Raw genomic sequence first — 144,179 nt, 5'->3', positions numbered from 1 at the left:
ACCTCCAGAGCTTTAAGAAAATAAATGTGTTTTTTAAGCCACAACAGTGGCTAGGAAACTAACACAAAGGGAAAAGATGATTACTTGATGCTTTAATGTCACCTTAAGAGCATTTTCTAACAGGCCTGAGGGTCATCTAACTCTCTATGTCTGGAGAATTGTAATTTAGCACAAGTGATTAAGGTTTAGTCATTTTCCAAATCTAGAAAACTGACAAAATGCAACAAGATTTTCTATCCACCTAAAAGCATGATTTTGGTTCTTAGTGCCCTGCAGGACATGAATCAGCTTTAATTCTAACTTAGCAATATCATTTTGGCATTATTTTAGCATTTCTTTGCTTTTAAACTAACTATAAAATACCAGTTCTCATATCCTCTTTTGAGTTAACTTTGCCATCTTGCTGGTTTCCTCCTTTCTGAGTTAAAATTAAACTTTGACACATGCTCACTCTCTATTTGTATGAAACTTAAAAAAAAAATTCTGAGACTCCTACTTCAACAGTGATCCTATTTTTGTAAAAACAAAACAAACAATATGGTAGTTTGGGGAGCTGGAGAAAAATGCTCCAAAAACTTTACAGCAGTTCTCTGGTTGGGACAGGAGTTTGGGGGGATTTCTTCCGTGTTAAATAGTCTGCAATATTTAAATTTTGTATAACTTTACATGATATTTGCGATCATAAAAATATATTTAAAAAGTAAATACGTGTAAAAAAATGACTCATACACAGCGTCTGCCTTCAAGTTTAAGATCTAATTGGAGACATGTATTGCATACAACTAATTAGAAATCTGAGGCAAATTGTGGTAGGTGCCCTTGAAAGAAGTGGGTGTCATCTGTTGAGTGTTTATTAGATACCAAGGTCCATGTTGATCCATTTACATCATCTCATTTCATCATCATCATTGTCATGAGCCTCTGAGGTAGATGCTATCTCCATTTTTCAGATGAAGAAGCTGAAGCCGAGTGACTACCCAAGGTCAGACAACTAATAAGGGGAAGAACCAGAATTTAAACTCTGGTCTTTATGATTCCAAGGCTCACATTATTTCCAGTCCCCTATCTCTAATATCTTCCCAACTAGCCTATGGCTTAGCCTGCTCTAATATGGTTCCCAGCCATCCATATGTGCTCATATTCTTGGCTTTAGGCTCTAGTCCCTCCTTGCTTTCTTGACATAATTTGGCTCTGCTTCTCTGGTTTACCAACCTCTGCCTACCACACTTGACTCTCTAATTTGCTCTTCCCCATTGGATTGGCTCGCTTGCTGATGAGACATTCCTCCCACCAGCCTCAGGCCCAGGTACCCACACCTGCTAGGCAAGGTCCCTTGTCTTTCAGCCAGGAGAGTAGGATTGAACAGGCATATGTCAGAAAATTAGACCGTCCCTGGGAGTGGCATGGAAGAATCATGTGCTTGGGGCCAAGCCAGGAATTCAGCGCCAGAGCAGAAAACAGGAATGTTTTGAGAATGAAGTTGAAGCTGGCGTTTGAAGGATGGGGAGGTAAATAACAGGGCACATTTGAAGTCCACAGGTGTAGCCTAGCCTGGGAACCAGTGGGTCATTGGGGACTGAGGAAAGGAAAGCAGGAATGCAAATGCCTGATGCTAAGTGAATACTTCTGGGTGAGGTTTGGGGTTTTATTGCCTAATCATTGGAGCCTACTTCTGCTTGGGCTTTCCCTATAATACCTGGTGGTGTCAGGCAATGAGATCTAAGCAAAGTGCTGTGGGAACACTGAGGAAAGAGAGATTCAGTTCTGACTGAGGAGCTGAGGAAAGGTCCGCAGAGGATGTGAGATTTGAACTAGCCTTGAAGGACAAGTAGGGTTGCCATTGGTGGTGGGTGGGGATGCGTTTTAGCAGGGGGAACATTACAAGCAGAGACACAGGTATCAAGGTTCACGTGTGACATATATGTTCACTGAACTGCAAGCAGTTGTAGTGAGGCTGGAATATAGTGTGCATTGGGGGCGAGGCTCAGTAAGGAGATGAGGTTAGAAAGGTAGACAGGGGGGGCGCCTGGGTGGCGCAGTCGTTAAAGCGTCTGCCTTCGGCTCAGGGCGTGATCCTGGCGATCCGGGATCGAGTCCCACATCAGGCTCTTCCGCTGTGAGCCTGCTTCTTCCTCTCCCACTCCCCCTGCTGTGTTCCCTCTCTCGCTGGCTGTCTCTCTGTCACATAAATAAATAAAATCTTTAAAAAAAAAAAAAAAAGAAAGGTAGACAGGGGAGCCATGTAGGGCCTTCCATATGTTGGCTTAGTGCCAAATTTGAATCTAAGCAATGGAGAATCATTGAAGGCTTTAAAAAATTATCATACAGAAAAATTGATCTGTTCTCTGTCCCTATAGTTTGTCTTTTTGAGGATGTCATGTAAATGGAATCATGCGGTACATAACCTGTAGAAGGTTTTTGAGCAGAGTAGTGACATGGGGGTATTTCAGGAAGATCATTTTGGTGTTTGTGTGAAGGATGGATTAGAGTAGGGTAAACTAGAAGCCAGGAGACCAGCTGTAAGAGTTCAAACCAGAGATGACCATTCCTTTGGCACACGTGGTACATATTCATTAAAAGGCTGATTGTGGTTAATGAAACAGCTGTGAGAAGAAAATGGCACTAAACTAGGTCATGTTTTATATCTACAACGTTTTGATGTACTTCAGTATGATTACCCAAAGGATATAATGGTACATACACACACACAAAGACAAACAAAACAAAACAAAAACAGGCCATGAAGGAACACATACAGTATTGTTCAAATGTCTTTTTTTAACGACATGCATCTGTTTTCAGAGAAAAATGTCTGGAACGTGTCAAATACACACTAAGACCTTAATTTGTTATTTCTGCATGTGGAATTAGAGGTGTAATTTTCTTCTTTACCATATTTTAAGTTTCCGAAAGCCCTGTTTCCTCTCCTCCTACTCCCCTTCCCCCACCCTGATAGCCTTGAGAATAGGTAGAAGAATAGGTAGGATAGATACAGTTTTTTTGTTCCTTTGTACTACTTGGTATAATTCTAGGTATGTGGCAGACATGATACATTTTAATCAGTTATTATTTCTGTATTATGAGAGAGTTGAGATACTGTAATGAAGTGACTTGGCCAGGATCACACAGCTAATTCAGGGCAAATGAGAATGGAAGCCAGGGCTCATACCCCTAGTCCAGATTAAAAACAAAACAAAACAAAACAAAACAAAAACTTCTTTATTATGAAAATGTTCAAACACACATAAAATAAAATAATATAATGTATTTCCATGTACCATCACCCAGCTTCAACAATTATCATTTTGCCATTCTTATTTCATCTAGCTTCCAATCTTTTTTCAACTGGCTGGAGGATTGTGTTTTTTTATTATTTTTTTAATTAAAGTATAATTAATATACAGTGTTCTATGAGTTTCAAGTGTATGATATAATGATTCAACATTTGTATGTCCTCATTGGAAAAGTGTCTGTTCATATCTTCTGCCCATTTTATGATTTGTTTATTTGTTTCTCACGTATTGAGTTTGAGAAGTACTTTGTAGATCTTGGATACCAGTCTTTTATCTGTAGCATCATTTGCAAATATCTTCTCCCAGTCCATGGGCTGCCTCTTCATTTTTTTGACTGTTTCCTTGGCTGTGCAGAAGCTTTTTATCTTGATGAAGTCCCACAAGTTCATTTTATCTTTTGTTTCTCTTGCCTTTGGAGATGTGTCATGAAAAAGGTTGCTTTGGCTGATGTCGTAGAGGTTGCTGCCTATGTTCTCCTCTAGGATTTTGATGGATTCCTGTCTCACATCGAGGTCTTTCATCCATTTGGAGTTTATCTTTGTGTATGGTGTGAGAGAGTGGTCAAGTTTCATTCTTTTGCATGTAGCTGTCCAATTTTCCCAGCACCATTTATTGAAGAGACTGTCTTTTTTTCCACCGGATGTTTTTTCCTGCTTTATCAAAGATTAGTTGCCCAAAGAGCCGAGGGTCCATTTCTGGGTTCTCTCTTCTGTTCCATTGGTCTATGTGTCTGTTTTTGTGCCAGTACCATGCTGTCTTTGTGATCACAGCTTTGTAGTACAGCTTGAAATCCGGCATTGTGATGCCCCCAGCTTTGTTTTTCCTTTTCAATAGTTCCTTGGCGATTCGTGGCCTTTTCTGGTTCCATACAAATTTAAGGACTATTTGTTCCAGTTCTTTGAAAAATGTCATCGATATTTTGATCGGGATAGGATTGAAAGTGTAGATTGCTCTGGGTAGCATGGACATTTTCATTATGTGAATTCTTCTGATCCATGAGCATGGAATATTTTTCCATCTTTTTGTGTCTTCTTTAATGTCTTTCAAGAGTGATTTATAGTTTCTAGAATATAGATCCTTTACGTCTCTGGTTAAGTTAATTTGAGATAACGTATGATTTTTGGTGCTATTGTAAATGGAATGGATTCCCTAATTTCTCTTTCTTCAGTCTCATTGTTCGTGTATAGAAATGCAACTGATTTCTGAGCATTGATTTTGCATCCTGCCACATTACTGAATTGCTCTATAACTTCTAATAGTTTGGGCGTGGATTCTTTTGGGTTTTCCATATAGAGTATCATGTCATCTGCGAAGAGAGACAGTTTGATATCTTCTTTGCAGATTTGGATACCTTTTATCCCTTTTTGTTGTCTGACTGCTGTTGCAAGGACTTCTAGTACGATGTTGAATAATAGTGGTGAGAGTGGGCATCCTTGTTGTGTTCCTGATCTTAAGGGAAAGGCTTCCAGCTTTTCCCCATTGAGAATGATATTTGCTGTAGGCTTTTCATAGATGGTTTTTATGAAATTGAGGAATGTACCCTCTATCCCTACACTCTGAAGGGTTTTAATCAGGAAAGGATGTTGTATTTTGTCAAATGCTTTTTCTGAATCTATTGAGAGGGTCATATGATTCTTGGCTTTTTTCTTGTTGATATGATCTATCACACTGATAGATTTGTGAATGTTGAACCACCCTTGCATCCCAGGGATGAATCCCACTTGGTCTTGATGGATAATCCTTTTAATGTACTGTTGGATCCTATTAGCTAGGATCTTGCTGAGAATTTTGGCATCCATATTCATCAGGGGTATCGGTCTGTAATTCTCCTTTTTGAAGGGGTTTTTGCCTGGTTTGGGGATCAAGGTAATATTGGCCTCATAGAATGAGTTTGGTAGTTTTCCTTCTGTTTCTATTTTTTGAAACAGCTTTAGGAGAATAGGTATTATTTCTTCTTCGAATGTTTGGTAGAATTCCCTGGGGAATCCATCAGGCCCTGGAGTTTTGTTTTTTGTTAATCACTGTTTCAATCTCTTCATAATTAATTGGTCTGTTTAAAAAAATCAATTTCTTCCTGTTTCAGTCTTGGTAGTTTATAGGTTTCCCAGAAGGCCTCCATCTCTCCCAGGTTGCTTAATTTATTGGCATAAAGCTGTTGATAAAAGTTTCTAATGATCCTTCCTATTTCATTGGTGTTGGTTGTGACCTCTCCCCTTTCATTCATAATTTTATTAATTTGGGTCCTTTCTCTATTCTTTTGGAGAAGTCTGGCAAGTGGCTTATTGATCTTATTTATTCTTTGAAAGAACCAGCTTGTAGTTCTGTTGATCTGCTCTACTGTACTCCTGGTTTCTAATTCATTGATTTCTGCTCTAATCTTGGTCAACTGCTTCCTCGTGAGTGGATTAGGCCTGTCCCTCTGTTGCTGTTCCAGCTTCTTGAGGTGAGAATATAAAAACTGCATTTTAGATTTTTCTATTCTTTTGAGTGAGGCTTGGATGGCTACGTATTTTCCCCTTAGGACTGCCTTTGCAGTGTCCCATAGGTTTTGGACCGTTGTGTTTTCATTCTCGTTGGTCTCCATAAATTGTTTAAATTGATTTTTGATTTCCTGGTTTATCGAATCATTCTTGAGCAGGATGGTTCTTAGTCTCCAAGTGTAAAACGAGATTTTAAACCCATGAAAGAGGAAAGGTGTGGTTTACTGGGGAAGGGGTCCAGCATAAGACGGAGGCAAAAGGGAAGCTCCAGAATGATGGTGAAGGGAGATTCCAGGATGCCATCTGCACATCAGGAAGGAATAGAGGGCAACCAGCTCATACAGGTCAGGAAGGCTCAGAAGGGAGATCTGCGATACCTGATCCACCTGAACACATGGGGAGGAGATGGAAGTCGCTGATGAGAAGTTTAAAATTGAATTTCTGCGAAGTAAATAAAAAACTATTTAAAGAAAGAAACTAAATATTAGCTCCAGGGAAAAACAATGAGTTGTGTCAGTAAGGAGAAGTTATTTGTGAGACTTCACGGCTCAGCTGTGAATAGTGTTTACTTGGCCAACTGTAGACACTGAATAGTGGGCCAACCAAAATGACGACATACCTATATTGGAAGAACGTAGGGGTGGGAAGGCTCTTTGGGTGAGGTGGGGAGCAGGGTGTGGGTAGGTAGGTCAATAGACAATGTCAAAAACTTAAAGAAGTAGCAAAAAAATAATGTTATTTAGAGAACCAAGATAAGTGCCCTAAGAATCAGCTAAAAGAGTTGAAAGCTCTTGCTGCTCTGAGGAGTGGGAAATTATGGGGAAGGAGAAAGGGAACCCTGTTTTCATAACAAAACTCACAGAACTATTGAACACTGTAAATTATAATGTATAACTTTGATGAAGATAAAATATAAAAGCAACACATGCTCATTATAAAATTTTAGAAAATTCAGAAGAGTAAAAATTTTTAAAAATCACAAACTCACTTATCAATTGCCACACTTAATATGTTGCTATATTTCCTTTTGGGTGTTTTCACATTCCGAATTTTACCTAATTGTGATTATACTGTAGCTTGTTTTTTTTTCTCCATTAACTTCAAAGCATATGCATTTTCCTGTTACATTCTTTGAAAGAGCTCTGTCGTGTTCCACTGTGTAGGTATACTATAATGGACTATTTTCTGCTAGTGAGCATTTAGACTGTGTCCTTTTGATGGGGGGCACTATAGCTAATGCTTCAATGAACAATGAACCTCTTGATTCATAAACCGTTTTTCCTGTACTTCAAGTTATTTCCCTAGTATATATTCTGAAGAGTGATATTACTATGAACTGAATCGTTCGTTGAAGCCTTAACCCTTCCCCCAGTGCAACTGCATTTGACATACGGCGTATAAGTAGGTAACAAATATTAAGTGAGATTATAAGGATGGGACCTTAATCCAGTAGGGCTGGTGTCCTTGCAAGAGGAAGAAGAGACACCGCAGTTCTCTCTCTCCCTGTCTCCCTCCCTCTTTCCCTCTCTTTCTCTAGCACTCTTTCTCACTCCGTTTCTGTGCACGAAGAGGAAAGCCCATGTGGAGATGATAGGGCGAGAAGGCAGCTCTGCAAGCCAGGGAAAGAGCTCTCACCAGAAACCAGAAACCGATCCTGAGGGCACCTTAATCGCAGCCTCCAGAACTGTGAGAAAAGAAATGTCTGTTTAAGCCACCGGTCTGTGCTGGTTTGTGGAGGCAGCGCATGCAGACTGATACACATACTGTGTGTTTTAAAGCACCCATGTCAGATTAAGGAGCCCGCTTGTGAGCAGCACCAGATGTTCTATGGAAGTGTGAACACCTGAACCTAATATTACACTGTATGTGAACTGAGTGGAATTTAAATAAAAACGTAAAAAAACCAAAACACCCTTGTCAAAATGTTGATGTCCCTGGGGAAGACTAACACTGGGCCCTGCTGTCGTTAGACGTTCATGCCCTAGGATTACTTGAAATGCTGCTTTCTTTCCAGTGAAGTGAAATACTGGCACCTGGAGGTCAAACTAGCTACAGCTCATGAGGGATTGGCAGAGCTTCTGGAAGTCACAGACACTCTGCAGCACCGAGTTAATAAATGCCAAACCGGAGGCATCTGGGTGGCTCAGTCAGTTAAGCCGCTGCCTTTGGCTCAGGTCATTCAGCTTAGGTCATGATTCTGGGGCCCTGAGATTGAGCCCGGGGTTGGGCTCCCTGCTCAGCGGGGAGTCTCCCCCTGCGCCTCCCTCTGCTCTTGCCCTCTCCCTCTCTCTCTCTCAAATAAATAAATAAATGAAATCTTTTTAAAAAATGCCCAAACAGGGGCACCTGGGTGGCTCAGTCGTGATCCCGGGGTCCTGGGATCGTGTCCCACATGGGGCTCCCTGCTCAGTGGGGAGTCTGCTTCGCCCTCTTCCTGCGCCCCTCACCCCTGCTCCTGCTCTCTCTCTCTCTCAAATAAATAAAATCTTTTTTAAAAGTGCCAAAACAACCACTAATAGCTCTGGGAATAATTTAGATATTGTAGCAATGTTTTGCTTTTGCTTAGTGAGTTGTATAAATTGTTTGTCAATGTGAATAAACATTGCTGGTTCCTTCCATTCAAAATATATCCTGACTCTACCCTTTTTTCCTACCTCGACTGCCCTGACCCTAAACCAATCCACTCTGGTCACAGCCCCCTCTCTCATGATTTGTTCTTTGCATCAGTTTATCAGAGGATACTTATTTAAAAAATGGAAAACAGATCCCGACTCTTCCCTGCTCAAAACTGCCTTCTATCACATTTAAAATTCAAACTCCTTGTCATGTTATATTGTATATGTGCAATGTTTTATATTGTCTGATTTACTTCAAAACACTTCAGTATCAGCTATGCAATATACCTTATTTATTCTAAGATGCATTTTTTTCACTTTTTATCACCTCGAAAATTGGGGTGAATGTTACTATTAATGGCATGACATAGTTTAAATGACAGCAATGTTTCTTGGTGCACAAAAGAATGATGGGTCTTACAATCTATGACCTCTTGGACTCATAGAATCAATGATTTAATGAAGTGGTGTATCTATCTACAAAATGATCTTTTGAAATACTGGTCTAGGGTGGGGGCAGTGGAGGTAGGAAGAAGGGGTGGATTTAATATATATTTTGCATTTTTTGAAACACACTATCATAGTCACCATCACTATTTTTATTCCAGTACAATAATTAGCAGTACAGTTCATGACAAAAATATTACAAATTTCAGATCACCTCACAGCACATATTCCCATAAACATTTCCAAGTTAATTTTAATTAGGGGAGCCTGGGTGGCTCAGTGGATTAAGAGTCTGCCTCTGGCTCCGGTCATGATCCCAGCGTCCTGGAGTGGAGCCCAACTTCCGGCTCCCTGCTCCGCGCGGAGTCTGCTTCTCCCTCTGCCTCTGCGTGCTGCTCCCCCTACTTGTGAGTGCACTCTCTCTCTGTCAAATAAATAAATGCATCTTTTAAAAAAGTCAATTTTAATTAAAAGAGTGGGCATTTTAAAATTTAATGTTTGATATGATCAACATTCCTAGGTCAGCACAACCAAATGATGGAAAGCAACTGGATCACACTGCATATGTGCCTCGAAAGAAAAAGCACAACGTACAAAATGCGCATGTTTCAGCTTACACTACACAAAAATAGTTAAAATACATTCCAGGTAAACATGTTAATATATATTTTGGAGTGGAGGAGAAACAGGCAACGTTTATTCATACTTACAAACAATTTACAAACTCATTGTAAATTAGTTTTAATCCACACCCTGGGGGTGGTTAATTAACATTTGAATTATCCTAGGCAGGTATATACACTCTGGAGTGGTTAGTTAGCACTTAAAAGATCCTTCTCAAGGGACACCTGGATGGGTCAGTGGGTTAATTAAGCGTCTGCCTTCAGCTCAGGTCATGATCCCAGAGTCCGTGGATCAAGTCCTGAATCGGTCTCCTTCTTCAGCGGGGAGCCTGCCTCTCCCTCTGCCTGCTGCTCCCTACCCCCCACTTGTGCTCTCTCTCTCTCTGACAAATAAATAACTAAAATCTTAAAAAAAAAAAAAAGCTCCTACTCGGGTATCTTTTTTTAATAATATATTTTTTTATTATATTATGTTAGTCACCATACTGTACATCCCTAGTTTTTGATGTAAAGTTCCATGATTCATTACTTGCGTGTAACACCCAGTGCACCATGCAATACGTGCCCTCCTTAATACCCATCACTGGGCTAGCCCATCCCCCCACCCCGCTCCCCTCTGAAGCCCTCAGTTTGTTTCCCAGAGTCCACAGTCTGCTGCTCTCCGCCCCCCACTTGTGCTCTCTCTCTCTCTGAGAGACTAAAATCTTAAAAAATAAATAAATAAAAGCTCCTACTCAGGTATCCTTAACCCAAAGTTAGCTACACCCAGATGTTTGCACTTTCCTATCTGAACCTGTGCTAAAGCAGAAGTACTTAAACTTTCTTTGTGCCATGGGCCCCTTTTGGCCAACTGGTGAACCTTTTTCAGAGACATGTTTTTATTTCATTTTTATTTTTAAACATTTTTAAATTTAAATTCAATTAATTAACATGTAATGTATTACTGGTTTCAGAGGTACAGGCCTATGATTCATCAGTCTTATATAACACCCACTGCTCATTACATCACATGCCCCTCTTAATGTCCAACACCCAGTCCCCATCCTTCTACCCCCTTCCCCTCCAGCAACCCCCAGATAGTTTCCTATGATTAAGAGTCTCTTGTGGTTTGTCTCCTTCTCTGATTTCATCTTGTTTTGTTTTTTCCTCTCTTCCCCTATGATCCTCTGTTTTGCTTCTTAAATTCCACATATGAGTGAGATCATATGATAACTGTCTTTCTCTGATTGACTTATTTCGCTTAGCATAATACCCTCTAGTTCTATCCACATCATCGCAAATGGCAAGATTTCATTTTTTTGATGACTGCATAATATTCCATTGTGTATGTACACCACATCTTCTTTATCCATTCATCTGTCGATAGACACCTGGGCTCTTTCCATAGTTTGGGTATTATGGACATGGCTGCTATAAACATTGGGGCGCCCCTTTGGATCACTACATTTTTATCTTTAGGGCAAATACCCAGTAGTACAATTGCCGGGTCATAGGGTAGCTCTATTTTCAACTTTTTGAGGAACCTCCATATTGTTTTCCAGAGTGGCTGCATCAGCTTGCGTTCCCACCAACAGCGTAAGAGGGTCCCCTTTCTCCATATCCTCGCCAACATATGTCATTTCTTGACTTGTTAATTGTAGCCATTCTGACCAGTGTGAGGTGGTATGTCCTTGTGGTTTTGATTTGTATTTCCCTGATGCCGAGTGATGTTGAGCATTTTTTCATTATCTGTTGGCCATTTGTATGTCTTCTTTGGAGAAATGAGAGACATGTTTTTAATGCACAAGACAGAACACATGAGATTATAATTAAAACCAATTGTGTTGTAAAGCAATTACCAAAATATTAAAGATACAATTTTGACATATTAATACATGTGCTTCTTTACTAACCCAGCAAATAACAAGAGCTAGGAGTAGCTCTAATACTTACCATAATTTTGAAATAGTGATGAACATAAATGAACTTTTGTGATATAGGCAACAGCTGTAATGTGAGGTGAAAAAATTTTTGATATGTATTGATGACAAAGTCTCAGATACTGCTAATAAAACTGTGGATTGTTGACTATATTCAGTTAGAAATTGATAAAAATAAAGGCATAATTGTTCCCATCAAAGTCCACAGTCCCCCTGAATTCTACCCACAGGACCTGAGGAAACCTTGCACCACAGACTCCATTAATAAGCATAAGAGATGTAAAAAATAATATTTCACTGGTGAAATGAATTGCGTTCAAAATACATGGAGTGGCTAGAAATCTTGTCTAGGTCCTACCACCCTTGCGTGAAGAGAGTCTAAAAATCTGGCAAGTCAGCCCAATAGCTCCACTCTTCAGAGTGGCATTCTCCACCTCAGACTCTGTGGAGTCCTTTATCCTGCTATGTTGTAGCCATCCTGCCAGATGGTTCCCAGTGATTCCTTCCTTGTGTAGTTCCTTCACACATTGAATAGGGACAACTGTGTAACCACTAGGATATTATGGAAATGTCAGAGTGTGACTTCCAAGGCTAGGTTAGTAAAGCTATTGCAGCTTCTGTCTTGCTCTATCTTGGATGATTTTTCTGAGCTTGCATGTTCTTATAACACGTGGTAAGGTAACTGAGAGCTCCTGCCAATACCTAACACTAACTTGTTAGGCATATGAGTGAACCACCTTGGAAGCAGATACCCCAGCCCATTCAAGCCTTCAGATGACTACCACTGTAGCCATCCTCTTGACTGCAAACCTCATGAGAGACTCTCAGCCAGAATCCCCCAACTAAGATGCTTCCAGATTCATGATACATAGAAACTATGTGGGATATTAAATGTCTGTTGGTTTAAGGCACTAAATTTTGGGGGTAATTTATAGCACAGCAATAGATAATGGATATATACCACTCGATAGAAGATTTTACTGCTTCACCCAGAAGATAGGCAGATCTTGCTGAAGTTCCTAAAGGTCAGAGAGCAAGTATTGACTGTTTCGGTCCCTAATTGCCAATAACTGTATGTGTCACAGAATTCAATCTGACAGTTACCTTCATTGTAATATACTATAGTAAGGAGGTTGTAGGGGAGGTAATCTATAGTCCTCATCTACCTCAAATCTTCAGGGGCTACCTAAATCTACCCGAAACACCAAGTTTAGGTCCATTCGCAACACATTTGCAAAGGCCTGCAAGGCCCTAGGCAATCTTTTATTTACCTCTCTGACCTCAACTCTTACCACCTATTCCCGATTTTTCTCAGCAGCACTGGCTGTATCAGTTTGCTACGGCTGCCACAACCAGGTGAGATGAGTGGCTTAACCAGCAAAAATGTGTTGTCTTACACTTCGCTAGGCTACAAGTTTGAGATCAAGATGTCGGCAGGGTTTGTTCCTTCTGAGAGCTGTGAAAAAGAATCTATTCCATGTCTGGCCTGGATCCCTAGCTTCTGGGGGCCTGAGGGGCAATATTGGGTATTCCTTGACTTATAGAAGCATTGTCCTGATCTCTGCCTTCATCTTTATATGGTGTTCTCCATGTGTGCATGTCTGTGTTCAGATTTCCTCCTTTTTGTAAGGACAGCAATCACGTGGGATTAAAAGCCCACTCTACTCCAGTACCACTTTGTCTTAACTACATTAAATAAGGTCACATGCTGGGGTCCTGGGGGTTATGCCTTCAACATATGAATTTTTTGAGACACAATTCAACGTATAACGTTGGCCTTCTTTCTGTTCGTCTAGCGTACCAAGCTCATTTCCACCTCAGGTACTTTATACATATTAGTCCTTCCATCTAGAACCCCAAAGAAGCATGACTGTACCCTTCTCAGCATACGTGTCATCTCATATGTCATCCCCTCAAAAACGTCTTCCCTGATCACTCTATCTAAAATAGCCCCTCCACCACACACACACACACACCCCATTCTCTATCCCCTTACCTGTTTCAATTTTTGTCATAACATCCATCCCTACATGAAATAGATTTATTTTTACTTCTTTTTAATCTGTCCCTCCCACCAGAATATAAATTCCATGAGGACAAGGAGCTTGTTCATCTTATTTACTGCTATATCATCAACACCTAACACAGTATCTGTCAGAGAGTAAATATTTAATAAATGTTCATTGAACGAACATTGAAAGAGTAAGTGTTCACTTTGAGATTATCTGATATAGTCTCTGGAACACCCAGTAGAATCAAGTTTTCCCTAAGAAAATGGAACTTATCTCAAGATAATCTTCAAGATACTCACACACTATCTCCACTTTGAAATAAACTAATCTGTAAGAGATCAATTATAAAACAATAAAACAATATTACTCCTCTTTCCGAGAATTACCTATTTTCCCTCTGCTTGGACTACCAGGAAACAACTTAAGGGCAGCAAAAATTCAGAGTGAAGAAAGGTCAGTTCCCAGGCAGAGGCACAATCTTTCCTCAAAGATTGTCCACTTCCTGCTCTCTCTCCAGCCTGGCTAATTCTTTTCAGTTCCAGCAGGCACACATTTATGGGCGTGGTTGGGCTGTTCATTAGGAAAAAAAGGGGATCCCTTTCATTGGATCAACTTGCTCAGAAAAGACCAAGGAACTTCTAATTGAGATATCTAAATATAAGAGTCTTAAGTCAGAGCAATGGTTATATTTTGTTCTTCAAAGCTTTTAAAAAAGAATTGTATATTTTGAGTTCTGACCTGTGCAGGTTGAAAATAATGACCTTCCACCTGCCTCCCTGCTCTGGGCTGTATGAGTTATGACAGGTGCTAAGATAAAGTGATATTTAATCAAAGTCTCTAGGGGACTTTTGACTATTGTTTGTTTTCATATTTCCTTAACGGTCATAAGAGGACTCTAACCGGAATCTTTGAAGTTTATTCACCTAAACTTATAGTTTTCCTGTAATAAAAAAGGGGATTGTTTGTAGTTTGTGATCTGGGAAGATTCAAGCAAGAGGGGAAGGAGGTTTAGTTTCTAAACTATTTCTTAAAAGACAAATTTTGTCAAATAAACGGAGAAGGAATTCAATTAAACCATTTTGTGAGATCAATTCCCAGATTTTTTCCATTTAATCTTTTTCCAAAACTGCTTAAGTCAATGGTTGTTTGAGCCCTTGTGGGTTGCAGATCCCTTAAAGCAATACTTCTCAAATTTAATATGCACATGAACCACCCGGTGATCCTGTTAAAATGAAAATTTTGATTCAGTAGGTCTGGAGAGGGCATTATAAAGTAGATCAAGTGGGTCTTCAAGCTTCCCCTGTTTGGCACTCACTTATGCCTCAGCCCACTTCCAAACACCCAAGGCACCCGTCTTCTAAAGCTCTCTGCTATAGTACCCCATTTTAACTACCCTCATTGTTTGCCAGAAGCCCCAGTTACAGATCTTTCTCATTTTACCTTGCCTTCAAATTTACCTATCTTACGCCCTTTCTCTCTGGACAATGCCCTGTGAAAATATAATGAATAGCAGGTGATAGTGGATTGATAGTTACTTTTTTCTCTCTCTCTTGAGCAGAAGACCACCCCCACCCCCTCCTCCACCAGCACAAGGTAACAATGGAGTTTAATCAATGGTAAGAATGTCTTGCCCTATAACAGACTAATGAAAATGATATTTTTTTAGTGGGGTGGGGAGGAGCAATATAATTTTGAATTTCTCAAAATATTATACACTATAGGAGACTGCCTACCTGACCTACTTATACTTTCTGTTCTACCTCTCACCTGCGCTGGTCTCATTAAAAACAGCATTGTCTTATTTTAGAAGTGGAACCACGTAACTGTCAAATGACCAGCTATTTCATGGTTATGTACAAAGGAGTTGAAATTCCAAAGGAAGTGAAGTAAGAGATCTAGACATGATAGTACGTTGCTTGGTATTTACCGAAGCTTAAAGAATCCTGATATTGGCAGTCTGGGGACTGTGGTGGGGACATGGGCTGACATGTCAGCTCTGATGCTGCTGGCATCTTTCATTCACGTTGGAGGCCATTTCTTGAGAGGCGGCTCCCCAGCAGTTGGAGGTGGTGGACTCCATCACGCTGGGGGTGGTGCGCATATCGAGCTGTGGTATACCCAGTTTCTCCAGCTGAACAGGTCCCAGCAGACCCCAGCAGGTTTTGGATTCCCTGGCATTTTTGGCATGACTTGGATGCTGTGCTGGGTCACTTTCCATATCCAGATCCTTCCCAGTGGACCGATGAAGAACTAGGTATCTTTTCTGATAATGAAGACCGAAAGTGTAGACTGAACACTTTACAAGAGCCAGGTGAGAATTTCAAGAAATTACAGACTTCATATCATACATGAAAGCTGTACATTAAAGTGTTTTGTTTAACAGTGAGGGGCAAACAAGAATCCTGATACTGTTTGCCCAGTATTTCACCCAATAATTTTTCTTTAATTTCTTCATTTTGGTAGAATTAAAACTATTTAAAACTGTTGATTTAGGCCTTCAACTCACAGCACAAAGTATTTTATATGGCTTATTCTTTCTTTTTAAAAAAGTTTTTTAAAAAGATTTTATTTATTTGAGAGAGAGAGAGTGAGAGAGAGCATGAGCGCGCACAGGGGAGGAGCAGACTTCCCACTCAGTAGAAAGTCCGATGTGGGGCTTGATCTCGGGAGCCTGAGATCATGACCTGGGCTGAAGGCAGCCACTTAACTGACTGAGCCACCCAGGTACCTCTATATGGCTTATTCTCATGCCCATTTATAGGAACAAAAATGGGCTCCTCAAGAGATAAATTTGCATACTAGAGATGTAAATGATTGTTTGCTCTACTTATGCCATACTTATACTCTAGTCTTTTCATATCCTCCTCCTGTTTCAGTGGCCATGTCCTGCACTAATAGTCACATTAACTGATTGGATGATAACATAACCGAAGGATAGACAATCCCATCCAATAGAATGGCCGGCGACCACACACATCTGGCCTGTAGCATAAGAAAGGCTCAGCCAATCAAATTCTATTCTCAGGAACACTGGTGAGAGAACAGAGACAGTGTAGAGGTGAGAGGGAAAGTAATCCGTAGAAATAACAGAGAAAATACACCTGAAAATAGGCCCTCTTTATTCTTGCAGTACTTTGAGTTGGTTTCTGTTCTTTGAATTACAAGGGTGAGACAATAAGCAATAATGAAGGAAAAAACACTGCAGCCTAGAGGGATAAATGAATAGTAGACGATGAAGTCAGTGGCTTCCACATAAATAGAACATTAAAGCCACTCCTTTCATCCGTCCTGCTACACTGTGACCTCATTGAAGGAAAAGACTATGTCTCATTCATCTCTGACTTCCTCATACCTTGTGTATGACAAGTATTCAATAAATACCAAATATAAAATTCAATTTTCTATGATGAATGAAAACCATCAAAATTGGATAGCATAGTTTGGTTGATCACAGTCTTTTCATCACCGAGGACTTCTTTCCTTATATTTTGCTCTATAGACCTTATAGTTTGAAAAATATTGTCTAACCTGCATTAAGTAATAATGATTTTTTAAAAATTTTTATTTAGTGGCTCAGTCGGTTAAGTGTCTGCCTTCGGCTCAGGTCATGATCTCAGCGTCTTGGATCAAGCCCTGCTTCACCCTGTCCAGTGGGGAGTCTGCTTCTCCCCTGCCCCTGCTCATGCTTTTTCTCCATCTCTTTCTCTAATAAATAAATGAAATCTTAAAAAAATAAAGAATAAAAATAAAAAGTTTTTTTTTTATTTTGGAAAGAAAGCACAAGAGAGCATACAAGTGCATGCATGCGGGGGGAAGGGCAAGGGGGAGAGAGAGAGAATCTCAAGCAGACTCCCTGCTGAGCACAGAGCCCAACACGGGTGTGATCTCACGACCCTGAGTTCATGACCTGAGCCAAAATCAAGAGTTGGAGGCTTGACCAACTGAGCTACCTAGGCACCCCAAAAAATAATTTTTTTTAAAGATTTTATTTATTCATTTGACACAGAGAGAGACAGCCAGCGAGAGAGGGAACACAAGCAGGGGGAGCGGGAGAGGAAGAAGCAGGCTCCCAGCATAGGAGCCTGATGTGGGGCTCGATCCCAGAACGCTGGGACCATGCCCTGAGCTGAAGGCAGACGCTTAACGACTGAGCCACCCAGGCGCCCCCCCAAAATAATTTTTTATAAGGTGGCCACAAACTTCATTAACTTTCACATTGTAACTTCCAAAGGATATCCAGATTAGATATTAGAATTTTAAAAAATTGAGCTAGGTTCTTGGATACAAAATAAATATATTGGTTAAATCCTATATAAATGACAGATAAAGATGAAGTCTAAAACATCATTCAAATTGTCAGGCAATTATAAATATAAATTTTTAGGAATAAATATACAGAAAAATATGCAAGAATTCTATGGTTAAATAATAATACTTCATAAAGAGACGTTTTAAAATACCAAAATGCTGTGTCCCAGCCTTAGGGTTTAAGTTACCTCGGTTCACATTCCGTCCCAGAGCAGATGTGCGTGCTCACCCTCACTACCCTTATAGACATCTATGGATTATAGGTGTCAAGAATGGAATGGTCCGTGGGGCACCTGGGTGGCTCAGTCAGGTAAGTGTCTGCCTTCGGCTCAGGTCATGATCCTGGGGTCCTAGGATCCAGCTCCGCATCGGGCTCCCTGCTCAGTGGGGTCTGCCTCTCCCTCTCCCTCTGCCTCTGTGCTCGCTCACACTCTCTCTCTCAAATAAATAAATAAATAGATAAAAATCTTAAAAAAAAAAAAAAGAACCGAAGGGTCCAGGATTTTACCTTACTTACAGGCTAATAAGTAAGACGGCATGTGTCATGGATGCTGGCAAAGACCGGAGACTTCTGGATCAGAGACATTGGACTTTATCACCCATGGTATAGCAAGTAGCATGAGCTTCGTGTTGGTTTGTGTGGGTTCCCCATGCCTCTCAAGTCCCACAGAGGAGGTGTGAACAGGTTAGGGTAGGGCCAGGCAGATGCAATGCATGGAATGGGTTTGCTTTGTGGCCAAGGAACACTCAGCTTGGGGGATTCGCTGATTTATAGCAAAGCAGAAGCAAGCCCACTTTTTGTCTGTGGGGAGGTGTTACCTCATTTCTCAAGGCTGCTTGCTGCAAATATAAGTCTGAGAAATGGCTTGGGCAAAGAGCAGGTTGGGGCTTGCATCCTTGGCATATCCAGCCAGATTTGTAGGAGCATAAGAGATTCTTGGAGGAGGAGCTCCAACAAGTGGTGTTTGTGGGTACTGTGGGGACATAGCTACCAGGAATAGGTGGTTGGTGACAGGGAAAAATCTTTTTTTTCTTTTTTTTCACTTGAGGTATAATTGACATATAACATTTGTTTCAGGTGTACATGTGGTGATTTGATACTTGTATACACTGTGAAACGATGGTGGAGACTGGTTATGGCTGTATAGTGTTGTGAATATACCATGTGCCACAAAGTTGTACATTTTAAAATGGTTAAAATGGAGAATTTTAGGTTGTGTGCATTCTACCACAATTTAAAAAAAATCTCACTGAAGTCCAGGCATTGCTCCCTCCCACAGGGTAGTCGGCTGGTAAAGCATTGGGCAGAATGGAATCATGTTCCCGTGCATGTGCAGACTGGAAGACCAATGGGCACAGGTTCTAGGTGCAGGTTTTGCCTTTTGGGGTGGCTCTTAGCGCACTTGATTAGCTATAGGTGGGGGGACAGCTTTCTAGGCTTGAGCCCCAGAGCACCCAGACCACTTTCCCTAACGTATCCAGCAGTTCTCTTCCTTGTCTCCCCCCGCTGCAAATCCTCCCTGCGTTTCAAGATGCCTCCTCTCTATCCCAAACCCAGTTCTATTTTCTTTTCTTTTTTTAAATATTTTATTTGTTTATTTGAGAGAGAGAGACAGAGATAGCGACAGAGATAGCAAGAGCTGGGAGGAGAGGGAGAAGCAGACTCCTCGCCAGCAGGGAACCCAATGTGGGGCTCCATCCCAGGGCCTGGGATTGTGACCTGACCTGAAGGCCCCCAGTTCTATTTTCTTTACCAAGAAAATCAAGGTTTCCTTTCTGATATAACCCATGGTGAAGAGCCTGAAACCAGAGTCTCAATTTTTAACACTCAAAAACCCTTTTCCTGACAGCAAGAAAAGCTCAGTTTTCAAAATTTAGGTAGTCTCATCTTATGCTCTCTGGAAGGGAGGGCAAATATTTGCACCCTGTTTTGGGAGAGTTCCTTTACCCCCAGAATGAGCTAAATATTTCTAATACAACAAAGGAAAACATTTTTTTAAAGCAGTTACCTTTCCTTATTAGAAAGACCAGTCATTTATATCGTGCTTTGCTTGCAACCAAAATAGTTCTAACTCATTCCCCTCATAGCACATGTTATGTTAATAACAGGAACTATAGACTCTCAACTTTGAGCTCTGAAAACTTGAGGCTTTATCTTCTTGGGCTGAGTAGGAAGTTCAGAGCCACAGAATACAGTCATAGAAAAGTCATTTCTTGCCATCTGTATTAGTTTCCTATTGCTGCAAGCTTGGTGGCTTATCCTTTTGGATGTTAGAAATCTGCAGTGGGTCTCACTAAGCTAAAATCAAGGTATTGTCAGGGCTGCATTCCTTTCTGTAGGTTCTAGGGGAGAACCCATTTCCTTCCTTTTCCAGCTTCTTGAGGCTGCCTACGTTCCTCGGCTCTTGGCCCCTTTCCTCCTTCTTCGAAGCCTGCAACAGAGGATCATGTTCTCATATTATATCATTCTGACCTATTCTGCCTCCTTCCACTTTTAAGGGTCCTTGTGATTACATCAGGCTCATCTGCATAATCCAGGATAACCTCCCTGTTTTAAGGTCAGCTGATCAGCATCCTTAATTCCACCTGCAAACTTAATTCCCCTTTGCTATATAAGGTGACATATTCACAGGTTCCAGGGATCAGGATGTGGACATCTTTGGGAGGCCATTATACTGCCTACCATGCCATCACTTGACAAGTATTTCTTGAGCACCTATGAATAGAAAGCATGAGAGACTATGGACTCTGAGAAACAAACTGAGGGCTTCAGAGGGGAGGGGGGTGGGGGAATGGGATAGACTGGTGATGGGTAGTAAGGAGGGCACGTATTGCATGGTGCACTGGGTGTTATACGCAACTAATGAATCATCGAACTTTACATCAAAAACCAGGGTTGTACTGTATGGTGACTAACATAATAAAAAAACATTAAAATAAAAAAAATTTACAAGCTGATTCTAAAGTGGTCTATGGTCAACTAATCTTCGACAAAGCAGGAAAGAATATCCAATGGAAAATAGACAGTCTCTTCAATAAATGGTGTTGGGAAAATTGGACAGCCACATGCAGAAGAATGAAACTGGATCATTCTCTTACACAATACACAAAGATAAACTCAAAATGGTTGAAAGACCTCAATGTGAGACAAGAATCCATTCAAATCTTAGAGGAGAACATAGGCAGTAACCTCTTCAACATTGGCCACAGCAGTTTCTTTCAAGACATGTCTCTAAAGGCAAGGGAAACAAAAGCAAAAATGAACTTTTGGGACTTCATCAAGATAAAAAGCTTTTGCACAGCAAAGGAAGCAGTCAACAAAACTAAGAGGCAACCCATAGAATGGGAAAAGATCATTGCAAATGACATTACAGACAAAGGGCTGGTATCCAAGATCTATAAAGAATTTCTCAAACTCAACACCCAAAAAACAAATAATCAAGTCAAGAAATGGGCAGAAGTTGTGGTCCATATATACAATGGAATATTACTCAGCTATCAGAAAGAACGAGTTCTCAACATTTGCTGCAACATGGATGGCACTGGAGGAGATAATGCTAAGTGAAATAAGTCAAGCAGAGAAAGACAATTATCATATGATTTCTCTCATCTATGGAACATAAGAACTAGGAAGATCGGTAGGGGAAGAAAGGGGGGTAATCAGAAGGGGGAATGAAGCATGAGAGACTATGGACTCTGAGAAACAAACTGAGGGCTTCGGGGGGGTGGGGGAATGGGATAGGCTGGTGATGGGTAGTAAGGAGGGCACGTATTGCATGGTGCACTGGGTGTTATAAGCAACTAATGAATCATCGAACTTTACATCAGAAACCAGGGATGTACTGTATGGTGACTAACATAATATAATAAAAAAACATAAAAAAAAAGAAAGCTTTCTGCTCTGCCATAGGGGGCCGTCTGGATGAGACAGGATTTATTCAGACAAAGGTAAATAACAGTAGAAGGTTTCACAGACTGCAGGAGCCCTAAGAAGACAAGAGGAACTCCTATGAAAATTAGAAGAGGGTGTGGTGTGATTGTTGATGTGTTCAGAGAAGGCTTCCTGGAAGAGGCAGAACTTGCCCAGTCAGTCTTAAAGGAAGTTTGACTATTGTTCTGACAATATTGAAACACTGAACTGAGTTCATGGAATCGAACAGGTCTTACCTACTGTTTAATTAAACAAGGAGGCCATTAGACTGAGGTGGCTCTAATGCTTTGGTGGCCTATATAAACAAACTAAAACCTCTGCCTGTAAAAGCCTCAAGGTAAAGAAATAGAAACCTAGGGGTGCCTGGGTGGCTCAGTCTTTAAGCGTCTGCCTTTGGCTCAGGACGTGATCCTGGGTTCCTGGGATTGAGCCCCGCATTGGGCTCCCCCCTCTGCTGGGAAGCCTGCTTCTTCCTCCCCCACTCCCCCTCCTTGTGTTCCCTCTCTCTGGCTGTCTCTTTCTCTGTCAAATAAATAAATAAAATCTTAAAAAAAAAGAAATAGAAACCTAATGACAACCAATCCCAAACAGCCAACTAGGCTTTAAGCTATAGTCAATCAAATAATTTCCTTTCTTTGCTTCTGTACCTTCTCTACGGGAGTTATTCCCCTTGCTCCTACTGGGGGAGGGCTCCTAACCACTTCTGGTTTGGTGCTGCCTGATTAGAATTGATCTTTGTTCACATAAACTGTCAATATTTTTAATATGCCTCAGTTTATCTTTCAAAAATACACAGTTTTGAGTGCAGCTTTCCAATGTAATAGTTGTAAAATGAAAGCACTCACTGCTATTTAACGTGATGTCTCTGTAACACTTCTCAGTTTAAAAAGCACTGTCATATCTTAATCTCAGGAAACAAGCTGAGGGTTGCTGGAGTGGAGGGTGTGGGAGGGACGGGGTGGCTGGGTGATGGACATTGGCGAGGGTATGTGCTATGGTGAGCGCTGTGAATTGTGTAAGACTGATGAATCACAAACCCGTACTCCTGAAACGAATAATACATTATATGTTAATAAAACAAAATAAATTTTTTAAAATAGCAGTCATAAGCTCATTTGATGCTCACCACAGCCCTGTGAGGGATGTAGGGAGGGCAGGGAACCACATGAACCTTGCCATCATTGAGTCCCCAAGCCCCTTTCCAGGACTAGTCTTCTCCCCATGTTCCTTCTTCTTTGTAGCCACAGGGATACCCCTGTTTTCTCTGCTTTTGGTAGCAGTCTCTCTAAGCCTAAATGCAGAATGAGACACAGTTTCTCTACCTCCCCCACATCCTAGCTGCCACTGAAGCCAAGCGTACAGGCTCATTTAATTTTAAGGTTTATCTGCTAACTACTCTGGAGAAACAGGGGATAAAGCTAATAGATACAAGGGAATGGCAAACATTCCATAATCTTACAAAGTTTATATAATGTTGGCCTCAAATTAATAATTTCTGCTTCCTTTTTCAGTGATAAAAGAAAGTATCATTGGGTTCAGGCCCTCTGCTTATATTTTCTCAGGGATCATAGCAGCAAGCAACTAAAGAGTGCATTGTTATAATTGCTTTACATATTTTAACTCATTTAATTCTTACAACAACCCATTTTATGGATGAGTGAGCTGAGGCAGACTTCAAATCCTGGTAGACTGGCTCTGAAATCTGTGTTTCTAGCCACTATGCCACACCAGGTCACTGCCTCTTCCCTAACCACCTCACCTTCTGTCTGTTAATATAAACTACTACTTGGAGATTTTTGCCGTGAGGAGCCTACACACTAAGTTACAGATGAAGAAACTGAGGCTGAAAAAAGTGAGACTTTTCCAAGGCAACACTGATATTGAATGGGAGCTGGGAGTTCAATTCAGCTTCATCACTCCATGACTTCAATAGAGGTCGCTTTGTGAGGTCTGGTTGTGATCCAACACAGGGAAAAGAACTTAAAAGAATAATAAATAATAAAATAATGCATTTTAAACAATACCACATTATCATTATGGGATGTTTTATTTTTAGACACTGTGATCAAGGCCAGATTAATACCTTTAGAGGCTCTAAGTTCTAAAAAAGAGAAGGCTGTCTTTCCCAAACCATCCTCTATGGATTCAAATTAAAAACAATTAATAATAATTACAGTTATAAACGGTATATTAAATACAAATACCATGTTTTTTTTATCATGACTGCTTAAATTCTTCTTTTTGAAAACGAACAATCAAATTCTCTTTTCTTCAAGATTTTTATTCTTTTAGGTCCTCTCTACACCCAAAATTTGAGCTCACAACCCCGAGATCAAGAGTCATGTGCTCTTCCAACTGAGCCAGCCAGGCACCCCCCAACAATCAAAGTCTTAGAAGGATTCTTGAAAGCTTTTTTCTGGGTGTCCTAAGCACATTTTTTCAACTGTTAAGTAGTTCAGTACTGACCGTTACTGTTACATATTAATTCCTGGAAAAGGTGTATAAAAGTTACAGTTGTAAACATAAGTTTGGGACAATGACAGAGGCGTGATCAGGAAGAAGACAGAGCAAGCAAGTCAGGGAGGGGCTCTGTGTTTGCAATTTACAAACATCTACCTAGGATGGGTGGAATCAACTGTCTATAGGAAATCTTTCTAAAAGACTACAGCCTATAGTGTACCTGTGGATAAGTTACTGATGGCATTTAAGTACTCCCTAGAGGTCTCCAGGAAGTAGCCCACCCCAAACTTGTCAATCTATAAACCTGGGAAATGCAAACATTAAGACAGTCTGGTAAAACAGAAGGGAGGGGAGGTATTATAAGGTCTACAGCCAAAAGAAGGAAAGCAATTCTTGGAGAATTTACGAAAAAAGGGGAGGTTGATGGTAAGAATTTTTTTAGTGTGTCCAGGATTGCCCAAGAAAGAGGAGCCTCAGATTTGGGGCATGAATATTTTATTTGGATTAATATAATCCTATTTTGAAAGGGCCCAACTGATCCTGCTGCTGTAGTTTGATAATAATATTCCATTAAGATCATCAGACTCTCTTTGCCCAGATTCCATGCCCACCGATTTATCAACTGACTTCTTAGTACTCTGATATTGGAAACAGGGGCCCCTTACCACAGACACAAGGCTCCATTCAGTGTGGCATGTATAATCCTTTAGATAATACATAAATTGTCATCTAGATTATAAATCATTCTCTTATGAATCACGGGATCTCAACATTTGAGCACACTTCAAAGACATTTAATTAACCATCCATCTGGTACTGAAATCCCCCCTATAAAATAGCTGGCAAGGAGTCATTCCTTTTTCCTTAAGCATCTCAAATAACAGGAAATTTATTACCTCTTCACTTCTCTGAACACCTGTGTTAGAAAATTTTGCTTTGTATCGAACAAAAATGTATTACTACTTTAGAGCCTTCAGTCTTAGGTTGACCTCTTGGGACCACATACAAAACAAACTAAATCTCAAGAAAAAAAGAAAGAAGAAAGAAAGAAAGAAAGAAAGAAAGAAGGAAAGAAAGAAAGAAAACCCCCACACAAAAAGATACCCAAACGTAGATAAGCTCATGTTCTGGACAAACCTCTTTTCCAGGCCAAATTCCCTAAATCCTTTAACACCTCCTAATATAAGATGGTTTCAAATCATTACAACATCCTGGTTACTCTCCTAAGGGCAGGCTTTAGTTTCTCTTTTAAGGTGTGGTCTTGGGCATGGTCAAGTACTTTTGTAATATTTGCAAAAGTAAGATATTTTTATCCCACATGGTTAAGATGATGGTCTCTTTCTACTCCTCCTTCCCCTCTGTCATACTTTCCCTCATGTCAAGCCACACTGGAATGGCCATGAGTATTTCTGGATAGAGCTAAGTGGAAGTTGTGTTGGTGGTATATTTAGTTTGGGTTTAAGAGAATATATATAGTGTGGTTCACTGATACTTTCATGTATAGTTAACTGATTGCTAGCTTAGTGTAGGAATGGCTTCCAGGAATACCCTTACCACCCACTGTACTAATTTCACGGAGCATTGTGACTCTAAGTTGCAGGCATGTTAGAAAGCTAATGAAAGTGTTGTTTTTATGAGTTTTGTGATAGTGAAGAGATTTTTCAGCTTTTTAAAATATAAAATGTGCTATGCATTGAACTGTACCCTTACAATGAGGAAATTTTATGGTATGTAAATTTTATCTCAATAAAGCTGTTAAAAATGTGCTATGATTTCTTTTCTTATTTTAAATATTCACTTTTGTGCCTAAAGTAAAATAAGAACATATAGCCAGGTATCTGCAAAAAGTTATACCAAACATAATGCTTAAGGGTGAAATGTTGGGGCACCTGGGTGTCTCAGCTGGTTAAACATCTGCCTTTGGCTCAGGTCATAATCCCAGCATCCTGGGATCGAATCCCACATCAGGCTCCCTGCTCAGGGGGAGTCTGTGTCTCCCTCTCCCTCTGCCTCTTCCCACTGGTTGTGCTCTTCCTCACTCTCTCTCTCTCAAATAAATAAAATTTCAAAAAAAAAGGGTGAAATGTTAAAAGAATTCCCTTTGAGGGGCGCCTGGGTGGCACAGCGGTTAGGCGTCTGCCTTCGGCTCAGGGCGTGATCCCGGCGTTATAGGATCGAGCCCCACATCAGGCTCCTCCGCTATGAGCCTGCTTCTTCCTCTCCAACTCCCCCTGCTTGTGTTCCTTCTCTCACTGGCTGTCTATCTCTGTCAAATAAATAAATAAAATCTTTAAAAAAAAAAAAAAGAAAGAATTCCCTTTGAGACTGAGAATTAGAAGATCACTAATATTATCGTTGCTCAACATAGTATTGGAAGTTCCAGTGAGTGCAGCAAGCAAAAAAAGAAGAAGAAGAAGAAGAAGAAGAAGAAGAAGAAGAAGAAGAAGAAGAAGAAGAAAGAAAGAAAGAAAGAAAGAAAAGATATAAGAATCAGGAAGGTAGAAATAAAATTGTTATTATACCAAAAGTATAACTTAGTTTATAAAAATCTAAAACATTAAATACAAAAATATTAGAATTAATAAGTAAGTTTGGCAACATTGCTGGGTATAAAAATCAACATGTAAAAATAAGTTGCCCATTTATGTAATAGCCACAATTAAAAATGAAAAAGGTGTAATTTACAATCCTATAAAAAATAAAAAGTACTGAGTAACAAATGTAACAAAGGAGGCGCAAGGGGAAGTTGAATCCAAAATTTACATAAAAGTGCAAAAGGTCAAGAGTAGCCAAAACATTCTTAAAGAACAAGGCGGGGAAACTTGCCTTATCAAATGTCAAGATTTATTATAAAACCATAGGAATTAGGGCTGAGGCATGGTGTAAACTGAAGGGTTCAAGAATAAACCCACCTGTATATAGAACTGACATTTTAGATCAGTGAAGAAAGTGGACTTTTCAAAAATGGTGCTTGCACAATTCGTTTTCCATATGGAAAAATAGTAAATTGGGCCCCTACCTCACACCATACTTAAAAACATCAACTCCAGATGGAGTCAAAACAAATGGGAGAGGCAAAAATAGAAAACCTTCAGAAGAAAATGTAAAAGAATATCTTAATGATCTCTGGGTATTAAAAGATTTCTAAAAGAAGACACAAATATGTATAAATTACAAAAGAAAAAACTGATAAATCGGAGTACATGAAAATTAAGAACTTCTATTTATCAGGAAACACTACTGAGAGGATTATAAGACAAACCATAAATGTAACCAGTCAAGGATTAGTATCAGATTCTAAAGAGTACTCAACTCTATAAACATAGAAAAGTAAAATAATAGAAATATAGGTCAAAAACTAAAAGAGTCACTTCTCAAAAGAGAAAATTCAAAGGGTCAATAGTTGAGTTAAAAGATGCTCAACTTCCGGGGCACCTGGGTGGCTCAGTCGGTAAAGTGTCTGCCTTTGGCTCTGGTCATGATCCCAGGGTCCTGAGATGGAGTCCTGTCTCAGGCTGCCTGCAGCTCCCCTTGCTTGTGCTTACTCTCCCTGTCAAATAAATAAATAAATAAATAAATAAATAAATAAATAAATAAAATATTTATTTAAAAAAAGTTGCTCAACCTCATTAGTAATCAGGGAAATGAAAATTAAAATCACAACAAAGTAGTATTTTATAGTCACTAGAATCATAAAAATAAAAAAGCCTAATAATAAAAGTCTAATAAAAAAATACCAAGTGTTGATAAGCATGTGGAGGAAGTGGAATGTTCATCCATGGCTCATTGGATTAGACACTCATGTGAGCACTTTGGAGAAAGGCTTGGCTTTACGTAGTAAGGTTGAACATGTGCAAATCCCCGGACCCAGGAATTTCACTCTAGGGTGTATACTCTAGAGTAATTGTAGCCTATATATATCATTTTATCAACATTGTTCTATCATCATCCAACACAATATTGAGTGAAAGAAGCAAATCCCATGAGCATATATACATACAAACAACTAGGTTCCATTTATTAAAAAGTTCAAAAACAGGAAAACTTAAACAATACAGTATGTTAGGGATGCATTCAGTTAGTAAACCTATGAAGAAAAACACGGCAATAATGACCCTGAATTTTAAGGTAGTCATTATATCTGATGGGGGAGGGAGAGAGGAATAAGGGAGTTGTAATCAGGGAGGGACACACAGAGGGTTTTAAGATGCTGGAAATAAATATTCTATTTTTTAAAAAAACCTGGGTAGTGAGTACATAAATATTCACTCCTTAAAATTATTCTTGAAAGTACATATATGTGTTTTATGTACACTTTTGTGTATGATATATTTCACCATTTTAGAAAAGGAAAAAAAGATCAGTGCCCAGAACTGAACACACAACTCCAGCTAATTCGAACTAGAAAACCACCACCTATTTCGAGTATTCTGTCTCTGTTTTTTAAAAAAGATTTATTTATTTATTTATTTATTTATTTATTTATTTATTTATTTATTTATTTTGAGAGAGAGAGAGAGAGCAAGCACGCTCATGGGCACGCACAGGGGGAGGAGCAGAGGGAGAGAGAATCCTCAAGCACACTCCCGCTGAGTGCCCAGCCTGAGGCAGCCTCTATTCCAGGACCCTGAGATCACGACCTGAGCCGAAATCAGGAGTTGGGCGCTTAACTGACTGAGCCACCCAGGTGCCCCTCTGTCTCTGTTTTTTTTTGAACTGAGGTGTACCTTTACATCTCCTAAATTTTCTTTTATTTCTTTAGCCATTTTTTTCCCTTGTCCTCCCAGCCAGTCAAGCTCTCCCCAGAGCCAGACCATCCTCCAGCAGAACATATAGGGCAACATTTCGGAGCTAGCCGGGCTGAGGTCCAAATCGCAGTGGGCAGCTGTGGCAGCTCTTGGGAAAGCCCACCTTACTGCTTAACGTGCTTGCTTCCTGCCCTGCTTCTCCTGAGGTCATCTGTTTACAACCCCAGACTTTAGCGAGAAACGTTCGCAGATGTCTTACCAAGGAAAGCAATGCCTCACGTTAGGTCGTGTTGATAAGATGATGAGAGAGTATTCTCACTCAAGAAGATTGCTATTTCCTGAAGGGATAAAACCCTACCAGGGAAAACCCCTGTGGTTGTCATAGGTAGGGCTGGTCTCCTCAAGCTGATAACAAGAGTTCCGTCCAGAGAAGGAAGGCAGAATGCAAGCACTTCATTCCTTGAAGTTTTCTGGGTAATTGTGCATCTTTCATATCTCAAAGACTCACACACTCTGAGCTAGACAGAGGTCCCAACCTTGAAGAACCTCTCCAGAATCCAGGTTGCTGAATCTTCCCTGCTGCCTAGAGAGACTCCAAACCACCTCTCAACAATGGGCAACTGGGTGGTTAACCACTGGTTCTCAGTTTTGTTTCTGGTAAGCAATGTTTCACTATCTATTACTTACTCTTAACAGAGTAAGGAGAGATTATGCTTGTTAATATTTCTTTTTAAAAATATTTTATTTATTTGTTTGTTTGAAAGAGAGCACATGAGCAGGTTGAAGGGTAGAGGGAGAAGGAGACTCCCTGCTGAGCAGGGAGCCCAAAGTGGACTCTATTCGAGGACCCTGGGATCATGATCTGAGCTGAAGGCAGACGCTTAACAGACTGAGCCACCCAGACGCCCCTGTTAGTTAATATTTCTAAAGTTGTTTGAAATGGAAACATTCTATGCCAAAATTGGGCCCGCTGAGGCCAGTTATCAGTTAAAAAGCCCAGCTCTAAGATGACACGTGTTTTATAAAATCTTCTGTGTATGATGTATGTCATCATTTTAGAAAAGGGAAAAAAATCCAACTCCAGAAATTGGTTGGTGAAGAGACAAATGATATAAACCACAAGTATTTGGAATTTCAGTGTTTTCATTTTCCATCTTTTTTCTCTTCTGTCGCACTTCTAACTACTGCCATGCAGCCTTCGTTTCTCTTCATCCTTTCTTTGCTACCAATAGCAAGATTTCATAAAATCATTGAATGTTTGAGCTAGAAATATTCTTGGAGATCATGGCCCAGTGCTGTCCGTTTTAGAAATATAATGTGAGCTACATATGTAATTAAAAATTTTTCTAGTACTTACATTGAAAAAGGTAAGAAGAAATAGGTGATATTAATGTCTACTAATTTATTTAGTTTAACCCAATATATCAAAAATGTTATCCTTTCAACACATAATCAATACTGAAAATATTAATGAGATGGGGGTGGGCAGTGCTCTTTTTCTAAAACTAATATGCCTTATATGTTGGGGTTATGCACTTTGCAGTAATTTACAGTGTATTTGGGTGTGACGTGGTTTACTTTTCTACCATATTTGTAATTTTATGTATTCCATCTCCTTCGTGTGAATTCATGTATTACAGCAAAATACAAGGGAAATGGGACTATTTGCAATGTCACATGAGAAATCTTTTAATAAATATATGTAAATAAAATACAAAATATTTCTCCCCATCTTCTCCCCCAGAGCAATGGCAAGACATATTTTGTTAGATATTTAATTATTAATGTTTTCTATAATTTAAAAATGTATAGCTTCCCATAATTATTATTTTCTTAACCATGATACTACAATTTTCCAAATTAGCTTTTTCTTAAAATACTGAATGTCCTGACCTTTTATAGATTTTTTAATTTGTTTTAAGTAATTTTAGTCTTTTTTGTATGTTCAGTTAGCCAACATATAGTAAATTAAGCTTGACTTAGAGTTTCCAATAAACTTCATAGTCAAAAAAAAATTTTTTTTAAAGACAAAAAAAAGGAATAATGAGATCATTTAATGTCTTTTATTTTTACTAAGTTCTTGAAACCCGATATGGATTTTGCACTTACAGCATATCTAAATTAGGACTAGCCACATTTCAAATGATCCCATGTGGGTAGTGGCTACGGCATTGCATAGTGCTGCTATAAACCAGCTCCTTTATCTTTTTACAAGGGAAAATAAGACCCATATGTCACACAGTGAATTGATTACAGAGCCATCACTCAAACCCAACTTCCCAGTGTTCAGGCCAGAAAGTCTTTACCGTGGACGCCGCGTATGCACAATCCCTTTCTCCACACACACACACACACACACACACACACACACACATGCCCCTATTCTCCACTCTTTCTCCCATTTCTGAGCCACCCCTGAGCTTGGAACTCCCTGCATCCTTTCTCACTTTCCTAGATCTTCATGTCATCACCCCTTCTAGGGTTCTCTCTTTTCTTCCATTTTTTTCTTCGGGTCCCCTAGGACTGCCCAGGCCCTAGAGGGAAAAAGGCACAAAGAGGAATCATATACCGCTGGAGGGTTGTTTGTTTTGCATTTAACACAAGGCCAAGTGGTTATTTTGGCAGGTTACCCCATGCTTTATATTTTCAGCGCTCAATGCTGTATATTTAATTCCTTTTGCACTAGGTTAGGAGACAGGGAACCTGGGAATGAGTTTCACTTCTGCTGTTAATTGAGGGATCTTGATCAAATTATTTATTCTCTCTAGACTTCAGGTTACCTCAGCTCGCGTACGCGCGTGTGCAATGAATTAAATAACTAGATTAGATACAAATATAAGCCTGTTTCTAGTTCTAAAATCCTCTGCATTTTGTATCCCTCTCTTAGTTTTTGCTCAGAGAGTTCATCACCCATTATGGTGACTCACATTTAACTATGTAGCTTTGATTTTCCACTTCCTACCAATCTTGCTGGCAGGCTCAGACTTCTTGCTATCTCTGGCATAGACTTCTATGAACTATGTTTTTTAAAGATTTTATTTATTTATTTGAGAGAGCGAAAGAGAGAGTACAAGCAGGGGGAAGTGGAGGGGCAGAGGGAGAGGGAGAAGCGGACTCCCCACTGAGCACAGAGCCCAACACGGGGCTGCATCCCAGGACCCTGGGATCATGACCTGAGCTGAAGGCAGATGCTCAATCGTGTCACCCAGCTGCCCCCACTACTTTTTTTTAAATAAAGATTTATTGATTTATTTGAGAGAGAGAGAGCATGCAGGGGGGCAGTGCAGAGGGAGAGAGAGAGAGAGAGAGAGAAGTTCTAGCAGTCTCCAAGCTGAGCAGGAAGCTGGCCTCGGGGCTGAGGGCTCGATCTCAGGATTCCGAGATCACGACCTGAGCCAAAACCAAGAGTCGGGCACTTAACTGACTGCATCACCCAGGCACCCCTAGGCACTATTTTTTAAAATAAAAAATAAATTACTCAAAAAACATTCTTACTCCTCCTTTTGCCAGGTCTTCTACTTCACTTTCCACCCATAATGGAAGAAATGATAGTGAAGGTGGGAAATGGAATTCCTTACTCCCAGCTGTCACTGTGTCCACCTTGCCTGCAGTTGGCAATGGTCTGACACAGAAGCAAAGAACTCTTGGATCCTGAAATATTTCTGCTCTCTCTAAAGAAACTTCTCTCTCTGTCTTCTGAACTCTTGAGGTGTCTGTGGCTGTCACCTCTCTGTTTTGATTGGGATCAAAGAATCTCTGAAAGCCACTCAACTCTGGAAATGGTGCCTGAGCAAAGGATGCAGGAAGAAATGGATGAGTGAAGCCTGGTAATAACCCAAATCCGTAGTTAGCATTTACTGAGCTCCTACTGTGCCCCGACTATTGTATTAATCACTCCCCATGCAGTATAGACAAGTTAAATCACATGTCTATCTAAGATCACAGAGCTAGAAAGTGGTGAAGCTAGAATTTGAGCCCAAGGAGTCTGACTCCAGTATCACTTTATTTTTTTTTAAAGATTTTATCGATTTATCTGACAGAGAGAGAGAGAGAGAGAGATCATGAGCAAGGGGGAAGGGCAGAGGGAGAAGCAGTTCCCCCGCTCAGAAGGGAACCTGACACGGGACTTGATCCCAGGATCCTGGGATCACGACCCGAGCCGAAGGCAGACACCTAACTACTGAGCCAGCCAGGCGCCCTCCAATATCACTTTAAATCACTATGCTTATGCTGCTGGAGGTGTGTGAGTGGTCCATATCTAGGGACTCTGAACACAACCGTGCCCTAGGCTAAAGGCTCTCTACTTGTGGGGGCTGAGATGGTTCTGATCCATCCTGGGGCCAACAGTATATATTAAGGGCATCCCAGTGCCCTAGAGTCCTGCTCAGTTACAAACTAGTACCTCAAACCTTGGGCCAGAGCTGCATTGGTTGGTCTCCAAGGCAATGGGGCAATGGGTTCCAAATTCCCCTTTTGCTGGTGCAGAAACAGAGCCAGGGATAGATAAAAGCAGTCTTAAGAGCTCAAATGAGTCCAGAGCAATGATAGGTTAATTTGAAAAGAGACTCGCAATCTAAAAACAGGAAAATGCGTGTCAGGGCGTAATTAAAGAGGCAGGCCCATCTGGAATGGTTTAGTCCTTTTCAGATGGGTATTGTTATAGATGTTAAATTTATTCTTTGTTTCTTTAGAAATCCATTTATTCATTTTTGCCATCTTTTAGTTGAAATAGTTCAAATGCTCCCAGTCTAGGAGTTGGCAAATGTTTTCTGTAAAGGGCTAGGTAGTACATATTTTAGGCTTTGCAGGCCCTATGGTCTCTGTCACAGGTACTCACTGCTTCCACTGAATTATGAAAGCAACCATAAACAATATAAAAATAAGTAGGCGGGGCTAAGTTCCAATACCACTTTATTTATGGACACTGAAATTGGAATTTCCTGTAATTGTCACACCATGAAATACCATTCTTCTTTTGATTTTTGCAACCATTTAAATACGTGAAAACAGGGGCGCCTGTGTGGCTAAATTTGTTAGATGTCTGCCTTCAGCTCGGGTCATGATCCCAGGGTCTTGGGATGGAGCCCCGCATTGGGCTCCCTGCTTGGCAGGGAACCCACTTCTCCCTCTCCTTCTGCCTGCTGCTCCCCCTGCTTGTGCTCTCTCTCTCTGTCTAATAAATAAATAAAATCTTAAAAAAATAGACGTGAAAACAAACAAAAAAGTAAAAACTGTTCTTAATTTGTAGGCTGTACAAAATAAAAGGTGAGCTAGATTTGGCCCACGGGCCTTGACTTGCTGACCCTGGTCATTAGCATCTAATGAAAGCATGTCTTGAGGTGCTAACACTCTCTGAACGTATGCTAGAAACTAGAAGGATTGTACTCATTTAAAATGAAAACGGATAAACACAAAATAGCCAAAATGGTGACACTATTTCCTTTCCCTTACCTATTCCTTCCCGTACCCAAATTTTACTTGATTCTTTGCTTGTGTTTTTCTTCCTCCAGGCTACTTGGTTGGGGCTGAATGTTTTCCTGTTTGTGCATGCCTTCCTGTCATATGAGAAAGCCGACAAGTACTACTATACAAGAGAAATCCTGGGGGTGAGTATCAGAGTTGCCATATGGAGAATCTCTGTTTTTTTGTTTTTTGTGACCTTGGCTCCTTTGAGATTGAATGCCCTGATTTCCTCTAGGGTTAGCGTGCCCAGAAAAAAAAAAATACAGAATGCCCAGTTAAAATTTTTTTTTAGAGATTTTATTTATTTATTTGAGAATAGAGACTGAGAAAGAAAGAGAGAGAGAGCCTAAGCCGGGTGGGGAGCAGAGGGAGAGGGAGAAGCAGACTCTCCGAGGAGGAGGGAGACCAAGGGTTGGCAAGAAGGCTTGATCCCGGGACTCCAGGATGACGACCTGAGCTGAAGGCAGACACTTAAAGGACTGAGCCACCCAGGCGCCCCCCTACCTGGTTAGATTTGAATTCCAGAAAAATAAATCAATTTTTTGGTATATTTTGAATATTGCATGGGACATAGGTATGTTAAAAAATTACTCACTTTTTAAAATCTGAAGTTCACATTTAGCTGGGCAACTGGTATTTTTGTTCACTGGATCTGACAGCCCTATCTAGGGCACACTCCCCAGATCCAATGATAAAAACACACAGTAAAGAAAACTATTAAGCAGTCATTTTCAAATGACTCAAGTACTCCTTTAGGGTGTGAGGGGAAAGCTGACTGGGTAGGGCTCCTGCCCCTGCTCCTACTTCAACCAAAGCAGCCTTTACCTGTCTTTTTTTTTTAGCTAATTAATTTATTTTTGTGTGTGTGTGAGAGAGAGAGCGCACACGGAACGCACACCGCATGGGTGGGGGGGAGGGGCAGAGGCAGAGGGAGAAGCAGTCTCCCCACTGAGCAGGGAGCTTGACATGGGACTCCATCCCAGGACCCTGGGATCATGACCCGAGCTGAAGGCAGATGCTAAACCCACTGAGCCACCCAGTTGCCCCTCAGCCTTTACCTGTCTTATGGACTCCTGCTTATGATTTCCAGAAAGAGTTTGGTTTACAACAAATTAACAAGCAACTTGAAAGCCACCGCTGTGGACTGATCTCACAGAAAAACACCTCTCTATCAAACAAGCGAGATACTTAGGGGGTCTGAGGGGTGAGTGGCGCTGCAGAGCTGCCCCTAAGGAAAGGCAGGTGTTGGGTGAAAATAACAGGATGGAGAAGGCTGTGGAAGGGGTAGGTAAAGAACAGAAGAGGGAGGGTGGGGGGTGGATAGGGCACATCGGTGTGGAGGTGACCAGAGAGAAGCATGGAGGTGAGAATGATCTCTCTCAGGCTCATTAGTCTGGCCACTATCTGATTAGAAAAGCAAATTTGACTGCTAACTCTAGTGAGTTTTCCAGTAGCAGGTAAGGGATTTGGTTAAATCACTCATCTTGATTAGATCATTGGCTTTCCACAAAGACCCATCCAATGTACATGTTCAAAGATAGCTTGTCCTTTTAAAAAATCCTTCTTTTCTCTCTATAATCAAAGGATCCATATTGAGATCACAACCAGTTTGAACGTTCTGTTCATGGCTTATTTCACCCTGCTGTTTTCCATTTTAAATGTAGTCCTTGATCCTTCTTTGGAAACTATAACTCCAAAGGAAGTATTAATTTATTTTAAAAATAGCTTTTTAGTAAGAGAATGATGCAATAAATGTGACTAGTTATTAAGATCCTAATTGCTTTATGACCAAAAAGTCAGCAGCAGAAAAATGAATCATGCTGATATCCTGTGGACATTTCATTCACTTCATTTTTTAAAAGTCTTCTCTATTAAAAACATTTAATGATAAATAATGCTACCTTCCGTGACATCAAATGATACAGAAGTGTATAAGTAAAACTGTGAAAATTGCCCTTCCATCGCGTTCCCCAGAGATAACCACTGTTAATAGTTTGTGTATGTGTCTGCGTCATGCACTGATACAAGGTCGCGAAAGCATCAGACATACAGGTTTTGTTTCTGAGGTGGGTACCGTTCTTACTCACTTTTTAATTTCCGGTATACAGTAAACTTTGCTCTTTTTTTGGTGTATGTACCATTCTATGAATTTGGATAAACACGTACAGTAGCAAAGCGGTTTTGTTTTGTTTTGTTATGCTTGTTTGTTTTTTTGAGTTTTTTTGTTTGTTTGTTTTAACCAAAAAAGGGATCACATCATAGATATTGGCTGGAAATCGCTTCTTACGCTTAATGTATTTCAGGGAGCTTTCCTTGTGAGTACGTAACCACTGAGGTGCTGGAACTAGCTCATACCAGCTTGCAGTAGCCACTTATGTGAATCTCTTCCCAGCCCTATATTCAACGGTGTTCAATGACATCATATTGGTATCTTGAAATCTGCCACCGTGGGAGTATTGGCAACACGTAAATTGGTAAAGGCTGGAAATCAAGATCTCCTCTTCCCCGAAAGCTAGTTCTTAAACGTTTACCACTCCTACTCTACTGCGTGTAGCTCTCATCCTTTTAAGAACCTGACAGTCCATGGCATTGATGGGCCATAATTTATTTAATCATTCTGTAGTTATTTCTTGAATTTGTGCTCCCTCTAGGAAAATACAGAGAATTATTTGATTCACTACGAAGCAGAGCAAATAAGTAACAGAAGACGCAGTTTAAATTCAGAGTGAGACATTAATGACAGCAGCAGTTGAATTTGAACATCAGGTGGTGTCGATATTGAAAAGTGCACATGAATTGGGATGTTTTGGTGTGCTGCGATGGGGAAAAAAAAGATTCCCTCTAAAAAGAATTTATCCCATACGGACAGCCCCTCCAGAATATGGAACTGTGAAAGTGTAGTCCTATATTTTCCACTCACTTGCCAATTTTAGCTTTAAGAAACCTCTGTGTCTCGTATAAGCAAGCTGCGCGAACCAATGTGGAAAGGCAGGATCTTTGAGATGAGCAGAGAAAATTTACTCAGAAATGGAACAGGATGTCTCTCTGAAAAACAGTCGGAGTGTGACTCAGCAGAGGGAGAAAACAACAGGTCATATGGAAGAGCCAGAAATGGAAAACAGTAGGGCAGCTCCTGTTCACTGCACTGCCGAACGTGGTGAGCCATTACAGATGTTAGGCGGATCTTGACTCGGCTCCATGTCACATTGTCCTGGGTTTAGGTGTCTCATGGAAAAAGAGTTTTTGTGCCAAAAAGATTATTAGAAAAATTTAGGGGGAAAAAAGAGAGGAAAAAAAAAGAGAAAGTTGGGGGGGAAAAAAAAGGAGAAATCGTTAACTCTAACCCATATTCTTCCTTCCCCCATGTCACTGCCTGGCACACATGTGAGGCTGGCCAGTCAGCTAACATGCGACACAAATTGCCTGGCTGCCGCCACCACCCCCGTGGCTGTTATGACATTGGCACGCTCCATAGCTTGCAGTCCCAAGTACAGGGAGCTGACTCAGAGACCAGTTGCACAGAGTCGAGGAGAGCAGTCGGACTTGACTATCATGGAGTTGAACGTGTTCTGTCCAGCTTATACCTTAAATCAAGCCGGTTTGGGGGCTAAATACTTCCTTGAAGCACTGATTCCTTGTCTCCTTTTCTGGCAACTTCTACTGCTGGATCCGACTGATCTTGGTGTATGCTGCCTGGCCACCCAAGGAAATCAGTTTGAAATTCTGTTCTCAGAAGCTCTCCTTTCTCAAATCTTTGCCTGAGTTTAAAATGTTTGCTCTGAGGGGTTCACTAGTTCTGCCTAAGCTGTATTAAATCATTAAAGGCATCTTAAATATAAATGGTTAAATTTTTTTGTTTGTTTACATGATTATTACATGCTGATAATGGCAACATTAGAAAATACAGAAAAGAGAAAAAATAGTCACCATCTGCAATTATACTTCTAAATATATAAGCTTTATTTAAAATGCAAATAAAAACATAGTCTTCAAGATTGTTTTACAAATGACAAACAATAAAATAATAATTGAGTGTATTTTTAAAAAGATTTTATTTATATGAGAGAGAGAGAGCACGTGTGCATGAGCAGGGGAAGGGGCAAAGGGAGAGGGAGAAACAGACTCCCTCCTGAGCAGGAAGCTTGCTCAGGACCTTGGGATCATGACCGGAACTGAAGGCAGACGCTTAACCAACTGAGCCACCCAGGCACCCCAATAATTGAGTGTATTAAGCAAAAATACTCGTTGCAAAGTATTACATCGATAGAATGTATTTGTTAATGTGAAATTATTGAATCCTATTCTCTTTTGTATTGTTAGATGTATAGTCAAATATTTCCAAGCCACTTGTCATGAGAATTTTTCAATTCACTGTTAAGTTCAGCACATGTTTTGTCATTTTGCAAACAGAGAGCCTGGACCTAGTGTGCTGGCTATTGAGAAAGGGGTGAGGAAGATGCTGCCCTGCCCATTTCCAGGTCTCAGACAAGTGGACTGGGAGGTGCTCACCTCCTAGATGATGAGATGAAGCAGCTGATGGTCTCTTCTCTCCTCTGCTCTAGTCGGCATTGGCCTGGGCCCGAGCCTCTGCTCGCTGCCTGAATTTTAACAGCATGCTGATCCTGCTTCCTGTGTGTCGAAATCTGCTGTCCTTCCTGAGGGGCACCTGCTCAGTGAGTCCCAACCACTCCTAGGTCAACTTTCACATTGAAGACAAGAGACCCTGAACTCCTCGGTGGGACAACCCAATACCTTCAAACCCCTAAGAATGGAAGCCAGGGTTCTTCTTTGGTAGCCCAGGGGGTAGGCAAGGGTGGGTGGGTATTGGTATGCTTTGTTTAAGACATGTTGGTTATGGGTTACTGCATTTTATAAACTGCCTGGAGATACCTGACCTTGATCACTTTCCATTTGTAGTTTTGCAGGTGCACCCTGAGAAAGCAACTGGACCACAACCTCACCTTCCACAAGCTGGTAGCATATATGATCTGCCTACACACAGGTAAATCAGACAGACCACAAAACTGCAAGCTCGTGAGCATTCGGAGTATAGTTTCGTTCATCTCTTCATTTAGACGTTCAGAAAGCATTTATTGAACACCTGGCACTATTTGCCAGGCACTGTTGTAGGTCTAATTTCTTTCTTTCTTTCTTTCTTTTTTTAAGATTTTATTTATTTATTTGGCAGAGACAGTGAGAGAGCATGAGCAGGGGGAGTGGCAGAGGGAGAGGGAGAAGCAGGCTCCCCACTGAGCAGGCTGAGCAGGGAGTGGATGCGGGGCTCAATCCCAGGACCCTGGGATCATGACCTGAGCCAAAGGCAGATGCTTGACTGAGCCACCCAGGTGCCCCTATAGGCCTATTTTCATGGAACTTGTATTTGATTCTTTTGGGAACAGAATGAGAATAAAAAAGATCTTGGTTCTCTCTGCAATCAAGATTTATCGGGGACCTTCTGTGGATTCAGCATTCTGGAGACACTATCTATAGGATTCTCCTTTGCTAGTGGGGCATGCCTGCAGTGATGTTTCTGAGACAACTTTCAATTCCCTGTCATCTTTCCATTTAGCTATTCACATCATTGCACACCTGTTCAACTTTGAACACTACAGCAAGAGCCGACAGGCCACAGACGGATCCCTTGCCTCCGTTCTCTCCATCCTATCTCATCAAGAGAAAGGGAAAGAGTCTTGGCTAAATCCTATCTCATCCCCAAACATGGTGAGTTGACTCAATGGCGAAGTATCTGCGATCTGGTCATGAGTATGGAAGGGCATGGTATGTTTGGCACCCGTTGAATCAGGCTGAAATTTCTCCTTTTGTAGACAGTGGAGTATGTGACATTTACCAGCATTGCTGGTCTCACTGGAGTGATCATCACAATAGCTCTGGTTCTCATGGTGACTTCAGCTGTGGAGTTTATCCGGAGGAGTTATTTTGAGGTCTTCTGGTACACGCACCATGTTTTCATCATCTACTTCATTGGTTTAGGGATTCATGGCATTGGGTAAGGTCCCTGAACCCTCATTCTCATGCCCCGGCCCCTGACCTTGCATAATTCTTTGCCCCAAACTGTCCTTCTTTGTCTGTCTCAGTGGAATTGTCCGGGGTCAAACAGAAGAGAGCCTGAATGCGAGTCATCCTCACAGGTGTGCAGAATCTTTCAAACAGTGGGATGTTCATGACTCCCACTGCAAGCACCCCCAATTTGAAGGGCTCCCCGCTGAGGTAAGAACCCCAGAGATGAGGATAGACTCTTGTTAGGAGCTATTATTGTTGTTTTTATTACTCTTATTATTGTTACTGTTATTAGTTCAGCACTGAGCAGAGTCCAATGGAGGATATATTCACAAGGCTCCTACCATCAAGGAGCTCCAATATCACTGGAAACAGGCTAGGGAATTACCATTAGCAGGGGATCCTGAAGAGGAAGGACTAATGGTTATTGCAGGTTGTGAGACCCTGTCCGAAAGTAATAATGATACCTCACATTATTCATAGTGTTTACCACAGGACAGGTTTGCTGTGTAATATGGACTATCTCATTTATACATAGCAATAATTGATGAGGTAGGTATTTTTTGGGGGTCTCCATTGTGACACAATAGGACGAGGATTCAAAGAGATTCAACTGTCTAGCTCTCACAGTAAGTAACTAGTGGAACTGGAATTCAAGCCCAGGCTTTTCAGATTCCAAAGATTGTGCTCCTCACCACTGAAACCCAGTCAATCTTCTTGGGGGGGTAAGCATTCTTTTCCCCCCAGCTTTATTGAAGTACAATTGACAAATAAAATTGTATATATTTGAAGTGTGCAACGTGGGGAGTGATACATGCATACTTTGTGAGATGATCGCCATAATGAGATGAACACATCCATCACCTCACATAGCAAGTTTCAAGTATGCTATACAGTATTACCAACTCTAGTCACCACGCTTTACATTAGATCCCCAGAGCTTATTCATCTTATGACTGAAGTCACATATCGTTTGACTAGCATTTTTCCATCACTCCCCCACCTCCCATCCCAGGCCCTGGTTCCCCACCTTCCTAGTCTCTGAATCTATAAGTTCAACATTTTTTTAACACATTCTTGAAGTCAGCTTTCTTTGGTGTTATAAGAACATGCTTGGAAATTATTATTAAATAGTGGACAGTCAAGAAACTGGGTTCCAGGGAACTCAAGATGTGCCTTGGGATAATTATTGTGAATATCATGATTTACCTTTGCATGCTCATAAAATATGTTAGATGGAGGAATAAATGGGAGGGAAAAGTTGACTTGTGGTGTCTCAAAGTGCTCTGAGGGTGATTAAAGTCTTTAAATCAGTTGCAAAATTGAGAGCAATAGCTTGGTCCTCATCTAAAAGGGGAATAACATCTTTAAAAAATCCCCTAAAGTTGGCATTTCAAATCTGTTGGGAAAAAATATACATCATTCAATAATTTTTTTTGGATAATAGGTTATCCATCCAGGAAGAAAAGCTGAATCTTGATTCTATACTTTACAGTAAAATAAGAATCAGGAATGCATGGATCAAGGATTTAAATGTTAAAGAAAGGAAAAAAATCATAAAAGCAACGTAAGACCACATGGGAATTTTTTTCTAATACTGGAGGATTAACAAAAGTATTCCCTTAATAAGATTTAAAAAGACTTTGAAGTCGGAAAATAAAATAAAATAAATTTGAATAAATATATATTAAAATGTATTGTATGTCAATTTTTAAGTTTTTATTTAAATTCCAGTTAGTAAGCATACAGTGTAATATTAGTTTCAGGTGTACAATATAGTGATTCAACACTTCCATACAACACCTGGTGCTCATCACAAGAGCACTCCTTAATCCCAATCACCTATTCCACCAATTCCCCTGCCCCCCTCCCCTCTGATAACCATCAGTTTGTTTTTATAGTTAAGAATCTGTTTCTTGGTTTGCCTCTCTCTTCTTTTCCCTATGCTTATTTGCTTTGTTTCTTAAATTCTACATATGAGTGAAATCATATGGTATTTGTCTTTCTTTGACTTATTTCCCTTAGTATAATGCTCTCTAGCTCCATCCATGTCATTGCAAATGGCAAGATTTCATTCTTTTTTATGGCTAAATAATATTCCAATATATATATATAGGATATATATATGTGATATATATCCTATATATATATATATATATATATATACATATATATATATATATATATATATATATACATATATATATATATCACATCTTCTTTGACCATTCATCGGTAGATGGACATTTGGGCTCTTTCCATAATTTGGCTATTGTGGATAATGCTGTTATAAACATCGGGGTGCATGTGCCCCTTCGAATGAGTATTTCTGTATCCTTTGGGTAAATACTTCAGTAGTGTAATTGCTGGATCATAGGGTAGTTCTATTTTTAACTTTTTGAGGAAGCTCCATACTGTTTTCCAGAGTGGCTGCACCAGTTTGTATTCCCACCAACTGTGCAAGAGGGGTCCCCTTTCTCTGCATCCTTGTCAATGTCTGTTGTTTGTTTCCTGTGCTGTTAATTTTAGCCATTCTGACTAGTCTAAGGTGATATCTCATTGTAGTTTTGATTTGCATTTCCCTGATGATGAGTGATGTTGAGCATCTTTTCATGTGTCTGTTGGCCATCTGTATGTCTTTGGCAAAATGTCTATTCATATCTTCTGCCTATTTTTTAACTGGATCATTTGGTTTTTGCGTGTTGAGTTTGATGAGTTCTTAATATACTTTGGATACTAACCCTTCATCAGATATGTCATTTGCAAATATCTTCTCCCAATCTGGAGGTTGCCTTTTAGTTTTGATGATTGTTTGCTGTGCAGAAGCTTTTTATTTTGATGTACTCCCAATAGTTTACTTTTACTTTTATTTCCCTTACTTCAGAAGACATATCTAGAGAAATGTTGCTATAGCCGATGTCAGAGAAATTACTGCCTGTACTCTATTCTAGGATCTGTATGGTTTCATTTAGGTCTTTAATCCATTTTTGAGTTTATTTCTGTGGATGGCATAAGAAAATGGTCCAGTTTCATTCTTTTGCATGATGTTGTCCAGTTTTCCCAACACCATTTGTTGAAGAGACTGTCTTTTTCCTGTTGGATATTCTTTCCTCCCTTGTTGAAGATTAATTGATGATACAGTTATGGGTTCATTTCTGGGTTTTAAAATTCTTTTTTTCTTTAAAGATTTTATTTATTTGTTTGGCAGAGAGACACAGCCAGCAAGAGAGGGAACACAAGCAGGGGGAGTAGGAGAGGAAGAAGCAGGCTCCCAGCGGAGGAGCCTGATGTGGGGCTCGATCCCAGAATGCTGGGATCAAGCCCCGAGCCGAAGGCAGACGCTTAACGACTGAGCCACCCAGGCGCCCCTGGGTTTTAAAGTTCTGTTCCAGGGGTGCCTGGGTGGCTCAGCTGTTAAGCGTCTGCCTTTGGCTCAGGACATGATCCCAGGGTCCTGGGATCAAGCCCTGTATCAGGCTCCCTGCTTGGCAGGAAGCCTGCTTCTTCCTCTCACACTTCCCTTGCTTGTGTTTCCTCTCTTGCTGTCTCTTTCTGTCAAATAAATAAATAAAATCTTTAAAAAAATAAATAAAATAAAATAAAATTCTGTTCCATTGATCTATGTGTCTATTTTTGTGCCAGTACCATACTGTTTTGATTACTACAGCTTTGTAATATAACTTGAAATCCGGAATTGTAATACCTCCAGTTTTGTTTTTCTTCAAGATTGCTTTGGCCATTTGGGGTCTTCTGTGGTTCCACATAAATTTTAGGGTTGTTCTATTTCCGTGAAAAATGCTGTTGGTATTTTGATAAGGATTGCATTAAATCTGCAGATTTCTATGGGTCCTACACACATTTTAACAGTATTTGTCTTCCAATCCATGAGCATGGAATGTCTTTCCATTTCTTTGTGTCATCTTCAATTTCTTTCATCAATGCTTTATGGTTTTCAGAGTATAGGTCTTTCACCTCTTTGGTTAACTTTATTCTTAGTTATTTTATAATTTTTGGTGTAATAGTAAATGGTGTTGCTTTCTTAATTTCTCTTTCTGCTGCTTCACTGAAACATTTGTTTTTAAAAAGCTCTATGGTATAACATTTTTGTCAATTTTTTTTACGTGATCATTTTTAATGACCTTGAGGGCATTATGCAATGTGAAATAAGTCAGACAGAAAAAGACAAATACTGTATGATCTCACTGTCTGTGGAATCTTACTTTAATGAACCTAACTCGTAAATACAGAGAACAGATTGATGGTTTCCAGAGGCAGGGGGTGGGGCAGTGTACAGAATGAGTGAAGGTGGTCGAAAGGTACAAACTTCCAGTTATAAATAAATAAGTCATGGGTATTCATGTATAGCATGGTGACTGTAGTTAATAATACCGTATTGCATATTTGAAATTTGTTGGGACTGTAGTTAATAATATTGTATTGCATATTTGAAACTTGATAAAAGAGTAGATATTAAAAGTTCTCAGCACAAGAAAAAAATTTTTGCAACAATGTATGGTGATGGATATTAACTATACCTATTGCGATCATTTTGCAATATATAAAATATTGAATCATTATGGTGTACAACTGAAACTAATGTAATGATACATGTCAATTATATCTCAATATAAAAAATGAAATAAAAATTAAAATTAAAAAAAGACAGTTGGGTATTGGCAAAAAAAATCTGTGTGGTATACCATTTTGGTCATTTTTTTCCTTAGTAAATATTAGGGCCATTTCTATATTTGTATACTTTGTGCTCACCTTAATTAGATCTTTATGCTCCATTTCCTAGAAGTGAAATTTCTGGGTCAAATAGAAGGAATGTTTTTAAGGCTGTTGGGATGTATTGCCAAATTGCTGTCTGGGAAGATCCTACTAATTGGTCCCTCCACTGGCTGCACATGTGAATGTGCCCATCTCCCTTCATCCCAGTTAATGGTGGGCATTATTGTTTAATGTTGTTTTCCAATCTGAGAGGCTAAAATGCTATTTTGGTTTAATATTCATTTCTCTGATAACTTCTGAGGTCAAAAAAATTTTTTGCCACATTGTCATTAGCCATTTCTTAAATATATTTGTGTGTGTGTGTGTTTTCTCTGAAGACATGGGGAATTTTTTTTCAAATAAGGAGTAGCATCAAATTGTATAATACCCACTCTCAAGTTCCCCCCGCATCTCGACCCCTTTCCTCCCTGGAGATAACCAAGGAAGTTATTTGCCTGAAACAGCATAAGAAACCTCATTCCACACAGTTCCGATGTTTCAGCTGAAGCAATTGTGCAAGAAAGGACATGACTTGGCATTGCTAAGAAATACATTTTTAGTAGCTCCTGTGCATATGGAAGCAACCTGCTAACTTTGAGAGGATCTCAGGGATAGAAAGGCTGCTTTTAAAAAAATGTAGAGAAGGTAAAAAGTATATTACTATGTTTGGTGTTTTGAACACGTGAGAAAAGAGGTGATGGATAAATACAAAGTTTTATGTAGTGTTACCAATAGTGTCAGCCAGGCGCTTTACCTTCTTTGTTTGTTTTTTAATTATCTGCTTCTCTCTTGGTTTTTCAGATTGGAAAAATTGTACTGGAAGACTGTCTTGGAGTCTTAAAATTCAAATTTATATATAATTTAAATATATATATAATATACATTATATGTATAATTACCACATATTTTATTTCTGCGCTTTTCTTTTGCTTCCTCGTGAGACTTGTAAAACTTCAGGAAATGATCTGCCTTATGAGTAACAGATTAGCAAACAAAACCATTATAATTTATTCCTTTCCATTTCCGCCTGTAAGATTTGGTGACATTAGTGGCTTAATAATGATACACATCAGAGAACTTGATAAATACTATTGAATGAAGAAATGAACTGCTACACATATAAATCCTCAACAGGAGATTAATATGTAACCTCATTCTTTATTCTTTCTCTGGGCAGTCTTGGAAGTGGATCCTTGCACCGGTGGTTCTTTATATCTTTGAAAGGATTCTCCGATTTTACCGCTCGCAGCAGAAGGTTGTGATTACTAAGGTACAAAATACGCACTTTCCGGGGAGCCTGGCTGACTCAGTGGGAGGAGCGCGTGACTCTTGATCTTGGGGTCATGAGTTCAAGTTGCACATCGGGTGTAAAGATTACTTAAAAAAAACTTTGAAAAAAAAATGCACTTGGGGCCCCTGGGTGGCGCAGTCAGTTAAGTGTTTGACTCCTGGTTTCGGCTCAGGTCCTGATCTCAGGGTTGTGGGATGGAGGCCCACGTCGGGTTCTGCACTCATTGTGGAGTCTGCTTGAGGACTGTCTCCCTCTCCCCTCCCCCTAAAATAAATAAATAAATCTTTAAAAATGTTTTTAAAAAATAGAATATTCACCTTCCTCTAGCTGTGATAAGAGTTCTTTTCTTCTTTTTTTTTTTTTTTAAAGATTTTATTTATTTATTTGACAGAGATAGAGACAGCCAGCTAGAGAGGGAACACAAGCAGGGGGAGTGGGAGAGGAAGAAGCAGGCTCATAGCGGAGGAGCCTGATGTGGGGCTCGATCCCGGAACGCCGGGATCACGCCCTGAGCCGAAGGCAGGCGCTTAACTGCTGTGCCACCCAGGCGCCCCAAGAGTTCTTTTCTTCTTGATTATAGAAATAGACTGCCATGTTGTCACCCTGAAGGGAATAAAAAGGAACTGGGGGCAACATCCCCCAGTGCTGGACAGAACTATGGGGAAAAGGGTTTGGCAGAAATCATCAGCATGGGTCTTCGTCAGAGGCTGCAAACAGGTGGCCTGGGTGAGCCCACAGACACCCTTTGGTTGGCCCGCACACTGATTGTTTGGAAAGTTGAATTGGTTGCTGTCGTTTAAACATCTGGAGGGAGGCTTTCACAGTAAAAGAAAAAATGGCCCTTTGGTCTTCTAAAGAATCAGGCGACCCGATAAGGCTGAGTTGCGGTTCCATAGTGCGTCCACTGTCTGGCCAAAGTCACTGCTGCCCCCTTTAGAAAGGACTTCTGCTCGCAGTTCACCACCATCTCTTTACTGATTTATTTCATCTGCCTGCCCCTGTCTCCATCTGAGTTCGCCCCCTTTGGCATCTGTGCTTCATTCATAGGTTGTCATGCACCCATCCAAAGTTCTGGAATTGCAGATGAACAAGCGTGGCTTCAGCATGGAAGTGGGGCAGTATATTTTTGTTAACTGTCCCTCGATCTCTTACTTGGAGTGGCATCCCTTTACTCTGACCTCTGCTCCAGAGGAAGACTTCTTCTCCATTCATATCAGAGCAGCGGGGGACTGGACAGAAAATCTTATCAGGGCTTTTGAGCAACAGCAGTCACCAATTCCCAGGTGGGTCCTGGAGAGCAGCCGACACCCAGTGCAGATGTAGACAGGCAGAGAAGAGAAAGCAAGTCCTCGTTGAACCTGAAGTCTGGTGCAATAGAATATGATGAAAATAAACAGGCACTACATGAGCCATGGGAACAGCTCTGTCTTGGGAGGGATGTTTGAGGTTGGGGGTGGAGGTGAGACTTCGCTTGCCTATTGTCTTCTGTCTGCTGCCAGGATTGAGGTGGATGGTCCCTTTGGCACTGTCAGTGAAGATGTCTTCCAGTATGAAGTGGCTGTGTTGGTCGGAGCAGGAATTGGGGTCACCCCCTTTGCTTCCGTCTTAAAATCCATCTGGTACAAATTTCGGCATGCAGATCACAACCTTAAAACACAAACGGTAACTCCCTCATACCTCTTTTCATCTGCTCTGGGCCTTACAGGTCCATTGCCTTCATGGCTTAAACTCTTTACAACTGATAAAAAAGATAACCGTCGCTGGAGCTATGAAAGCGCATGGTCTCTTCTCTCTGCCAAGGCATCCGTTTCTACAGATTCCTCATAACAACAGGGTCTTCATTTTCAATTTGGAGTTTAAAATCCCCTTGAACCGAAGATGACTTTGGAAGTCTTTTTCCTTAAGGGAAGCCGTAAGAACTCTGGACGTTCACACTGCTCTGTACAACTGACTTTTCAGGCCACCCGTAGACTTGACCAACAAATATAGAGTATATAGAATAGCCATGTCACCACAATGGACATCTTAAAGACACTTTGATAAGGTTATGTTCTCTCTTGCTGATTCCAGATCTATTTCTACTGGATCTGCAGGGAGACAGGTGCCTTTGCCTGGTTCAATGACCTGTTGGCTTCTCTGGAACGTGAGATGGAGGAATTAGGCAAAGTGGATTTTCTCAACTACCGTCTCTTTCTCACTGGATGGGACAGCAACATTGTGAGTTCAAACAACACACTAATTCCCATGTTAGATGCAAGATCAATGTCAGGCAAGGTCGTGCATGCTGATTGGAAATAATTATTTCTTATGATTTCTTACCTGCCTCACCCCCACCCCCAAGTTTAAAAGTGGCTGAAGTAAGAGACAGTTGTCCAGACCTGCTTTTTCTAACTCTGATTTCTTTGCCTTCAGGCCGGTCATGCCACATTAAACTTTGACAAGGCCACTGACATCCTGACAGGTCTGAAACAGAAAACCTCCTTTGGGAGACCCATGTGGGACAATGAGTTTTCAACAATAGCTAATGCCCACCCCAGGTAAGTGTATTCTCTTCTAGTTAGTTGAGTTTGCAGAGTTAAGGTTTAGGAAAAATACTGCAGCATATTGAACACTCTTGGGAAAAAGGGCTCTGGGGCAGAAACTATTTGCAGCATTCTCAGATTCTCGCTTCAAGCTGAACAAAATTTCGTCTGGGGTTTTAGCCAAATAAGGGTTATGACCTTGTAAAGGATGAGAAGATGTTTTCTGCCCCTACAAGTCCCCATTCAAACAGTGAAGCAAGGGGACTCACTTCCTATCAGTATTACCAAATAAAATAGAAAACTGGAAAAATTCAAATGCATTGTTTTTGGCCTTAATAGTCCCCACTTAAAGTAAGAAAGGGTTGGAGTGTATTATCTAGTTAACTGATGACCGGACTTCTGTCTTTCTGGAAGAGTTTTGAGATATGCTAGAGCACGTAGGAAAACCTGGTGCCGTGAAATCAGCCATTTCAAGGGGAAGGAGATTGAGCTGATCATTAGATAAGTTCCTGGAACAAGTTGGCAGCTGAAGATCAATTCAATTCCACGGACATTATTGGTTACCTTCTATAAGCTCGGCACTCACTAGTCTAGAAGGCTTGGAGGTTGAAAGAGAAATAGAATATGGTTCTTGCCCTCAAGGAGCACATATTTTAATAAGAGGTGCTTACAATCAACTCAAAGGAAAGTCTATGCCCACATGGGGTGAGCCGAAGGCAGATGCTTAACTGACTGAGCCACCCAGGCGCCCCTGTAGCATATTGAATTGTATGATTCCATTTATATGAAATGTTCAGAACAGGCAAATCCAGAGATAAAAAGTAGATTGGATTGTCTAGGGCTGGGAGGAGGTGGTTGGGAGGAAATGAGGAGTGACTGCTAATGTGTATGGGGTTTCTTTTGGGGATGATGAAAATGTTCTTGGATTAGATAGTGGTGCTGGGTGCATAACTTTGTGGCTAACTGTAGCACTAACTGTAGGGGTGCCCAGGTGGCTCTGTAGGTTTAGGGTCTGACTTTTGATTTCGGCTCAGGTCATGATCTCAGGGTCCTGAGATTGAGCCCCGTGTTGGGCTCCACGCTGAGCGGGGAGACTGCTTAAGATTCTCTCTCTCCCTCTCTCCCTCCCTGCTCTCTCTCTCTATATATAAAAAACCCCCACTAACTGTACACTTTTAAAAAGCTGACTGTTATGACATGTGAATTATATCTCAAGTAAAAAAGAAGGGAGAGGAAGGTATGAGAGAGGGAAGGCAAGGGTGAGACCTGGAGCACAGGTAGAAAGATTATCCTTGGCAAGAAGGCTCATCACCTCTTGAGTGGGAGAAATTCTGGGGTGGGGATAGATGCACAGTGGACAGCTCTAACGGCAGCTAACACATATTCACTTGCTATGTGCCAGGCATTTTTTTGAATTGCTTTACATACGTTTTTCGTTTAAACCCCAGAACAACCCTGTGAGGTGGGGACTGTTTTGATCCCCATCTTACAGGGGGGAAACCTGAAACAGAGGTTAAAGAAACTTGCCTGGAGTCACCCAGCTGGGATAAGTGTCAGAGCTGGTATTTCAACCCAGATAGCTGGGCTCCAGGGTCTAGCACTTAACCGCTACCCTGCGCCGTGTCTCCTGAGTATCTGTTCCCGACAGAATAGGCAAGGCTGCACGCTGAGCGTGTGATGAGCCCTGAGAGCGCATTTGGAGCTTGCAGGCAGAAAAGGTGAGAAAACCACCATGAAGAGTGTGAGGGAGTCAACAGCTGAATAGTCAACAGCTGAATAGGAGTCAACAGCTGAGTAGTAGAGGCCTAGCGGAGGCAGTTTCTCCACCCTCACTGACATAGCTGCTTTTGCTGGGTTCTAGCCCTTTCGATTGTTCTGTTCCTGCAGGTCTGTGGTGGGAGTCTTCCTATGTGGTCCTCAGGCTCTCGCAAAGAGCCTGAGCAAACGCTGTCACCAATACTCCAGTCTGGATCCCAGGAAGGTTCAATTCTACTTCAACAAAGAAAACTTCTGAATTACAGGAATGAGGATGCTAATCTGCATTTAGTCTCTCCTCTGCATCTCCGACAACTTACTTGGTCTGATCAGGTTTGGGCAGCCATTTAAGGACAGTAACATGCCTCTCGGGCTCTGACTCCCTGGCATCTCTTTTTTTATTGGATTCCTCTTGGATGTCACTGATCTTCATGAGGCCACAGTAACTGCAAAGGCCATGGGTCCTTTCTTGGGAAAAGAACCGTAAATCCTTCTGGAATGCCATGACTGCAGCAAGGCCTGAGAGCAGAGGTGGTTGACAGCTACACAACTTTACCCCAGGTGATATTGTTGATTCCAAGTGTTTCTTGGAATCTCCCAGCCTTTGCCCTTATTTTCCCCTCCCTCTCACCTTCAAAGAACATTTGTAAATAGGGTGATTTTTTTTAAAATAAAAAATTTATTGAAGAATTAATGACAAAACATAATAATAAGCATAAATAATAAAACAATGAACATAAAATCACCAAGAACCCCATCCCTATATAACACTATGTACATTCTTACTGTTATTTTAAACATGGTCTTATCCAGTGTGAATAGCAATTTCTGCTTTACCTATTTTTGCTTGTCAAGAAATGAAGGATTTTCCTCTTTGCTTAATAAATCTTTTATTACTTAATCTAGGCTCTCCATTTGGGAAAGAAAATCTTGGAACTATGCTAATTATAATTGAAATTATAATTGAAAGTCAGATATATTGTCATTAGCTTACATTGTTCTGTTGGAAATAATTGCAAAAATTTGAATTCCATCTTAAGATGACTTAGTCAACAGGGGCTCTTTATCGCCATTTTTACTAAGGGGGTTTATGAACATTTCGTTTTTAAAAAAGATAACTTAAAACTTTGATACCATTTTTTGGGCTCTTCCCTATTTATTAAGGAATCATTCACCTAATGACATAAGCAAAATGTCTTTTCTTCTATCAAAATGCTTTTTATTTCTCCCTCCCACCTGGCTCTGGGGTGTTAGTAGTCACAGTGATCAGCAGAAGCAAAGACTTGGGGGGGGGGGGCTTAAAAGAGAGGGAAAAAACCCCATACTTTATTGTGCCCAAAGACAAATCAACTTTATTAATAGACTTGTAAGAATGTTTCTACTAAATTAGCATTATAGCACCTATTTCTCTACCATTAAGTGACCAAAAATGAGTAAATATTGTTTCTAATTATCCAAAAACCTATATGATTTGAAGGATTAGTAAGATCCATTTTCAGTAACTAGTCTGAACAAAACAAAGGTGTACTGAACTCATGGTAGCTAATTGTGATTCATTTATTAACTGGACATCAGGAAAACATAGTCGTGGATATTTCCATAGGAATAGATTGGAATATCCCTGCTGTTGCTGATTTTCTGTTTCAATAATCTAAATTAAATTTAATAAGGCTTTAGGAAAATGCACAATGGAACCTGGATGACGTGGTTCCTCTTAGACAACTGCTGACCATAAAATTCGATCTTCATTGACTTTGGTTCGGAATCTTAGTGTTCCTTGAAACTTACATAATGGATTCCTAATGTGAAAGGCTTCACTCTCGGTTTCATGTCTAACTATATTGATACTTCAAGATACGACTGCCGCTAAAATCAACATGTTAAGGCCTAGAATATTCATGGAAGTGGGCAGAAAAGGTAATGATAACAATAAATCCTATGGAAAATCAACATCCAAGCCTGAACTGGGGATGAGCAGGATACCCAGAAACTTCCTCAGCTGTTTTGAGCAAGTTTTTCTTCCTAGGTTGTAATAATGAAGTAGCTTATTCAGTAAAATTTTGTCGTAGTAAATGTTTACATATCAGAATAGAAAATCCCTCAATTTCAATGTCTCTCATAAAGTTGATTATCATTGCATTCTTTGCTTGACATGTAAGCAATATGCTATTACATTCTCTAAGCCTATGGCAGGCTTTTAATTCACTTGACCATAATCCTCACCCAGAGGGTAGGATTCTGAGAATATAAATAGGCTCAAAGAATAGTTCCAGTGGAACTTTACTAATTATTAAGGCATCTCTTAACCTCTTGAGGTTGGCCTGATGGGAGAGAAATCATGTTCCTCCTTAATGCCACTATGAGAGAGAGAATACTAGGCAGGAGGGGCCATAGGTTAGAGCGAGTGGCACTAATTATTGTCACGTCTATCTGCGAGGAAGCAGGCAGGGGCAGGCCTATTGGGCAATCTGACTGCTTGTGATCTGCATTTGGTCCACTTAAAATAAATGAGAAGAATGTAAAAGTTTTAGGGTTTTCTAGGTTTTAATTTCTCAGAATAAATTTGGTTATGGGGGAAGGCTGTAGGAAGGCAGAATGAAACGTATTTTGTTCCTTTGATTTCTATATAGTTTTTACTTCATCTTGAACATGTGAAAAGTTAGTGGCTTCTTTTTTAAGGTTGACTACTGAGAGACTGAAGAGTTTTAGAACAGACAGGTAAATATTAACAGTCTTGTGTTGCTGACACACTCGATCCAGTGCCAATACAACATTTTTGTCTTAGCTCTGAGCTATGCATGTGAATAAACCTGCTATTGATAAAAAAAAAAAAAGCGCATTTTGATCATTGGATTTTTCTAAACTAAATACACTGCTCTGCTACGCTCTTTGCTTTGTTGGCCTTCTGACCATTTAATAGCTCTAAGCAGGGGCTATTTTCTCCCAGTAAACTCAGAAGTTCTAGCAAGTTCTCAAAGGGCAAATCTTATTATTCCTGCTGGAAGCAAACAAAGCAAAAACTAAGTTCCAGAAAACATTGCTTCTGAGAAATTCTCAAATACCACCAAGAAGAATAAGTGGTTAACTTAAAGGAAAAACAGAACTATGGCAATAGAACATTAAAGTACAATACTGCGGTAAGGGTTGAAAACACATCTAAGGTTTCACCCTTGGTGTTCAGCTTTTTAAAAGCAAAAAGGTCGTGTATATCAATTTGCAGTATACTAAAATTGTGTTCAAAGTTTATTTCAAGTCACAGAAAATATACAAACTAAGACAACAGAATGAACTGATTTTGTTCTGAGAGGTGATGGGAATCCTCCACCTGGCACCAGTTTGACTCATTCAAGGGTTAGGATGCAGAAGTCATCTTTTTGTAACATTTCAACAAAGTTATGGAATTAATTTCCCGATTTGTTGCCAGGTATTTTTGGGAAAACCTGTAAGGAAAAGTTGGGAGAAAGCCATTAGAAATGGAGACAAAATTCTCTTTCCCAAACATCAGGAAAAAAAAAAATTTCGAAGTGGGGGAGGGAGGCTATGCAAAAGAGCAAATCACCAGGGAGCGATTCCTAAGGTGTCTGCCTCTAGGATCCCCAAAGTAATCACCTCTTACAGCAGGGTTTCTCAACCTCAGCACCACTGACAATTGAAGACAGAGAATTCTTTGTTATGCCGGGGTGGGGGGCGGGGGGAGAGGCAGGAAATCCTATGATTATAGGATGTTTAGAAGCATCTCTGGTCTCTACGCAATGAATGCCAGTAGTATACCATATTCCTTAAAGTTGTGACAATGAACAATGTCTCCAGACATTTCCAAATGTCTTACAGGGAGCAAAACTGCCTCTGGTTGAGAACCATTGATGTAACAGTACAGAAGCCTTTCACAAGTGATCGCAGAAATGGATTACAACTAGCAAGGTGTAAGATGGACGGAGAGCCAACATTTTGGCCATAGTGTGCACAATAGCAAATATACACTAAAACCTTGCCCATGTGAAACTGTATAGAACTACATGCACACAGCACATCTCACACACTTTCTCTCTCACACACACATGCGCACACACACAGGAATGTAGGTTTTAAAAAATGGTGAAAATGGAATAAGGTCTGTAGTCAACAGTAATGTACCAATGTCAGTTTCTTGGTTTTGTACTACAAACCAAAAAGGTATTGCACAATAGCTTCTGAAGATGTTATCGCTGGGGGAAGTTGGGGGAAGGATACACGAGGCTCTCTGCACTATTTTTCCAACCTTCTGTGAATTTATAATTATCTCAAAATAAAATGTAAAACAAACAAAACTCCTTGCCCTGTGGTGTATGTGCAAGGCTTTGAAATATCTTATAAGCTAGAATATGTAATGAAAGAAGTTTCAGAAACATTTCTGTCTCTACTATCCAAAACCAGTAATTTCCCCATATTGTAGGGAATGCCTTCTCTGACATAAATGAATTAGAAAAATTTTGTAAAAAAGGGGAATAGTGTTTAATCTATTCCTCTGAATATAATAGCTAGCCTATGCTTTTACTAAAAAAAAAATGCCTCAGGTATCTGGATTAAAAAGTTAAAGTACTGGTCATACCAAAAGTCTAGCTAGCTATCCATCTGTAACAGCTTCACATTATAGTTAGTCATTTAAAGTCTAAATACAAGGGGGCCTGGGTGGTTCAGTTGGTTAAGTGCCTGCCTTCCACTCAGGTCATGATCCCAGGGTCCTGGGATTGAGCCTCATGTCAGGTTTTCTGCTCAGCGGGGGAGCCTGCTTTTCCCTCTCCCTCTGTCTGCAGCTCCACCTGCTTGTGCTCTCTCCCTCTCTCTGTCAAATAAAAAAAAATAATTATTAAAAAAATAAAGTCTAAGTACAGATATGATGCATGTTGCATGTTTCCAGTCTGGATGTTTTAATGACATTGCAAATGTGGATTAAAACACAATATACTTGGGGGCGCCTGGGTGGCACAGCAGTTGGGCGTCTGCCTTCGGCTCAGGGCGTGATCCCGGCGTTGTGGGATCGAGCCCCACGTCAGGCTCCTCTGCTATGAGCCTGCTTCTTCCTCTCCCACTCCCCCTGCTTGTGTTCCCTCTCTCGCTGGCTGTCTCTCTCTCTGTCGAATAAATAAAATAAAATCTTAAAAAAAAAAAAAACCACAATATACTTGGTAAAGACTGCTAATTAGTATAAATGAGTTCACTATTATATGATAATATATGGATAGAAATTATAATATAGATGGGGTAACAAGTAGAAATTCAAAATGTGATTTTCCACCTGATGCTGGGACAATGTGAATTTTAAGCTGTTTTAGAAAACAGAATTAGTGGGGTGCCTGGCTGGCTCAGTTGGTAGAGCATATGACTCTTGATCTCAGCATTGTAAGTTAGAGCCCAAGCTGGGTACAGAGAGTACTAAAAACTAAAAAAACTCTTTAGAGAAAAAAAGAAAACAACTATTCATTTATTTATTTATTTATTTATTTATTTTAGACAGCCAGCGAGAGAGGGAACACAAGCAGGGGGAGTGGGAGAGGAAGAAGCAGGCTCATAGCAGAGGAGCCTGATGTGGGGCTCGATCCCATAACGCCGGGATCACGCCCTGAGCCGAAGGCAGACGCCCAACCGCTGTGCCACCCAGGCGCCCCAACAACTATTTATTTTTTAAAAGATTATTTATTTGACAGAGAGAGAATGAGAGAGCGCGCGCGCATGCACAAGCAGGGGGAGAAGCAGAGGCAGGGGAGAAGCAGACTCCCCACAGAGCAGGGAGCCCAATGCAGGGCTCAGTCCTGGGACCCTGAGATCATGACCTGAGCTGAAGGCAGACACTTAACTGACTGAGCCACCCAGGCCCAAGAAAATAATTATTTACGAAATACAAGATGTTGGGGAAAACAGTTTTTAAAAGAAATGCCAGTACATGGAATCAGATGATTCCATGATTATGATCCGTTTTATCTGACAGATAAGGAAGAAAAAAGGGCAGCAGTGTACAGCAACCTCTAATATGTGAAGGGACTGATGGTGATGGTGGACGATCACTACCCTGAAACATGTGGTCTAACAGTTTAACACCAAAACAGTCAATAGTAAATAAATACTGGAAACCAAAATATTTATACATTTTTTTATTGAAATGCTTTGTATTTTCTTCATTTTGATGGGACACAAAATGACACAACTGATCCTGGAAGGATACACACGAAACTACATTTAGAAGTTGTCCGGGGAAGGAGCTTAAGGAAGCACAGCTTCCGACTCGGACCTTTCTCCATTTCTGTATTTGATTAAATTTGTAAAAGTGATCATGTTACTTTTGCCATTCGGAAAGAAAGGTTAAGAAAGATTACAACCAACTCAACAACCGAATAGATATCCTGCTGCCTTCCCCTATCCTGACAGGAGACGACCTAACGAAGGGTGAAGAGTCTAGCCAAGAGGAGTGCGGGCCTCGGACAGTCTTTAGATCAGGAGAGCGTTGTTGGTTAAGGCTGAAAGTATCTAATACCCCAAATGCACAAGGAGTTTGTCCGACTTAGGCAGGTTAGGTCTGCTCACCTTTCAAGGCGCGCCAGTGGATTTCTGTATTTGTTCCTTTAAGATCAGGATACTCTGCCTCTGCTCAGGAGGCAGCATGGCGATCTGGTCTGCAGTCAGCTGAAGAACCTGCATGATCAAAGCAGCCTGTAAAGAGAAAAAGAACGGAGTGAGTTTTAACGATGGCAGCTAAAAAAACACCACCAGCTTCTGCCCAGAAAGGAAGGATATTTCACACATAGAATACTGCAGGCAAAAAAAACCCACCCCACTCCACCCCACCCCACCCCAAACCAAACCAAAACTGACTGGTGAGAAAAGGCACAATGAAAAGCTCAAGTACAATAATACCGAAGATTAGGAGACTCAAATCAGACAGACACCTGCATGAACCCAAAGTTCTTGCAGACTAACATGCTATCTATGAACCCTGGGAAGTCTTCAGTTTTTAATCCTGTTTTAAAAATTTTTTATTTTATTTATTTGAGAGAGAGAGAGCAGGAGCGTGCGTGATAGCATGAGCTTGGGAAGAGGGGGCAGAGGCAGAGGAAGGAGCAGGCTCACCGCTGAGCAGGGAGCCCAAAGCTGACGCTTGATCCCAGCAGGACCCTGAGCCGAAGGCAGAGGCTTAGCCGCTTAACCATTTAACCAACTGAGCCACCCAGGCATCCCTTTAATCCTTCTGAAAGTCTCTTTTTCTCTCTCTCACGAGTTTTAGTTTTTCCATGACTCTAGCTCCCCATGACGGTCAAATATAGAAACAGACATACTCATGGGGAATCTGCTATTGTTTTTAGGGATAAAGCAGAAAGGGGAGGGGAAAAAGGGACTTAGATTTTCAGGTCAACCTGGCCTGCAGAAAAAACCATTATTGGCTGATGAGTCTGAAATGTAAGATAAGCTGCCATTACAAATCCATCTAAGAATCTTAAGACCAGGCCCACAGATTTTCAGATAACAAGATCATTAAAAGTTGTTAAGACTAAACACCACTTCCAAAGGAACTCCAAAGACCCAGGACCTCCACATCATAACTGAAAAGAGGAATCCAAAAGATGTGTGCCTACGGAGACAGTCAGACAGTATTACGTACCTTCTCATGGTCCTGTGGGGTAACTTGGTTCTGGCCAGGACTAAAGCCCCCAGGCTGACCTCCACCTTGAATACTTGCTCCTTGCATGCCTGCTCCCTGCATGACTGGGACCTATGTGCACAAAGAGAGAGGAGGAGAGAGTTTTCAGAACTTCTCATACAGTATTCAGAACCCAATAATAGCAATGTGAAAGATATGATCTGATTATGGATCGGGTAAAAAAAGCAAATTAATGACTCTGAAGATCATTTCTTAAAGTCAGCAACCGCAGAAGGCAGGCTTTAGCAAGAGATCAACTAGTGAGTTAGACACATTTGCTTACAGCAGCTCCAGCATCATCAACAAATATCACACAGCACAGTCAGGTACCATCAAATCAAGCAAAACCCAGCCGCATAAGCACAGAGAAAACTGAGAGCATCCTAGAAACTAGTGCTCAGTAGAAACAGAAATGAAAGCCAGCAGATTCTAGAGATAATGTATGCTGGTCCACTGGGGAAGCTACATCCACAGAGATACCGCCTACCTCTAGTTGAATCAGACATAGGCAGTTCGCCCCAAAGGGCCCTATCCCACAAGTAAGGCAGAGATGATCGTAATGGCAGAGGCAGAAAGGAGATGGGAAGGCCTCTGGGGGAAAGACTGCTATTAGCCCAACATTTGCTTTTTATAACTTTCCAGAGAGAATATGCAGCAGATGCTTTCTGCTAAATACAGACCAAGAAATAGGACTGACCCAAGTTAAGAGAACAAAATGCAGTTTTATCATACTTATTTAAGATCTTTGGTGAGTTTGATCTTTGGGAAGACTATCAGAACCCAAAGAAAAGGCCTCAGAGCACCGAGAATAACTGTTAAATGTCCCCATGTTGTTATGTTCACACTCAAGCATTCACCCAGAGTTTAGGTACTCTTATGAAACACAAATTGTGAACAAACATGTTACCTGCTTCCCCAGCAGATTAGAAGCAGCAAAGCACAAAAAGAAATGTGGATACACTGTTAGGAGGAGATACCATGACAGCAATGTGAAGAGCCAGGTGACAGCCTGATGGTGAAGGAGACCAGAAACCAAACAGGAAATAACTATACTTTCTACTAGAGCATATACAATAATAGGCACATTCAATGATGACCCTGAGTAATCAAAAATGGTTAAAATCATTTTTCATTGTCTTGTTTAAGGAGGGAAGGAAGCATAATACACTTCATTATCACTTTCTGTTCTTTATCAATACTGAATCCAGAGACCGGTCTGAACCTTAATGTTATGTTACAGATCTGAAACATCTAGGAGAATAATATTTTCGAAGCTTCACAGTTAATACTAATTTGAGGTATTATATCATGAGCTAACCATTCAATAATGGCCATTTAAAGTTTCCAGGAGTGACTGTTCTAGTCAAGTCACTCTAGACAAGTCACAATATAGGTGACCACACGTCCAGGTTTGCCTAACATAGTCCCAGTTTATGCTTTTGCCCCAGAGTAACTATTTAACAGCACTCTCAGTCACAAACATGTCCCTGTTTGGACAAGTCATATCATCACCCTAGTAAGCCTTTTAACTAACAAGTTTCCAACAAGGTGAACTGAAATTATTTTTAAAATCTGATTTAAAATTATGAATTAGGGATATACTGTAAAGTTAAAAAAAGGCACAGAACAGTGAAAGAAAGGAAATATAGACACATTTTTTTTATAATATATGCTTTGTTAGAAAGATACATCAAAAATTGAATAAAAGCTATGATCTATAGGGGCTGGGGGTCACAGGGGAGACAGATACAGGGGATGAAGCAAGGTTCTCACTATCTCTTATATATGAGTGAACATATTAATTTAAACAACATAAAAAAGGTTTGAAGATAAAATTTTTATTTTTTTCACTCAGATCTAATATGCTTTATACAATCTACTAAGGAAAACTATAGAGATCTTATATTAGAGTAATGAGTACAAGCGCTAGCAGAGACAAAACAGCAAGACATTATCCAGCAATGGTCTTCCAACCATTATTTTTAATGTCTTTCTCCACAAAACTACTGACAGAATTCTATAAGGACATCATGTAGTTATTTGTTGTCAGTCTCCCCAGCTAGAATGCAAGCTCTGCAGGGGCAGGGACTTTGTTTTGTTCACACTGCTATATCCTCAGTACCTAGAGCTCTGTCTGGCACACAGTAGGTGCTCAATAGATATTTGTTGACTGACTGAATAAAAGCATAAAAACCATTTTTATTATAAGGCTACTGATCCTAGAGGGCAGAATAAACACCAAGGCCCACAGACACATTTTAAAAAGCACAATTTGAAAAAAAGAGAGAATAGTTTTCTTTTACACATACCAGAAAACAACATATTCGTACTTCCTATTAAAGAGGGGGAGGTAGACACACATATACACATACATGATGTACAGATAATAGGACTGAGTAGTACAGTGAAAAAAACAGTGGGTTCTATTCCTTGCTCTGTCACTTTTTAGTTGTGTGAATTTGGACAAGTCACCTGAATTCTTGGATCTGTTTCCAAACCTATAAAATGAGAGAATTGGATGACTGACACATTCCATTCCAGTGACACTCTCCCTCTCTCTCCCTCTCCCTCTCTCTCTCTCTCTCTCACACACACACACACACACACACACACACACACACAGGGGAGCAAGACACATAAACATATGGAAGAGGGAAGAGAAGCAGAAGAAGTACATAGAGGAAGGAGGCGCAAAAGGGAGACGAAGGTGCTAGCACATAAAAATTCAGGGAAGAGACACACATACCACCTCCCCACAACCAATTGTGTGTGAAGAGGGAGGAGATGACAACACAGAGACGATCACAGATCACCATATACACATAGCTAGAGAGAGCCAAATAAGGAGAAAGAAGAGATAAGAATTCAGTTCCACAGGTTTTAAGGTGAATGTTAGTAAAAACTGCCTTTCATATTCCACTGTTCACTTAGGCTATGTGATGAAAGTAAACTCAAATAGGCTGCTGCAAACCCAAGATTACTGAAATGACTACTAATAGCTCTCCCATATGCTCTAATGCAGTTCTTACGGTTGTACATTAGAATCACTTGGGGGAGGTTTTTCAAATTATCCATGCCTAGATTCTAGTGATACACTCTGTCTCCTAAATCTGCAGGGGCTCTGCTCTGAATGGAAGCACTCCTTAAATTGTGGGACAAGGTTGCTACAATCCTGGTGGCAAGAAAATAACCACCTTAAGGGTCAGAGAAACTAGAAGGGAGTTTCTAATCTTCCTGTTCTAGCAAGCTGAGAAATAGCCCGAATCAGAAAACAGTCATAGGCTCAATGGTCAATTCCTGAATAGATCAAGATTTCATGTAGAAGAAGTGAGTATTGCACGTACCTGTCTGGATCCCTGGGGGCCAACTGCTCCCATGTTAATTGGACTGGGACCCTGGATTCCACTAGGCATAGGGCCTCTAGGGCCAGGGACTGGGCCCCTTGTATCCATACTTCTGGCTTCTATCCCTCTGACTTCCATTGCGCGGGCCTCCATCGCGCGGGCTTCCATCGCACGGGCCTCCATCGCGCGGGCCTCCATCGCTCGGGCTTCCATTGCACGGGCCTCCAATCCTCTGGCATCTAATGCTCTAGCCTCCATGGCTCGTGCCTCCATCCCTCGTGCATCTATGCCTCGGGGATCTCTTCCGCCTATAAAGAAAGTTGTAAGAAAACCATTGTGTAGCTACTCATCTTTACTGCAAAAAGAACCAATGATCAAAGAAAGAAATCTATTCCTCCAGTCACGTCTCCCCCCAACTACAGGTGACCCTTGAACAAGGCAAGGGTTGGAGCACTCCCCCAAAGCTTAACTACTAATAGCCTAGTGCTGACTGGAAGCCTTACCAATAACATAAACAGTTGACTGACACATGTTTTGTATGTTATATGTAATATGTTCTGCATTCTTACAATAAAGTAAGCTAGAGAAATGAGAACATTAAAAAAGTCGTTAAGAAAGAAAATACTATTTATAGTACTGCAGTACATTTATAAAAAAAAACTATGTATAAGTGGACCTGCACAGTTCAAACATGTTGTTCAACGGTCAACTGTACGTGAGACCACTTTCTCCTTCCCAGTTTTACAGGTTTGCAGATAAATCTTAAAAATGTCTGCCAACCCCATTGCCCCAGCCTTCTTTATCCCAGATTAGAACCTAAGATAGCTGGGTTTATTATCAGTCCACAACTACCAGTCAGCCTTGTGACATGGTCTCCCCCTTACCTCTGCCATCCAAGGGTGGACCCCTTTGATCTAGCATGGGACCTCTTGGCTCTGCCATTAGAGGCCTGGGCTCAGCTAAGGGCCCTCCCCTCATCTCATGTGGGGGTGGGCCACGGCTGTCATGGCCAGGGACATGGTGCATGGGTGGACCCTGATGAGGTGGTCCCAGGTAACCTCTAGGGATGGAGAAAAATGTTATATTTTAAAACAGAACAAAACAACAAAAGAAGTGTCAACCAGAAGATCAGTAAGTAAAAAAAAAAAAAAAATCAAAGCACTGATGCAAACATCAGTCTACAAATGCTAAGAGAATGAACACCAAACAGAACCCTCCCCCCAAAAAAAGCTACGGAGATATAAAGGCACATATTCTAGAAATTCATATATACTCAGGGCACTCATAATTAAGGAGGAGGTAATGGATATCCATTGTACAGAACGAGTATGTAGTACAGGGACAGGGCTTAAGAACGTGGGTTACTGTATGGGTTCAAATCTTGGCTTTATCACTTATTTAGCTGTGTAATCTTGGGCACATATACTTAACTTCTCTATGCCCCGGTTTCTTCAGCTGTAAAACAGGACTGATATTAGTATCAATCTCACAGGGTTGTGTGGATTTAATGAGATGATCTAAGTGAAGTACAGCACAGAGGAGGCATGATCTCCATTAATATCAACCATCATTATCTTATTATTATTGCTACTACTGATATTGCCACTATCGATAAGCAACAGTTTTTCCTGTTTAGATAGGCGCTAGAATTTCCGATTTCTAAAGATGACTCAGGTAGCCATGGGTCATTCAAAATGACATACTCAACAGACATAGTTCTGTCCAAGAAGAAGTGCTTCCTTAGTCTTGGACAGTGGCCATGAATATTTATTTATCTGCTGAAGCAGGCAAACAGGTATAGAAACACGGTGTTCTTGGAGCAAGGGAAAATTCTGATTCCCCCAGCCTTTTCCTTTCTACGTTAGTGCTTACCTAGGCTCTACCTCTCCAGTTACAGAAAGTAAAGTGCCTCCACGCGGGTCATTTGGAGCGTCTCCTAACAGACCTCGAGGAGTTGGGACGTTGGCAGGCAAGGGCCCACGCTGCATAGCTGCTCTGGGGTCCTGCATTGGCACTGACAGGGAAACAAACCGGGAGTTACTGTTGTGAAGGACACATAAGGAAACAAGAAATGACTCTATATACCACTGACAACATAATTCAGACACCTGAGAGCGGGTGAAACCTCACCACAGCAGACTCCTCTTGCAGCTCAAGAACAGAAGCAGGGTGTAGGCAGAATCTGTGCCATGTCAGAGGTATGGATGGAATTACATAAAGAGCAAAATGGGGAGCAACCTGCCAAGGACTAGCACTGCAACCGGAAGAAACTTATGCTCCTGGTTTTCCTTATAATCAATCTTAGTTCAAGGACCAGAGTCACAAAAAGAGAGGTAGGGTCTTGGCATATGTGAACACTGCCATGGCTCTGCAAGAACCTGCTGTCTCCTTACAGACTGCTATTCCATCCAAGCCTCCTGACACCAGTAGGGAGGGAGTACAGCCTCGGACAGATGCCCATATCATCCATGTTCTCTGCCCTGTGTGAAGAGGTCAATCTTAGGCTTGTGGCCCCAACAGGAAAAAATTTAAAAACAAAAGCCCAAAACACTACCCTTCTGGGTTCCGAACGTGAGGATGACTGCCAAGCAGCCCTTGTCCTCTCAACGTCCCACCCTGAACACCACAAGCAAAAGGAAACCCGCAGATACAATGGGTACCTTGAACTCGCTCAATTGATGCAGGCCCGGCGGGTCCCACGGGCGAGTGCTGTAGGGTTCCTAGGTGAGCAGTAAGTTCAAAAGGAGAAAGAGCAGACACTTAAAATAGCTTGCACGCACACACAGGATCATACACGTACAGACACTGGAGATTTACACATGTAAGTTAAAAAGCCAAGAGTTTAGGAGCCTGCCCCAGGCTACAAAATCTTCCTAAACTATAGTCGCTTCTCTGGGATCTGAAGCTGTTCTGCTGTGATGAGACTGCCTCCTCAGGGGAAACAGGTAGGCCACTGATGTTACTCAGCCACTTTCAATTTTCACTTCTGCTACTATGAGTCCACCTAAATCTCCTTATACCATTACAAGAAAAGAAACAAAATACAAAAAGTATAGTTCTGAATCTCTAGTTAGGTAAAAAACATAAACATATTTTCATAAGCAAAACATGAAAGAGATTATACTGAATCTGGAAGGCAAGATTTATTCTGAAGAGGCCCATAACAGAAGTGCACTGTACTATTTCTGCCACATTTTAAAGCACAAAAATTTCTACAGAAAATGCAGCGAATGACCTTTAGACAAAGAAAGAGAATACTGCCCCTCAAAAAATACTCTGCCACTACGAGCCTCCGGTAACAACCAGACACCATGACAACAGCAGACAAAGACTAATGAGATGACAAGGGTGCCAACACCACAGAGGTGGCAGAAGGCAAGAAGTGTCTTCTTAAACTACTCTGTCTCCTTTCACCATTACAAATGTGTGTAAGAAGCACGGATTCCAGGAAAAGAAAGAAAGCTGGGTACAAGTGCAAAGATCCTTGCTTCCTCTGTTGGGTACTGAACAAAAACTATAAAAGAAAACTCATCTCACTTTCTCTCTTCGAGAAGACACCCCTGATATACCTTCAAAACTCAAGTCATTTCCCTCTGCTCACTTTTGACCCAGAGAGGAGAAGAGAACTAGAGCAGGAAAGAAGAGGTCTTGTGGAAGTATATATTAAACAGCTAAAGTTTGGTTGATTGATGGCTTGCTTGGGAAGAAGAAAAATATGACTGGAACCCCAATGCCTTCTCCCTAATGCAGAAATACTCTGGGTACACACACGATCTACTAAGAGTGGTCAAGGGCATGGGGGCACAACAGCACAAAAGCACAGGCTGCTTAGAGGAGGCATTTGGTCAAGAGCCTATCCCACTGCCAACCATCTGACCAGATGATCAGGTCTGTCACTTCTGCAACCAACCCTAATGGACAAACCGTAGACGAGGAATATAGTACATAGGCCTCTATCTTAATATTTTGCTTTTGAACAATGGGTTTTACTTGTAGGCCATGTGCTAAGAAGTAACTTCAGCTTCTCTGTGCTGCCCAGAAGAGTTCTTTCTCATCACGATGACAGAATGAATTAAGAACAGAAGACACTGAAGAGTGTTTTTGGAAGTTAATAGAGGCAGTGTGGATTTTTGGAAAGAGGAAGATTTTAGTCAGAGACTTCAGAATCTTGCTCTGCCACTTACTAGCTGAAGAGATGACTGCCCCAAGTCCTTTCCACGTCACTCAACAGTATTTACTTACCACAGGCCCTTGAATAAGTAACTTAAAACTCTGAGCTTCCATCTCTTTACCTGAATACTGAGGGTGTTGCCCCCTAACTCACATAGTTGTTTATGAAAATTAAACTGCCTGGCCTATATTATGTGCTCAGTTTTATTGTTAGTTCCTTCGGTATTCTCACTCTCTCTCCTCTTAATGTTGTTTTCAACCAAACCACTGCATTTTCTGTTTCTTCAAACTCCAGCAACAGAGGGAAATAATTTGGAGATTCTGGAGTGGCTGTTGCTGTGGTATCCAGTGTTACTGCCACAGTACAACATACGCTTACCAAGTAGGCTTCACAGACCTTTGATCCCCTCCCAGTTTTCTCTGTGGTTTAGATTTAGGCTTCTACATGTTACAGGCTCATTATTAAAATTCCTTACTTGGTCAACAGATATCCACAGAGTGAGAGAGAACATGTCAGCAGTATCATTAGACTATTATGAAAAGGTGATACACATTAAATAGAAACAAAGGATCCATTTGCTTTATTGATTCTTGTAGAGCTAGGCTCTGAGTCACTAGATGGAAAGTCTAGACTAGTGCTGTCCGACAGAATATTCTGCAATGAGGGAAATATTCTGTATCTGCCATACTTAGTATGTGGTGCCATAACCACGGATGTGGCCACTTAGCACTTGGAATGTGGCTAATGTGAATGAGGAACTGAATTTTAAGTTCTACCTAATTTCAATTAATTTAATATTCAAATAGCCACATGTGGTTGGTTAGTGGCTGCCATACTAAGACAATGCAGATATACAAAATGTCCGAGTCCAGTCCACATTAATCAGATATTAAGATTTATTTACCTTGTCCCCGCTCAATGGACACTGGTCCACTTCCTGGCATTCCAACCTGAGCTTGCATTCCTCCTAGAAGATAAAGGGAAGGAAAGAAAAACACAAATTAGGACAGTGGAGAAAAAATTAGGACAGTGGCTGAGTTAACAAATTTCCTTCTTCTGCCTCCCCTACTTCTGCACAGACAGAAACTACAAAGAAAGATCATAACTACCACTAAACAATGCAGTTATACAGAAGGTAAAGTTTGTTAGTAAACTCTAGGCTTCAGTGACAGAAAAGTGAGTTAAATGAGAATACTTAATCTCCCTGGTTACTAAAACCTTGGCAGTTCTGTGTGATATAGGAGAACAACGGCACTTGCCCACATTAACTCCTCCCAGAGGAGGCAAGACTGTTCCCAGGGTATTTTGTAAATATGTGGGTTTTAGTCGTGAAAAGATTATGGGGCATGGCTGGCAGTTAACCAGAAGCCAACGGGGATACTAGATGCCCTGCAATGTCTGAGGTAGTCCTCCAAAATCCAGAAGTATCTTGTCTTGCAAAATTTTCAAATGTCTTGGTGAACGTTAACACAAATGAAGACCTGTTTACAGTCAGCTGAACTTAGAACCTAAGTCTGCCGTATTTGGAAAAAAAAAAAAAAAAAAAAAAGCTCTTTTCCCTATTTACATCTGTACACATATATACTCAATCTTCCAGAAATACAATTAGTGAGTCAATTACAGGTACTGCATTTTGTTTTGTTAAGAACTTTACCAAAAGTTTTCACCATTTGAGAAGATCACAACACTAGTATCAACAGTCCCTCTGGTATTCGAGTTGCCAAAAAAACATACCTGTATTTGTCTGCATCTGTAGCTTTTACACTGATGGTATAGGTGCAAGCATCTGACTGCTACCTTTTGGTTTCTTGTGTAGTTGTGCCTGAACACTTGCGCATTAAAAATATTTTTTATTATAGGTTAATTTCCTTTTACTTCTCCTTTATATTATAGTTAGGGCATTATATTTTTTTTGGGAAATCACGTTAAATAGGTTACATCTGTGCATTTCATTTCAGGATAGTAAAAAAAAAATCACTGCAAAATATGTTATGAAAAGAGGCCCCAGGGTCTAACAGGGTTGAGAACCACTGCTCTACCCTAACCAGTTGGGACAGGAGGACTGCTATACAAAGAATAATTATGTACCACAAGTCCTTGTCTCGTCCTTTCTATATAGCAATAATTCTCTTCTCCTCAAAAGAAATATACATGCTATGCTGTAAGTAGGGAGAAAAGACAAGCTGAGCTGTTTGCAGTTCATTAATACTTAACTAAAAGATCAACTACGCACCATATTCTCTTTTTAAAAAATTTTATTTGAGAGAGAGTCAACATGCACGAACGGTGGGGAGGGGCAGAGGGAGAGGGCAAAACAGACTCCCTGCTGAGCAGGGAGCCCCATGTGGGGCTCACGAGGCTTGATCCCAGGACCCTGAAATCATGACCTGAGCTGAAGGCAGATGCTTAACCGACTGAGCCACCCAGGCGGCCCCCATCATATTCTCTTACTCCGTTTAATATGCCAGGCACTGAAGAGCATGGATTAAGAACCTGAACCTGTGCTAGCCCCACCCCTACTACTAAGTAACTGTGATTTTGAACAAGTGATTTGATAAAGTTAACATATGCCTATGCATATGTCCAAGCCTCACCGTCACAGACTCTTCAGGCCTCGAATGGGCACATGTGCTCTTCTAGTTTTCCCCGTCGCCCCTTCTGAGCCACCGATGGGCCCCTGTCCTCCAGCCAATCCTGAATTACAAAGTCTGGCAGAGGGGACCAGCATCTGCGCTTTAATAAGCTAATCAGGTGATTCTAATGTACATTAAAGTTCGAGAACCACAGGTCTAAATAATTTCAAAGGTCTCTTCTAACCACCAACCACTCTATGACTTATTCAGACCATTCACTAAAACAATACAAAGACTTAGGATCTGAGGAAAGCAGTGGCAGAAGGACTCAACAGGCAAAATTTTTCATATTATACACTATCACGTGATGGCACTTTTATTTGTATGGGCTAGCTTCCCAGAAGTGGAATTGGTGGATCAAAGTGTACATGAATTTTAAACGTGAGACTACTTTCTTAAAAGGCTAAAACACTTCATGTGTCCACTGGCAATTTATGATACCACTTTCCCCACCAATAGTGTCATCTCTCTTTGAAATTTTGCTAGTCTGATGGGTATAAGTAAAGTGAAATCTCGTATTTTAACTTGCAATCCCATGACTACAAATGCATTTGCTTTTGTTGCCATTTGGATTTGCTTTTTTTTTCTTTCATTAGGTAGTTTTTTTTAATAATAATTTTTTTATTATGTTATGTTAGTCACCATACAGTACATCATTAGTTTTTGATGTAGTGTTCCATGATTCATTGTTTGCATATAACACCCAGTGCTCCATGCGATACGTGCCCTCCTTAATACCCATCACCGGCCTATCCCAGTCCCCCACCCCCCTCCCCTCTGAAGCTCTCAGTTTGTTTCCCAGAGTCCATAGTCTCTCATGGTTCATTCCCCCTTCTGTTTACTCCCCGCTTCATTCTTCCCTTCCTTCTCCTACCGATCTCCCTGCTGTCTTATGTTCCACAAATGAATGAAACCATATGATAATTGTCTTTCTCTGCTTGAGTTATTTCACTTAGCATCATCTCCTCCAGTCCCGTCCATGTTGCTGCAAATGTTGGGTAATCGTTCTTTCTGATGGCTGAGTAATATTCCATTGTATATATGGACCACAGCTTCTTAATCCAGTCATCTGTTGAAGGGCATCTCGGCTCCTTCCACAATTTAGCTATTCTATGAAGTGCCTACTCATTTTCTTTGCCTACTTTTCTACTAGGCTGTTTCCCCTTCTCACCAACTGTCAATGAGTTTTGTACAGGGTATTTCAAAAATATGAGTGATGTTTTTATAACTTCAGAAATAGAAATGCTACAAACTCACAAAAAATACCACTTGAAAATCCAGTAATTTAAGTTCCTTTCATACTTACTTTCAACTTCTATATTTATTAATTTCCTCTTTTTGGTATCTTGTTTCTTTAAAAAAATTATTTTCCTAATTCTTTAAAACTAGTAGAATTCCTTTATTCTTTAATAACACAGGCATTTGAAGATATTCATTTTAAGTACTGCCTTCACTATTTCCCATACTTTTTTGTATAAAGTACACTACTTTTTGTTGTCTTTTAGATGATTTATAAATCTCCCTTTTATTTTCTCTTTAATTCAAGGATTACCTAGTGTATGTTCCTTATTTTTCCAAGTAAAATTTATTTTCATCACCTTTTAGTTATTTTTCATTTTATTGGCTTATAATAAGAGAATATGGCCTGTAAAATCGCTACCTTTTAAACTTGTTTTTATTTTGTGGCCAAGTACATATTTTTTTTTGTGTGTGTGTGTTTTGTTTTTCTTGGTTTTTTTTTTTTTAACTGTTCATGGTCATTTGGGGGCAAAAGTGTGCTCTCTAGTCAAAAGACATAAACCTCCCATAATAAATCATGGTTATTGCTTCCACTACTTTATTCCTCAATGCCTTTACTTACTTTTTGTCTATTAGTACAAAGGTACTCAAAGTATGGTGCAGACAATGCTGATCCACGCACTGTATGTTAACAATTCATGACAATGTAAGTACAGAAATGGAGAGCAGACACTTAGAAACTTTTATAGCAATTTGATACTCCTGTGACATCCAAGTGCATGAGCAGGGCACTTGTGTCACTGAACAGGATACAGAAGACTTTGGGTGGTTTTCAACTCACGTTATGAGCTGCCTATGTCATGGGTTGCATACTCGTGTAGTATGGCCACATTTCAACCTGTGATATTTTAAGGTAAGTTAGGCACCTGTAACTCAAAAATGTATAAAATACAGAATCCATTTCTTTTATTTAAAGATATTTACTCTATAGATAAACGAAAATCATGAGTTTGCTGAAATTTATTTTAAAATTCCTTCCTCTATTCCTTGTCAACTTAGTTCTGTAGACCAGTTTCTCTACAAAACAGAACAATTTAGGTTCAGTTATGCTCTGAGTAGTGTTGTAGTCAATCTAACCCAGATTAGATAAATTAACAAGAGGCAAATATGTTGCATAAAAAACTTTAAATATTATATCATGTGTTCATACAGGAGTTTCATATAGGGAATCACTATTCTCATGAGTTTTTTAGTTATGATTGTTGAATGACAAAAAGCTACAAGCATAATAGCAATACTCAATAATTCCTATATATATATACTTTCAATCAAAATACACAGTTTTAAAAATTCTTTTTTCCTTTTGTTGTGTGGTCTGATTATATTTAACGAAATGCAATTTCATATCTGTTGAATATAATAACAAATGTGACTATGTATTTTGTGTGTTTTTTTTAATGTGCTTTTTAACCTAATCTAAGTCTGGCTTTTAGTGGGAAAATTCAGTCCATTCACATTTAACAGAATAACGACCATATGAGATTTTATTCCCTCCTCCTTACATTATGTTTATTATTACTTAATTCACAATGTTGTTTCCTTTTCCCTCTATTTGCTGGCTTTGTTGGCTTTCATTTCCCCCTTGTTAATTTGGAAGTTCTACTGTACTTTTCCATTTTGTGGTCCTTTTCCCTGCTTTCTCTATATGAGATCAACTATTTCCTCCACCCAGGATATATGCTTCCTAGCTGTATATTAATTTTATATCGAGATCTCATTACCACATAATAATTTGGCAACATTATACCATTTGCTACAACAAAACTTTAGCAAAATACCAAAATGGTGGAGACTAAGTGAAACATACCTCCAGGAGCCAAGGAACCAGGACCAGGTCCCGTCACAGCCGCTGGTATCTGCCCTGGTGCTGGAACTCCAGCTTGCATAGAAGCTTGCATCAGAGGAGGTGCACCATTGACATGCATTCCACCCTGACCAAAGGGAAAAACAGTATGTATACATCTCTGGACAATACACATGATGAGCCTGGTTATACAGAACACAATTAAGTTGGACCATGTCTAAAAGCAGAGACTGACAAGTCTGATCTGTGTTGTGAGGCTATATTGTGGCACCTACGGCTGACTTCAAGTTGTTTACCTCTTCCAGTTGGAATGATAAAAAATGGCAGATTACTGTTCTGTTTACATTTACCTTATCTTGAGGTTGAACACTTTTATTATGAAAAATTCCAGATATATAAATTGTTAAGAAAATAAAATAAACATACAGTTTAAGAAATAAATGTATATATTTGAAATCTTCCCTATAGTCTTCCCCAATTGTGTCCTGTGTCCCTCTCTTAAGACAACCACTTAAGAATTTTTACAGACGTTTTGAAATTGTATGTAAATCATTACGCACTAAACATTATTTGCAACTCATTCAACACATTTTTGGGATATGTGCAAACACATATATCCCATACTTTGGGAAGGCTTCCACATTCACTTATTTTCACTTTTGTAACTTTTGAGTTATCTGTGTTAATACCATGCATCCTAGTTCCTCTTTACTACTATGTGGAGTTAGGTTTTTGAAAGTCATTCATGGTGACCTGTGTAATTTATTTAACTGTTATAGAGTATTTCACCAGATAAATACACCACATTTTCCCCATTCTTCCACTGATGTATATTTAGGATGTTTCAATGTTTCATTATTATCATGTGGCAATAAACATTCTTGATCATGACTAAGGACTCTTAATCAGCCTGTTGTCCATCATGTGTGTGGCAAATACTTTTTCCCAATTTGTCATTTGTCTTTGGGTTTTATTTCTTTTTCTCTATACAGAAATTTTCAGTTTTCAAATGTATTGATTTCTTATGGCTTCAGTTTTGTGTCATGCTTGGCAAGCAAGCTTTACTTTTTTCCACTGGTAAGGAGATAGTAAGAGTGCCAACCTCATACAATTGCTGTAAGTACTCAATGAGACAATGGAGATAGAATAACAAAGTGCCAACCATAGTACCACACATGCACATAAACACCAAGTTAGCCTATATAAAAGGACAAACAGGAAGGATCTCTTTGTTTCAAAAACTTGGCACCAAATCTATATTCATTCGGATGCCATGTACTCTGCAAACTGAAAATTGCTTTTATGTTTGGGAACTGAAATTATCATCTTCAGCTTCTGACTGTTCTTCTTTCAGTATATTTTCCTCACATGAAAACGGCATTCAAAACAGGTAAAAGAAATGTTAAGAGATAAAGCCCTACCAAAGACTGGGCCTGAGGGGCCTGAGGATTCTGCTGGTTCATTGACACAGTGGATCCTGAGCCAGGCCCAGCACTGTGAACTGGCTGAGGATTGCCTGCAATCAGCGTTGGGATATTTGTCTGGCGATGCAGAATTTTCTAAAAAAACGAAAAGACAAATCTGTGAGCTGTCTGTTTAACAAAGCTATCAGGAAGTTCCTACCCCACTCAAGGTTTACCGTGGCGTTTCTATAAAAGAATAAGAAACACTCACCAGGGCAATCTCTGGATCCACAATTCTCATCACTACCTGTGCTTGTAGCAACGCATAAGCCAGCTGAGGGTTCTGAAGCAACATGTTCCGTGCTTCCTGGGGACTATTCTGGACACAGAGCTGAGAAGATAAACAGATTCATCATCAGGTTCACTTAGTACTTAGAAATTAATAGTGATTTAGAGCCATTCTCATCTGAGAAATATAATACTCAAGAAGCTTTTTAAGCTATCATTGGTTTTTGCATAGCATACAAAATTTTGGTCATGACAGACAAGAGAAGGAAGAGGCATTTCAAATACTGTAATACCACCATTTAGGAGAAAAGCCACATTTGAATATCTACATCTGATATCTATGGGCCATAAAAAGCCAGATTGTATAGTTGTGTTTGTGTACAAAAAATGGAAAGCTCTTTGCACGAAATGTAAAATACGCTGTGCACATATGGCATATCGAAGGTGCGAGAAATGGTGGTCAACAGGCACACCTTATATTTGAGCTCAGGGAATTATTTCCATTCACTTGATCAATGAACTCCTTGAAAATTTGATGTGATTTGATTTGCTCTTAACCTAATGCCTCCTCCCACCTTCATTTGTTTCATCAGCTCAAACATCTGCTCTGGTGGAAGACTGGCAACTGCTTTGCTAATGGACTCAGGGGCATCCTCAGGACTGATGGTCTCTCCATAAGGTGACTCAATGACAGGGGCACCAGTGCCAAGGCCTGATCGGGAAGAAAGTACAAAAAGTTAAATAGGCAAAATTATGAGCTAAATCAGTTCAAGTATGTACTTTCCAGAGCTGCTTTCTTTCCAGGACCCGTTATAACTTTAAATTCTCTGGAACTGAGAAGTAAGTGATTTGCAAGTCTCTTATTTCTGTAGAGGAAAGCGAAAGAGTGTATTTTCTGCTCTCAGAAGAAAGCTGGGACTAGGATCACATAGGTGGACAACGTTAACCTAAATTAGGGATGAGACATATTGATTTCCTTTGATAAGTCATTTCAGAAGTGAAACAACAGAAGCAAAATAATAGAAAAAGATGCTAATTACAAAATGGAATTCCTGATCTGTTACCTCTGTTATGTCTGGGAACTGAAATTATCCAGAAATGCCTTGGTAATCCCACCAATGACAGCTCTGACAAACAGTTACAGCAGTGGTAAACTAATGACATAGTGCAACTAATGGCTTGGTGAGCCTGAATTCATCTTCAACTGTAAATCAACTCCTTCGCAACTGAAGGACTTCTAAAGTCAACTTTACCTTGTTTCTCAAAGATATACACTTCCCTAATGCAGGCGCCTCAAGTGGGTCAATCTACGTGGCTATCCATTTCAGCAGGTGCTAAAACATATCACAAATGGAAAAATCTTCATTGTTACATCTTTACTAATTCATGTTGCATACAATCAGGTTTATACTCACTCTTCAGCTCTTCTTTGTTCTTTTCACTGGCAGCATTGTCCACTCGAAGTGCTCTCCCACTGAATTCACGCCCATTCAGGTTTCGCATGGCACTAAGTGCTGTCTCTTGGTCCTGGTATTCACAGAAGCCATAACCCTTTGGCTTTCCTGTCTCCCTATCATATACCAACCTGGGAGAGCAGAACCAAGTATCAGGCACAAATGTTATACACATATAGCATTCCTGCTAACATGGCCATGTTCTAATTTGGTCCACTGTAAGACAAATAACTTTATCACCGACTGCTTCACTAAAATACTTTTTTAAACATTTTTAAATGAAAAAAATGTATCTTTTAGTAAAAATAAATGTGAATTATGTGGTATGTGAATTATACCTGAATAAAGCTGTTACAAACAGAAGGATGCATATGAAAAGTCACCAGTAAAAACCTTGCTATTATTGCTAAGGGCCAAATTTGTGATTTTAAAGAAAACCCCAAGTAGTCAAAGGAGAATCTCACCTGAAACTAACAACAGGTCCAACCTCAGAAAAGATGTCCTTTAACTGCTCTTCGGTAGCCTCATATGGAATGTTCCCCACTATGGAAGAAAATAGAAAACATATTAAAATTCTGAGTTTGTAACCTACTTCCCTTGTGAGAAAGTAAACAGAATCAGTACTTATATCATTGAAAATGTAACAACTACCTCAAAATAGTGTTCCTACAATCCCAGTTCCATGGTATTTCAGACAACATTTCAATCTTGTCTGCTGACTTAAATTACAAAACAAATAAACCACTAAGACTAAATATAAAAGGTATAGGCACTTCTAAATATCAGTTCTCAGACCTATCTGACAAGTGTTATGATTTTTCTTAACTTCGGTGAAAATAAATACTTTGGCATTGGTATTTATCTGAAGATCTGTAAGTCTTATCGATAACTACTAAAAATACCAATATATTTGGTATTTTAAAAACTGGCACATTATGTCCGTATTTCTACACATACACAAACACTCAAAGAATAACCATGAATGTAGTGGAGGACGTTTAAAAATTATTCTAAACTGTTTTGTTATGTCCTTTCCAAAAGGTGCTTTAAAATCACCACACGTACTTAAAAAAAACTTATTTCATCTGAAAAGATTACTCAGAATAGACTTGATCCTCTTTAAAATTTCTTCGACGAGATCTTAATCATTTGTTCATTCATTCATTCACAATCCACTTTAAGACTCCAGGTGGCCGCTACCAGTATCGAACTAAAATGTTACCGTAAAAAGCAGAGTATGAAAGTCCTTATGAGAAGGCGGGAAGTGGACACAGGGTTCTATACACTCAGCATAAAATCTGTATTCTGGGATAGGGAGTGAGAAGTAGTACGGGACAGTTGCCATGCGCCCTCGATTGCAGACGATAATTGAAGCTCATGAAAGGAGAAAGGCACAGAAGCTGAACGCTAGTTTAACTTCCTCAGCCACATCATGGAAAGGCTGTGAGACCTCAAGGGAAGGGAGCATCACTTTGCCCGCGAGTCCACTAGACTGGCCGCCCCACAGGATAGGCAGGTAGAGCCGCAAGCCCGACCCACCAGCTCCTGCAGCAATTCATGAGGTGCAGGGGGCATTCCCTGCAGCTCCCTGTCTCTTTCTGTCCCTCCCCGATGCTTGGCTCCACGAATTGCTCTCACCGAACACCGAACGCAGAGAACGATCCACCGCAGGGTCTCTCACCGTCAAACCCGCCATCGCTCTCTTCCGGCAGCTTCCGGTGCGCCAGAGCACACTTCCGTACGGCGCGTGAGCTCTGCGCCAAACACGCTTCCGTACGGCGCGTAAGCCGGAAGCACCTGGGCGGGGCGTACACTTGGCCCGTCTCCTCGCGTCATTCCGTTAGCAGCCGGCGCGTGCTCGGTTCCCGAGAGCTAACCACTCCGGGCTGGGCTGCGGTGGGAAGAGAACTCCGTTCCGACGTAGGCTTGTGCGGTCCCAGACTAACTTGCAGGATTTTAGTCTGTAGAATTCCTTATTATTCATTTTTTCTTAGACCAACACGAGGAATCATCGGCCACAATAAAGATGGCGGCAGCCGCTTTACCATGGTAACAGGGAAGTCATTTGCTAACAAACTTGGCCCTTACTTTAGTTCCGCCCAAGGGAGGTGCTTGGTCCCGCCTCAGCTGCGTGCTTGTTACTTTATAAAAGCTGGAGTGTACCGAGCAATATGAGGAGAGTCGCGGCAGTCTAGGATATGAGAGAATGAGGAGCGCTCAAATTCAAGGCGTCGCCATAGCTGAGGAGATGGGGAGGTAAAGGGAGAACAGACCCCTGTCTGCTTTTGCGTAGCACCTGGGCTCCATGTGTTTGGTGGTGGTGAGGGAGCGAGGTGGCGGAGGGCGTAGGCTAGCAGGGTATCGGAAAAGATCCTTGACTGCCGGTGCTCAATAAGCGGCTAACGCATGATTTGAACTCAGATTGCCTTGGCTCGGAGACTGAATGTTTAACTGCTGTAGTTATTGCCTCCCAGTATAACTGAGGGAATAGGAATGACTCAACATTTTATTACCATTTTTGGAAAAGAACTTAGAGTATCTATGACTTGGTGATCCTGGGTCGGTGGCTCATAACAACGAACCACCCAAGAATAGGTTGAGGCACCTATAACCAGGGGCTTGTTGCGCTGTCATCAATCATGTGTAGAGAATGGATTGTTGGTCTCTCACTTCATCAACCAACCCTGCTCTACTGGTTATAAAAGAGGAGGTGTGTGCAGAGGATGTTTCCTAAGCTTTTGCTTTTGTATATTTGAGTTTCATTTATAGGCCCTGTGCTGGTGACTCCTGCCTCAGTGCCTGTTGTCCCTGAGTCTTTTCCTTCACTGCAACACTCTTGGGGTGATACATATCTTTAGCCTATAGGTTATAACAAAATGAAGACAGAAGGTAGGGCGTCTGATGCTGTGGTAGGTGTTATGACTGAACCTCAGTTAACACAACAATATAGGTGCAGTATGAAGAGGTGGGGGAAAACTAGGAAAGATGCATTTCTACACAAATGGGACTATATTTAGAATAAGTGTTATTTGGGGGATTTGCTCAGAAGAGAAAGGGTGCATGGTGGAGAATCAAAGAATTTGGGAAACCACAGTCAAGATTTGTGGGGCATTGGCAGTAAGTTTTGTGGAAAAGTCCCGAATTCTCATTTAGTCTTGTTGATGATACTAAGACTCTTGGATAAGGTATAAGTGAAGCAAGCAAAGACACTCAAGATTGTGAAGGCACAGAGACTTGGCCATAGAAGGTCAAACTTCCAAGGCTGGGGTAAGTACTACTTCATGTTTGATCTACATTTAAAGTTCCTCAGAGCCATGGAATAAAATCCCTCATTGGTCTCCAGGGAATATCTGCAAAGGCAGCAACTCCTGGACATACATCACTGCATGAAAAAGATTCCAGATGGCAATGTATCATTACCCATGTTAGGAGAAATTCTCAATGAGCAGCTCCTGTAATAGCTAAGGAAACTTGGGGCTCTCAGAGAGCACCTGAGTGCCAACACAGATCCTGGTCAGTATCTGGATGTAGGTTCCAATTGGCTTGCTTTCCAGAAAGGAAACATCATTCCTAAGTTTTGCACTACTGCATTATCACACCTGTTCTGCAGTAATATTTATACTTTCTGTATTTGAGGGTTCAGCTCTGAGGCTACAGCATAGAGAATTGTGCAGTCCATCAAAGCTGGTCATTCTGGTCTTTTGATTTTAGCATTTTCGTTTTTTAAAAGATCTTATTTATTTGAGAGAGAGTGAGTGAAAGAGCGTGGGCAGAGGGAGAGAGAGAAGCAGGCTCCCTGCTGAGCAGGGAGCCTGATGTGGGGCTCAATCCCAGGACCCTGGGATCATGACCTGAGCCGAAGGCAGATGCTTAACTGACTGAGCCACCCAGGCACTCCTCATTTTTTATTTCTTTTCTAATTATTTTTTCTCAATTCATTCTCAATGAATACATTTCCTATATTTGTTTCCTAGAATCCAGAAGGTTCCTGATTGTTCCCCTGCTCAAGGGCTGCCTTATGAGATACATTGCTTGGTTGCTGGCCAGGGAGTTAGTTGGTCAGCTGAATTGGAGGAAGATTTTCCTTATTCTCGGCAATGGCATGGTGACTTCTTGCTGCTGAATGGGGACTGCTTCCAAACCAAGCATTGGGGAAGACTAGGTAAGAGGAGGAAGTCTCTGAGTTTTTTCTGTAGAATCCAGTCAGCCTTGCCTAAAACGCATCTTTTGGGGGGCTTGTTCTGTTTCAGAACCAGAACTCTGGGAGATTGTTGCAGTGACAAGTGGAATCCAGCGTTTAGCAAAACCAAGGTGGATATCACTGTGCCACACTTAAACTCCAACAGTGTGCTGCTGGGTGAACATGGCTGGACAGAACATGTGGGTAATGGTATCAGGTTGTGGTAAACAGGGTGATAATGATTAAAAATAGCTAGTATTTGTGAAGGGCTGTATCGATTACAAAGCTTTTCTACATAGATCTTCAGTCTCACAAAACCTGGGAGATTGTTTTAGTGTAATATATATATTTTTTTATTGTAGCAAAGTATACATAACAAAATTTATCATTTTAACCATTTTTAAGTGTACACTTCAGTGGCATTAAGTATATTCACATTGTGCAACTATCATCACTGTCCATCTCCAGAACTTCTTTATTTTCCAAGATGGAAACTTCATATCCATTAAACATTAATCCCCCATTATCCCCCCCACCAGCTCCTGGCAACCACCATGCTATCCTCTGTGTCTATGAATTTGACTACTTTAGGTACCTCATATAAGTGGAATCTTAACACTCTATTTTTACTTTTGTGACTGGTTTATTTCACTTAGCATAGTGCCTTCAAGGTTCGTCTATGTCATAGCATGTGTTAGAATTTTCTTCCTTTCTAAGGCTGAATAATATTCCATTGTATGTACACACAAAAATATGTTTAGCCAGTCACCCGTTAATGGACACTTGGGTTGCTTCCACCTTTTGGCTGTTGTGAATAATGTTGCTATGAGCATGGGAGTACAAATACCTCTTTGAGTTCCTGCTTTGAATTCTTTTGCGTATATATCCAAAAGTGTAATTGCTAGATCATGTAATTCAATGTCTAATTGTTGAAGGAATTGCCATACCATTTTCCACAGTGACTGCATCATTTTACATTCCCATCAGCAGTGCGTAGGGGTTCCCATTTCATCCTTACCAACATTTGTTATTTACTTTTTTATTTTTGGAATAATAGCCCTATGGTTGTGAAGTGGTATTGCGTTGTGTTTTTTTTTTTTTTTTAAGATTTTATCTATTTGAGAGAGTGAGAGAGCACGAGCAGGGGAGGGAGGGGCAGAAGGAGAGGGAGAAGCAGCTTCCCCACTGAGCAGGAAGCCCGACGCTGGGCTTGATCCCAGGACCCTGAGATCATGACCTGAGCCGAAGGCAGATGCCCAGCTGACCGAGCCACCCAGGCATCCCTCCGTTGTGGTTTTGATTTGCATTTCACTACTATATTGGGAAACTTACTGTTCTCCTGTGTGTCTCCTTTGCTTTCACAGAGAACACTTTACTTTTGAGATTTCTGGTCACCGAGTATGTGGGGTTTTTTTCTCCCACGATTCTCTGCAACACCAGCTGGGTGTCCTATAATTTAACTCAATTCTGACACCTGGGCATAGTGTCAGATTCCCACAGGTTAAGGGTTCAATCCTACAAGACTGCCTCCGCCCCACTTCAGATGCTAGTTGTAAGTTTAGGTTGTCATCTGTGCTTCTCACTGATTGGCTATAACCTTGGGTTCAGTTAACATGCTACAGCAGCTCACAGACCTCAGGAAAACAGTTACTGACATTTACCAGTTTATTAAAGGATATGAAGGATACAGGTGAAGAGCCAAATGAAGAGAGATGTAAGGTGAGCTCTGGGAAGGTCCTGAGTGCCAGAGCTTCTGTCCTTGTGGAGTTGGGATATGTCATCCTACTGGTACCTGGGTGTGTTCACCTACCGGAAGCTCTGAATCCCCTACCTAATTTTGGCATTTTTATGGAGGCTTCATCACTTAGGCAAGATCAGTCATTAACTCCATTGCCAGCCACACTTCCCTCTGGAGGATGAAGGGTAGGGCTGAAAAATCCAACATCTAATTATGGCTTAGTTATTCAGTGACCAGCCCCCATCTGGGAGCCCACCCAGAGTTGCCTCATTAGGGCAAAAGATACTCCTAATGCTGTTACCACTTAGGAAATAACAACGGATTTAGGAGCCCTGTATCAGGTACAGGATCAAAGACCAAATATTAGAATAAGAGACACTCTTTATGCTCTTATCACTTAGAAATTATAAGGTTTTTAGGAGTTCTAAATAGGGAACCAGGTGCAGAGACCCATATATGTATTTTCTATTATCTCATTCCTAGAAATGAGTGAAGTTGAACATGTTTTCATGTGCTGTTGGCCACTTGTATATATTTTCTGGAGAAATGTATTTAAGTCCTTTTCAATTTTTTAATGGGATTGTCTTTCATTGTAGGAGTCTTTTTTTTTTTTTTTTAATATCCTGGATACTGATCCCTCGTCAGATACATAATTTGCAAATACTTTTTCCCATGGGTAGCCTTTTCTCTATTAACAGTGTCCTTTGATGCACAAAAGGTTTTAGTTTTGATGGATTCCAGCTTACTTATTTTTTATTTGTTGCATGTACATTTGGTATTATATCCAAGAAATCTTTGTTAAATCCAGTGTCATGAAACTTTTCTCCTATGTTTTTTTTCTAAGAGTTTCATAGGTTTAGCTCTTAAATTTAGGTCTTTGATAATTTGAGATAATTTTTTAAAAGACTTTATCTATTTGAGAGAGCGCGTGTGTGTGTGCATGCGTGCGCGCACAAACACAACAGCAGGGGAAAGGGTAAAGGAGAGGGAGAAGCAGATTCCCCACTGAGCAGGGAGCCTGGCATGGGGCTCGATCCCAGGACCCGGGATCATGACCCCAGCCAAAGGCAGCCATTTAACTGAGCCACCCAGGTGCCCCGAGATAATTTTTGTATATGGTTTAGGTAAGGGTCCAGCTTCATCCTTTTACATGTGGATATCCAGTTGTCCCAGCACCATATGTTGGAAAGACTGCTTTTTCCCCCCAGTGAATGGTCTTGGCACCCTTGTTGAAAATCATTTTGAACATAAATGTGAGGATTTATTTCTGGGCTGTTTCATCGATCTGCATGTCTGTCTTCATGCCAGTACCATACTGCTTTGATTATTGTAGCTTTAGTAAGTTTTGAAATAAGGAAGTGTGAGACCTCCAACTTTGTTATTTTTCAAGATTATTGTGACTATTCAAAATCCCTTGAGGTTCTATATGAATTTTAGGATGGATTTTTCTATTTCTGCAAAAATGTCATTGGGATTTTAATAGGGATTGCTTTGAATTTGTAGATTGCTTTCAGTGGTATTAACATCATAACAGTATTGAATCTTCCAACTCATGAACATGGGATGCCACCTTTCTATTTGTGTATTCCTTAATTCTTTTCAGCAAGCTTTTGTAGTTTTTAGCATTAAAGGCACCTCCTTTGTTAAGTTTATTCTTCTTTAAAAATGTCCATGTTTAAGTAAAATTCACATACAGTGTTATATATGAGTTTCAGGAATACAGTATAAGAATTCAACAATTCTATACATTACTCTGGTCTTCAACATAAGTGTACTCTTGATCTCCTTTATTTCACTCCTCTCCTCACCAGTCTCCCATTGGTAACCACCAGTTTTTCTGTATTTATTAATCTGGTTTTTTGATTTTTTTTTTGTTCCTTTGTTTTGTGTCTTAAATTTCACATATGAGTGGAATCATATGGTATTTGTCTTTCTCTGACAGACTTTTTTCAGTTAGTTTATACTCTCTAGGTCCATGCATGTTGTTGCAAATGGCAAAATCTCATTCTTTTTTATGACTGAGTAATATTCCAGGGTGTGGTGTGTGTGTGTGTGCATACATACACATACCACATCTTCTTCATTCAACTATGGGTGGACACTTGGGTTTCATCCATATCTTGGCTATTGTAAATAATGCTGCAGTAAACATAGGGGTGCATATATCTTTTCAATTTAGTGTTTTTCTTTTCTTCGGGGAAATACCCAGTAGTGGAATTACTGGATCATATGATAATTCTATTTTTAATTTTTTGAGGAAGCTTCATACTGTTTTCCAGAGTGGTTTCACCAGTTTCCGTTACCACCAATAACGCATGAGGTTTCCTTTTTTCCCCCACATTCTTGCTAAAACTTGTTATTTTTTGTTTTTGATTTTAGCCATTCAGACAGGTATGAGGTGACATCTCATTGTGATTTTGATATGCATTTCTCTGATGATAAGGGATGTTGAGCATCTTTTCCTGTGTCTGTTGGTCATCTGTATGTCTTCTTTGGAATAATGTCTGTTCATGTCTTCTGCCCATTTTTAATTGGATTCTTTGTTTTTGTGGTGTTGAATTGTGTAAGTTCTTTATATATTTTGGATATTAACTGCTTATTAGATAAGTCATTTGCAGATATCTCCTCTCATTCAGTAGGTTGCCTTTTTGTTTTGTTGATGGTTTCCTTCACTGTACAAAAGTTTTTTTTTGTTGTTATTTTGGTGTAGTCCCAATAGTTTAATTTTGCTTTTGGCTCCCTTGCTGGAGGAGGCGTATCTAGAAAAATGTTGCTACAACTGATGTCAAAGAAATTACTGCCTGTATTTTCCTCTAGGAGTTATATGGGTTCAGGTCTCATTTAGGTCTTTAATCCATTTTGAAGGGTTTTTTTTTGTGTATGTGAATGGCATTAGAAAGTAGTCCAGTTTCATTACTTTGCCTGTAGCTGTCTAATTTTCCCAGCACCATTTGTTGAAGAGATTGTCTTTTTCCCATGGTATATTCTTGCCTCCTTTGTCCTAGGTTTTATTTCTGGGTTTTCTGTCCTGCTCCATTGATCTATGTGTTTGTTTTTGTGCCAGTATCATACTGTTTTTGATTGTTACAGCTTTGTAGTATATCTTAAAATGTGAGATTTTTATACCTCCAGCTTTGTTCTTCTTTTTGAAGATCTTTTTGGCTATTTGGGGTCTTTTATGTTCCCATGCAAATTTTAGTATCATTTGTTCTAGTTATGTGAAAAATGTTGATATTTTGATAAGGATTGCATTAAATCTGTAGATTGCTTTGGGTAGTTTGGACATTTTAACAATATTGTTTCTCCCAATCCATGAGCATGGAATGTCTTTCTGTTTCTTTGTTCTTCAGTTTCTTTCATTGGTGTTTTACAGTTTTCAGAGTACAGGTCTTTTACTTTCTTGATTAAGTTTATTCATAAGTATTTTGTTCTTGGTACAATTGTAAATTGGATTGTTTTCTTAATTTTTCTTCTTGCTACTTTATTAGTAGTGTATAGAAACAACAGATTTCTGTAAATTTTTGTATCATGCTTTATCGAATTCATTTATTACATCTAATAGTTTTTTGGTGGACTCTTTAGGGTTTTCTATGTATAGTATCATGCAATCTGCAGATAGTGACAGTTTTACTTCTTCCTTACCAATATGGATGCCTTTTATCCTTTTCTTTTGTCTGATTGCTGTGTCTAAGACTTCAGTACTATATTGAGTAAAAATGATGAGAGTGGGCATCCTTTTCCTGTTCCTGATCTTAGTGGAAAAGCTTTTAGGTTTTTATGATTGATTATGATGCTGTCTGTGGGATTGTCATATAATGTCTTTATCGTGTTGAGGTGTGTTCCCTCCGAACCCTCTTTTATAAGAGTTTTTATTCTGAGTGGATATTGAATTTTGTCAAATGCTTTTTTTGCATCTATTCAGATGACCATTATTTTGTTAATATGGAGTATCACGTTGATTGGTGAAGGTAATGAACCATGCTTACATCCCTAGAATAAATCCCATTTAATCATGGTGAATGAACCCATTCATGTATTGTTGAATTTGGTTTGCTAATAATTTGTTAAGGATTTTTGCATCTTTGTGCATCAGAGATACTGATCTGTAAATTTTTTTTTAGTGTCTTTGTCTGATTTTGGTATTAGGGCAGTGCTGGCCTTGTAGAATGAATTTGAAAATATTCCTTCCTCTTCTATTTTTTTTTTGGAGTAGTTTGAAAAGGAAAGTTATTTTTTTTAAAAGATTTTTATTTATCTGAGAGAGAGAGAGAGAGGAAGAGAGCACAATCAGGAGGAGGGGAAGCGGGAGAGGGATAAGCAGGCTCCTTGCTGAGCAGGGAGCCCAGCGAGGGGCTTGATCCCAGGACCCCAGGATCATGACCTAAGCCAAAGGCAGATGCTTAACTGACTGAGGCATCCAGGTGCCCCTGAAAAGGATAGTTATTAACTCTTCTGTAAATGTTTGGTAGAATTCACCTGTGAAGCCTCTGGTCCTGGACTTTTGTTTGCTGGGATTTTTTTGATTACTGATTCAATGTTGTTATTAGTATTTGGTTTGTTCACATTTTCTATTTCTTCCTTATTCAGTTTTGGAAGAGTGTATGTTTCTAGGAACTTACCTATTTCTTGTGGGTTGTCCAGTTCTTGGCATATAATTTTTTGTAGTAGTCTCTTATAATCATTTGTATTTCTCTGGTGTTGGTTGTAACTTTTTCATTTCTGATTTTATTTGAGTGTTCTTTGTCTTTTTCTTGATGAGTCTGGCTAAAGGTTTATCAATTTTGTTTATCTTTTAAAAAAACCAGCACTTAGTTTCATTGTATTTTTTATTGTTTTTTGGGCTCTATTTCATTTACAGTTGATCCTTGAACAGTGTGGGGGCTAGGGGCCCCAACCCCCACAGAGTTGAAAATCTGCGTACAACTTTTGACTCCTGCATAACTTAACTACTAAGAGCCTAGTGTTCACTAGAAGCCTTACTGATAATACCACAATTGATTGACACATATTTTGTATGTATGTATTCTATTCTTACAATTAGGTAAGCTAAAGAAGAGAAAATATTAGTAAAAAAATTATAAGGAAGAGAAAATGCATTTAAGGTACTGTACTTTATAAAATGAAATCTGGGAGTGCCTGGTTGGCTCAGTCAGTTAAGCGTCTGCCTTCAGCTCAGGTCATGATCCTGGGTTCCTGGGATCGAGCCCCACATCAGGCTCCCTGCTCGGCGGGAAGTCTGCTTCTGCCTCTCTCCCTCTCCCTTTCCCCCCTGTCCCCACTCATGCTTTCTCTCTCTCTCTCTCTCGCTGTTAAATAAATAAAATTAAGAAAATAAAACACAATCTGTGTGTAGGTGGCCCTGCACAGTTCAAACCCATGTTGTTGAAGGATCAACTCTATTTTTGGAGATTTTTTCATATTGAGGTAGTCCTGTATTGCTGTAAACTTCCCTCTTGAAACTGCTTGGGCTGCGTACCAAAGATTTTGAACAGTTATGTTTCCATTTTCATTTGTCTCCATGTGTGTTTGATTTCCTCTTTGATTTTGTAGTTGACCCATTGGTTGTATAGTAGCATGTTTAGCCTCCATGTGTTTGTGTGTTTCCCATTTTTTTTTTTTGGTGGTAGTTTTCTAGTTTCATACCACTGTGGTCTGAAAAGATACTTGGTATGATTTCAGTCTTCATAAATTTATTGAGACTTGTTTTGTTGCCTAACATGTGATTTATGCTGGGGAATGCTCCATGTACATTTGAATGTGTACTTTGCTACTTTTGGATGGAGTGTTATGTATATATCTGTTAAGTTCAGCTGGTCCAGCGTGTTGTTCAAAGCCATGGTTTCCTTACTGATTTTCTCTCTGGGTGATCCATTGATGTGTGTGAGCTGTCCCCTGATCTTATTGAATTACTGTTAATGCTTCCCTTTAGGTCTGTTAATACTTGCTTTATATCTTTAGGTGCCCCTCTGTTGGGTACATATATATTTATAATTGTTATATCCTGTTGTTGAATCGAACCCTTTATCATGTAATGCTCTTTTTGGTCTCTTGTTATGGTCTTTGAAGCCTGTTTTGTCTGATATCAGTATTGCTAACCTAGCTTTTTTTTCCCCCCATTTACGTGGAATATCTTTCTCCATTCCTTCACTTTCAGTCTGTATGTATCTTTAGGTTTGAAGGGAGTCTCTTGTAGGCAGCATATAGATGGGTTTTGTTTTTTTTAATCCATTCATTCACCCTGTGTCTTTTGATTGGAGCATTTAGACCATTAACATTCAAAGTAATTATTGACAGGTGTGTACTTAACTGCCATTTTTGTTAATTGTTCTCTGGCTGTGTTTCTAGTTCTTCTGTTTTCCTTTCATCTTGTTCTGTTCACTTGTGATTTGATGACTTTCTTTAGTGTTATGCTGGATTCCTTTCTCTTTACTTTTTGTGTATCTATTATAGGTTTTTTGTTTGTAGTTATCATGGGGTTCATATGTAACATCGTATGTATACAGCAATCTGTCTTAAGTTGATGGTCACTTAAGTTCAAACACATTCTGAAGACGCTACATTTTTACTTCCCCCACTCCACATTGTATTTGATGTCATATTTTACATCTTTTTATTTTGTGTATCCCTTAGCTACCTTTTGTAGATACAATTAATTTTACTGCTTTTGTCTTTTAACCTTCATATTAGCTTTATAAGGGGTTGATTTACTACCTTTACTTGGTTCGCTTTTACCAGTAAAATATTTTTCCTTTCATAATTTTCTTCTAGTTATGGCTTTCTCTCTTCCACTTCAGAATTTCCTTTGACACTTCTTATAAGCCAGTTTTAGTGGTGATGTACCTGTATCTTTTGTTTCTGGGAAACTATCCTTCAGTTCTGAATGGTAACCTTGTGGGTTGAGTATTCTTGGTGGCAGGTATTTTCCTTTCAACGCTTTGAATATAACATGCCACTCCTTCATGGCCTACAGATTTTCTACTAATAAATCAGCTTATGGTGTTATGGTATTTCCTTTTTACATAACTATTTGCTTTTCTCTTGTTTTTAAAAGATTCTCTTTATTTATTTATTTATTTATTTATTTATTTATTTATTTATTTTTTGAGAGAGAGAAACAGGAGAGGGAGAGGGAAGGGGAGAGGAAGAATCCCAAGCAGACCCTATGCTGAGCACAGAGCCTGACATAGGGCTTGATGTCACAACCCTGAGATCATGACCTGAGCTGAGATCAAGAGGTGGATACCCAACTGACTGAGCCATCCAGGTGCCCCTAAGGATTCTCCTTTTATTTTTAATTTTTTGACATTTTAATTATTATGTGTCTTGGTGTGGACCTCCTTGGGTTCATCTTGTTTGGGGCTCTCTGAGCTTGCTGGACCTGGATGTCTTTTTCCATCCCCAGGTTAGGGAAATTTTAGCTATTATTTTTTTCAAATAAGTTTTCTGCCCCCTCTGTCTGTCTTCTCCTTCTGGGACCTCTCTAATGTGAATGTTAGTATGCTTGATATTGTCTCAGAGGTCCCTTAACCTATCCTCATTTTTAAAAAATCTTTTTCCTTTTGGCTCTTCAGTTTGGGTGCTTTCGGCTACCCTGTTTTCCAGATTGCTTGATTGTTTTTCTGCATTTTTAAATCTGTTCTTGATCCTCTCTAGTGTATTTTTCACTTCAGTTATTTTATCCTTCAGCTCTAATTGGTTCTTTTTCATATTTTCTATCTTTTTGTTGCTGTTTTCACTTAGTTTATCCACTCTTCTCTCAAGTCTGGTGAGTATCTTTATAACCATTACTTTGAAGTCCTTATCAAATAGATTTCGTTTTTTTTTATTTCAAATATATCTTTATTTCTTTTTTTTTTTAATAATTTTTTATTATATTATGTTAGTCACCATTCAGTACATCCCCGGTTTCCGATGTAAGGCTCGATGATTCATTAGTTGTGTATAACACCCAGTGCACCATGCAATACGTGCCCTCCTTACTACCCATCACCGGTCTATCCCATTCCCCCATCCTCCTCCCCTCTGAGGTCCTCAGTTTGTTTCTCATAGTCCATAGTCTCTCATGTTTCATTCCCCCTTCTGATCACCCCCCTTTCTTTATCCCTTTGTTCCCCTACCGATCATCCTAGTTCTTATGTTCCATAGATGAGAGAAATCATATGATAGTTGTCTTTCTCTGCTTGACTTATTTCACTTAGCATTATCTCCTCCAGTGCCGTCCATGTTGTAGCAAATGTTGAGAACTCGTTCTTTCTGATAGCTGAGTAATATTCCATTGTATATATGGACCACAACTTCTTAATCCAGTCATCTGTTGAAGGGCATCTCGGCTCCTTCCACGATTTAGCTATTGTGGACATTGCTGCTATGAACATTGGGGTGCATATGGCCCTTCTCTTCACTATGTCTGTATCTTTGGGGTAAATACCCAGTAGTGCAATGGCTGGATCATAGGGTAGCTCAATTTTTAACTTTTTAAGGGACCTCCACACTGTTTTCCAGAGTGGCTGTACCAACTTGCATTCCCACCAACAATGTAGGAGGGATCCCCTTTCTCCACATCCTCTCCAACAATTGTTGTTTCTTGCCTTGTCTATTTTTGCCATTCTAACTGGCGTAAGGTGGTATCTCAGTGTGGTTTTGATTTGAATTTCCTTGATGGCTAATGATTTTGAACATTTTTTCACGTGTTTGTTAGCCATTTGTATGTCTTCATTGGAAAAGTGTCTGTTCTTATCTTCTGCCCATTTTTTGATTTGTTTATTTGTTTCTCGTGTATTGAGTTTGATAAGTCCTTTGTAGGTGTTGGATACCAGTCCTTTATCTGTAGTGTCATTTGCAAATATATTCTCCCATTCAAAGGGCTGCCTCTTAGTTTTTCTGACTGTTTCCTTGGCTGTGCAGAAACTTTTAATCTTGATGAAGTCCCATAAATTCATTTTATCTTTTGTTTCTCTTGCCTTTGGGGATGTGTCATGAAAAGATTGCTTTGGCCGATGTCGTAGAGGTTGTTGCCTATGTTCTCCTCTAGAATTTTGATGGATTCCTGTTTCACATTGAGGTCTTTCATCCATTTGGAGTTTATTTTTGTGTATGGTGTGAGAGAGTGGTCAAGTTTCATTCTTTTGCATGTAGCTGTCCAATTTTCCCAGCACCATTTATTGAAGAGACTGTCTTTTTCCCACCGGATGTTTTTTCCTGCTTTATCAAATATTAGTTGCCCAAAGAGCCGAGGGTCCATTTCTGGGCTCTCTGTTCTGTTCCATTGGTCTATGTGTCTGTTTTTGTGCCAGTACCATGCTGTCTTTGTGATCACAGCTTTGTAGTACAGCTCGAAATCCGGCATTGTGATGCCCCCAGCTTTGTTTTTCCTTTTCAACAATTCCTTGGAGATTCGGGGCCTTTTCTGTTTCGATACAAATTTAAGGCCTGTTAGTTCCAGTTCTTTGAAAAATGTCATCGATATTTTGATCGGGATAGCACTGAAAGTGTAGATTGCTCTGGGTAGCATGGACATTTTCACTATGTTAATTCTTCCGATCCATGAGCATGGAATATCTTTCCATCTTTTTATGTCTTCCTCAGTGTCTTTCAAGAGTGATTTATAGTTTCTAGAATATAGGTCCTTTATGTCTCTGGTTAAGTTAATTCCAAGGTAACATATGGTTTTTGGTGCTATTGTAAATGGGATGGATTCCCTAATTTCTCTTTCTTCGGTCTCGTTATTCGTGTATAGAAATGCAACTGATTTCTGAGCATTAATTTTGTATCCCGCCACATTACTGAATTGCTCTATAACTTCTAATAGTTTGGGAGTGGCTTCTTTTGGGTTTTCCATATAGAGTATCATGTCATCTGCAAAGAGAGACATTTTGACTTCTTCTTTGCCGATTTGAATACCTTTGATCCCTTTTTGTCGTCTGATTGCTGTTGCAAGGACTTCTAGTACTATGTTGAATAATAGTGGCGAGAGTGGGCATCCTTGTCAAGTTCCTGATCTTAAGGGAAAGGCTTCCAGCTTTTCCCCATTGAGAATAATATTTGCAGTAGGCTTTTCATAGATGGCTTTTATGAGATTGAGAAATGTACCTTCTATTCCTACACTCTGAAGGGTTTTAATCAGGAAAGGATGCTGTATTTTGTCAAATGCTTTTTCGGCATCGATTGAGAGGATCATATGGTTCCTGAGTCTTTTCTTGTTGATATGATGTATCACGCTGATTGATTTGCGAATATTGAACCACGCTTGCATCCCAGGTATGAATCCCACTTGATCGTGATGGATAATCCTTTTAATGTACTGTTGGATTCTATTAGCAAGTATCTTGTTGAGGATTTTGGCATCCATATTCATTAGGGATATTGGTCTGTAATTCTCCTTTTTGAGGGGGTCTTTGCCTGGTTTGGGGATCAAGGTAATATTGGCCTCATAGAATGAGTTTGGTAGCTTTCCTTCTGTTTCTATTTTTTGAAATAGCTTTAGGAGAATAGGTATTATTTCTTCTTTGAATGTTTGGTAGAATTCCCCAGGAAAACCGTCCGGGCCTGGAGTTTTGTTATTTGGAAGGTTGTTTATCACTGACTCAATTTCTTCATAATTAATTGGCCTGTTTAAGGAATCAATTTCTTCTGGTTTCAATCTTGGTAGTTTATAGGTTTCCAGGAAGGATTCCATCTCTTCCAGATTGCTTAGTTTATTGGCATATAGCTGTTGATAAAAATTTCTAATAATCCTTCCAATTTCGATGGTGTTTGTCGTGACCTCTCCTTTTTCATTCATAATTTTAATAATCTGGGTCCTTTCTCTTTTCTTTTGGTTAAGTCTTGCCAGTGGTCTGTCAATTTTATTGATTCTCTCAAAGAACCAGCTTCTAGTCCTGTTGACTTGCTCTACTGTACTTCCGGTTTCTGCTTGATTGATTTCAGCTCTAATTTTGGTCAACTGCTTCCTCATGCGTGGATTAGGCCTGTCCCTCTGTTGCTGTTCCAGCTTCTTGAGGTGAGAATATAAAAACTGCATTTTAGATTTTTCTATTCTTTTGAGTGAGGCTTGGATGGCTCTGTATTTCCCCCTTAGGACTGCCTTTGCAGTATCCCATAGGTTTTGGACTGTTGTATTTTCATTCTCATTGGTCTCCATAAATTGTTTAATTTGATTTTTGATTTCCTGGTTTATTGAGTCATTCCTGAGCAGGATGGTTCTTAGTCTCCAAGTGTTTGAGTTTCTTCCAAATTTTTCCTTGTGGTTGAGTTCCATTTTCAGAGCGTTGTGGTCTGAGAATATGCAGGGGATAATTTCAATCTTTTGGTATTGATTGAGACCTGTTTTGTGTCCCAGAACATGGTCTATTCTTGAGAATGTTCCATGGGCATTAGAATAGAATGAGTATTCTTTGGCTCTGGGGTGTAGTGTTCTATATATATCTATGAGGTCCAACTCGTTGAGTATGGCATTCAAAGCCTTTGATTCTTTGCTTAGTTTTTGCCAGGGTGTTCTATTTCTGATAGTGGAGTGTTGAGGTCCCCTACTATTAATGTATTTTTATTTATATGTCTCTTTATTCTGGTTAAGAGTTGGCTTGTGTATCTTGCTGCTCCCCTGTTGGGGGCATATATATTTATAATTGTCATATCCACTTGTTGAATACTTCTCTTAAGAATAATATAGTGCCCTTCTGCGTCTCTAACTATAGTCTGTAGTTTAAAATCCAATTTATCTGATATGAGAATTGCTACCCCAGCTTTCTTTTGAGGTCCATTTGCGTGAAAGATGGTACTCCATCCCCTACTCTCAGTCTGAATGCATCTTTGGGTTCGAAATGAGTCTCTTGTAGACAGCAAATGGATGGGTCATTTCTTTTTATCCAATCTGCCACCCTGTGGCGTTATGGGATGGTTCAAACCATTTACATTAAGACTGATTACTGAGAGATATGATTTTAATGATGCCATGTTGCCAGTAAAGTCTTTGTTTGTATTGGCTGTGACTTTCTGTTCTGTATCACTCTTGGGGCCTTTTTACTTTTATAGAACCCCCTGTAATATCTCCTGTAGGGCTGGTTTCGTGGTTACGAAATTGGTTAGTGACTGGCGATTCTGAAATGTCTTTATTTCTCCATCAATTCTGAATGACAGCCTTGCTGGATAAAGGATCCTTGGCTGCATGTTTTTCTCTGAAAGAGCTTTAAATATGCTCCCCCAACCCTTTCTCTCATTCCAGGTCTGTGTAGACAGGTCTGACGTAATTCTGATACCTTTGCCTTGGTACGTGAGAAATTTCTTTGCCCTGGCCGCTTTCAATACTGTATCCTTGGATCTAATATTTGCGAAATGCACTATGACGTGACGTGGTGTAGGTTTGTCATGGTTGAGCTTGGGAGGGGTCCTCTCTGCCTCTTGGACACGAATGTTTGTTTCCCTCGCTAGATTAGGGAAGTTTTCAGCTACAATTTGTTCAAATATCTCTTCTAGACCTCTGTTTTTCTCCACCCCCTCGGGGATGCCGATGATTCTAACATTGGATCGTTTCATTGAGTCAGTAATCTCCCGTATCCTACTTTCGTGGGCGTGGATTTTTTTAAGACCATCTTCTATTTTCATTTTTTCCTCTATTAACCCATCCTCCAATTCACTAACCTATTCCTCTGCTTCTGTGACCCTGGCCGTCAGAGCCTCTAGTTTTGCCTGCATTTGGCTCATAGAATTTTTAATTTCTGTCAGATTCGCTCTCATTTCTGTCCTTAGGGATTCTATATTCTCAGTAACCTTTTCCTTAATAGTTTTTTCAATTCTACTCATCATTTTGACCATCGTTACTCTGAATTCCATTTCTGATACTTTGGTTACATCCATATCCATTATTTCTGTGGCAGAGGCCACAGACTCACTGTCTTTTCTTTGCTGGGGGGGGGGGGGCTTCTCCTTCTTGTCATTCTGATGAGGAGAGGTTGCGGGGTTGTCCAGAGCCCAAATTATTGACTGGGTCCCAGGCCGTGCCCCTTGTTTTATAGGGATCTTAGGGACGTGGGCTGCTTCTTTAAAGATTTTATTTATTTATTTATGTTGCAGCCAACCAGGGAGAGAGGGAACAGAAGCAGGGGAGTGGGAGAGGAAGAAGCAGGCCCCCAGCTGAGGAGCCCGATGAGGGACTCCTTTCCAGAAAGCCGGGATCACGCCCTAAGCCGAAGACAGGCGCTCAATGACTGCGCCACCCAGGCGCCCGGGTTGTGGGCTTCTTGATTTTTCAGCCTGCCTTCTGGGGGAGGGGCCTGCCGCGCCGATACTCAGGCAACCCTATTTGGGTAGAGTCTCCGCATCCCCTGCGAGGGGGGATGGGGATGGGCACTCTCTGAGCCGGTATTTCCAGGCTTTTGTTCTCTGGCGGCTTTCCCTGGCGGTTTGCTGTGCCTCTTCTGAGAGTCAGAGCAGCAGCGGCTGAATTTCAGCCTCTGTCACAGAACAGAGGGATTGCGGCCCGTTCTCTACTAATGTTCTGGCCACTTTAACTCTGTTATTGTTGGTGCTGCTCAACGCTGCAGCGTCCCGGGATGTGCGCCCCACACCCGGCGTCCCAGCCCTCACTTCCAGGGCCGGCGCGTCTCTGTCTTTTGTGTTTCTAACGCCGCCAGCCGTCCCGCGCGCTCCAGAAGCTCCCGGTCTCAGTCTGGATCCAGTGAGCGCACCGGGATTCCGGTGTTCCGCGAGATGCCTGGTGGCATGCGCACCCGGCTCACAGTCTCAGTCCGCTGCTTTGCGGGTGCCATCCGCGAGCCCCGCCCGTTCCCCCGTGCAAGTGGCTACCGCTTCCCGGCGTCCGAACGCGGCGGCTCCCACCCCCTTCCGTTTATCTTCCGATATCTGTGCACAGTTTCATGGCTCCCCGCTTCGTACCTCAATACTCAGCACTGGAGATGTTCATTTGTAGAGATCCAGATGCATCTTCCTGCGTCTCAGGCTGGTTCCGTGTTTGTTTAGGCTGGTCTGGTACCTATCCAGCTCGACTCGGGGGACTGGCTGAAAACGGTGTCTCCTACTCCTCCGCCATCTTAACTCCTCCTCCTTATCAAATAGATTTCTGATCTCCATTTCATTTAGTTCTTTTTCTGAAGTTTTGTGTTATTCTTTTGTTTAGAACATATTCCTGTGTCCTCATTTTGTCCGAGTCTCTGTGTTTGTTTCTTTGAATTATGTAAGGCAGCTATGTTATGTGTTCTGCTCTTGAACGTAGTGGCCTTATGAAGAAGGTATCTTGTGGTGCCCAGTGGTGCTGTCTCCCTGGTCAGCAGAACCAGCCACTGTGGGAGTGTCCACTCTGTGGTTCATAGGTCCTCCTGTTGTGACTTGGCCACGACTGCTGCTGGTACACTTGTGGGCGTGGCTGGCCATCAGCTCTGTTGTCAGCAGTGACCCGTGTCACTGCTGCGAGCATACTGGTGGGCAGGGCTGGACCCTGGTGCAGCTTGCTGAGTGGTCCAAATATAGCTGCTGCCAGCTTTCTGGTGGGTGGGGTAGCTCCTAACACAGCTCGTTGAGAGTCCCATCTGTAGCTGCTGCTGGTATGCTGGTAGGTGGGATTAGTTCCCGTTGTAGCTGGCCGAGAGGCTGGGCTATAGATGCTGGTGGCTTGCTACTGGGTGCACCCATCTCTTGGTACAGCTGGCTGAGTGGGCTGGCCACAGTGGCTGTGGGTATGCTGGTGGATGGGGCAGGAATCCTACGCCCCTCCCCAGGGCAGGAGTTACTTGGTAGGGGTGCCTGTCCCAGGCTGGGCTGCCTGCCAGGCGTGGTGAGGCGGTAGTTGGTTTGAAGCGGCTCCTGCGGGGTGGGTTGACAGGGGAACACTGAGGCAGGGCAAGTAGTGCTAGCAAGGTAGATGGAGAGTATCAGAACTGGTGTCTACCAGTGCTGGTCCAGCTAGACTGAAGGAGGGCAAGAAAAATGGTGCTGCCTACCAGCACTCCTGTTCCTGGAGAAAGTTCCAGTAGATCCCCTGTGTCTCTAGCACATAACTAAAATGTGTAAATCTCCTTCAGGTATAACACAGGTGTTTTCCAAACTGCTGCTTCTGTGCTGAGTCTCAGACCAAGTGATAGAGTGTGCTGGCCCTTTCAGAGCGAAGTCTCAGTTTCCTATAATCCGGTGGCTCTCTTGGAGTCAAGCCCTGCTGATTATCAAATCTTCAGTTTTGAGTTCTGCTGTTTTCAAAGACAGATATAATGGAGGCTCTTCCTTTTGGTGTAGTTCCCCAGGGCTGGGGGAGCCCATGTGGGTCTTGATCCCCTCACTCCTCAAAGGAGAGGACCTTCATGCCTGTGATATACCTTCTTCTTGTGAGTCACCATGCCGGGCATTTGGTTCCTGGCTGTCTCTGCCCTTCTACTCTTTTCAATATGGCCTTTTTTTTTTTAAATGTCATTGCCTTTGGGAGGATCCATTCTGCCAGTGTTCAGGTAGTTTTCAGTGTGCGTTGCACTACATGAAGTCATTGCCTCAGTGTGTCTGTGGGAGGAGGTGAGCCCAGGAGCTTCCTGCTCTGTCATCTTCCTGTCTCCTCTAGTTGTGGTGTTTTTTTTTTTTTAATGTCAGTGTGGGTAGGGGTTGGAAGCCCTGGACAGAGCTTCCTAGTCTGCTAACTTGCAGATGTCCCTAAAAAAGAGTATCTATTTTATAAACAGGGATACCAAAGCTCAGATAGAGACTTGTACAAGGTTACACAGTTAATAAGGATAAAGGCTGGGATTTGACTGTATTTCTCCAGGTTTTGTGATTTTTTAAAAATAAACTTTGTAATTTTAGAATAATTTTAGGTTTACCAGAAAGGTGCAAAGATAGTACGGAGAGTTCCCATATCCACCCACCCTCCGCCCTACACAGTTGTCCCTTTTATCAACATGTTAGATCAGTATGCTATATTTGTTACAATTAGTGAACCAATACTGATATTTTATTGTTAACTAAAGTCCATACTTTATTCATATTTTCTTACTTTTAACCTATTTTTTTTTGTATTCTAGGACCCAGTCTAGGATACCACATTACATTGTTGTCATGTCTCATTTGGCTCCTGTTGACTGTGGCAGTTTCACAGAATTTCTTTGTTTTGATGACCTTGACAGTATTGAGGAGTACCACTCAGGTATTTTGTAGACTGTGCCTCTTTTGGAATTTGTCTGATGGCTTTTCTCATGATTAGATTGGGTTATGGCTGTTTGAGAGGAAGACCATTTTTATCATGTCATGTCAAGGCCTTGATCAGCTGGCCAAGGTAGTGTTTGCCGGGTTTCTGCTCTGTAAACCTACTTTTTCCACTTTATATACCACAGTTAAGAAGCGTTGGGGAAAATTAAGCTCTACTTCCTGGAGGGTGAGAAACTACTTAAATTATTTAGCATTCTTCTGTAGGAAGAATTATTTATTTTGTTTCTCAGATTGTTTCAGCTTTGGGGCACCTGGGTAGCTCAGTCAGTTAAGCATCTGCCTTCGGCTCAGGTCATGATCCCAGGGTCTTGAGCTCGAATCCCACATCAGACTCCCTGCTCAGCGGGGAGCCTGCTTCTCCCTCTCCTCCCTGCTTGTGTTCTCTCTCACTATCTCTGTCACTCTGTCTCTCTCTCAAATAAAGTAAATAAAATCTTAAAAAAAAAAGACTGACAATTGAGAAATAAAAAATGTTTCAGCTTTATCCATCGGAAGCTCCTTAACGTTGGTCCCCATGTCCCTCTGGCATGCCCCCACTGTTGTGTTTTTTGTGTGCTTTCCTTACTTTCTTACACTACAGGATACCTATTTAATATAGTCCCTGCCTCAGCCATTGGAGAATCAGTCATTTCTCCAAAGAGATGTGGTTCCTTTTAGTAAATCAAGATGTCTTCCAGAATATGAATGGTCTAATAGATTCTAGTAGCCAATAGAAACTCATTTGGAAGGGTATGTATGTGTAGGAGGTGGTTAACAAGACCAAAGAAGAGAAAGCCGGAAGGGTCATAATCCAATTTTCTCTTGAATGATAGTTTACGTTTGGAGGTAATTAACAGCATAAACTAAGAGTCAGAAACCTTAGATTTAAATGCCAACTCTGACACTTTTTAGTTGTGTGTCTGCGAACCTCAATTTCCTCATCTGTAATATGGGTATGATTACCTCATGAGGTTGTTGGGATGATGATTAAATAATACAGAGCACATGCTTTGCTGTGCCTGGCACACAGTAAGCCTTCATATGTTAGCTATTGTTACTAGTCTCATTTCTTTACTCATCTGAACTAGCTGCTATAATGTCATGAGCACCTGTGAACCCTCACCATTTTTGTTTGATTCCTTGGTTACTCAGCTTCCCCTTGTTGAATTTCTTTCCCTAGGAATACTTTTGATGTGACCCAGTATGTGTCTTCCTTTGAGATCATCACTGAGAAGCTGCAAGTGGCATCACTGCCTCATACTGGAGAAGCACGTGGGAGTGTGTAGGCAGATGACAGTTCTAGGGACCTTTGGCTTTAAGTAGCTGTCTCTTCCCCAGACCCAAATTCAGGTTCAGTCCACTCTTGGGTCTTTATCAGTCTTTCTTCAAGATCATAAAAAAATCGTGTTGTTCAAATATGAAATATTCATATTAACGTGAACTGAACACCATTCTCTTTTTTAAAAAGATTTTATTTATTCATTTGAGAGAGAGAGAATGCACATGAATAGGGAGAGCAGGAGGCAGAGGGAGAGGGAGAAGCAGACTCTGAGCAGGGAGCCTGACGTATAGCTTGATCCCAGGACCCCAGGATTGTGACCTGAGCTGAAGGCAGACGCTTAACTGACTGAGCCACCCAGGCGCCTCCCCCTCCAAATCTCTTTTTGTTAATAGAATTAAAATTTTTTATTATCTTCCTAGCAAATTTAGTGTCCCCTTGTTAGGGGAGCTCTTGAAAGTGATTCCTTTTAAGAAGAAGTTATCTTCCTTTTGATTATGTGATTCTTCTTCTAAAGTCTTCCTGTTTCACTATGGGCAATGTCTAAAATCTTCCTCCTGAGTGTCAGCGCCCCCTATATGATTGCCATATTTTTTATACCTGTGAACTTTCTCCCATGATTTTCATGCATTACATGTTCTTTTCTCATAATTTTCTTCACTAGACCATGATTCAAATAACTTCAGACTCCACCTGGAGTAATACAAGGAATGCTAATACCTCCCTGTCTACTGCCTTTTGAACACTGCTGTTTATGCCCTAGAATGTACTGGCCCTTGATATGTGTATGTTATAAATACACTGGTTATGTTCCTACGTATCTTCTAAATATTTGTGTTAATGCTGTCATCTTCCTAAAGAACATGTATGTAAATACTCCAGTCAAGATAGTACTAAGTATCTGCTTGTTGATAATTAGGAGGAAGATAAACACTCTCTAATAGCTCTAGAGTATAGTCATCTACAAATTTGAGTAAGGGGACTTCTTAAATCTGAGGTAGTCGGTTTCACTCTGCCTTTTTTAGTCCCTTGGCTATGATTATAGGAAATTAACCCCCAGCTCAGTCCAAAGCTGGGTGTTCCCTCAACGAGATTGCTATTTCTGAGTCTTAGAACTTGGAACCTTTTTTTATGATTGACTACTTGGGGTCCATAATATCAAGTAGTGTCTAATCTTTCTGCAGAGATTGACTATTGTACATTGCCATTCCCAGTTCATGCTGTGCTACCTTTCAAGGCTGTGATTGGAATCCTTATAGCTGCTCTGAGAAAAAAAATCTAGAGATAGATGGCGTAGCAGGTTGGTGCCAGATATACTTTGAGAATAACAGGTGAGTGCTGGGGAAATAGATCTTTTGACAACTTGGAGTGACTTTCTACAGTAAAGTCAAAAAGTATCCTTCTCTCCAAAAACAAAACAAGACCAACTCTATTGCTTGCCTTCATCATCTCACTATACAAAGTACTGCTCTTATATTGAATGATTTTACTCAGAGTTTGAGTGATAACAGTGTAGGAAGTTATTTACATGTAATTCGGTGGGGGAGTGGGTGAGGTAGGAAGCCAAGGTCTGGAACCAATGCAGAAAGATAATAAAGTGGTAGAAATAAAAGTATGGGACTTTGGGAATTTAAAACTGTTTAAAGATGAGTATTGCCTGCCTTAAAGTAAATTAGAGAGGAAAATGATGTGAGAAATGGTAAGTTGAAGTGAAAACTCATGAAAGATGAGTCATCCTCATTTCCTACAGAATAAAGTGCGGAAGAATTTATTTTTCTTCTTTTCAGAATACACAACTGGAAAAGAGAATTGGGAAAATGTAGGTAGTCATTTTTTCTTTTGCTTTGCTGTGGCTGTGTCCCATTTGATAGTACTGCTGTTTTTCCTCATTTCATTTCTTTATGCCTCTTATAGCTGAAACTATTACATGTCATTGGTAGGGTAATTCTGGGGCTGGTCCTTAGCTCTGAAGAAGGCTGTTTCATTGCCTGTTAAATGTTATGTCAGGATTGGGGGCATTTTGCATGTCCACCAAAATGTGGGGTCTTTCCTGGGGAAGAATCTCCATCCTCGTGGAAGTGGGGAAATAGAGGTGAAGAAGCACTGTCATTATCCTTAGCAGATTATCAATGACCACTGGAAATATAAGGCTATCAGGGTTTCTGTGAGGAAATCTGGCAGTAGCCAAGCTACAGTGGCAAACGTGGCTTTGATCTGGAGAAACGCACTGTGGGGCGCCTGGGTGGCTCAGTTGGTTAAGTGTCAGCCTTTGGCTCAGGTCATGATCCCGGGGCCCTGGAATCGAGTCCCACATCAGGCTCCTTGTTCAGCGGGGAGCCTGCTTCTCCCTTTGCCTGCTGCTCCGCCTGCGTGTGCTCTCTCTCTCTCTCTGACAAATAAATAAAATCTTAAAAAAAAAAACAAACTCACTTTGCCATTCTTCACCCAAGTGCACACTAAACTATGGAAGACGCACAGATCCCGCATATTCAGCTGGTAAAATCCTGTGCTGTGCATGTAGATCACGTAGTCGTGGATCCAAACTGTATGAGCGGGGTGTCTACCTCTGTCCTTTAGTTGACTAGAGGAGGTAAATGCTGTGCCACAAGGGTTCCATGTGTGAATGAGCTTCCAGAGTTGATGTCTTTAACTTGTTATCTCAACCCAAGTTCTAATCCCCATGTCTCCTAGCAATCTGCTTCAGTTTTTTTTTACTTTTACAGAAACAGTTTATTATGATATAATTCACATTTAAAGTATATAATTCAGTTGTATTTAATATATTCATAGAATTGTGGAACTATCACCACCATCAATTTTAAAATATTTTTATCAAATCACAAGGAAACCCTGCAATTTTTAGCGCCAACCACCCCAATTCCCCATTCCATCATGCCCTGGGTAACCAATAATGTATATTCTCTCTCCATATATTTGACTGTTAAGGACATTTTATGTAAATTGAATCATGTAACGTGGTCTTTTGTGACTGGCTTCTTTAACTGAATGAACATAATGATTTCAAGGTTCATTCATGTTGTAGCATATATCAGTACTTCATTCCATATTTATGTGTGAATGTGTGTGTGTGTGTATATATAACAGCTATTTTTGGATATTATTCCTATATAATTCACACAAAAGAAACAATTCAGGGGTGCCTGGGTGGCTGTCTCTAAAATAAATAAGTAGATCTTAAAAAAATAATAATAAACAGGAACACCTGGGTGGCTCAGTCAGTTAAGCATCTGCCTTCAGCTCAGGTCATGATCCCAGGGTCCTGGGATTGTGTCCAGCATGGGGCTTCTTGCTCAGCGGGGGAAGCCTGCTTCTCCCTCTGCCTGCCCCTCCCCTTGCTTGTGCTCACTCTCTCTCAAATAAATAAAATCTTTAAAAAGAAATAATAAGCAACTCAGTAGTATTTATTGTGATCACAGGCAGATGCAATTATTAGTCATTTTAGAACTCTTGTTTTCAATTCTTTTAGGCATATACCTAGGAATGGAATTGCTGGGTGATATGGTAATTCTGTGTTTAACTTTTTAACAAAGTCTCAGAGTTTCCAAAGTGGCTGCACCATTTTACAGTCCCGCAAACAGTATACAGAGGTTCCATTTTCTCTACATCTTCGCCAATACTCGTTTCTGTTTTTCTTTTTTTAATTGTGGCCAGTCTACTAGGTGTAAAGTGGTATCTCCTTGTGGTTTTATTTTGCATTTCTCTAATGATGCCGTTGAACACCTTTTCATGTGCTTATTGAAGATATGTAAATCTTTGTTGGAAAGTGTTTAAGTCCTTTGTCCATTTGTTAATTGGGTTGTCATTTTTTTTTGAGAGAGAGAGTGTGTGAGCAGGGTGGGAGGGGCAGAGGGAGAGAGAGAGAGGGAATGTTAAGCAGGCTCCACACTAGGCATGGAGCCTGATGTGGGGCTCGATCTCACAACCCTGAGGTCATGAGCTGAGCCAAAATCAAGAATTGGATGCTTAAGTGATTGAGCCACCCAGGCGCCCCTCGGTTGTCGTTTTGTTGTTGAAGTGTAAGAGCTCTTTACATATTCTAGTATTAGACCCTTATTTGCTAATATTTTCTTCTGTCCTGTGGGGTTTTTTTTAAAGACTTAATTTTTTTAGAGCAGTTGTAGGTTCACAGCAAATTTGAGAGAAAGGTGCAGAGATTTCTTATATACCCCCTGCCTCCACACTTAAATAGCCTCCCACATTTTCAGCATCCCCCACCACAGTGGTACTTTGGTTGCAATTGATGAATCTACATTGACACACCATAGTCACCCAAACCTCATAGTTTACCTTAGAGTTCATTCTTGATATAAATTCTATGGGTTTGGAAAAATGTATAATTATACATGCCCATCATTATAGTATCACACAGAGTATTTCTGCTGCCCTAAAAATCCTTTCTGCTCAGTACTCCTGCCTGCAACCCCTAACTGATCTTTTTTATTGTTTCCATAGTTTTGCCTTTTCCAGAATGTCATATAGTTGGAGTCACACAGCATGTAGCATTTTCAGATTGGCTTCTTTTGCTTAGTAATAAGTATTTAAGGTTCCTCCATGTCTTTTCATGGCTTGATAGCCCATTTCTTTTTAGCAATGAATAATACTATCTTATCTAGATGTACCACAGTTTCTTTATCCATTCACTTACCGAAGGGCATCTTTGGTTGCTTCCAAAGTTTCGGTAATTATGAGTAAAGCTCCTATGAATATCTGTGTGCAGGTTTTTGCATGAACATAAGTTTTCATCTTTAGGTCAATACCAAGGAATGTGATTGCTAGATTGCATGGTAAAAACATACCTGGTTTTGTAAGAAACCATTAAACTGTCTTTCAAAGAGGCTGTATACCATTTTGCATTCTCATTAGCAGTGAATGAGAGAGTTCTTGCTGCTCTACATTCTCATCAGCATTTGGTGGTGTTACTCACTCTTCTAGAGTTTGGCCATTGTAATAGTTATGTAGTGGTATATCTTTGTTGTTTTAATTTGCAATTCCCTGGTGACATGTGATGTGAAGCTTCCTTCTTATGCTCATGTGCTGTGTGTCTTTGGTGAGGTGGCTGTTAGGTCTTTGACCTATTGTTTAATCAGGATTAAATTCCTTATCCAGTGTGCCTTTTGCAAATATTTTTGGTGGTCTCTGGCTATTTCTACCCATTTCTTTTTTCTTTATTGAGCTACAATTGACATATAATATTATTAGTTTCAAGTGTACAACATAATCACTTGAATTGTATAAATTGCAGAATGATCACCACAATAAGTCTAGTTAACATCTCTCACCACACAGTTATATTTTTTTTTCTTGTGAGAATTTTTAAGATCTCTCTTAGCAACTCTCAAATATACAATACAGTATTATTAACTGTAGTCACCATGCTATACATTATATCCAATGACTTATTTATTTTAAAACTGAAAGTTTGTATCTTTTGACCCCATTCACCCATTTTGTCCACTGCCCACCTCCACCTCTGACAAGTACCAGTCTGTTCTCTATGAGTTTATTTCCAGACCCCCAGATTCCACATGTAAGTAAGTGAGATCATGTGGTATTTGTTTTCTTCTGTCTGACTTACTTCACTTAGTATAATGCCCTTAAGGTCCATGCATGGTGTCCCAAATGACAAGATATCCTCTTTTTTATGACTGAATTACATTCCATTGCACATATACACCATATTTTCTTTTCCTTTTGTTGAACTGTATTTGATGTACAATGTTGTATTAGTTTCAGGTGTACAACGGTGGTTCAACAATTCTGTACATGATAAAGTGTAGTCATCATCTCCATCTGTCACCATATGATGCTATTACATATTATTGACTATGTTCCCTGTGCTATACTTTTCATTCCTGTGACTTATCAGTTTTATGACTGGAAGTTTGTAACTCTTAATCCTCTTTACCTATTTCACACATCTCCCCAAACCCCTCCCCTTTGGCAAACATGAGTTTGTTCTTTGTACTTACAATTCTGTCTCTGCTTTCTTTGTTCATTTGTTTTTTACATTCCACATATAAGTGAAATTATATGGTTTTTGTCCTCTGTGATGTCTCTCACTTAGCATAATGCCCTCTGGTCCATCCATGTTGTTGCAGATGGCAAGATCTCATTCTTATGGCTGAGTAATATTCTGGTGTGTGCGTGCGTGCGTGTGTGTATTATATATCCTGTATCCATTTATCTATTGACGGACACAGGTTGCTTCCATACCTTGAATATTGTGAATAATGCTGCAGTAAGCATAGGGGCATATATGTCTTTTGGAATTAGTGTTCTCATTTTCTTTGGGTAAATACCCAGTAGTGGAATTATTGCATCATATGATATTTCTATTTTTAATATTTTGAGGAACCTCCATACTGTTTTCCACAGTAGTTGCATCAGTTTACTTCCCACCAATAGTGCAAGTGTTCTTTTCTTCACATCTTTGCAAACATTTGTTATTTCTTGTTTTCATACTGGCCATTCTAACAGGTGTAAGTGAGGTCTCATTGTGGTTTTGATTGCATTTCCCTGATGATTAGTGATACGGAGTATCTTTTTTGTGTCCATCGGCCATCTGTATGTCTTTTTTGGGAAAATGTCCATTAAGGTACTCTGCCCATTTTTAAATTGGATTGTTTGGGGTTTTTTGGTGATGACTTGAATAAAATTCTCTATTTGTTTGGATATTAATCCCTTATCAGATCTGTGTTTATAAATATCTTCAGTAGGTATCCTTTTTGTTTGTTGATGGTTTTTTTGTTGTGCAAAAGCTTTCTTTTTGGCGTAGTCCTAATAGTTTATTTTTCCTTTTGTTTCTCTTGCCTGAGGAGAACTGTCTAGAGAAATGTTGCTACAGCAGATGTCCAGAAGATTACTGCCTGTGTTTTCTTTTTGGAGTTTTATGTTGTCCGGTCTCACATTTAGGTCTTTAATCCATTTTGGCTTTATTTTTTTGTGTGGTGTAAGAAAGTGGTCTAGTTTTATTCTTTCACATGTAGCTGTCCAGTTTTCCCAGCACCATTTATTGGATAGACTGTCTTTTCTGCCATTATATATTCTTGCCTCATTTGTCATAGATTAATTGACCATATAAGTGTGGGTTTATTTCTGGGCTCTCTGTCCTGTTCTATTGATCTATATGTCTGTCTATTTTGTATCAGTGCCATACTGTTTTGATCATTTTAGCTTTGTAGTATATCTTAAAATCTGGCATTATATACCTCCAACTTCCTTGTACTTAAGATTGCTTTGGCTATTTGGCATCTTTTGTGGTTCCATACAAATGTCACCATTATTTTTTTCTCGTTCTGTTAAAAGTACTATTGATGTTTTGATAGGGATTGTATTGAATCTAAGAATTACCTTGGGTTGTATGGACATTTTAACAGTATTAATTCTTCTGATCCATGAGCATGTATATCTTTCCATTTGTTTGTGTTCTGAAAAGTTTCTTACATCAGTGTTTTATAGTCCTCAGAGTACTGGTCTTTCGCCTCCTTCGTTAAATTTATTCCTAGGGTTTTTTTTTTGGTGCAATTGTAAATGGGGTTGTTTCATAATTCTCTTTCTGCTGCTTCATTATTAGTGTGTAGAAATGGAACAGATTTTTGTATATTAATTTTGTGTCCATCAACTTTACTGAATTCATTTATTCAATAGTTTTTTGGTGGAGTCCTCAGGGTTTTCTCTATATAGTATCATGTCATCTGCAAATAGTGACTGTTTAACTTCTTCCTTACCAATTTGGATGCTTTTTATTTTTTTTTCCTGATGGCTACTGCTAGGATTTCCACTATTATGTTAAATAAAACTGGTGAGAGTGGACATTATTGTCTTATTTCTGATTTTACTTTTTAAAGGATTTTATTATTTTATTTGAGAGAGAGAAAGAGAGCATGAGCGGGGGAGAGGGAGAAGCAGGCTCCCCACTTAACAGGGAGCCTGACGTGGGGCTCGATCCCAGAACCTTGGAATGATGACCTGAGCTGAAGGTAGATACTTAACTGACTGAGCCACCCAGGCGCCCCTCATCAAGTTTATTTTTGATTTCATTTATTATGTTCTTCATCTCGGATTGGCTCTTTTTTGTCTGTTAAGGGTCTCGCTGATGTCCTCCACTCTTTTCTAAAGTCCAGTGAGTGTATGATCATTACTTTAAACTCTGTATCAGGCGTATTACTTCTCTCTGTTTTGCTTAGGTTCCTTGCTGTGTTTTTTTCCCTCCTGTTCTTTCATTTGGGACATATTCCTGTGTCTCTTCATTTTGCGTAACTGTCTGTGTCTGTTTCTTTGTGTTAGGCAAGTCACCTGTGTCTCCTGCTCTTGAAGGTGATGGCCTTATGAAGTAGAGGTCCTATAGTGCCCCACAGTGCAATGTCCCTCTTCCCCAGGACCTGGCACTTCAGGGGTGTCTCCTACGTGTGTTGTGAGTTCCCTGTTTTGTCCTGGACACGTTTTCATTCAGTCCAGTTGTGTGCAGTGGCTCTCTTTGTTGTGAGCTCTGTTTTGTCCCTGGCTTGTGTTGTGTTGGGTTAATTTTAACAAGTTACACGCTGTTCTGCTTTTGAAATGAGACCTGCTGCTGGGACTGGGCTGGCTAAGGGGACCTGCAAAGTACATGTGGGTCATGTGTGCAACCTTAACAAGGCATGCCTCAGGCTTCGGTAGGGCCCACTACCGCAGTTGTGGTTGCTGTTATAGCCGTCACCAGAATTGAGGCCCCACAAAATATGTAGGATGGGAGACAGTGTTTGTCCATGTCTTATGGGGGAGGGGCCCTTTAGCAACAGATTGAGGCCAGCATGACTCAAAAGGGTGGATCTGTCAATTGAGGGGGCAGGGTTTATGTAAGCAAATTAGGGAGGAGTGTTGGCACTACACTGGTTCCTGTAGGTGGCTGTGTTTATGCTGAGGGGTGGGGAATGGACATGGCACCTTCTGGCTCCTTTATTCCTCGAGGATTCTCCTTGTGATCCCTGCTTCTCCAGCACAAGCTCTGAGATGAGTAAATCACTCTCCCTTCCATGTGCCGCATAGGCTGTATCTCTGCAGGTTGTTTTGTTGCGCTGTCTCTTTAAGGGTGGGGCTCAGCTTCTTAAGGTCTTCTGTGTGCTCTTAGAGCAGAGCTTACTGATTTTTAAAAATCCAGGTCTTAAGTCTCCCTCATTATAACAACTTACGAAATTTGGCTTCTCTTCCTTTCAAAACCATGTATTATGGGGATTCTTCTTCCCCGTGTGTACTCCACAGTGTTATATTCTGTTTCTTGACCTTCTCTATGCCCCCAGCTCCCTTCTGACTGTGGACTTCCACTGTCCATTTCACTCCCAGACCACGTCTCCTCCCTTCCTCCCTTTTTCTGTTTGGCTGCTTCTCTGTCTTTAATTGTGTAGTCTGTTCTGGTAGCCTTTGTGTCATTTTCTGGGCTATTTACATTGATACGAGTGTTATCTAGTTGTATCTGTGGGAGGAGGCAAGCTTAGGGTCCTCCTACTCCACCATCTTCCCAGCCTCTTAATCTTTGTTTAAAAGTCTGTTTTGTCTGATCTAAGTATTGCTACCTGTACATTTTTTTCCCCACTACCATTTGCATGGAATTGTGTTTTTCCATCCTTTCACTTTCAGTCTATATGTGTTCAGTTTAAAGTCTTTTCTAGGCATCTTATAGATAGATCTTGCTTTTTTTCATTAAGTCACCCTATATTTTTTTTTAGTGGAGTATTTAGATCATTTACATTTAAAATAATTATTGTTATGGTCAGTTTCTTTAGTGGTATACTTGTATTCCTTTTTATCTTTTGTGTGTCTATTACAGGTTTTGGTTTGTGGTTATAATGAAATTTATATATGATATCCTAAGTATATAGTATTCTGTATTGAGTTGATGGTTCTTTAAATTTGAACACATTTTAAAAGCCCTTCATTTTTAAAAATTTTATTTCCAGGATAGTTAACATACATATTATATTAGTGTCAGGTTATAATATAATGTTTTATAAATTCCTTCTGTACCTGGTGCTCATCACGACAAGTGCACTCCTTAACCCCCTTGACCTATTTCATCCATCCCCCACCCTCCTCTGGTAACTGTACCTTTGTTTCCTATAGTTAAGAGTCTGTTACATTTTTTACTCCCCCTCCATGTTTTATGTATACGATGTTATATTTTACATCTTTTTATTTTGTGAGTCCCTTAACTGATTTTTTAGGTATAATTAATTTCATTACTTTTGTCTTTTACCCTTCATACTAGTTTTATAATTGATCTACCATCCTTCCTGTATGTATGCTTTTATTTGTGAATTTTTTTTCTTCCATAATTTTACTTCTAATTATTGTCTTTTGTTTTCTGCTTAAAGAAGTCCCTTTAACAGTTTTTATAATGAAAGTTTAGTGGTGATGAACTCCTTTAACTCTTATTTTCCTGGGTAACTCTTTATCTCTCTTCCAATTCTTTTTTTTTTTAAGATTTTATTTATTTATTTGAGAGAGAGAGCATGAGCAGGGAGGAGGAGGAGAGGGAGAAGCAGACCCCCTGCTGAGCAGGGAGCCCGATGTGGGACTCGATCCCAGAACACTGGGATCATGACCTGAGCCAGAGGCAGATGCATAACTGACTGACGCGTGACCTAGGCGCCCTCTCTTTTTAAATTCTTAAGGATAACCTTGCTGGGTAGAGTATTCTTGGCTGTAGACTCTTTCTTTTCAGCACTTTGAATATATCTGGTTACTCTCTTCTGACCGGCAAACTTTCTGCTGAAAAATCAGTTGATAACCTTGTGGGATTTCCCTTATATGTAAGTATTCTTTTCTCTTGAGTTTTTCAAGATTTTCTCTTTATGTTTTAGTTTTGGTATTTTTCATAATTACATGTCTTAGTGTGGATCTCCTTGGGTTCATCTTATTTGAGCGTCTCTGCCTCTGGGATATGGATGTCTGTTTTCTTCCCCCAGTTAGGGAAATTTTAGGTATTATTTCTTCAAGTAAGTTTTTTGCCCCTTTGTATCTTCTCCTTCTGGGACCCCTATGATGCAAATGTAAATATGCTTGATGTTTCCTAGAAGTCCCTTAATCTATCCTTGTTTTTAAAATTCTTTTTTTTTTTGTAGTGTTGCTTGGGTAGTTTCCACTGCCTCCAGATCACTAATCTGTTCTTCTTTATCTTTCATTTTTTTTAAAGATTTTATTTATTTATTTGAGAGAGAATGAAAATAAGAGAGATCACAGAAGGAGAGGGAGAAGCAGGCTCCCCACTGAGCAGGGAGCCTGATGCAGGGCTCAATCCCAGGACCCTGAGATCAAGACCTGAGCTGAAGGCAGACACTTAACTGACTGAGCCACCCAGGCGCCCCCTGTTCCTCTTTATCTTTTAATCTGCTGTTGATTTCCTCTGATGTATTTTTCATTTGTTATATTCTTCAGGTGTGATTGGTTCTTTTTATATTTTCTCTCTCTGTTGAAATTCTCACTGGGTTCATCTACTCTTCTTTCACATCCAGTGAATTTCTTTATGGCCATTACTGTGAACTTCTTATGAGGTTGATTGCTTATCTGCATTTCGTTTAGTTCTTTTTCTGAGGTTTTATTTTGTTCTGTCAGAGCATATTCCTCTTTCTCCTCATTTTGTTTGACTTTTTGTGTTTCTTTCTGTGAATTATGCAGACTAGGTACTTCTAGAGTTGAAGGAATGTTCTTGTGTAGGGACATCCCCTGTATAGACTGTGTGTACCTGGTTGCTTTGGCTGGGTGGCTGGAGCTGTAGTGGGTGCACCCTGGAGATCCTGGGGCATTCCACTCAGTGGGTGCCCTAACAGGGCATCTGGAGCTGAAGCAGGCATGGGCCATGGGGTCCTGGGATGCTCCACACAGTGGACACTGGCAAGATCGCAAGATCCCAAAGTGGGTGCAGGCTGAGTGGTTTCAGGGTACTGTGTACCTGGGACACACAGGCAGGATGGCTGGGCTGAAGTGGCTGTAGGCTGGGAAGCTTTGTGATCTTGCATGAATGGGGGCCCTGGTGGGTAACTGGAGCTGAGGTGGGTGTGAGCTGGGAGGTTTCATGGTGCTTCGTGTAGTGATTGACCTGGCAGGTTGTCTGGAGCTGAATTAGGTGTGGGCCCGGAATGTCCTAGGATTCTTAGTACTTGTGTCGCCTTGGACAGTTGGTTGGAGCTATTAGTGGTCACTGTCTAGGAGTGTCCCAGTGTGTGTTCCACTGGGGTTGTCTTGGTGCGATGGCTGAAGGTCAGGGTGGTGTGAGGTAGTGGGGCCACCTTGGGGGTAAGCTGGGTGTGGTGTGGGCTAGGGGGCCACTACTTGTTGAGGCAGCAGGTGGCTCAGGTGCCTGGACCTTGTTCCCATCTTCACTGTTAAGGTGGAGGGGGAATGTAAATAGTATTGCCACCAGTCCCTTTGATTTCAGAGTTCCTGCAGCTCCCCTGCTGTTTGAGTTTTAGGACTTGTTCCTGGATATTTCAGTTGCTCTTTTATTATTTTTTTAAAAGATTTTTATTTACTTATTTGAGAGAGAGTGAGGGAGAGAGCATGAGTAGGGGAGAATGGCAGAGGGGCAGAGGGAGAGGGAGAAACAGACTTCCCTCTGAGCAGGAGCCCGATCTGGAGCTTGACCAACCGAAGGCAGACACTTAACTGACCGAGCCACCCAGGTGCCCCTCAGTTGCTCTTTTAAACCATAGCTTTTTTTTTTTTTTTCTGTACTCCAAGGTGTCTGGGGCTGGTGTATATTAGGGGCTTGGGGATTGTTGTGGCAGTGGGCCCACTAGGGCACTTGGACCCTGCTGCCGTCTGCACTTAAAAGGTGGAGGGGGAATGTACTAGGTGGTGCTGGCTGGCCCACACCTAAGGGAGTTCCAACAGACTCCGACCATTTGGAGGAAGGTTAGTTCCTTTTCATTGCTGTTGTCATTTTAAAATGCATCCTTTTTCTCTGTTCCAGGGCAACTGAATGTGTTCCTGTTTCCGCAGTACCGACCCTCTCCACAGCAGTTTGCAGCATCGGGGGTGGGATTTTCACTGTTAACGTGTCTGTGCCTCCATCTCTCCTGCCATTCTCTGTGTGGTCCCTTTATCCTTTGTTTTGCTGTTCAGTCAGCCCTCAGTTCTTCAGGAGGAATTGCTCTGTGTTTACCACATTTTCTTTATTTACGCATTGGTGGACACTTAGGTGGCTTCCGTGTCTTGGCTATTTTAAGTAATGCTGCAATGAAGATGGGGGTGCATGTATCCAAAAGTAGGTTTTTTCAGCCTCTATAACTATGTGATCCAATTCCTATAAGATCTCTTCTCTTCTCTCTCTTCCTTTCTCCCTCCCTCTCTCTCTGTCTGTGTTATTATCTGTATCCATTTTATTCTGTTTCTGGGAGAACCTTGACCAATACAGATTTTGGTACCAAGAATGGTTCTAGAGGAATAGAAATTTAAGGTTGTTTTCTGATTTGGTTCTGCTGTTTCTGGAATTGGCTCTCTAATCTGATTAGATTTAAAGAGACTAATGACTCTATTTCCATTAGGAAAGAGAACACTGATAGTCCAGGGTGGAAACTGTTCATAGAGATATGCAGAAACTCTACATCAGATACTCCTAATCAACCACTCATAAGAAGCAAGGAGCTAAGTGACACAGAATGTAATACTTTTCAACATTTTTTTTGAAAACTAAGGAATATAATAACATTGGTTGGTTGTTTCTAATGTTGCCGGACAGAGTGGTGAAAGAAAAGAGTGAGCACAGCGATTTGAATTTCCAGCTCAAGTGCCACATAAATGACCTAAGAGCATTATGTATGCCTTGAAGGAGAGTCTTATCTCATAGCTGCAGGGTTGAAATTGCTGAAAATCAAATACAGAATCTTACCTTGTAATTGGCTGAGTTACAACATAAGTTTAACTCTCACCCTTGCAGGATATCTTCTGTTAAAGTGAGGGCATTGATTGGAAAAGAATGGGATCCTATAAATTGGGATGAGAATGTATAGGAAGATCTTGATGAGTCTAGGGACCGTTGAGCTTCTAAATACTGAAGAATCTTCTTTGCCAGTAGAAGAGGTCTTCCCACTCCCAGTGGAAAGCCTCCCCACCCCCAGCAGAATTGACCTGCCCAGCCCCACGGAAAGTATTTCCCTCAACTATAGCAGGAGTGGCCTCCCTACCCTCAGTAGCAGCCACCTCCCTACTCACAGCAGCATGGGTCTCTCCACCTGTCTATGGAGATTAACACCGCATTGCTTGAGGAAATGGTAATAGGCAGTTACCATGCAAGATGGTACTGAGACTTCTCAGGATCCACTCTCATCATCCCTCACTGCTTCTATAACTAGACTCAAGTCCCAGCAGACCTCTGAAGATGTGGTATAAAATGAGATCCATGGGGTGGTGCACTATACTCCAAATGAATTACTTGAGTTCTCTCAAGTAATTTATACATGCCTAAATCCAGGGAAATTGTGGGAATGTGTACTTAGAGTATGGAATAATGGTGGAAAGAACATAAAGTTAGATCAGGCTAAATTTATTGATGTGGGCTCATGTTGGTTTGAACCTTGGGAGTTCCGTGGGTGAAATTTGGAACTGGCTCCCATATACAGGGGGCATGGAGAGACTGAAGCAGCAGACTGCTCTAGTTTGGCAGGAGTCAGTTTTAATAAGCAAGGGAACTTACATATGAGGCTTGTCTTGGATGGCTGCAAGAGGAGTAGATCTCTGTACCCATCCACTAGAATCTTAAAAGTTTATATGGAGTTCTTAATGGGATTCAGTCACGTACACAGTCCCGATGGTCTCATTGCAAGGCTGCATCATTGAAGTGGCATCTCATGTGGGAATGGTGGGCAGAACATATATCCAAAGGACAGGGTAAGGAGCCTCTGATTGTCCAGGTACAGATTGTGGTAACATCTTTTTTTTTTTTTTTCCTACCAAGAGAAACATGATCCAAACCATTGATTTCTTAAGTCCCCTAGGCTAGGGGTTGCATCACTCCGACATTGATTGTGTCCTCATGTGATATAATAAAGATTATAAATTAGCAGAGTCATCAGATACGAACATAACAACATTCTGTTTGGATAATGGCATAGATGCCTCTTTGTGAGGCAGTAGTAATGTCCGAAGACCATCCTATTTTGGAGGACTGTTTTTCTTATTACAGATATTTCAGTGTTCAATAAAAATAGGTTTGCTGTCTATCATTTAAGTCGTATTGGGTGAATTTAGCGAGGGCTTCTGTGTGTGCTTATAATGTCCTCCAGGCCAATGGAGGGTATACAGACAGTGGCCAAATGATTGTATTGGTAGAAAACAGAATGTATTGGTAGAAAACAGAATGTGCTCATCCACTGACTGGATCCTATAGAAGCAGCAGAAATCTAAGGTTGAAAAGAGATATTTAGTAGGAACTTGTATGGGATGCTGTTCCCCTTCTATGAGAATTACACTTGTGCCCAGAACCTCAGATGTTAATGTGGGTGCAGCTTTAGGAATTTGACCTGGTTGTGCATACCGTACATGTTGGCTGGGGGAGGCAGGACCGGCAGGTGTGAGGAGATAGACTGGGGGTGGGATCTGCCAGAGCATAATTCCCACCTTTACCCCTTTTTTAATGGTGCATGTTCTATTACAGGTATATTGTGTTTCAGTCGATCCGGCTTGCAGCAGGGCAATGGAATTCCAGTGGAGATTGAATAATTCTCCGTGAACCAGGGGTGCAAAGTAATTTACCCATCCTGGTGGGATGTCCCATTGCAAACTCTAGTAGTTAACACCTTTTCCAGGCGTGGTGGGGTATGATATTCTCAGCAGCATAGCACATTGATCCATGGTGAGAATCTGGATGTCTCCTGTGATTCCATACCTTTATACACTTTCATGGTGTTGGGTATCTCAGAGGTGGGTTGATGGGATATATTCTCAATCCATCCCTTGGTAGGAAGGGAAGTTCTTAACCATGGTAATGTGTCCCTTAATGCTGTCTAGTCATATCTGATTCTATGCACATTTTTTAATATGGCGTTCTAGTCAAAGCACTGGTAATGTAACTGGTGTTTCCAATTGTGTCCTGTTATAAGGAGAACAGGTTCTCATTGAACTTATGCAAATAACTATATCATCATGGATAGAAGAATAATCACTAAGAGTTTCTGAATTCTGAAGAGATCAGGTAGGGAGAAAAAGAGAAATGTTTTATCATTATTGACAAAGGTATATGTTAGCAAATTGCTAATAACTTAAGAGAAAAGAGATAAAGTTTATCTTAAATATGTAAAACACACACAAAGAACTGTTTTAAACAAAAAGACATAAAAATTACAATCATTCTCTAGTGCCATATAACTCTTGATCTTGATCTTTTGTTAGCAGTTTAGTGAGTTACATCAGTTTTTTTCATTAGAGTTCTGTAAATTCTTAGTTCAGTGGTATGATCTTAGTTATCAGAAACCTTTACTTGTCAGAGCCTTTCCCATGAATCTCTTTAAAGATGAAGTAGTTTTGCAGGAACACTTCTATAAAACATCAGAGTAAAACAATAGCTGTCTGTAAATGACAAAAGACTTGAAAATGGTCATGCATACAGATCTGATGAGCGTTCATTATAATGCATTTGACAAGGGAATTTGATTATTTCTGTGACATCATTTTTTAAAAATTTTATTTCTTTAAGTAATCTCTATACCCATCATGGGGCTTGAACTCATGACCCTGAGATCAAGAGTTGCATGCTCTTCTGGCTGAGCCAGCCAGGCACCCCACTGTAACTTCATTTCTAAAATAACTGGAATTATATAGGAGGAGGTCATTGAGAGGACGTGACTGCCAGTTGACCCACAAGCTGGACCTGGGCAATCAGAGGCTCCTGAACTCCTCCCCTATTGGAATGTACATCTTGTCCACCATTCTCACAGTGGGAGCTATTTTCAAGGGTGCAGCCTTGAGAGAGCAATGTGTTGCTGAGACCATCTGGAAGGAATATGTGACTGAATCTAGTTAACTATATAAATTTGTAAGGCTCTGGTGGTTGGAGGCAGAGATTTACTCATTTTGTGGCCTCCCAGAACAAGTCTTACATGTAAGTTCCCTTGCTTATTAAAACTGTAACATACTAATCTGGAGAGGTCTCTTTCTTTGTACTCTCCTAGCCCTCTGTGTATGGGGCCCGTTTATGAATAAACAGTTGGTCAGCCACCTAGGAGACTGGAGAAATGGGTCTGTGGGGGGAAATTCTGAGTTGGCCATCAATCTCTGTGTGGGGAGGGGTAGTTTGTATGTTAGATGCTTGATCACTACTTAAGTACAGAGACCTCCGGAAATGCTGTGATTGTTTTGATGTGCTTGTTTGAGAAACTGCATAGTGCATTGCAGCAAAGAAAGGAAACAGATGACTTCTATGTTGAGCTGGTCTCTACTGTAGGCAGTTCAGCCCAATTAGAGGCTGAAGCTCCAGTTAGAAAGTTGGCAGAATAGCCGAGTTAGAGAAGGATGTTATCCAGAGTTATCCACTACTCAGCTAACTTTGGGGCTAGCAGACAAGGTGGGAGAGCAGGATAAGAAGTTGGAGACCTTTGCACAGCTAGGAGGACACAAACTGCCATGGCTTAAAGTTCGAATGCTTGTGACTAAGTCTGATTGAGACACTAAGAGGTGGAATTACTGGGAAATTGAGGAGAACAGAGTGGAGAATGTTATGATTGACAATGAAACAGATGAAATTTTAAAATACCAACTGCTATTGAAGCTTCCTTACCCAAAATTTAGTGTACATTTTCCGTAAGATTATTCATCAAGGGCAAATAACAAATCTTAAAAGTCTTCTCCACAAATATTAGTTAAAAGCTTTTTATGCGTCCAATTTCTTGGGTCCAGCTCATGGGTCAACCAGTGGTCACATCCTCTCAATGACCTCCAACAACTCACTAAGCAGGGATTCTGCATGTAATGTAGCTTGGGGAGTTAGGGCTTTAAACGGTTGGATGGTTGGCTGAAATAGGGAACAAAGGATGGCCCATCTTATGTGAATTGGAAATCTTTGTGAGTGGAGCCCTAGCATCCTTAAAGATCGTTAAAGAGCTCTGTGATTCTCAGAGGGCTTCAGAGGGGAGGGGGGTGGGGGAATGGGATAGGCTGGTGATGGGTAGTAAGGAGGGCACGTATTGCATGGTGCACTGGGTGTTATACGCAACTAATGAATCATCGAGCCTTACATCGGAAACCGGGGATGTACTGTACGGTGACTAACATAATATAATAAAAAAACATTAAAAAAAGAGCTCTGTGATTGCTCTTCTCTGTAGGCCAGACCTTGCAGTGGGAACCACAGCTGCTCAGTTGGGAAAGCTAAATGCAATGGGAGTAATTGGATCTTGGGATGGCAGGGACCAAGTGGTGCCACTCAAACACCAAAGGGAAGGTGGGTGTGGTTATTGTAATGGGCAATAGAGTCAAGGCAGCAGATTTTTCTGATTCATGCAGACTTATGGCACTGGCTAGTTATTGTGTTCTAAAAAGTGAAATAAATAGGAAACGTACTAGATTCTTACTTGGTCTGTATAAACAGAGAAGTTTTAGGTCACATGAACAAAAGTCTAACTCAAATCCTAAAAATAAAGAGTTACAGCTTCTCAATAAATTCCCACACTTGAGACAGTTTGCAGGCCCAGAGCCCTTTGAATGAAGGGGAGGCCAGTTCCCTTGTGGAAGGACCCCAGTACACTACTGAGAATTTATACTGTTACTCTGTTGTACAAAAGGACCTACAGCCTTTTACCGAGGTAACTGTACATTGAAGAAAAGGCAATAATCAGACCTTTCAGGGACTACTGGACGTTGGATTTGAACTGACACTGATTCTTCAAGGAGACCTGAAACATCTCTGTGGCCCTGCAGTCAGAGTATGGGTTTATGGATGTCCATGATCAATGAAGTTTTAGCTGATGTCTATCTCACAGGGAGTCCAGTGGGTCCTCAAACCCATTCTGTGATTATTTCCTCAGTTCCAGAATGCATGATGGGAATAGACACACATAACAGCTGGCAGAATCCCCATATTGGTTTCCTGATCTGTGGAGTGAGGGCTATTATGGTGGGAAGGGCCAAGTAGAAGCCATTAGAACTGCCTCTACCTAGGAAAATAATAAATCAAAAATACTTTATTAATAAATTTAAAAAACCAAATTTCTGGAGGGATGGCAGAGATTAGTGCCACCATGGAGGATTTGAAAGATGCAGGAGTGATGATTTCTACCACATCACTCTTCAACTCTTCTATTTGATCTATGCAGAAGACAGGTGGAGAATGACAATGGATTATTTTAAAGATTATTTATTTATTTATGTGATAGAGAGACAGCCAGCAAGAGGGAACACAAGCAGGGGGAGTGGGAGAGGAAGAAGCAGGCTCCCAGCGGAGGATCCCGATGTGGGACTCATCCCAGAACGCCGGGATCACGCCCTGAGCCGAAGGCAGACGCTTAACGACTGTGCTACCCAGGCGCCCCGACAATGGATTATTTTAAGCCTAACTAGGCAGTGACTGCAGTTGCAGGTGCTGTACTAGATGTGGTTTCATTGCTTGAGCAAATTAACAGATTATGTGGTACGTGGTATGCAGCTATTGATTTGGCAGATGCAGTTTTTTTCTCCATACCTGTCCGTAGGGCCCACCAGAAGCAGTCTGCTTTCAGCTGGCAAGACCAGCAGTATACCTTCAGTGGCCTACTTTAGGGGTATATCAACTGTTGAGCTCAATGTCGTGATTTAGTTTACAGGGAACATGATTGCCTTTCCCTTCCACAAGATGTCACACTGTTTTATTGTATGGATGACATTATGCTAATTGGACCTAGTGAATGAGAATTAGCAGGTAAACTAGACTTACTGGTGATACAGTTGTATGTCAGAGGGTGGGAAATGAACTAAAATTCAGGGGTCTTCTATCTGAAATTTCTATGGATCCAGTGGTGTGGGGCACCAATGTTGAGACATCTAATGTGAAGGATAAATTGTATTTGGTCCCCTTTACAACCAAGAAAGAGGCACAGTGCGTAACGGGCCTCTTTGAATTTTGGAGTGAGCATATTCTTCATTTGGGTGTGTTACTCCAGTCCATTTGCTGATTGACAGGGACAGTTGCTAGTTTTGACTAAAATCCAGAAGAAGAGAAGGCAATGCAGCAGTCCAGGCTGCTGAGCAAGGTGTACTGCATGCACTTGGGCCACATGTTCCAGAAGATCCAATGGTGCTTGAAGTGTTAGTGACAGAGATGGTGTCTGAAGACTTTGGTAGACTTCCATAGGTGAATCACAGTGTAGTCCTTTAGGATTTTGGAGCAAGAGTCTGCCATCATCTGGAAATAACTGTCCTTTTGAGAAATTGCTCCTGGCCTGCTACTGGGCCTGAGACTGAACGCTTGACCATGGGCCACCAAGTTACCATGTGACCTGAGCTGCCTTTCATGAACTGAGTGTTGTCTGACCCAGCAAGCCTTAAAGTTGGGCATGCAAAACAACACCTCATCACCAAATGGAAGTGGTATATATGTGATCAGGCCCAAATGGATCCTGAAGACACAAGTTACATGAAGAAGTGGCCCAAATGTCCATGGTCCCCGCTCTTGCTCTACTGCCTTCTCCCTCCCAGCCTGCATCTGTTGCTTCACGCGGGAGTTCCCTACAGTTAATTGGCAGGAAGAAAAGACTTGGGCCTGGTTTACAGATGGTTCTACATGGTATGCAGGTACCACTCAAAAGTGGACAGCTGCAGCACTGTGGCCCCTCTCTGGGACATCCCTGAAGGACATTGGTGAAGGGAAATCCTTCTAGTGGGCAGAACTTCAGTTAGTACCCCTGATTGTTCACTTATGTTGGAAAGACAAATGACCAGATGTGTGATTATATACCAGTTCATGAACTGTGGCCAATGGTCAGGGACTTGGAAAGAACATGATTAAAAAATAGGTGACAAATTTAGGGAAGAGGTATGTGGATAGACCTCTCTGAGTGGAAAAAGGTGTGAAGATATCTATATCTTGTTTGAATGCTCGCCAATGGTTTGGTTACCTCACCAGAGGAATATTTTAATGATCAAGTGGGTAGGATGACCCATTCTGTGGGTACCATTCACCTCTTTTTCCAGCCACTTCTGTCATTGCCCATGGACTTATGAACAAAGTGGCCATGTGGCAGGATGGTAGTTATACGTAGGCTCAGCAACATGGACTTCCACTTACCAAGCCCAACATGGCTATGGCCAACATTGAGTGTGCAGTCTGCCAACGGTAGAAACCAAAACAGCCCCTGATACGGTATCATTCCCTGGTATAATCAGCCAGCTACCTGGTGGCAGGTTGATTAGATGGCTCCCATCATGGAGGGGGCAGCATTTGTCCTTACTGGGATAGACATACTAGATACAGATTTGCCTACCCTGCATGCAGTGCTTCCTCCAAAACTACCATCTGTAGGCTTAAGGAATGCCTTATCCACCATTGTGGTATTTCACAGAGCGTTGCCTGCAGATCAAGGAACTCACTTCACAGCAAAAGAAGTATGACAATGGGCTCATGCTTGTGGAATTCACTGGTCTTATTATATTCCCTATCTTTTTATAAGATCTTTTTTAAAAAAACATTGTATTTATTTGAGAGAGGGAGAGAAAGAGAGCATGGACAGGGGGAGGGGCAGAGGGGGAGGGAGAAACAGACTCCCTGATAAGCAGGGAGCCTAATCTCAGGAAATGAACTGAGGGTTGCTGGAGTGGAGGGGGGTGGGAGGGATGGGGTGGCTGGGTGATGGACATCGGGGAGGGTATGTGTTCTGGTGAGCACTGTGTATTGTGTAAGACTGATGAATCACAGGCCTATACCCCTGAAACAAATAATACATTATATGTTAATTTAAAAAACCCACAAGTTAAAGGTTACCTAAAGCCCAATATTTAGATAAAGTCTAAAATCATGTGAGAAACAATAGTAAGTCTGGTGAATTTTAATGTATTGTTTGTAGATATAGTCATTCTACAGTACAAGTATTAAAATATGCATGAAGCTGATAAAAAAAAAAATTCCGGATAGGATAGTGTTTACTTCTGGGGAGGAAGGAGGGAGGGAGGGAATGATATCAGAACACACAGGGCTTTGTTTTTATATGCAATTTTTTTTTTTTGGTTAAAGAATGGATTTGAGGCAAACAAGGAAAAGTTAAAATTTAATAAGGCTAGTTGGTGGATGTGTGGGATTTTTTGCATTGTATTATGCTGAATTTTCTGATTGTGTTATATTCTGTATGCATATTGTTGTAAACATTAGTAATAAGTATTTCATAAAAAATAAAGTCAATGGAAAACTACAACACACCAATCCAAGCAGGACTACTAATGGCCCACACCCTTCAGGAATGGAAGGGTTACCCTGCCAGCTGAAGAACAATGACCAGCTGAGGTAGGTGTTCATTGAAGGCAAAGGGAATACAGAATGGGTATTAGAAGAAGGTAGTTATAAATACCACCTACAACCACATGACCAGTTACAGAAATGAAGACTGTAATTGTGATGAATATTTCCTCATTTTGTCATAAATATGTTTGCGTGCATATATACACATAAATTAAGCAAATATCTTTGTTTCTTATTCCCTTATGAATTGACCTTATATCAGTTTTTAAGCATTGCTAATTTTACATCGAAGTATTTAAGTTACAGGACATCAGAAGGGTAAACACTCAAGGACTCTACCTCATCTTCTGGAGAAGGGATTAATACATTTTCAGTTATATGTAGGAGAGCTGTATCATGTTAGGTAGAATTATGACCTTGTTATTGTCTTTATTTGGAGATTAAATATAGTTTAAGGAGATATGTATTGGTGTCAAGTTGACAGGTGGTGGACTTATGTTAGTTTTATGTATCATCATGACTGAGCTACAGGATACTCAGTTGGTAAAACATTATTTCTGGGTGTGTCTATGAGGATGTTTCCAGAGTAATTAACATTTGAATTGGTAGACTGAGTAAAGAGCAGCCTCACTAATGTGTGTGGGCATCATCCAATCCATTGAGGGCCTAAGTAGAACAGTCAGAGGAAGGGCAAATTTACTCCTTGCTTGAGTTGCAACATCCTTCTTCTACCCTTGTAGATTGACACTCCTGGCTGTTGGGCCTTTAGACTCAGACCAGAACTTACACCACTGGCCCCTCATTTCTCAGGCCCTTGGGTTCAGACTGAATTACACCACCAGCTTGCAAATGGCAGATCTTGGGATTTCTTGGCCTCTATAATCACATGAGCTAATTTGTATAGTAAGTCCCCTCATCTATATAGCTGTATTTATATCTGTATCTCTATATCAGTCCATCCATCCTATTGGTTCTGTTTCTCTGGAGAACCCTAATACAATGTGGACTCTAAAACAGTCAAATTCATAGCATACAATAGAATGGTTGTTGCCAGGCGCTGGGGTGAGGGGGAATGGGAAGATGGGACGAGGGTACAAAGTTTCAGTTATGTATGATAAGTCCTAGAGATCTAATGTATAGCATAATGTCTAGTTAGAAATACTGTATTATAAACTTGAGATTTGCTAAGAGGTGTTCTCACCATTCACACAAAAAGGTAATTATATTAGATGATGAATATGGTAATTAACTTGATTGTAGTGATCGTTTCACAATGTATAGATTTATCAAAACATCAAATTCTATACCTTAAGTGTATACAGTTTTTATTTGTCAGTTATACCTTATTAAACCTGAAACAAGGATGAAAACATCCAGGTCAGAAGGAAAGAAGTAAAACTATATTTACTTTCAGAAGACATAATTTTCTTTTTTTTTTTTAAAGATTTTATTTATTTGAGAGAGAGAGAGAGACAGCCAGCGAGAGAGGGAACACAAGCAGGGGGAGTGGGAGAGGTAGAAGCAGGCTCCCAGCGGAAGAGCCTGACGTGGGGCTCGATCCCAGAACTCCGGGACCAGCCCTGAGCCGAAGGCAGACGCTTAACGACTGAGCCACCCAGGCGCCCCAGAAGACATAATTTTCTATATGAGATATCCTAAGGCATCTACACACACAAAACTATTAGAACTAATAACTGAGTTCAGAAACATTGCAGGATACAAGATCAATATAAAAATCAGTGGTATTTCTATATACTAGCAATTCAAAAATGAATTAAATTTTTATTTATAATAGCATCAGAAAGAAATATTAGGAATAGCCAAGGAAATGCATGACGTGTACACTGAAAATTGCAAAACATTATTGGATGAAATTAAATAAATGGAAAGATATTCTATGTTTATAGATTAGAGGGCTTAATATTGTTAAGATGGTAATACTACCCAAAATGATCTACAGATTCAATGTAATCTTATCGAAATTTCAGATGCCTGTTTTTCCCTAGCATTGGCAATCTGATCTTAAAATTCATATGGAAATTCAAGGAACCCATAAGAGCTAAAAGAATCTTGAAAAAGAGCAACAAAGTTGGAGGACTCATTTCCCTGTTTCATAATTTACTACAAAGCTACAGTAATCAGAGCAGTGTGATACTGTCATGAAGATAGTTATATAGATCAGTGGAAGAGAACTGAGAGTCCAGAGATAAACCAGTACGTTTTTTGATTTTCAACAAAGATGCCGAGATAATTCAATGGAAAAAGAACACTCTTGTCAACAAATCTTGCTGGGAAAATTATACCCCTGTCTTGCACTATATATGCAAATTGACTCAGTGTATCAAAGACCTGTATGTAAGAACTGGAACTGCAAAATTACAAGAAGGCATAGGTGTTTTTGTATTTTTTGGGTAAATACCCAGTAGTGCAATTACTGGATTGTAGGGTAGTTTTATTTTTAACTTTTTGAGGAACCTCTATACTTTTTTTCACAGTGGCTGCACCAGTTTGCATTTCCACCAACAGTGTAAGAGGTTTCCTTTTTCTCCACATCCTCACTGTTTCTTGTGTTGTTGATTTTAGCCATTCTGACAGGTGTGAAGTGATATTTCATTGTAGTTTTGATTTAGATTTCTCTGATGGTGAAATAGGTGATGGGGATTAAGGAGTGCACTTATGATGAGCACTGGATGATGTATGGAATTGTTGAATCACTATATTGTACACCTGAAATGAATATAACACTGTTAATTATACTGGAATTAAAATAAAAACAAAGTTATAAGTGTACATCTTGTACTTAGATTAGGTCATGGCTTTTTAGATATGATACCTAAAGGAAAAACAACAAAAGAAAATATAAATTATGCTTTATCAAAATTAAAAGAATTTCTTTGCTGGAAATGACACTATTAATAAAATAAAATTTTATTCATTAAAAATTTGTTTTCAATAAAATGAAAAGCAAATCCACAAAAAGGAGAAGATATTTGCATCATATATCTGATTAAGGTCTAGTATCTAGAATGTGTGAGCTCTTAACATTCATTTAAGAGTTCTTTCAACTCAAATGACATACAACCCAGGGCACCTGGGTGGCTTAGTTAAGTGTCCAACACTCGATTTTGGCTCAGGTCTTGATCTCAGGCTCGTGAGTTCAAGCCCTGCATTGGGCTACATGCTGAGTGTGGAGCCTACATTAAAAAAAAGGGGGGGGGCTACAATTCAACTTAACAATGGACAAAGGATTTGAGTAGACATTTCTCCAAAGAAGATACATAAATGACCAATAAGCACTTGAAAAGATGCTCACCATCATCAGTTGTTAGAGAAATACAAGTCAAAACGAGATTCCACTTCACACACAGCAGTATTGTCTATAATAAAAAAGATAGGGGCTCCTGGGTGACTCAGTCGGTTAAACGTCTGACTCTTGATCTCAGCTCAGGTCTTGATCTCAGGGTTGTGAGTTCAAGCCCTGTGTTGGGCTCCATGGGGGTGTGGAGCCTACTTAAAAAAAAAAAAAGAGTAACAAATGATGAAGACATGGATAAATTGGAATCCTCATACATTGCTAGTAAGAATGGAAAATGGTGCAGCTGCTATGTGAAACAAAACATCAAAAGGTTAAGCATTGAGTTAACATAGAGGAATTCCACTCCTAGGTACATACCCAAGAGAATTGAAAACATGTTCATACAAAAAATTATACACAAGTGTTCATAGCAGCGTTCCTGATAATAGCCAAAAATGTCAATTAATGGATAAACAAATGTGACATTTCCATACAATGGAATATTATTCACACATTCAAAGCAGTGAAGTACTAAAATATGATATAACGTGAATGAACATTAACAACATTATGCTACATGAAAGAAGCGAGTCACAAAGGACCATATATTTTATAAATTCATTTCTATGAAATGCCCATAACAAGGCAAAAACATAGATAGAAAGTAGATTGTTGGTTGCATAGTAATATAGTGGGGAGCATGGTGGGCGGGAGAATACCAGTTGGTATAGACTTTCTTTTAAAGGAGATGAACATGTTTTAAAATTAATTGTGGTAATAGTTGCACGACTCTGTAAACATACTAATTCACAAATGTACAATTTATGAGTTTGAATTTTATGGTATCTAAATTATATCAATAAAATGTTCCTGTAACAGGAACCCCAGGACCATATCACTTCATTGGTGAATTCTAATCATTTAAAGAAGAATTAATATCAATTTTACATAAACTCTTCAAAAACTAAAGGAACAGCTTCAGCTTTATTCTGTGAGACCAGTATTACCTTGATGGCGAAAGTTGCCAAACACTTCAGAAAAAATATAAAACTACTGAACAATATTCCTTATTAATATAGATATAAAAATACACATCAAAATAACAGTTCCCTTCTATTCCTAGTTTACTATGACTTTAAAAAATAGCTTTATTGGAATTCACATATAGGTGTTAAGTTTTCTCAAGAATTGATACTGTTTCTTTCTTTAGCCTGTTAATATAATGGATTACATTGGTATTTAAATATTGAACAAACCTGGCAGAGTTGGAAGAAACTAGTCCTGGTATATAATTATTTTCATACATTTTTGGGTTCAATTTGTTATTTTGTTGAATATTTTTAAACTAAATGAGAGATATTTGTAAATTTTTTGTGTGTATGTAGTATAACTGCACAATGGAATATTGTTCAGCCATAAAAAGTAATGCTGTACTGATATATGCTACATGGTTGAAGCTTAAAATCATTATGTTAAACAAAACAAGCCAGTCTTAAAAGATCATGATTTCATATGGTTCATTTCATATAAAATATCCAGAATAGGGAAATCTATAGACACAGAATGTTAGTGGTTGCTTAGGGTTTGGAAAGATGAGGGAAGCTAAATTGTACAGGGTTCCTTTTTGAGGTGATGAAAATGTTCTAAAATTGACTGTGGTGGTAGTTGCCCATATCTGTAAATATAGTAAAAACCACTGAGTTGTACACTTTAAATGGGAAAATTGTGTGGTGTGTGAATTAGAACTCAATAAATCTGTTTTAAAAAAGAATGGACTCCTGGGTAGTGTCATCAGCAAGATAGCAGAATAGGAAGCCCCAGAACCTCCTTCCCGCACACAAACAGCAATTTACACGGACCAATTGCCTTTGTAAGAAATCAAGACACCAGTTAAGAGGTTCCAGCGCTCCAGGTGAGCATGAAGCCAACTGCATCAAAGCCTGGTAGAAAAATTCGTGGTACTCACTCACTGGAGCCCCTCTTCCCAGCACAGTAGGCATGATTGAGAGAAAACTCCCAAACCTCTACTGTACCCCTGCATGTAGAAAACACATGCAGTGTTCTGACTGGGGAGTTCCCTGAGAGACTGGTTTTTGCCTTGCTTTGACTCTAAAATGGTGTCAGTTTGGAAGCATTTGAGAAGGGAAATCAACGTGCACGAGTCTGCAGTACCAAAAATTGCCACTAGATGGTGCTCCAGTACTGTGGCTGAGTATAATATTACAGAGCCTGCAGTATCGCAAACAGACACCAGAGGGAGCTCGCGAATAGAAATTGTCAAATCTCTTAAACTAGGAATTTACACACAAGCTCAGAGAGAATGTATTCCCAGAAAAAGCTTTACAGGTTTCCGGATTCTCTAGCTGAGTTATTGGAGTAAGTCTTCCCTATACAAAACCAGACCACAAAGACTGGGAGAGGGGCTGGTTTTTCAAATACCAAAGACCCAATAGAACATAACAAGGTATACAAAGAAACAGGGAAACACAGCTCGATCAAAGGAACAAATTAAATATCCTGAAGCCATCCTTAGAATAATAGAGATTTATGAATTACCAGGCAACAAATTAAAAATAACTGCCATAATATGGATTCTCAATGAATTAAAAGAAGAGTGCAGACAAAATCAAGGAGAAAAATTCACAAGTAAATTAGAATATCAAGAAAAAGTTAGAAATTATGAAGAAGAAACATAAATTTCAGGAACTGGAGAATACAATTACTGAACTGAAAAAGTCACTAAAGAGGTTCAACAGACTTGACCAGTCAGAAGAATCAGTGAATTCAAAGAAAGACTTCAAAATTACTGAGACAGAGTAGAAAAAAAAGAACGAAAAAACTGAACGGAGTCTAAGAGACACCATCAAGAAGAAAAATACATGCATTATGTAAAAAAAAAGGACAGAGAATCTATTTGAAGAACTAATGGCTGAAAAATTTCCAAATCTAAGGGGAAATGAACATATAAATTCAAGAACTTCATAAAACTCCAACTAGGATAAGAATAAGGAGATGTAGACCAGACACATTTAAGAAAACTGTCAAAAGTCACAGACAAAAAAATCTTAAAAGCAGCAAGAGCAACTTATTATATACAAGTGAACTCTTATAAAATTATTAGTGGATTTCTCAGCAAAAAGCTTGCAGGCTAGAAGGAAGTGGGATGGCATAGTCAATGTACTGAAAGAAAAAAAACCTTGTTATCCTAGAACACTATTTGTAGCAAAACTGTCCTTCAGAAATAAAGAAGAAATGAAGATTTTATTAGATAAAAGCTGAGTGAATTTGTTACCACTATATCTGTCCTATAAGAAATACTGAAGAGATTCCTTCACGTTGAGGTTAAAGAATGATAAACAACAACACAAAACCATATGAAAATATAAAACTCCCTGGTAAAGGTTAATATATACATAAAGAGTCTTGTAATTTTCTAAGTACACACATCACTTTAAAAACTAGTATGCAATTTAAAAAACAAAAGCATTAAAAGTAGTCATAAATCTATGTTAATGGATACACAGTATAAAAGAGTAATTTGTGTAATCAATAACATGAATTTGAGGGGACAGAGATTTTAAAAAATCGTGTTCCTTTATGTGATTGGATTTAAGTTGTTTTTGGTTTAAAATAGATTGTTATTACTTTAAAATGTTTTATATAATTGTAATAGTAATAACAAACAAAACATCTATAGAATATACACAAGGTAAATGAGAAGGGAATCAAAACTTATGACAAAAATTAAACAAATGCAAAAGAAGACAGCAAGAGATGAAAGGAGGGACAAAATACGACATACAGAAAATGAACAAAATGGCAATAATTTTTCACTATCAGTAATTACTTTAAATGTAAATTGATTAAGCATCTCAATTAAAGGACATGGATTGGCTGAATGGATGACAAACAAGGTCCAACCAGATGCTGTCTACAAGACATTGATATTAGACTAAAAATGAAAGGATGGCAAAAACATTCCATGAAAACAGGAACATAAAGAGAACAGGGGTGGCCATACTTACATTAAACAAAATAAACTTCAAGACAATAATTGTTAAGAGACAAAAAGGTTATTATATTAAAGATAAAAGGGTCAATTCTCCTGGAGGATATAATGACATATAAAATAATATGAATATGTGCATCTAATATTAGAGCTCCCAAATATATGAAGGAAACATTGGCAAAACCAAAAGGAGAAATAAATAGAAGTACAATAATAATAGGAGACTTACATACTTCAATTTCAGTTATTGACAGAACAACCAGACAGGAGATCAATAAGGAAACAGAAGACTGGACCAACACTGTAGACTGAATAGACCTGGCAGATGTATATAGAACAATTCATTTAACGGCAGCAGAATAGACATTCTTCTCAAGCACACATAAACATTCACATTACATCACAAAACAGTTCTTAACAAATTTAAGAAGATTCGATTCATACAAAGAATTTTTGACCACAATGGAATGAAATCAGAAATTAATAGCAAGAAATAGGAAAATCTACAAATGTGTGGAAGTTAAACTATTCACTCTTAATCAAATAATTACAGAAGAAATTACAAGAGAATTTAGAAAGTTATCTGAGACAAAGGAAAACAAAAGCACGAAATAACAAAACCTACTGGATTCAGAGTGACATCAGCAATCCTCTAGAGATGAGAGTGCCTTCATGGAAGCCCAGGAGTCCAGTGGAGATGTTTTAGCATATCGCTGGAGCAAAAACAATCTGAGATTGGCAGTATTTTGGAGTCCCTCACTAAGACCTCCACAAACTGCCTGGAACAGACAGAAAGGCTTGCCTTTTATAAGAAAATTGGCCCTTAGCCATTGGCCAGACCAAACCACAAGGTCTCTAGCAACAACCCAGGAGTACGTGGAGTTGTGAACTACTACAAGTTGCACCAACTGGGCTGAACCTAGAGTGGCCTCCTCAACTAGTGAGGTGCCTAAGGCTAGGTAGAATGCTGTGGCCCTCCAGCAAGTTGCATTGTGTCCAGTGTTGAACAAAATTGTATGTTCTACCATTAGTAAACAATACGGACTCCCTGTCTGTCTCTGAGAGTTGGTCCCAAGGGGCTCCCCAAGCAGCCAGAAGAGGAAGCAGGGCACCACTATCACTTCCTCGAGGCTTTCAGGTAAGGGGCTGACCATGGGGGAAACCACATCCCCTTGTAATTTGGCAAGGCCTTTGACATCAAGTTTAGCCCTCTCCTAAAGGTACTGCCTCAGCAGTCCTGCTGAACTTCGACTGGGAGGCATTTCTCAGGACAATATAGGAACTCGGGTCTGAGGTATTACCCAGTGGGGGCCAGTTAGGGCCTCACTTTCTAAAAGAGCCCAACAGGATGACAAAGGCTGGCACTCAAGGGGAGTATTCAGGCTGCCACTGAAGGTAGGCAGTTAGTTCAAAACCCCACAGGAAACCAGGTAGATTCCTGTTTGGCCCAGAAACTCCAGGAGGCATAGTCAGGTGTGGTCTGATTTGGAATGTGGAGCCAGGTGGGATCAAAAGTAAGGCTTCCTGAACTGTCTGCTGGGCAGCTTCCAAAGCACACTGTTGGGCTTCATCCCAATGGAAGGTGGCAGAATTTCATGTGATTGCATATACAGGGCAAAGAATTAGTGAGATATGAGGGATGTGTTGTTTCCAGAACATGAAAAGTCCTAGTATGTGTTGTGCCTCTTTTGAGTGTAGTGGGTAGCTTAATGGTGAATAATTGATGTTGGACTGTTGGAGAAATTTCTCAGCCCTCTGAGGACTAGATGATTCCCAGAAACTTGACAGATGAGACTGGGCCTTGGACCTTGTGAAGGTCAATTGTTGGTGTAGGTAGTCTGTGAGGGTGTGTAAGTTTGCCTGTCCTTTCTTGGAAGGACTCCTCAGCATAATATAATGCCAAAAAACAGTACCTTTCCAATCGTGAGGGATTTAAATCCTGGCATCAGAGGTTATGTGTAATTGCAGGGCTATTTACATTTCCTATTGGGAGCCACATAAATATATATTGAGCCCTTCAAAAGTGAAAGGAAATTGGTTTTGGAGTTCCTGTGCAATGGGAGCAGAAAATAACATATTAGCAAGGTCAATGACCCATGGATGCTCCTTGGGCCATTGTATGTCCCCAATCAATTCTATGATAATAGGAATTGGAGCCTTAATTGGGGGAGGCTTTGATAGCCAATTAGGAGATGCCATTCATTAGTGGCTGGCTTAAGTACCATCCAAATGCGGCTGTCAAAAGGGGAGATTGTGAGCTTAATGACTCCTGTCTCAACCAAATTTTTAATGACAGGGTGTAGGCATTCAATGTCATGTATAAGTCAGTTATTGGGAAGTGTTTGCCATCTTGACCTGAGGAGAGAGTGTCACTAGCATCCATTTGGCAAGTCCTACCAGGAAGGCCAAGAACTTGGGCTTGTTCCGTAGCATGAGATTATGTTAAATGCCTCCATGCCTATAATAGGGAAAAAAGAACCAGGGGAACCACCACCAGAGGAAGCCGGTTAAGGTGAATGGTCCTAATAGTTACACCTGAATGGTTTTGTACACTAGCAATGCTCTGTAGATACATTTGGGGAATTTGGGGTATTTGGTGGGATTGCCTGGAATGACAGTGACTTGGGCCAAAAGGACTGCGCATTTTTTAGAGAGGTGGGGAGGGTCAGAGGGAGAGGGAGAGAGAATCCCAAGCAGGCTCCATGCCCAGCGCAGAGCCTGACTCGGGGGTCGATCTCATAAACCTGAGATCATGACTTGAACTAAAATCATGAGATCATGACTTGAACTAAAATCAAGAGTCGGACACTCAACCGACTGAGCCACCCAGGTGCCTCAGGACTGTGCATTTTTATTGTCTCGATGGATTACTAAAGTGGTATAGAGGCTATTGTCCCCAAAAGGTGGGAAAGCCCCAGGGAGCCATTAATTTCCTGGGGTAGGGGGTTAGATGTCTGCCAGTCTTGGAGGTCAGGGAAGTGGGAGTAGTGGCACTAAGTTGAGGCCACAGGGGTTAGAGGGTGGCTGTGTGGCAAGAGGATGGATGGCAGAACAGGGCTAAAGCTGGGAGAACACTAGTTTTAGGGCCCGGGGTTTAGAGACTGGCTGTCCAGAAATTAAGTGGCCAGGAACCTCAAGTTTTTGTAACTCCCGGTAGAGGTTTGCCTGTGTATTCCCATAATGGGCAAATTTAGGTGAGGGTTTATTGGGGAGGAGTGGGGAGGTCTTTTTGTTGAGGGAAATTTGTTCAAGGGAAATTTATGGGGCAGCATGTGTGGAGGGGCAAGTGTCTGGAGTATCTGGGTATCTGGGTGGGATTTCCCCCCATGTTTAGCAACAATATCAAAGCCCTCCTTTCATTTTAATTTTATTTTTATATTTTTTAGTTTCAAGTTTTTATTTAAATTCCAGTTAGTTAACATACAGTGTAATATTAGTTTCAAGAGTAGAATTTAGTGATTCGTCACTTATATACAAAACCCAGTGCTCAGCACACTAAGTGTACTCCTTAATACCCATCCCCCATTTAACCCATCCCCCCACCAAACTCCCCTCCAGCAACCCCCAGTTTGTTCTCTATAGTTAAGGGTCTGTTTTATGGTTTGCCTCTCTCTTTTTTCTCTCCTATGTTCATTGGTTTTGTTTCTTAAATTCCATGTATAAAGGGCACCTTTGTAGCTCAGTCAGTTAAGCATTTGACTCTTGATTTCAGCTCAGGTCATGATCTCAGGGTTGTGGGATTGAGCCCCACCTTGGACTCCATGCTCAGTGGGGAGTCTGCTTAAGATTCTCTTTCTCCATCTCTCTCTACCACTCCCCCCATGCTCTCTCCCTCTCCCTCTCTCTCTCCCAAATAATTAAATAAATCTTAAAAAAATGCACATATGAGTGAAATCATATGGTATGTCTTTCTCTGACTTATTTCGCTTAGCATACACTGTGTCTCCATCCATGTTGTTGCAAGTGGCAAGATTTCATCCTTTTTTTGGCTGAGTAATATTCCATTGTGTCTATATATATACCACCTCTTCTTTATCCATTCATCAGTCAGTGCACATTTGGGCTCTTCCCATAATTTGGTTATCGTTGATATTGGTGCTATAAACATTGGGGTACATTTTCCCTTTGAATCAGTATTTTTGCATCCTTTGGGTAAATATGTACTAGTGCAATTGCTGAATCAGGGGGCATTTCTATTTTTAACTTTTTGAGGAACCCTCCATACTGTTTTCCAGAGTGGCTGCACCAGTTTGCATTCTCACCAATGGTGTAAGAGGGTTCCCCTTTCCCCACGACCTTGACAACATCTATTGTTTCTTGTGTTGTTAATTTTAGCCATTCTGACAGGTGTGAGGTGGTATCCCATCATGGTTTTAATTTGTATTTTCTTGATGCTGAGTGATGTTGAGCATCTTTTCATGTCTGTTAGCCATCTGCTTGTCTTCTTTGGAAAAATGTCTATTCATGTCTTCTGCCCATTTTTTAACTGGATTATTTGTTTTTTGGATGTTGAGCTTCATAAGTTCTTTATAGATTTTGGATACCAACCCTTCATCAGATATGTCATTTGCAAATATCTTCTCCCATTCTAAAGGTTGCCTTTTAGTTTTGTTGATTGTTTCCTTTGCTGTGCAGAAGCTTTTTATCTTGAGAAATTTCAATAGTTTGATTCTCCAGTGCGTTTTAGATGGTTTTGGATGGCCCAATAAAATGTAATGGTGCCACCCTGTAATTAGAGGGAGTACCTTGTAAAAAGAATTCTCTGGACTCAGAGTCAAATGGGACCTCTTCAGAGTTAGAAATAAAGAGAAGGTAATTTGGGTCACTTTGGTCATGGAAATGATAATCCATTGGACCATGCCAATTTTGTGCAGCAAGAGACTGACCTCATCTAATGTGTTCCATTCATTGTGAAGTTTAGCAGTGATTACTGTGATGGAAAAATGGGCATGGTGCGAGGCAATAATTATCCATGTGAGGAGAGGAAGGGCCATGGTATGAATATCCATGGCTTTAGGTGCCTTTGCTTTCCCTTCTCCCTCTTCATCCTCAATAGAGGCCTTGATAACCCTGTCAGTTTTTCCCTTGGTGGCAGGGAAGCCTCATGAGGCATGTTTCTTGGTTCTGCTCCATTCAGAGGAAAGGCAAGGGGATTCAGGATCTGTGGTCCCAGAGGAAGTGGACATAGAGCCTAGATGTATCTTTGAGAAGGTTATGGATTTTAGGGTCTTCAGAGATACCAGTCAGTTCAAGCATTTTGGCAGCTGTGAGTAACAATTCAGAGGCTGTTCCAAAAACCTGTAATAGTTAATCAGTTCTCTTCTTTCCTTCCTGCTGCATGAAATCTTTTTAAAATGGTTTTAATTTCATTTAAGGTATAATTTCTGATCTCAGTTTCTACTTTCTGATTCTCTCCTGTTACCTTAAACGTACGTGTTACCAGAAAAATCTGTGATGATGCCCCTGTAAGCCTTCTTCATAGGCAGCTACTTCCCTTTCCAGGGTGTCCCAATCCACCTCCTCAGGACTGGAATCAACCTCTACTACCACAATATGCAGAGTCTTTGCAAAAGTCCCTACACCTCTGGAGCATAATACTAGAGCCCTGGCATGTTGGTAATGCGAAGGCACTAGGCGATGCCCAGGAATCTTCACGGGGGGTTTGCATTTATCAAGGAGCAAGTATACCTCCTTGGGGGTTCTTAGGCACCAGATGTTCAGGACTTTTATATTTGTCCATTAATTTTTTAGCAACATCACACCAGGGATTGGACCCACAATATCACATCAGGTCAGAGGATGAAGAGCAACAGCATGAATTTGCAGCACCGATGCGGAGATGATAGGTCTCTGTTGCATTTCCCTTTTCATGGTGCCACTGGTCTCCTGTTGCAAGGCTATTTTACTCATCTGGGTTGACACAGAGTTCTTGCTGAAACCATCAACTCAGCAGTCACAGGCAGAGATCTCCCTCCCCTTTACCTAGGGTAATATCCTTTCCTCATGTCTTCAGCCTGGAGACTCTCCTTGTGCAGTGACAATAGCTTTGTGATCCACTCTCCTGCCCCTTAACTCTCCTTGGCCTTGAGGCATGGAGAACCCTCACATGTATTAATCATCAATTAAGTGGTCTAATTGTCTCCTTGGGCCATATGGCCCTGATCATGCTGCTCTGGGGAGATTCTTGAGTTATTTTGGCAGCAGTGACACTTTAGGATGGACACTGCAGGCAACACACAGCCTAGGCAGTGTGCAAAACCACACAGCAGTGTGACAGACCACCACTAAGCAGTTCTACCTTGCCGGGTGGTGTTACTTACCTGGGTTAACCAGTTCTTAAGTCGATCGCAGCTAAAGGGCATTCCCTTCAGTTAATTACAAGCTCAATCATGAAATCCTTCGGCAAGGCTGACTGTTTTGTGTCAGTCTCAGCCTATCAGTAGTGATGCGGTCAGTTAGGAATACCTGGGGGCACTCACCTGGGCCCATACTACTTGTGGTGAGCTCCACAGGCATTTCCCCCAACCAGAGTCAGTGTTGTGGCTGGACCAGCCCTTGTGGTTATTATGATTGCAAGATGCACCTCAGAACAACCATCAGGGAACTTTGAAAAAACCTTCATTACTCATTAAGTCCTTGAGATTACATGGCACACCAGAGGCCACACAGCAAGGTTGTAGGTGAGAAAGAGAGAACATGGACCTGGGGTTCTCCAGTTACTGAGGTTGAGGATGCGGTGCCTAGAGTTTCATGGGTTCACTCTGTGTTGGTGAATTTAAAACATGAGATTGGGAATTAAAGCATGGGAAGGGAAATGTAGGGTCACTCAAGTGGTCAGTTACCTAAGTCAATCAGCGCTTTCCGAAAGGGGAGCTTTATGGGTGGAGCAGCCCAGCTCTTTACCTAGTTGTATAGCTGGCAATATGTTTCCTCCAGACAGATGTCTTTAGAATGGATGCCTTGGCGATCAAAAGCTTAATGTCAGGCACTAACATTACAAATTTACACACTGAAGTGTACACTTAAGAGTGGTTAAGATGGTAACTATTATGTTATTGTTTTTATAACAAATAAAATAAATCACATAATTCCTTCAGCTTCATTTTTCTTTTTAAAAATTGTCTTGGCTAGGTTAGTTCCCTTGCATTTCTGTATAAATTTTAGAATCAGCTTATCTATAGCTACAAAAAGCCCTGCTGGAGTATTTTTTTAATTTAAATTTTGTTAGTTAACATGCAGTGCAATCTTGGTTTCTGGAGTAAAATTCAGTGATTCATCACTTACATACAACACCCAGTGCTCATCATAACAAGTGCTCTCTTTATTGTAACTGCATTAAAACTTACAGACCAATTTTGGAAGATTGACATAGCTATAATGTTGGACCTTCAAATTCATGAACATGACATATCTCTCCATATATTTAGCTTTTCTTTTTCTTTTATCAGTATTTTGTGCTTTCTGCCATACAGATACTGCAAATAGTTTGTTAGAATTACACCTACAAAAACAAATTACATCTACACACTTTATGTGTATTTGAAGCTATTATAAGTGGTATTGCTTTTAATTTCAGTTTCCACATTGTTCATTAGTAATATATGAAAATATGATTTTTATGTGTTGAATTTGTATCTTGTGACCTCGCTAAATGAAATTATTATTTCCTGGTGGGTTTTTTTTTGTAGATTCTTTAGGACTAACTATATAGACAACCATGTCAGTGAATAGAGTTAGTATTATTTCCTTTCTAATCTGTATGCCTGTTTTTATTGACTTGAAATATCTTAATACAACATCTTGTCTTTTTGTTTTAATTTGATACATTGTAGTAACAATCAATTTGTTTTTTTTTTGTTTCCTGAACATTTATCTTTAAATACTGAAGCACTTGCAAACAGACTCAATAAAATTATTCATATTTTCATAGAGGACTATATTAGATATTTATTTAAAAATGTGTTCACTCTTTCAATGAGTGTCAATAATTTAGTTTCCTTATCAGTTTCAACATATTGTAAATATTAGTTAGAAACCTTTCATCCCTTTTATAGAAGATGACATAGACTGCTTATTAATACTACCTGCCTTTCTGGTTACTTTTATATTTACATAAAATAGAACTATATTCTGGGATATTGAAAATTAATTAATACATTAATAAACAATTTTCACAATCCTAGAAACAATTTAGAATTTGAAAAGTCAATGTTTTCTTTAATGAACAATTAGAAATAGGATATTTTCTGCCTCCTAGATAACTGGATGTCTGTGATCATATCTATAGAAAGAGATATAATCAAGCTAATTAACATATACATTACCTCACATAGTTACCATTTTTCTTTTTTTTATTGTGAGAACACTCAAGATCTACTCTCTCAGCAAATTTCAAGTAAACAATATAGTATTATAAGCTGTACATTTGATCTCCAGAATTTATGCATCCTGCTTAGCTGAAAGTTTGTACTCTTTGACTGATTTCTCCCCATTCCTCCTCAACACCCTAGTCCTTAGCAACCGCCATTCATTCTACTCTCTGTTTTTATGAGTTTGACCTTTTTAGATTTGACATGTAAGTGAGATCATGCAATATTTGTCTTTGTCTCGCTTACTTCACCTAGTGTAATGTCCTCCAGGTTCATCCATGTTGTCACATATGACAAGATATCCTTCTTTTAAAGACTGAATACTATTTATTGTATATATATATGCCATGTATTCTTTATTCATCCACTGATAGATACTTATGTTGTTTCCATATCTTGGCTATTGTGAATAATGAGGCAATGAACATGGAAGAGCAGTATCTCTTTGAGATTCTGATTTTAATTCTTTTGGATATATACCCAGAAGTAAGATTGCTTAATTTCCTTTTTGAATTGGTCATCATTAGGATATAGAAATACAACTCATTTTTGTTTGTTGAGTTTGTGTCCTGCAACTTGTCTAAAATCATATACTGGTTTTAACAGGGTTATTTTTATGTGTGGGATCGTTAAGGTTTTGACATGTAAGATCATGTCAGCTGTGAACAGAGATCATTTTACTTCTTTCTTTCCAATTTAGATGGCTTTTATTTCTTTTCTTGTCCAATTGTTCTGTCTAGACCTTTCAGTACTATTTTTTTTGAGGGGGGGGGAGAGGGAGCAGGGGAGGGGCAGAAACAGAATCCATGCCCAGCATGGAGCCTGATGCAGGGATCTACCTTACGACCCTGAAATCATGACCTGAGCTGAAATTAAGAGTCGGTCATTTAACTGACTGAGCCACCCAGGTGCCCCTCAGTACCATTTTTAGTAACAGTGGTAAGAGGAGACATCATTACTTTGATCTTAGAGGAAAAGTTTTCAGTGTTTCATCACTGAGTATAGTGTTAGTTGTAGGCTTTTCATTCATGGCTTTTATTATATTGAGGTAGTTTTCTCCTATTCCTAGTCTGTTGAGTGTTTTCATCATGAAAGGGTGTTGAATTTTTTTCAAATGCCTTTTCTGCATCAGTTGAGATGATTATGTGGTTTTGTCCTTTATTCTATTAATAGCATATATTACACTGATTTTTATATGTTGAACCACTATTGATTTCCAGGTATAAATCTCATTTGGTCATAGTGTATAATCCTTTTAATGTGCTGTTGAATTTGGTTCACTAGAATTTTGTTGAGCATTTTCACATTAATACTTATCAGAGATATTGTTCTGTAGTTTTCTTATGTTTGGTTTTGGTATCAGAATAATGCTTGCCTCATGAAATGAGTTTCGAAGTGTTCCCTCCTCTTCAATTCTTTGAAAGAATTTGAGGAAGATTGATATTAACTCTTCTTTAAAAGTTTGGTAGAATTCCCAGTGAAGCCATCTGGTCCTTAGCTTTTCTTTGTTGGAAGGCTTTTTATTACTGCTCTAATCCACTTACTAGCTATGTTTGTTCATATTTTTTAAAATTTCTACATGATTCAGTTTTGGTAAGTATATGTTTCTGGGGATATATCCATTTACTCTAGGTTATCTAATTTGTTAGTGTGTGATTATTCAGTTTCTTATAATCCTTTTTATTGCTGTGACATCAGTTGTAATGTTCCCTCTTAAATTTCTGATTTTAGCTATTTGAATCTTCTCTTTTTTTCTTGGTCTAGTTAATGGTTTGTCAATTTTGTTAATGTTTTCAATAACCAACTCTTCATTTCAGTGATGTTTTTCTATGGCTTTTCTATTCTCAATTTCACTTATCTCTGCTCTGATCTTTATTTCCCTCCTTCTGCTAACATGGGGCTTAGTTTGTTCTTTTTCTAGTTCCTTGACATGTAAAGTTCAGTTGTTGATGTGGGATCTTTCCACTTTTTTAATGTAAGCATTTAACACTATAAACTTCTCTCAGTATGGCTTTTTCAGAATCCCATAAGTTTTGGAGCAGCTTTTTTGAAGCATAATTGACAAAACTGTATATATTTAAAACTTATAATGAGGTGATTTGACATACATATAATTTGTGAAATTATTCTCAAAAACAGGTTAAATAACATATCTATCACCTCACATAGTTACCTTTTTTAAGTATGGTAATATCACTTAAGGTCTACTCTCTTAGCAAATTTCAAGTACACAATACAGTTTTATAAGCTGTAGTCATCATGTACATTATAACATGTACATTAGATTCCCAGGGCATTTTATTAAAACTGAAGTCTTGTACCCCTTGATAAGCATGACTCCATCTACCCCACCCCTAAGACCCCAGTAACCACATTTCTGCTGTCTGTTTCTATGAGTTTTTTTCCCATTAGATTTCATATGTAAGTGAGACCAAACAGCACTTTTTTTTACACTAATTCCACTTAGCATAGTGTCCTCTAGGTTCATCAATGTTGTAGCAAATGGCAGTATTTCTTTCCTTTTTAGGGCTAAATAATATTCCATATTATGTGTGTGTGTGCACGCACACACACTACATCTTTATCCATTCATTCATTCATGGACACTTAAGTTGTTTCCACGTCTTAACTATTGAGAATATGCTACAGTGAACAAGGAAGAGCAAATATCTCTTCAAGATACTAATTTAATTTCCTTTGGATATATACCCAGAAGTGGGATTGTTAGACCATATGGTAGTTCTATTTTTACTTTTCTGAGGAATCTCCATACTGTTTTCCATAATGGCTGTACCAATTTACGTTTCCACCAACAGTGTACAAGGGATCTGATTTCTCCACATTCCCATCAACAAATTATCTGTTGTCTCTTTGATAAAAGCCATCCTAACAGGCATGAGGTGGTTTCGATTTGAATTTCTCTGATGATTAGTGATATTGAGCACCTTTTCATGTTCTTGTTCACCATTTGTATGTCTTCTATAGAAAAATGCCTGTTCCAGTCCATTGCCCTTTTAAAAAAAAGATTTTATTTATTAATTTGAGAATGAGAGAGAGAGAGCATGAGTGAGAGACAGCCGGGGGAGGAGCAGAGGGAGAGAGAGAGAGAGAGAGAGAGAGAGAGAGAGAATCTCAAGCAGACTCGCCACTGAGCAGGGAGCCCCACACGGGGCTTGAACTCATGACCCTGAGATCATGACCTGAGCCGAAATCAAGAGTCAGATGCTTAACTAACTGAGCCATCCAGGTGCCCCTCTGTTGCCCTTTTAAAATCAGAGTATTTGTTATTTTGCTATGGAGTTGTATAAGATCCTTATATATTTTGGATAATAACATCTTATCAGATATATGGTTTATAAGTATTTTCTCCAAGTCATATATGTCTTTTTGTTTTGTTATTTCCTTTGCTCTACAATGTAAGCTTTTTAGATTGATGTAGCCCCACTTATTAATTTTTGCTTTTGTTGCCTGTGCTTTTGGTGTGATATACAAAAATTCATTACCAAGGCTGATATCAAGGAACAGTTTATCTATGTTTTGTCTAGGAGTTTAATAATTTCAGGTCTTACATGTAAATCTTTAAGCCATTTCAATATAATTAAGTAAGTGGTGTAAGGTAGGGGTACAGTTTCATTCTTTTGCATGTGGATATCCAGTTTGCCCAGCGAAATTTATTGAGGAGACTATCCTTTTCCCACTGTGTGTCTTGTAGTCCTTATCAAAGATTAATTGACCATATATACATGGGTTTATACTGGAATCTCTCTTCTATTCTATTGGTCTATGTATCTATTTTTATGCAAGTACTATACTGTTTTGATTACTATGACTTTGTAATATAATTTGAAGTCAGGAAGTACAATGCTTCCACCTGTTTTCTTCTTTGGCTGTTTAGGATCTTTTGTGCTTCTAAACAAATTTTATGGTTATTTTTACTATTTCTGCAAAAAAATGCCATTGAGATTTTGATAGTGACTGAATTGAAACTGAAGATCACTTTGGATAGTTATGCATATTTAAATAATATTAGTTCTTCCAATCCATGAACACAGATTAGCTTTACATTTATTTGTGTCTTCCCCAATTATATTCGATTTTTTAAAGTTTTTATTTTAATTCCAGTTAGTTAACATTAAGTGTTAGTTTCAGGTGTATGATATAGTGATTCAACAATTCCGTACACCACCCACTACTCATCACAACAAGTGCACTCCTTAATTGCCATCACCTATTTAACCCATTCTGGCCCCCAACTCCCCTCTGGTAGCAGTCACTTTATTCTCTCTAATTAAGAGTCCATTTCTTGGTTTGTCTCTCTCTCTCTGTTTTCCCCTTCACCCACTTGTTTTATCTCTTAAATTCCACATAGCAGTGAAATCATATGGTATTTGTCTTTCTTTGACCTATTTTGCTTAGCATAATACTCTCTAGCTCCATCCATGTCATTGCAAATGGCAAGATTTCTTCAGTTTTTATGGCTGAATAATATTCCATTGTATATATACACCACATCTTCTTTATCCTTTCATCAATTAATGGACGCTTAAGATGCTTCCATCATTTGGTTACTGTAAATAATGCTGCTATAAACATCAGGGTGCATTTATTGCTTTAGGTTAGTGTTTTTGTATTCTTTGGGTAAATACCCAGTAGTGTGATTGATGAATGGAAGGGCGGTTCTATTTTTAACTTTATGAGGAACCTCCATATTGTTTTCCACAGTGGCCATACCAGTTTGCATTCCCACCAAACAGTGCATGATGGTTCCTTTTTCTACACATCCTTGCCAGTATCTGTTGTTTCTTGTGTTGTTGCTTTTAGCCATCCTGACAGGTATAATGTGATATCTCATTGTGGTTTTGATTTTCATTTCCCTGATGACGAGTGACGATGATCATCCTTTCACGTGTTTCTTGGCATCTGTATATCTTCAGAGAAATGTCTATTCATGTCTTCTGCCCATTTTTTAAACTGGATTATTTGTTTCTGGGGTGTTGAGTTTTAGAAGTTCTTTATAGATTTTGGATACTAACCCTTTAGCAGATATGTCATTTGCAAATATCTTCTCCTATTCCGTAGGTTGTCTTTTAGTTTTGTTGATTGTTTCCTTTGCTGTGCAGAAATTTTTATTTTGATATAGTTCCAACAATTTATTGTTGCTTCTGTTTCCTTTGCCTCGGGAGACCTATCTGGAAAAAACTTGCTATTGCAGATGTCAGAGAAATTATTGCCTATGTTCTCTTCTAGGATTTTTATGGTTTCAGGTTTCACATTCAGGTCTTTAATCCATTTTGAATTTATTTCTGTATATGGTGTAAGAAAGTGGTCCAGTTTCATTCTTTTGCAAGTTGCTGTCCAGTTTTTCCAATACCATTTGTTGAAGAGACTCTCTTTTTCCCACTGGATATTCTTTCCTGCTTTGTCAAAGATTAATCGACCACATAGTTGTGGGTTCATTTCTAGGTTTTCTCTTCTGTTGTATAGATCTATGTGTCTATTTCTGTGCCAGTACCATACTGTTTTGATTACTACAGCTTGGTAATATAACTTGAAGTCCAGAATTGTGATGCCTCTAAGCTCTGCTTTTCTTTTTCAAGGTTGCTTTGGCTATTTGAATTCTTTTGTGGTTCCATACAAATTTTAGCATTGTTTGTTCCAGTTCTGTGAAAAGTGCTGTTGGTAATTTGATAGGGATTAAATTTGATGTGTAGATTTCTTGGGATAGTATAGACACTTAAACAATATTTTTTCTTCTAATCCATGAGCATGGAATGTTTTTCCATTTCTTTGTGTCATTCCCAATTCCTCTCAACATTTTAAAAATAGTTTTCAGAATACAGGCCTTTTATCTCTTTGGTTAAGTTTATTCCTGGGTATCTTATTTTTTCTGGTGCAGTTGTAAATGGGATTGATTCCTTAATTTCTCTTTCTGCTGCTTCATTATTGGTGTATAGAAGTGCAACAGATTTCTGTACATTAATTCTGTATTCTGCAACTTAACTGAATTTGTGCATCAGTTCTAGCAGTTTTTTGGTGGAGACTTTGGGTTTTTTATATAGAGTATCAGTCATCTGTAATAGTTTGCAAAAAGTTTGACTTCTTTGCTGATTTGGATGCCTTTTATTTCTTTGTGTTGTCAGATTGCTGTGGCTAGGACTTCTAGCACTATGTTAAATAACACTAGTGAGAGTGGACATCCCTGTCTTGTTCCTAACTGTAAAGGAAAAGCTTTCAGTTTTTCCCCATGGAGGATGATAGCAGCTGTAGGTTTTTCATAAATGCCCTTTATTATGTTGAGGTATGTTCCCTCTAAACCTATTTGTTTAGAGTAGGTGTTTTTTTATTTTTATCATGAATGGATGTTCTACTTTGTCAAATGCTTTTTCTGCATCCATTGAATCAATCATATGGTTCTTACCCTTTCTTTTATTAATGTGGTGTATGATGCTAATTGATTTGCAAATAGGAAACCACCATTGCAACCTAGGAATAAATCCCACTTGATTGTGATGAATGATTTTTTAAATGTATTTTTAGAATCAGTTTGCTAGTATTTTATTGAGGATTTTTGCATTTGTGTTCCTCAGGGATATTGGCCTGTAGTTCTCTTCTTTAGTAGAGTCTTTATCTCTTTTTATATCAGGATGATGCTAGCAGCATAGAGTGAATTTGGAAGTTTTCCTTTCTTTTCTATTTTTTGGAATAGTTTGAAAGGAATAGGTATCAACTCTTTCTTAAATGTTTCGTAGAATTTGCCTGTGAAGCCATCTGGTCCTGAACTTCTGTTTGTTGGGAGTTGTTTTATTACTGGTTCAATTTCTTTGTAGGTTATTAGTCTGTTCAAGTTGTCTTTCTTCCTGATTCAGTTTTGGTAGTTTATTTGTTTCTAGGAATTTGTCCATTTCTTCTAGGTTGTCCAATTTGTTGGTATCTAGTTTTTCATAATATTCTCTTATAATTGTTTGTGTTTCTCTGGTGTTGGTTGTTATTTCTCCTCTCTTGTCTGTGATTTTATTTATTTGGGTCCCCTTTAATTTCTTTTTGATAGTCTGGCTAGAGGTTTATCAATTTTATTAATTTTTTCATGGAACCAACTTCTGGTTTCATCTATCTGTTCTATTGTTTTCTTTGTTTCTGTATCATTTGTTTCTGCTCTAATCTTTATTATTTCCTTCCTTCTGCTGGCTTTAGGCTTTGTTTGTTGTTCTTTTTCAAGTTTCTTTAGGTGAAAGGTTAGGTTGTTAATTTGAGATTTTTCTTGTTTCTTGAGGTAGGCCTGTATTGCTATAAACTTTCCTCGTAGGATCACTTTTGTTGCATCCCAGAAGTTTTGGACTGTGGTGTGTTGTCATTTTCATTTGTTTCCATGTATTTTTTATTTCTTCTTTTATTTCTTGGTTGACCCATTCATTGTTTAGTAGCATGTTGATTAACCTGCATATATTTGTGGTCTTCCCAGATTTTTTCTTGTGATTGACTTCTGGTTTCATAGTGTTGTGGTCAGAAAACATTCATGGTATGACTTCAGTCTTTTTGAATTTGTTGAGTCCTTTTTTGTGGGTTAATATGTGATCTCTTTTGGAGAATGTTCCATGTGCACTGGGAAGGAATGTGTGTTCTGCTTTTCTAGGATGGAATGTTCTGAATATATCTGTTAAATCCATCTGGTCCAGTGTGTCATTCAAAACCACTGTTTCTTTGTTGATTTTCTGTTTGATTTGTCATTAATGTAAGTAGGGCGTTAAAGTCTGTTCCTATTATTATATTATTATCAATGAGTTCCTTTGTGTTTGTTACTAATTGTTTTATATATTGGGTACTCCCATGTTGGGTGCATAAATATTCACAGTTATATCTTCTTGTTTGATTGTCCCCTTAATGATTATATAGTGCCATTCCTTGTTTCTTGTTACAGTCTTTGTTTTAAAGTCTAGTTTGTCCAATATAAGTATTGCTACTCTGGTTTTCTTTTGACATTCATTTATGTGATAAATATTTCTCCATC

General features: G+C 40.0%; 2 protein-coding genes and 1 long non-coding RNA gene across 8 annotated transcripts; 2 read left to right on the top strand and 1 right to left on the bottom strand.

Annotated features, from left to right (window-relative positions):
• The first annotated feature begins 32,372 nt into the window (after positions 1 to 32,372).
• Positions 32,373 to 51,556, top strand: NOX1 (NADPH oxidase 1). Its single transcript, XM_057304570.1, has 13 exons — positions 32,373 to 32,393; positions 34,347 to 34,442; positions 38,862 to 38,972; positions 39,217 to 39,301; positions 39,869 to 40,020; positions 40,125 to 40,306; positions 40,395 to 40,527; positions 46,265 to 46,357; positions 47,426 to 47,661; positions 47,878 to 48,040; positions 48,449 to 48,595; positions 48,791 to 48,915; positions 50,788 to 51,556. The coding sequence occupies exons 1-13, from the start codon at positions 32,373 to 32,375 to the stop codon at positions 50,912 to 50,914; spliced, it is 1,671 nt and encodes a 556-aa protein (XP_057160553.1). The 3' UTR covers positions 50,915 to 51,556.
• CSTF2 (cleavage stimulation factor subunit 2) lies at positions 51,315 to 76,449 on the bottom strand. 3 transcript variants are annotated; one of them, XM_026483552.4, is made up of 16 exons: positions 76,359 to 76,448; positions 75,185 to 75,263; positions 74,682 to 74,851; positions 73,842 to 73,978; positions 73,250 to 73,369; positions 72,997 to 73,134; positions 71,579 to 71,702; positions 66,744 to 66,806; positions 64,329 to 64,388; positions 64,062 to 64,148; positions 63,541 to 63,682; positions 62,553 to 62,728; positions 61,669 to 61,976; positions 58,286 to 58,396; positions 57,214 to 57,339; positions 51,315 to 54,095 (listed from the first exon to the last, which is right to left on the bottom strand). In XM_026483552.4, the coding sequence occupies exons 1-15, from the start codon at positions 76,414 to 76,416 to the stop codon at positions 57,217 to 57,219; spliced, it is 1,896 nt and encodes a 631-aa protein (XP_026339337.1). In that variant the 5' UTR covers positions 76,417 to 76,448; the 3' UTR covers positions 51,315 to 54,095; positions 57,214 to 57,216. The 3 variants fall into 3 exon arrangements, with proteins under 3 accessions (XP_026339337.1, XP_026339338.1, XP_026339339.1); XM_026483553.4 differs by lacking the exon at positions 64,062 to 64,148; XM_026483554.4 differs by lacking the exons at positions 64,062 to 64,148; positions 64,329 to 64,388 and having other exon boundaries at positions 76,359 to 76,449.
• An 81-nt stretch (positions 76,450 to 76,530) lies between these two features.
• LOC123000271 (uncharacterized) lies at positions 76,531 to 114,422 on the top strand. 4 transcript variants are annotated; one of them, XR_006408166.3, is made up of 6 exons: positions 76,542 to 77,987; positions 78,695 to 78,882; positions 78,971 to 79,100; positions 96,652 to 96,773; positions 99,308 to 99,424; positions 111,058 to 114,422. It is a non-coding gene; the product is annotated as an uncharacterized LOC123000271 (long non-coding RNA). The 4 variants fall into 4 exon arrangements; XR_006408165.3 differs by lacking the exon at positions 99,308 to 99,424 and having other exon boundaries at positions 76,531 to 77,987; XR_008959689.1 differs by having other exon boundaries at positions 76,555 to 77,987; positions 96,652 to 99,424.
• The last annotated feature ends 29,757 nt before the right edge of the window (positions 114,423 to 144,179 follow it).

The sequence above is a fragment of the Ursus arctos genome, chromosome X, assembly GCF_023065955.2.
Source record: "Ursus arctos isolate Adak ecotype North America chromosome X, UrsArc2.0, whole genome shotgun sequence".
In the NCBI taxonomy this organism is placed as follows: Eukaryota; Metazoa; Chordata; class Mammalia; order Carnivora; family Ursidae; genus Ursus; species Ursus arctos.
This window is presented reverse-complemented; position numbering and strand designations above follow the sequence as displayed.

Coding starts and splice junctions, on each gene's coding strand:
- NOX1 (XM_057304570.1), top strand. CDS start 32,373: ATGGAAGAAATGATAGTGAAG. Junction 32,394..34,346: donor TGGAAGAAATGATAGTGAAG/GTGGGAAATGGA, acceptor TTCTTCCTCCAG/GCTACTTGGTTGGGGCTGAA. Junction 38,973..39,216: donor TCCTGAGGGGCACCTGCTCA/GTGAGTCCCAAC, acceptor TTCCATTTGTAG/TTTTGCAGGTGCACCCTGAG.
- CSTF2 (XM_026483552.4), bottom strand. CDS start 76,416: ATGGCGGGTTTGACGGTGAGAGACCCTGCGGTGGATCGTTCTCTGCGT. Junction 74,852..75,184: donor GGACCTGTTGTTAGTTTCAG/GTGAGATTCTCC, acceptor CTGCTCTCCCAG/GTTGGTATATGATAGGGAGA. Junction 71,703..72,996: donor CCCCTCAGGCCCAGTCTTTG/GTAGGGCTTTAT, acceptor CCCTTTGGTCAG/GGTGGAATGCATGTCAATGG.